This window comes from Humulus lupulus, chromosome 9 (assembly GCF_963169125.1).
Source record: "Humulus lupulus chromosome 9, drHumLupu1.1, whole genome shotgun sequence".
NCBI classification, from domain to species: Eukaryota; Viridiplantae; Streptophyta; class Magnoliopsida; order Rosales; family Cannabaceae; genus Humulus; species Humulus lupulus.
In genome coordinates, this window is record NC_084801.1 from 4,054,444 (window position 1) to 4,169,304 (window position 114,861).

Here is a 114,861-nt window from a genome sequence, read left to right on the forward strand (position 1 = left end):
ATTAATTATTTAATAAGTTATCTGTCATCTAATTTTTCCTTTATTTAAATAACTTATTATTATCTAATGTTAACTAATTATTTAATCTATACTTAATTAATTAATTATTTATTGATTTATTTAATTAATTAATTATCTATTATCAAGAATCATGATAATTAATATAGTTCGGAGGCAAAAATTGTATTTATTCTAATACGTAATAAGAAAATTGTACACAACATATATAACATAACACAACATAACATGTATTCCATTTGATTAAGGAATTAAAGACATACATAAAGTTACACTAATAACATGCATATACATCGTGCGTACGTATATATGCATGCGCATGTATAACATAATTATTCATTTATAGAAGTAGTACTATAACATAGACATATATATTTTTCCAGATGGGCAAGGTTGCATAATCCGAAACCAGCCGGTCCAATAACCACTCGGTCATCAAACACAAGCTCCGAAACCAGTCGGTCCAACACATATACATCCAGCTTGGCAAGGTGACCAACACACACACACATATATATATATAAATATATATATATATATCCATTTATGAATTAATACATTATTTGATGAGGTGTTGATGATTATTTTTTCTAAACAAGATATTAATTATGTATTCATGTCTGATCCTTCCCTACCTAATTTTAATTGTTACATTAATTAAATATGAACAAATACATTAAATATTAATCCATGAGAATATGTACCTAATTTTATAGAAATATTTTTCTTAATAAAATAATAAATAAATATATCTATATATATATATAACTAGTACGAGAAGAGACATTTTATATATTATCTTTGTTTTGGTTGTTGATCCCATATTGTATATATGCAAAACTAAATATATATATGATTACAATGTCCAACACCACATAATATATATATATGGCATACAATAATAGGTATAATTTAATATCGGTCTCAAATATTATATTAAATACAAACTTCATAGTGTGTTGAGTATTTAAGGTGATTAACAACACTCTTTTCTCTTAAATATAAAAAGCTTCCAAATATAACATTATAATTCTTAATTGAACATATTAATTTACATTCTTTTCACTTCTATGTTTTGCATTAAATAATAGATTTACACAACTAGAATGTGTTTAATGTGTTTGAGTATGAACAAGATAAGGCGGATCCCTTTGTAATAATTATTGACATGAGAGAAGGAGATCATGGAATTTCGACCAATAATCAATTATCTTATCGTCTAGAAAAATATATATCATCAATTATATATAAGTATATGTGTGGTGAACGGTTTCTTCCTTCTTTTTTTTTTAAAAAGAAAAAATCTTTTAGGTGTGTCTCAAATCAAATGTGTTGAACCCTTCAATATCAACCCCATTTTATTCATTAAGATAAAGCCTTAATATAAATAGAATATTATTGTCGTGCCAAATTTTCTATCCCAATAAATTGATGTCTCCTTCCCTGTCACTTTAGCATAATAATGATATGTACCAATTAATATAAATGACAATTATCTTGTTTGACAAACAAGCCCATAAATGTAATTTTGATGCATCTAATTTAATTTAATTTTTTTATTATTTCTTCCAAAGAAAATGTAATTTATATTTAAATACATGTATAAATATGAGATCATGGCGGCAAAACTACTCAAGTAGATACAAAATCTTGCAGCTAAATATCTAAGTAATAACGGCAAAACTACTCAAGTAGTTACAATTCGTGCAGGTAAATACCGATGTAAAAATTTTGACGTCAAAACTACTTAAATAGTGGGATTTCTTGCAGTTAACTCGCTATTGTTAAGTCAACTATTAAAACTAACTTTATGGAACACGTGATAGCCTCCAATTAGTCCAAAATATTTTGAAAATAATTAAAAGTATTAAAAAATTCAGAAAAAAAAATTAATTCCTAAAATTTTGATTTTTAAATATATTAAAAATGATTAAAAATTTAGAAAAAAATAAGATATTTTAAATTCCAACAAATTAACACAAATATTTTTAACACTAAAAAAATATTAATTTAATGAAACTTCTAATTAAAATTATAAAAAATTCATTTTGATTTTTATTAAAGATCTAAATACAATCTTATTTAGTGTTGATTAGAAATGAAATTTTTATGATTTTTAGTTAGATTTTTCACTAAATTACTGTTATTTTTTTCTGTTTTAAAAATACATGTTTTATTTTTAATGAATTTAAATCATGTTATTCTTTTTTTTAGGAATGAATTTTTTTTCCTAAATTTTTAATTAATTAAAAAATTAAAAAAATGGACAAATTGGAGGCTTACATGTGGTACAAAACAAAAAAACATAAACAAAACAACTCCAACTACACAAACAAAAAACTTCTTCACTCTCTAGAGAGATCCAAGAAGGATAACCCCTCAAATCCTTTGTGCGATACACCCAAGTAGCAACCCCAAACTTAACCCTCTCCCAAATGATATCACAATGGCAAGACTTTTCATCAAAAATTCTGCTATTCATTTTTAACCATATTATTAAAAAACAAGTTAACATCATAGCCCAAATCCCACCAAAGAAAAAGGAAATAGGAAAATATATTATAGCCCCAAAACAGGACACAAAACACAAAACACAAAACATAGACTAAACCATAAAAATAGGCACAAAACATGACTCAAAATAAACAAACAACATACCTGTCAATTTGAACATATAGCTGAGACTACATAATGATAGTCTTCTTATAGACAAAATCTCAAATGAAGAGTAAATCAAATGAAGACTGCATTTAGCCGAGACTACATTGGCTCACAAAAGAATATATATATATAAATTAAGTTAACAATATTAACAATAAAACAAACAAAACATATAGATAAATATATATATATATACTTGTGAATGTCGAGAGGATGATCAGAGAGCTTAGGGACGCCGCCTACGATGGAGCTGCCCGAGAGGATGATTGGAGGATGCCTTCGCTGCCTATGAAAGTCGAGTTTGGGGTTCAGTCATTTGGGGTTTGGGGAGAGAGAGAGACTTACAGAGGTTTGGGGTTTGGGGTTTGAGGTTTGGGGTCTGAGAGGAGAGAGTGGGGTTTGGGGTCAGAGAGGTTTGGAGTTTGGGGTTGTTTGGGGTATGGGGTCTAAGAGGAAAGATTAATTACTGAGGGAAAATTAAGATTTTGGGGTTTTTTATTTGGTTTCGCGCGAAATAGGAGAGATATGCACACCTGTCTTTGAAAGTACCTCTGGTGACGAAAATTTTAAAGTCGTCGCTAGAGCCTAATTTTCTTGTAGTGATAATTTAAAATAGATTCACGTTAGACTAACACCTTAAACTAAGACTCACTCAATCTTAACAAATTTACACAAGTGAACAAGACTAAAAACAAACAAACAAATTTGAAAGTGATAATAGTTCGGATAATATGTAAATCGTACAAAACACAACACAAGACTAATTAATAATAGTATTCCATTTTATCAAGGAATTAAAGGCATACATAAATTAAGTTACACTAATAACATGCATGCATATTTACACCGTACGTAAATATGCCTGCTCATGTCATATCATGTGTAACATCATTATTCATTACTAATAGCATTATATATATATGATTGACATTATTTCATATATATGTAGGCGTCAATCGACATTACATAGAATACATATTAGAGTCCAGCACAAGCTCCAGTACCAACGACTCCAACACACACACACCCAGATTGGCAAGGTGACCAAGGCGCGCAAAATTTACCAAAGCATTGAGCATTCTTTCCTGAAATTTCTATCAATAATATATCTGAAAGAGAAGGTTCGACAGTGAGAGTGACCTGTGCCTGTCCAGGATGATCTGAGGAGTAAAGTTGAAGATTATTCAGAGCTCTCCCGCCACCTGCAAAACTAGTGGATGGAAGAAACACAAGAGCTATAACTATAGCATAGCTCATCATCATCACTACACTAGTATTCCCATGGGAGACGTCATAGGGCCACTTTAGATGGCTCCTGCAACAACGTCTCCCTTAGGGGGAGACATTAAATGTCTACAATGTCTCCCCCATATAGCCATTAAATGTCTATTTTGTTGTAGTGTATTGAGGTCTAAGTCCCTACAATACGGAGCCATGCAGACAATCAGGCCTCAAACAAATCTCTGCTCAAAGAAAGTCTAGACCACATTGGAGAAAGACGAGATGAAGCCCAATTGAAAAATACTGCACACCAGCAACGAGCTACTAGATACTTCAATAAGAGGGTTCGAGAAAGAAAATTAGGATTGGGAGACCTAGTGCTAAGGCATTTATTTTTAGCTACACAAGACCCGTCTGCCGGGGTACTCGGACCTAACTGGGAAGAACCTTACCAGATCGAGTCTATCATTCGACCTGGGTGTATAAACTGTCGAGGTTGAACGGAGAGTTGATTCCACGAGCTTGGAATGGCGAACATCTATGAGCTTATTATCAATAATGTAGGAAGGATGTTTTCATTGTAGCCAAGCATGTTTATTTTTTCTGCAATAAAATTCTCAGTTTTTTTCAAAAAGCTGTATTCTCTTTTAATGTTATATTTTTTGCAAACCCTCTTAATTTAATAACCTATTATCACACTCATAGGATATTAAGGGGGCATAAGTGGTATATTAACCACACACGAGCTGAAACTGTCTAGACTTAACCTGACGATAAAATTTTTAAGTGTCTGGATCACCAACCCGACATGAAATTATATAAGTGTATGGATTGTTAACCACACACGAGCTAAAACTGTCTGGACTTAACCCGACGATAAATTTTTTAAGTGTTGGATCACCAACCCGGCATGAAATTTTATAAGTGTATGGATTATTAACCACACACGAGCTAAAACTGTCTGGACATAACCCGACGATAAAATTTTTAAGTGTCTGGATCATTAACCCGAAATGAAATTTTTAAGTGTATGGATCACTAACCAAACATGAGCTGAATTAGTTTGGAACAAACCAACCTAAGCGACAATAAAAAAAGTTGGAATTTAAACCAGCTGTGAATTAAAGTCGATCCCAAGGTTGGAAAGTTTTGCCAAATATGTCTCGACTTCGTAACCTAGAGGATATACTCAAGGGTGAGAAAAAGGGACTAAAAAAGCAAGATATAACCAAACTATTAAAATTACATGCCTATTAAGTACTTTCAAGTGCATGGTAAAAGTAAGGTTCGACCTTGAGAATAACGAGGTCGAACACGGATATATCGATAAACTGTGCATGAGTGCATTGAAATTTGAGCTTAAATCCAACAGATGTATTTGTACAAATAAACAAATATAAAAGAAAGCCTTTAATATAATATGCTCGAAATATATCGACCTAGAAATGTAAAGCATAATATTAAGGTAAAAAGCTTAGAATAAAATCGAATGCATAAAAAAACATTCGAGCGAAAAAAAACTGTATTCATAATGATTAAAGTTAATAAACATAGCTCTAAATCGAGTTATGTATTGTCTTCGCCCCAAGGTCGTGTCGGCGAGCTATAGAGGGATGGGCCCACGAGCTCGAAGACCTCCTCCTTGGGGGAAGACTGTCAGTGGGAAGTGCGCGTGTTCCCACTTATAATATTTGCGATAGGCCGAGTGGTCCGTCGATTGGCCTTCCTCCAGGAAGCCGAAGGCTCGAAGCTGATCTCTGTGGAGAAAATAAGATTGAGATCACCGACCATAAGGCAGTTGGAGCAAGCTGCCTTATGCTCCATCATTGATTCAGAGGGGGTGGGACAGTGGTAATTGGTTGTGGAAACAACTACATATCAGTATTCCGAGCTTTGTTATTTAGTGAAAGGAAAAATTAGATAAGTGCGGAGGCACTTACGGATGTGCTGGAAGGAGTAAAATCTTGAAGGACCGAGGCCATCCATCCAGAAGAAGGAGAGCTTAAAGTTTAGAGGATGATTTGGCATGTCCTCAAAAAGCTTCTTCTCCTTTGGATAGCTCGACTAGTAATAAAAGTAATCCCCTCCCCGAGCTCGAGAAGAGTTGCTCTTGAGACAAAAGAGATATAAAATCTCTTTTGGCGAAGGCCCTTTCCACTTCAGCTCGTGGTAGAGCGACCTAAGGGAAGATAGAACCCTATAGGAATTAGTCTGGAGTTGGAAGGGAGCGAGTCCAACATCCAAACACGTTTTTGAGCTTTGAAATATGTATGGATTGTTAAATATTTGTTCGTATGATTTTTTATATATATTTTTTGCTTATTATTCAAAATTTATTATATTTTTGATAATGTATAGGTTTTTAAGGTTGATAATCTTGATTTGGAGTTGCATTTGACTATTAGAAAATGTATGAATATTCCAACTATGTGATTATGATAATTTTCTTTATTAATCCGAATTTAATACTATTATATTAATAAATTGATAATATTTTGTTATTTTATAAAAGATTATTATTTATAATAATTATTTAGTGTATTAATCAATTTAATATTTTTTTGTTGAAAAAAAAAACAAATTAATATGTTGTTGTTATAAAAAAAAAAATCAAGTTAATATTTTGTTCAAAGAGTCATTTGTATAAATATGTTTTAATGTTTAGTTTGTATTAAATATTAAATATGTTTGGTACTAGTTATATATAAACGCAATAATTTAATACTTTATTTTTGTTTAAACGTTTTAGGACGGTTATTATTTTTGCGGTATTTTTGTTTTGAATTAGCGGTTACTAACTTGAAGATTAAATTGAAGGTGAGTAAGTATTTTAGTTTTATTTATTACTATTGCACATATTTATAGAATTATAGTTAATTAATATAGAATTTACTAGAAATTAAGTTTGAAAACTAGTGAAGTATGTTCTGGAAAATTCATGTGTTGTAGTGGTATAGGGATGGAATAATGCATGTTGATTGAGGAAACTCTGCCCAAGTTTTTAGGATTTATTAATCGAACATGTTTTTAAATATGTAATATTTATTCATAGAGTTGTAATTTAAACTTTTTAGGTTTGGCAGTAGGTTTTGAATAGGATATCAAGGATTTGTGTGTTGCGTTGATAACAATAAGTCCCTAGTTTGAAGTAACATTATCATGCTTCTTGATTAGATAAAGTTACTTTGAACTACAGGTTTGGGTAGTCCTATTTATAGGGAAAATTCTGCTAATTCTTTTTAAAAATATTTAATACATAAGAAATTTCAATATTTCAAATAGTTACTTAGGTGAACTTCACATGTTTAGTTGTATGAACACTTTAGATGTTTATGTGGTACTTAACTTTTATTTCGGTATGAATGCGTATAAATATGTACATTAAGTATATAGTTTGTGAATTTATTTTATTTTGAGTTTATTGGAATGTTCAAATATATTTATTAATATTAAAATAATTACAAATTAGAATTAAAAAAATAATTATGAAAATATTTTATAAAAACTATAATAATAATAATAAAATTATTTTATAGGAAAAAGATACCTTTAACTTCGGTTACTATGTAATAACTGAAGTTAAAGGGTAGCATTTAACTTCTGTTGTTCCATAGCTTGGATTTTCAACCGATAGAAAAATTCGAGAAACACGATATGAAATTGTTAAAAGTTTTGGAGAAAAATCTTATTTAGTTCAATAATAATAATAATAACATATATATTTCTATAAGGTGCATAATTCAAGAGGAGTTTTTAATTGATGAAAAAGTTCAGGAGGCGCGATTTGAAGGTAGTAATTAATATAGTTCGGGGGCAAAAACTGTATTTATTCTAGTACGTAATAAGAAAATTGTACACAACATATATAACATAAAACAACAGAACATGTATTCCATTTGATTAAGGAATTAAAGACATACATAAAGTTACACTAATAACATGCATATACATCGTACGTACGTATATATGCATGCGCACGTATAACATAATTATTCATTTATAGTAGTAGTACTATAACATAGACATATATATTTTCCCAGATTGGCAAGGTTGCATAATCCGAAACCAGCCGGTCCAATACATATTATTCATGAGAAGACAAACCAACACAAGCTCCGAAACCCACCGGTCCAACACATATACATCCAGATTGGCAAGGTGACCAAGGCGCGCAAAATTTACCAATGCATTGATTCTCTGGTGGCCTTTCTATGAATATATCTGAAAGAGAAGGATTGACAGTGAGAGTGACCTGCACCTGTCCATCAGAGGAGTATAGTTGAAGATTATTCAGAGCTCTCCCGCCACCTGCAAAACTAGTAGATGGAAGAAACACAAGAACAACAACTATAATATAGCTCATCATCATCACCACACTATTCTTAGTACTCTTCTCCATTTTCATCATATATATAATTCGATCTCACAAGCTTGTATCTCTTCTTAACACACTAACATTGTATTTATAGCACTTGATCTATGATGAATTAATATATATATATATCCATTTATGAATTAATACATTATTTGATGAGGCGTTGATGATTATTTTTTCTAAACAAGATATTAATTATGTATTCATGTCTGATCCTTCCCTACCTAATTTTAATTGTTACATTAATTAAATATTAATCCATGTGCATATGTACCTAATTTTATAGAAATATTTTTCTTAATAAATAAATATATCTATATATATAACTAGTACGAGAAGAGACATTTTATATATTATCTTTGTTTTGGTTGTTGATCCCATATTGTATATATGCAAAACTCAATATACAATATTGCTCTACACAAAACACATGCACATTATAAAATTTTGAAAACGCAAATATGGAACTCAAATCCTCAATCCGATGCCATTTTTGTTAAAGAAAAGAAAATCCAAATGATGTAATATACAGCTGCTTTCTATCGTTGATCATTACTTTTTTATTTGATTTTTTTTCTCATTTAAGTTTTTAGATTTTATTGAGGATTGACAAAAAATTATAGGGTTCCATCTAAAATTCAATTAGTGATTAATGGAGTTACGTACTCATGTTTTTATTAATGATTCAATATTCTTACACTTGTTCAATGTGTGACACCATAGTCCAATATTCTCCTCAAAATGGTGGCCATTTTTTGCCCACCAATCTCGAATCACTGAATCTCAGCTCGCTTATTTTTTTTTATCTCAAGTGTCTTTTTGTACTATGCAGAACTCATAAGTCTTAGCATGCTATTTCACTACAAAAAAGGAGACTTTTGCCGGCGCAAATTTGCGCCGGCAAAAGTATGGTTTTGCGCCGGCAAAAACTATGGAGTTTTTGCCGACGCAATTTTGCGCCGGCAAAGAATTGCGTCGTATGTCCGTCGCTAATGTCACTTTTGCCGACGCAAATATAATGCGCCGGCAATGGACTTTTTTGGCGACGAAAAAATACGCCGGTGAAAATATAAATGCGCCGGTAAAAAAATCTGTCACGATATTGTGGAAAACACTTTTAGCGGCGCAATAATGCGCCGGCAATAGTTTAATTTTTTAGTGGCGCATTTTTGCGCCGGTAAAAGTGTATATGTGAAGGTAAGATTGAAACTCTTTGCCGACGTAATTTTGCGCCGGTAAAAGTATTTTTAAAATAATAATTTGTATTAAATTATTAATATTATTTTCAATATATTAATATTAATTAATAATTTTCAATTTTAATATATTAATAATTATTTAATTTTTTAGTAATATTATTTAATTAGAAATAAAAATAAAATTAAAATTTTATAAATAAATAAACAAAAAATTACAACTATTAATATTTATTGTCTCCACCAAACATTAAAATATAAAAGTAATTTAGTAAAATAAATGTCTCATAAATTAAATTTTAAATAAATAGAAAAAAAGTTCTACAAATGAGTACTGGCCGCCTCATCATTCCCGCCCCCATCAGCATCATCGTCCTCGTCCGAATCCTGGTCTGGTAAGTCAACAGTAAAACCAGGAGCCAATTGACCAACCTGCTTCAACAAAGCACTGAGCAGGAGATCTTGACGCCGTTGACGACTCTCAAGTTTAGTCGTATGCTTCTTTAGGTTCTGATTTTCTAGCATAATGTCCTGATTTTGCTGCAAAATGGTGTCCACTTCAGGTGGCAATTGCCCGGACATTTGAGAAGTTGACGAAGATGCTGCCCTCTTTGCGCCAATTGCCTTCAACCTAGGCAACCCCCCAAACCCTTTCTTATAACGCGAGCGGGGTCCAAGGACATCCGTGACAATATCCATATCAGGCGGGAAATGACCGTCGACATTATCGCCGACACAAGAAGCAGCAGATGATGCAGGGGCCGTACTCTGCGATGCTCGACGTTCGGTCATCTCATTCTGCACAATAAAAAGCACGTATTTCGAATTCCAATATAACATTATTTGAAAACCTAACTTATAAATTTTTAATATAACAACATATAAAATATAACTTTATTATCTATCTGCCAACATCCTATCATTAATGACTGCAGACCAGTGACTGAAAAAGAATGTAATTAATTTTGTTCCCGTATCAGGGAGCAAGTGGGCTAAAGTAAATTTGGTCATGAAAATCCATATCTGAATCAAAATCATGAAGATGTTGTTGATATATACGGTAAGTGCAGTTAATTCCATTAATGAGGAATTTACGTCTCCAAACATATACATCAACTATATTTACATGTTTTTGATTCAGATATGGATTTTCATGACCAAATTTACTTTAGTCCACAAGCTCCCTGATACGGGGACAACATTAATTACATTCTTTTTTTATCTTAGTCCACAATCATTAATCATAAAAATATTGGCACATAGATTATAAAGATTTCATTGTTAAAAATTTAATTAATAATTAATAAATAATTACTAATTGACAACAACAATTAATAATTAATATTTATTAATTATTTACTAAACTTTTTTAAAGTTAAATGATCATAAATTAGTTAAGGTTATGCAACTTACATGTTTTGTCGCCGCTGCATCACTAATCCACTTATCCTTCTTCTTGTGCAGGTGCTCGAATGTGTCGATCATGCTCGGGAGCTGGCCAGTAGATGGGTCCATCTAAAAAAGCAAATTATTTAAACATTGTGACATTTATAATATTTTCGTAAATGTAAGGATATAAGTTATTATAATTTACGTGATCATAAACATGGGCAACGATGGATTTGGAACCGTGTCCTCCTGGTATGGTCATTTTAGCTCGAGCTTCTTTATTTTTCTTCGATATACGCTTCAAAAAGAAAACAGTACTCATTAATCTAAATTGTAATTTTATAATTAAAAATTAATGTAAAATGTACGGCATACCTGGTGAGAATCAGAAACCCAAAAATCACACAGAACTGCCCAATCAGAAGAAGTGATCGACACAAAAGGTTTTGACTTCGCTCTCTCATTGTCCACCTCTCCTCCAACATCTACCCAGTGTTTCTTCATCGTGTGGCGCCAATCAGTCAGATGTTTTTGCATTTGTCTTACCATGGCATCGTTGATTACTGGATTGTCTTCTGGATAAATGAATTTTTCCTAAAATCACAATTAAAATTGGAATTTGTTAAAATATTTTGAAGATAGACAAAATATTTAATAATGAGTTATTAAAGGTTTAAAGAATGCTTACAGATAGTCTCTTTCGAATAACTTCGATATCAGCTGGTTTTACTTGTTCCCAAGCTAGTGTAGTTGGGGGTACGGTGCTACGCAAATAACGAGCCATAGAATTGTTGAACCACTTGCCGTACTTTTGAATAGCTTTTCCAGTTTCTTTATCAAACTCTACTTTCAAATGAGTAACTTTTTTGATGGCCAGCTCCTTCTCGATATTGGCACCGTAATAAGCTCCCCTGCCTCTCTTGGAGCCACCACCTGTGTCATTACTTGTTTCGGCCATTCTACATTAAAATATTCATTAATTAACTAATTCAAATTATGTATGTCTATTGTTTTTTGTTATAAAATTAACATTTATTCATTATGGTATTTCCAAACCTACCCTATTCCGACCTAGTGGATCCCTTGGAGATAGTAAGAAGTCATGTACTTCTCCTCAGTTTTTTAAAATGTTTATCAAACATTTAAAAAAAATGAGGAGCAGTACATGAATACATTGTCTATCCCCAAGACATCCACTAGGTGCATCACTATTATTTTTTGTTATTGAATTAACATTTTATTACTTATTGTCTTTCCTAACCTACCCTATTCCGACCTAGTAGATCCCTTGGAGATAGTAAGCAGACATGTGCGACTACACACTTTTTCAAAATATTTCATCAAACATTTTGAAAAAATGAGTAGCAGTACATGAATACATTGTCTATCCCCAAGGCATCCACTAAGTGCATCACTATTATTTTTTGTTATTGAATTAACATTTTATTACTTATTGTCTTTCCCAACCTACCCTATTCCGACCTAATAGATTCCTTGGAGATAGTAAGCAGACATGTGCGACTACCCATTTTTTCAACATATTTCATCAAATATATTGAAAAAATGAGTACCAGTACATGAATACATTGACTATCCCCAAGGCATCCACTAGGTGCATCGCTATTATTTTTTGTTATTGAATTAACATTTTATTACTTATTGTCTTTCCCAACCTACCATATTCCAACCTAGTAGATCCCTTGGAGATAGTAAGCAGACATGTGCGACTACCCATTTTTTCAACATATTTCATCAAATATATTGAAAAAATGAGTACCAGTACATGAATACATTGTCTATCCCCAAGGCATCCACTAGGTGCATCACTATTATTTTTTGTTATTGAATTAACATTTTATTACTTATTGTCTTTCCCAACCTACCCTATTCCGACCTAATAGATCCCTTGGAGATAGTAAGCAGACATGTGCGACTACCCATTTTTTCAACATATTTCATCAAATATATTGAAAAAATGAGTACCAGTACATGAATACATTGACTATCCCCAAAGCATCCAATAGGTGCATGTGTACCTATATCTAATACTATCATTAATTAATGATAATAAATAAACTTTTCATTGAATTAAATAAAAAGTTACATACACTTGTTTAAATTACATATCACTGTCCTCGTCATCACTAACTACAACATCATTACGAACATCACTATCACTATCACTATCGACTAGAACATTATCGTCATCCTCATCGTCTTCATACTCGACCAACGTGTCGTCTTCAAATTCAACTTCATCATCGACAACAAATTCATCTGAACCTTCGCCAACCAAATCATCAACGTTGTGCACTTCAGTGGCATTGACATCAACCCGATCATACTGAAGATTATCAAAAATTGGAAGTTCTACCCACAACTGAAATGAAGAAGAATTAACTTCTTGCAATATTGGTATATCATTTGTGGTCTCAGTATCATCAACATCGGAATTTGTGAAATCCCATACATTCCTTGGAATGTATTCATTAACGAGCCTCCAATCATCCCCATTTTTCACATCTCGAAGATAATACACCAACTTCGCTTGAGATGCGAGAACGAAAGGATCATCTTTATAACATTCTTCTTTCACATATACGCTCGTAAAATTGGATTCCACTTTAATTCTACTTGTATTGAACCATCTACACTTGAATAGGACAACACTGTAACCCATCAAGTAGGACAATTCAATTACTTCTTCCAAAACTCCATAGTAGTTCACTCCTTCCTCACTTGGCACCATTACACCGCAATTTTGTGTTTTAAGCTTCATATCACGACCACGAGTCACAAATTTCACACCATTCACTATCATCCCTGGATATGAATACACGGTGCCGCTTGATTTGTTTGCGAGAGCATACAATTCATTATTCACTTCAGTAGGTGTTGACTCATGCAAACCGTTCACCTATCAACATTAACATTGAAAGTTAGTTTTGGATTGACTAATTGGGGTTTCAGAAAAGAATTGACTAATATACATACTCTTTCTTTGAACCACTGAGGAAAATCAGTTTTTTGTTGAACTTCAAGATTCAAGCCCCCCCGTCTTCTTAATTCATCCATATGCTCACTACAAATGAACAAAAAAACTATGATTTTGGCATTTACTCGGTATATAAACCAAACATCATTATTGAAAAAATACTAGAAAACACACCTAAGGCACTCCTTAATTTCGGCACAATTGTTCAAGATATACCACTCAGCCTTTTGCTTTAACTGCGGATTGAGGAGCATATTTGATTTCTTACCAAATGGACGACCAACAGCCTTATAAATAGAATATTCCCGATTTGGTTGGGATTCAACGCGATCGTCATTCCTCTCAGGTCGATTGAATCGAGTCTCAACCCCCCGCAGGTACATTGAGCAAAAGGTTAAAGCCTCGTTCACCACGTAAGCTTCTGCGATTGAACCTTCAGGACGTGCACGATTTCTTACATATTGTTTATAAACTCCCATCGAACGTTCAATGGGATACATCCACCTAAAGTGCACGGGACCGCCAAGAATTGCCTCTTTCGGAAGGTGCAAAACCAAATGCACCATAATATCGAAAAATGCTGGAGGAAATATCATTTCCAACTTGCATAAAATGGTGATAATGTCTGTCTCCATCTTCTCAAGGTCTTTCACATTCAAAGTCCGTGCACAAAGTTTTTTGAAAAAACCGCACAACTCAATAATTGGCTTCCGAACTTCCGGAACCAAAAACGACCTAAGTGCGGCGGGCAACAACTGCTGAAACAACACGTGGCAATCATGTGATTTCAACCCAGTTATCTTGCCATCATTGACATTGACATTCTTCGAAAGGTTTGCAGCAAAACCGTCCGGGAATTCAACTGACTTCACAAATTCACAGAAAACTCGACGCTCCGGGACACTGAGGGTGTAACTGGCGTGCGGTTTCTTCCACTTGTTTCCCTCTTTGCGGAGGTGGAGTTTTTCCCTAATTTTCATGTCTGCTAGATCAAGTCTTGCCTTGTCAGTGTCTTTAGATTTTCCCTCTAAGTTCAACAAAGTTCCCAAGACACTGTCGCAAACATTCTTCTCAATGTGCATTACGTCCAAATTATGCCTCAACAATAACTCCTTCCAATAATCAAGCTCGAAAAATATGCTCTTCTTCGACCAATTAAGTTCAATCGGAGCCCTTTTGCGTTTCACACCACCAAATTCTTTGTGTTTCCCAGGATGTCTAATCAGCAAATTCTCTAATTGCTTCAAAACATCATCACCGGAGTAATGTTTCGGTGGTGGCCTGAGTTCCCTGTTACCGTCGAATAGTGCTCGTTTGCTCCTCCATTCATGATCCATATCAAGAAATCTCCTATGGCCAATGTATGCAATTTTACTTCTAATCCCTACAGAGGGAGTTTCTTCATTGCATGTGGGACACGCCTTGTACCCTTTTGTGCTCCACCCAGACATCATAGCATAAGCTGGGTAGTCGTTAATGGTCCACAAGACTGCTGCACGCATATTGAACAATGTACTATTGTATGCATCTCTTGTCTCGACACCATTCATCCATAACTCCTTCAACTCGTCAACCAAAGGTCTCATATAGACATCGATATCTTTTCCAGGTGAAGAAGGACCTGGAATAAGAATAGACAACATTAATGACTGTGGTTTCATGCACTTCCACGGCGGCAAGTTGTATGGGACAAGTATTACAGGCCACATGCTGTAAGAGTTGCTCATGTTCCCAAAAGGATTGAAACCATCTGTAGCCAACCCAAGCCTAACATTTCGAGGTTCGGCTGCGAAAGATGGGTACAACTCATCAAGGTGCTTCCACGCCTTACTGTCAGCGGGGTGCCTCATCACACCATCTTCCCTTGGCCTTTTAGAATAGTGCCATCTCATATCCTCTGCAGTATATCTGGAACTGTACAGCCTTTTCAATCTCGGCGTCAACGGAAAGTACCGCATGACCTTATGGGCCACTTTCTTCCCGTTCCCACGATTATCTTGCCAGCGACACTCACCACAAACCGGACAGAATTCCAAATTCGCATTCTCCTTCCAAAACAGTGCACAGTCATGCTTGCAAGCATCGATGGACTCATATCCCAATCCAATACTCCGCAACTTTGCCTTCGCCTCATAGTTAGACTTAGGTAAAATTGTTCCGTCAGGCATAGCGTCGACTAACAATTCCAGCAAACCATCAAAGTAATGATTGCTGCACTTGTTAATTACTTTGAGATGCATCAGCTTCACCAAGAAGTTCAACGCGGAATACTTTCGGCAACCCGGGTACAGTTCACTTGACATCTCCTTAAATAAATTGTCATACTTGTCGCGATGTTGAGGATCATCTTGGGGAGGATCATTATAGTTTCCATGGGGAACGTCATCTTCAGCGTAAACATCCTCCAGGATATCCGCTATCTCATCTCTATCATGATCTCGTACCACAGCTGGTGGCGACGGCAGCGCCTCTCCATGGTAATGCCACACTTTGTAGGACTGTACGATGCCATTGTTGAATAAATGCATCGAAATTGCATTTATAGGCTGGAACTTAACATTCCCACATATCTTGCACGGACAGCGAACCAAACCCCGATCGTTCAACTGATTTTTGGCGATATCGAAGAACTCCTTAACACCATTTCTATACTCCAGAGACCAACGATTCCTCGCACTCATCCAGCTTCTGTCGCTTGCCATCTTTAAGCGAAATAATTAAGAAAATATTAATAATTGTCTTAAAATAAGGGAAATGATAGTCAAAGTATTTCATGACTGTTTGTCTCCCTAATTATCACTAACTGATAATAATATCCTATCTCTGGCAAAAATAATTATTTATAGAGATATTTCCGGCTAAATTACTCAAACTTACAACTTACTAACACTTAAATGACACGTGACACCACATGATTGGTACACATTATTATTATTATTATTTTAAATAATTTTTCATAAAAAAAAAAATTTTATATTTTTTATTTTTTTTAAAAAATCCAATTTATTGTTTTCCAATTTAAAGGTAACAAAAAATAATTTTTTTTTTCATTTTTTACAAAAAAAAAATCAAATTTGCTGCTTTTAATCAATTATTTAGGATTAAGTAAAAAAAATATTTAATCTTAAATTATTGCTTAGATTTTAAACAAAATTACTTAATCTTTAATTGAAAACAAGTAGACAAAATGATAAATAGGAAGATTTTAATAATAATAAATTAAAAATTTTGAGGATATTAACAATATAAAATTAAATTTTAAAAAAAATGTATTTTTCATACTTAATCTTAAGTTGAAAAAAATTTTGAATTTTTTTTAAAAAAATGTAAATTTTATTTTTTTGTTAAATTAAAAAATATTTTAAGAATAATAACAAATTTTATCAATCATGTACTGCCACGTGTCCGTTGACTAGTCTACTTTAACATTTACTTATTTATTACTTTTAATTTAAAATTAATTTAATTATACATTAATCTCCATTTTGTAATTTTTTATTAAATTCTTTAATTTGTATTGGATTATTTACTTAATCAATAATAATTTTATTATATTTATATTTTATTAAATCATTTATATTTTTAACTTTTTCAATTACAAAACATCTAATATTAATGTTAAAATTAATTATTAATTATTAATTATTATGATTGGTAATTTTATTTTATTTAAATTATAGTTAAAAATTATTTTTTTGATGAATTTTTAATTATACTTAAATATTTATTTAATTAATTATTAAACTTTTATTAATTTTACTAACTCCAACAAAAATTGGGCAGCATAACGACTATATTTCAAACTATCCCAAAAATTTAAAAACCTACAAATTAAACACATATATAACCAGAATAGTCCCAGAGCAATATACAGAACATTCTCATAACATGCACAACATAAACCAAGATTAATAACATATATCAAATCTTTCTATATCAGTAACATCAAAACAATTTATTTAGTAAATATTTATAAACAAATAATATTTAATATAAAAAATATAATATATATTTTTTTAATATACATAATCTAATCTATTTTTTAATATACATATTAAGCATTAAAATTAAAAAAATATACATTCTCAAATCAAATTTTTTTTAATAAATACTAAAATTATATTTTCTTTTTCATTATTAATATCATTTTTTTAAAACTACACATTTATTTATTTTATAAACAGAAAAATATAATTATAATAACAAATATCACACACATACATTTATATTAATCAATTTCTACAAAAATTTAACATTAAATAAACATATATACACACCCATTTACAGAAATACATAAACATATATCCATATACAAACATATATACAGATATATAAAAAAAAAAAAACCAAATTTAAGTATATATATATTCAGATATAACTAATATATATATATATTCGGATATAACTAATATATATAAATATATACATATATATAAACTAATATATATAAATATATACATATATATATTCGGATATAACTAATATATATAAATATATACATATATATAAATATATACATATATATATTCGGATATAACTAATATATATAAATATATACATATATATATAATCATATATAAATATATATATATAAACCGAAATATATATAAACATATATAAATATATATATAAACTAACCTTTGCATTTGTTTCACCGAGAGAGTTACAACACACCTGTTCATAGGGAGAGAATAACAAAAAAAAAATACAATTACAAAACATAATATTGAGAAAAAAATCCAAAAATGTTAAAAAATTTCTCATTTTACTAACCTTGAGAGATGCTTCAATATATAACTTGAGCCACGGCGTGGGATTATGGGACACCGGTGGTCGGAGACTATCACAGAGGAGAGAGAGAGAGCTTTGCTTACAAACTCATAACAGAAATGGGGAAGAAGGAGGCTGCGGCTGAGATATATCGTTAAGACTTTTGCCGGCGCGTTTCGTTGCGCCGGCAAAAGTCTAAAAATGCGCCGGCAAAAGTGTTTAAGTAAACCCTAAAGTAAAACGATGTCGTTTTAATTATCTCGACTTTTGCCGGCGCGTTTTTTCACTTTTGCCGGCGCAACGAAACGCGCCGGCAAAAGTAAGCCCACCTACTTTTTATTTCAAACGTGTAAAAATTTAAAAACACGTTGACTTTTGCCGGCGCGTTAGGTGAAAGGCGCCGGCAAAAGTTTGTACGCTTATTTTGAAAAATCTGGCATTACTTTTGCCGGCGCAACCGCGACTTGCGCCGGCAAAAGTCATCTTTTCCGGCGTTAAATTGCGCCGGCATAGGGTTTGATTTTTGCCGGCGCAATTCATGAATTGCGCCGGTGAAAGTGATTTTTGCCGGCGCAATTACGAATTACGCCGGCAAAGAACTGGTTTCTTGTAGTGTTTGGATCTCAAATGTCTATGCGGATCTCATTTTTTTTTATTAATTCGGCTCACTATTTGGATAAGTGTGGATGAAATGCCCCTTAAGAATATGGCTCATGATACCATGACAAGAGTGAGGGGGTTTCTTCTCAAAATCAAGAAAGATATATATATATATCCATTTATGAATTAATACAATATTTGATGAGGTGCTCGTGATGATTTTTTCTAAACAAGATATTAATTATATATTCATGTCTGATCCTTCGCTACCTAATTTTAATTATTACATTATTTAAATATTAACAAATACATTAAATATTAATCCATGCGTATATGTACCTATTTTTTCTTAAAAAAAATAATAATAAATATATATAACTATATATAGCTAGTGTAAGAAGAGATATCTTATTATCTTCGTTTTGGTTGTAGATCCCGTCTGAGTAAAGTCAATGGACCTGCACAATATACAATATTATTCTCTACAACACTCCATGCACATGTATTAATATTATACTCATAATGATTTTACATGTTCACATGGACCATAACTAAAATTATTGGATTAAGGGCTTATTATAATTAATTATTACAAATTGGGAGATCAAGATTGAAACCATTTTTTTTTTAGTATAGGACTGATCATATGTTTCACGTTTGCTACTTTTGTGTGAGAATTTTTTTTTGGTAAATAAGAATCATTGTATTGCTCAAAACCAAATCGTGTACACTTACAGGTCTTCTAATACCCCTTTCTTGACTTACAATTCATGTATCTAACTTTACATATCACCCAAGAACGACCATCAAGAGATAAGCTCTGGCAGATATCATTATTGAATGTACTGGGATATCAAATGACAAAGTTATAACCCCAGCCCACGAGCAGTGGAAACTTTATGTTGATGGATCCTCTAATAAAAATGGATCGAAGGCAGGTATAATCTTAAATACCCCTGCGGGAAATCAATTCCACTCAGCTTTAAGGGTCGACTTTGAAGCGTCAAACAACGAGGTTGAGTACGAGGCTTTACTACCAGGACTTCGGGTAGCGAGAAAGCTCAAAGCAAAGGCCATATTGCTATAGTGACTCACAACTGGTGGTCAACCATGTTTTAGGGGAATATTAGGCTTAGGGCATAATGATGGTCGCATACCTGGAGAAAGCAAAATCTGAACTCGGGCAGTTTGAATTCTATGCTATAGAGCAAGTCTTCCGAGAGCAAAATTTGAATGCAGACGCGTTGGCAAGGCTCGCTACAACCAACGAGGCTGATACACCGAATGTGGTCCCAGTTGAGTTTCTTCCGACCCCGAGTATTAACGAGCTTGACGAAGAAGAAGTGTGCATGATTGACTCGCAACCAACCTGGATGACCCCAATAGTCGACTACCTCGAAACCGGTAGTCTCCCAGCAGACTGAAACGAGGCTAGATAGCTGATGTATCAGATCTCGAGATACACTATTGTGGAAGGAAAGTTGTATAGAAGAGGGTACTCTATACCATTACTTTGATGTGTTACTCCTCCCAAGGCAAGGAAAGTTTTTGGAGAAATTCATGAAGGTTTTGTGGAGATCACACTGGGGGGCATAGTCTATCCAAAAAGGTGATAAGACAATGGTATTTCTGGCCCACAGTCAAGGCATACTCATTCGAATATGTCTAATGATGTGATGAATGTCAACGGTTTGCCTCAGTTCCACGAGCTCCGCCTACCGAACTCACCATGATGAGTTCCCCATGGCCATTCGCAGTATGTGGAATTGATCTCATAGGCTCATTGCCAACTGGCAAAGGTGGAGTAAGGTAAGATGTGGCCGCGGTCAATTATTTCACAAAATGGACCAAAGCTGAACCTTTGGCCACTATTAACTCGAAAAAAGTCTTGGACTTTGTTGTAAAAAATATCGTCTGCCGATATGGGATGCCCAGAAAGCTAGTGTCGGACAATGAAACCCAGCTCGATAGTGATCTGTTTACAAACTTCTGTGAAAAAAATGGGATGATAAAAAGCTTCTCCTCCGTCGCCCGTCCCCAGTCAAATGGCCAGGTCGAAGCAATCCACAAGACCCTAAGGAGTTCCATAAAGAAAAGGTTAGAGGAGGCAAAGGGAAAGTGGCCTAAGGAATTACCTCAAGTTTTATGGGCTTATCGAACCAGAGCACGGACTTCAACGGGGCATACTCCCTTCTCCCTAGCTTATGCATGCGAGGCCATGTTGACTATTGAGGTCTAAGTCCCTACAATACGGAGCCATGCATACAATCAGGCCTCAAACAAATCTCAGTTCAAAGAAAGTCTAGACCTCATTGGAGAAAGACGAGATGAGGCCCAATTGAAAAATACTGCACACCAGCAACGAGCTACTAGATACTTCAATAAGAGGGTTCGAGATAGAAAATTTGGATTGGGAGACCTGGTGCTAAGGCATGTATTTTTAGCTACACGAGACCCGTCTGCCGGGGTACTCGGACCTAACTGGGAAGGACCTTACCAGATCGAGTCTATCATTCGACCTGGGGTGTATAAACTGTCGAGGTTGAACGGAGAGTTGATTCCACGAGCTTGGCATGGCGAACATATGTGAGCTTATTATCAATAATGTAGGAAGGATGTTTTCATTGTAGCCAAGCATGTTTATTTTTTTCTGCAATAAAATTCTCAGTTTTTTTCAAAAAGCTGTATTCTCTTTTAATGTTATATTTTTTGCAAACCCTCTTAATTTAATAACCTATTATCACACTCATAGGATATTAAGGGGGCATAAGTGGTATATTAACCACACACGAGCTGAAACTGTCTAGACTTAACCTGACGATAAAAGTTTTAAGTGTCTGGATCACCAACCCGACATGAAATTATATAAGTGTATGGATTATTAACTACACACGAGCTAAAACTGTCTGGACTTAACCCGACGATAAATTTTTTAAGTGTTGGATCACCAACCCCGCATGAAATTTTATAAGTGTATGGATTATTAACCACACACGAGCTAAAACTGTCTGGACATAACCCGACCATAAAAATTTTAAGTGTCTGGATCATTAACCCGAAATGAAATTTTTAAGTGTATGGATCACTAACCAAACATGAGCTGAATTAGTTTGGAACAAACCAACCTAAGCGACAATAAAAAAAGTTGGAATTTAAACCAACTGTGAATTAAAGTCGATCCCAAGGTTGGAAAGTTTTGCCAAATATGTCTCGACTTCGTAACCTAGAGGATATACTCAAGGGTGAGAAAAAGGGACTAAAAAAAGCAAGATATAACCAAACTATTAAAATTACATGCCAATTAAGGACTTTCGAGTGCATGGTAAAAGTAAGGTTCGACCTTGAGAATAACGAGGTCGAACACGGATATATCGATAAACTGTGCATGAGTGCATTGGAATTTGAGCTTAAATCCAACAGATGTATTTGTACAAATAAACAAATATAAAAGCAAGCCTTTAATATAATATGCTCGAAATATATCGACCTAGAAATGTAAAGCATAATATTAAGGTAAAAAGCTTAGAATAAAATCGAATGCATAAAAAAACATTCAAGCGAAAAAAACTGTATTCATAATGATTAAAGTTAATAAACATAGCTCTAAATCGAGTTATGTATTGTCTCCGCCCCAAGGTCGTGTCGGTGAGCTACAGAGGGATGGGCCCACGAGCTCGAAGGCCTTCTCTTTGGGGGAAGTCTGTCAATGGGAAGTGCGCGTGTTCCCACTTATAATATTTGTGATAGGCCGAGTCGTCCGTCGATTGGCCTTCCTCCAGGAAGCCGAAGGCTCGAAGCTGATCTTCGTGGAGAAGATAAGATAGAGATCGCCGACCATAAGGCAGTTGGAGCAAGGCTGCCTTATGCTCCATCATCGATTCAGAGGGAGTGGGACAGTGGTAATTGGTTGTAGAAACAACTACATATCAGTATTCCGAGCTTTGTTATTTAGTGAAAGGAAAAATTAGATAAGTGCGGAGGCACTTACGGATGTGCTGGAAGGAGTAAAATCTTGAAGGACCGAGGCCATCCGTCCAGAAGAAGGAGAGCTTAAAGTTTAGAGGATGATTTGGCATGTCCTCAAAAAGCTTCTTCTCCTTTGGATAGCTCGACTAGTTGTTCTGTATTGTTGTTCTATTATATTTTGTTGTATTATTTTGGTGATTTTGAAGCAATGAAAAAGTTGGTTTATGTTTGTGTTATGAAACTAGTAGAAAAGTGTTGTATGTATTACTGTTCTGCTACATTTTATTGTACTATTTTGGTGATTTTGAAGCAATGAAAAAGTTGTTGGTGTTTGTGGTATGTTTCTGGTTTGTGGCTGAATTCGTTATAGCATTTAGGCAGTTTTCAGAGATTATAGTTTACAGTAGGTGTCTTTTAATATGCAGATCAAGGCAAGTCAAATAATCAGGTGCCTTTTAGGCAAACTTCATTGGCAAACCACTAATGTCTTTGAATACTTATATCTATAAAAGATAACAATTTGAAAATTGAAACTTGTAACTAGATTAGTACAAGCTGATTTTAAAATGGTATACCAATAATGTCTTGAACTTATAGCTTGCACAAACTAAAAAATTGTTTAAAGAAGAGGTGCTTTACAGTTTCTATTTACTGTAACAAACTGATTTTGATTATATCATTGTCAACATTAATTATATCATTGCAACTATGGGAATATTTTTAGAAGGATACTGTAATTTCACAAGCTCAAGCTACACTTGGTTCTCTTGTCATGCAATGATCAATTTTTGGCTGCATCAATTCAAAGCTCAACAATATTAGCAGCCATGAGTTAATATAGTTTGCAGCATTAGCAAGAAGAGAAGAATATCTTGTTAATTATATGCTAAACATATCTTGATTGTTGTAGGTAAACAGAAACCAACAAGAAATTACTTCCAATTAACATTGATATCCAAAATTATACTATGAAAAAGTTCCAAAAATCTTGAACATATAGCTTGCATATGAGTAAAAAAATTATACCAGTCATTCTATACCTGCTAGCCTATATATCCAAGCACTAAATATGTTAAAATATCCTGCTTCAAAATAATTTATAAAAGTTACAACCATCCAAGCAAAAGGATAATTGTTACAAAAGGAGTTCTAAAAGACAATCATAATGCTAAAATCTGTCAATTTGGGATGCAATCCTCCTGCTTTTCTTTGCTAAATCTGTTGATAAAAATAGACATATAAATGGTTAAGTAGGAAATATTCAGGCACTACATCAAAATCAATTTCACATACACACGTATATATATATATATACACACATATATCTATTTAAATAAAAAGAGAGGAACAAAATATATGTTAGAAACCATAATACAAACCTGGTTGGTGTTTGTAAATGGTATGGTTGAATCAATAGAAGTATGCTGAGCAACATCAGGATTAATGTCTTGCAAATTAAGTTATAATAATGGCTAAGATTTATATTTATATAAAATATTCTCAAGTACTTTCAGTTTATAAAATGAAAAACTTACTGAATTTTTCTCTTTATTTCTAGCACACGTTCTAAAATTATTGTAGAGTCCAAGAACTTTACTTAGCTAATTGTTTAGTAGTATTATAGTATGTTTAGTGTTATCATTGTTACTTTGGATTTTTGGTTCAGACCGGGAGTTATTTGGACACTCATAGTAGTACTTATAGATTTTCTAAGTTTAACCTATAGTTTAAGAATATTAAGTATAACCTAAGGTTTGATTAATGTGTCTGATATTAAGGATTATATTATTATATTATAAGGTTTAGACAACAACCAATAGGATTTTTAAGCACATGTTTTGAATGGTAATTAAGGATTAAGTATTTTTGAGGATTAAATTAAATAAGGGTAAAAGTTTGAATGTATAGGGTCAGTCAGCAGCTTTGAGCACGTTGAGGGCTTAGTCAAGGCTGTTTACTCCATTCAAACTCAGCTAAAAATGTGTAAATTCGTGTTTAAATATTCAGCGTATGCCGATATATCGCAGCTATAGGGGGCGATATGTCGCAGCACGTAGATACGGAAAACACGAATCGATGCACGGTCGCCTCGGGAACAAAGGTCCAGGCGATATATCGCCTATAGGGGGCGATATATCGCCTCCACCAGCATGAATTCAAATACATTTGAATTCTTTTCCCTTCAGCCATTCAAACTCCTTCAACAGTCCAGCATCTTCTGAACGAGTCTTCAGCCTCTGCTGAACGATTATTCAAATGATTTTCACCTAAAAAGCCATTATTTTTATTCAAGTAAAATCAAGATATTTTCATTCCCAAACTCTATAAATAGGACCTAGTACCCAGCCATTATTCACCATTTGCTCTAAGTTCAGAGGCTGCTAGTGTTAAGTGAGTGTGAGAGTGTAAACACTTGGTTTGGGGAAAAACTATAAGCTTAAACATCATAAGCTTATCAAACACTTTGGGAAGTAAGTGAGTGCTATAGTATTTCGGTGGATGTTAGATTGATCTTGCAATCTTTGAGGTAAACCCAAAACTCTAGTTCTTTTCTGTATTTTTATGTTATTTCCTTTCTCAAAACCTTCTACTCAGTCCCCTAACCTTATTCTTATTTTGGTTAGGGAATCCAAGCTTTTAAGCATATAAGTTGGTAAGTATGTTTTCTATGGTTTAGTCTTTCCATCTCTTTCATTTCATCTCCTTTCTTTAGACTTACTCTTTCTTATGGTTTTAGGAGTGTTCCAACAATCCCAACTCAGTCCATAATCTCGGTAACTTTGGTAAGGAAAATAGGCTAGAATCTACATGTTTATGATTATGCTATTTTATGTGTTATGTTTTCATATGTTATATGTTATTGATGTGTATGTTGTAGGCTTGGGCATATGCCTATTTGACTAACAAGACCCCAAAAGGATTGTGGGCATAAGCCTATTTAGCTGGTAGGACCCCACTAATCTCATGGGCATAAGCTTGTTTAGTCTATGGGACCCCAAGTAATAATGGCCATTATAATAAGTGAATTATGTGTTATGATATGTCTTTATATTTTATTATGAAATTATGTATATGACTATGTGTTAGGTTTTCCTTGCTGGGCATTAGGCTCACTCCTTTCTGTTTATGTGCAGGAAAATAAGTTTAGAGGCGGTAAGATTCGTGACGCTTGGAGAATGTGTATCAATGATGAATGGAGTCAAGGGGCCGAGCGTTATTCGATTCGAGGATATAGTCTCCTTTTATGTTTTTTATGGTTTTTATGTGTATTTTCCGCATTATTATGTAATGTCTTTTATTTTAAATCTTATTTTGTTTTAAAGACAATGGGATCCCAAAATCCTTCTTAGTATTCTGTTTATTTGTAAATAACTCTTATTTTCAAGTTACTCAATAAATTATGGTATTTTCGTAAAAATGTAAGTTTTATGTATAGTTTCGATAATGGTCCAATTAGTCTAGATTAGTGGGTCATTACAATTATGACCTGTTACACCACATCCTGAACATTTGATTGTGATGTACCTCCTCTTCATTTTACTTCCTGTTCGAGGAAACATTTCATCAAGCTCTAATTTTCTACTTCTCTTTGGTCTACCCGGTTGAATCTTGGATATAGGCTTGATCAATCCAACGTTACCAGTTATTGACCACTCATCTTGATTCCTAATTGGGAATATCTGTTGTGAATAGGCTTTCAAATAATACTCCTTCGTGTACCATTTACTTACATAAGTTTCTGGATCTTCCCTTCTTTGCCAGATTGCAGCCACTGCATGACTACATGGAATGCCAGTGAGTTCCCATTTTCTACAACTACATTTCATTTGCTTCAAGTCAACATAGTACAAGCTACCATACATAGTGGTAATTTGGTAGATGAAATCCGAAGACTTGATAGGGAGATGGCTTCCAGCTATATCCTTGTTCTTCTCAATAATGTCTTGTATCCTTGGAGCAATGCTAGAGTTCCACATCAATACTGCATGCCTATTCTTGGTAAGCCTCTGTAGTAAATACATTATAATTCTTTCTAGCATGGATAATATTGGTCTATCTCTTGCAGCCAATATTGCCCTTGTCCCATTAAATGTCTCACACAAGTTATTCAACAAAATGTCACACTTTGGATGAGTCCTAAAGTGTGATCTGCTCCAATGTTGGGGCCCTGCTTCCATTAACCAATCAAAAGCAGACTCGTCAATTTTCTTAATCTCTTCCATCACACCTTCAAACCTACGAACACTAACCTCTCTTGCAGCCTTCCATAAGAGCTCCTTGAGCTTTTTATCTTTGTAAACTTTGATAAAATTCTTCTCCAAATGCCTTGCACAATGCCTATGCTCTGGCTCAGGTACACCTTCCTCCCATAGATCTTTTAATGATTGTTTCAAGCCTTTTTGCTTGTCCGTGATGAATGTCCAATGGTTGGAGTTCTCAATTTTTAAGTCATCCCTCAAACAATTTAAAAACCAACTCCAAGAATCTTTACTTTCAATCTCTACCACAGCATATGCAACAGGATACATGCCATTCTTTGCATCGATCCCAATAGCAGTCAATAGTTGTCCAGGATGCGGTCCTTTAATATGACAGCCATCTAACCCAATTACTGGCCTACATCCAGCACTGAATCCTTCTTTTAAACCAGAAAAGCAAATGTACATTCGCTTAAAACGTGGCCTCCCATTGTCTCCTGATTCAGTTAAAAACTCAACTGTGGAACCCTTATTTGTGTACTTAATCTCCTCAGCATAGTCCCATAGAGCAGCATACTGCTCTTCATAAGTGCCTTCAATAGATTTTGTTGCAAGTTTTCGAGCTTTATAGGCCTTATCTTTGGAAATTTCAATGACATGGTCTTTGCTCACTTTTTCCATAAATGAAGAAATACTCCATTTATCATTGCTCTTTAATTCATTTAAGTACTTCTTACTTAACCATTTTGAAGTAGCAAATCTATTATGGGGCTTCCTAGAGCATCTATGCTCACCAACATAAGTTTTGATGACAAATGTTGAACTATCATCAATCTTTGAGGCAAAACACACCCAAGGACATTCAACACCTCTACATTGTGCTCGAACCCTATGAGAATCATTCTTTTTGAACCATATGTCTCTTCCATTCTGTATAGCATATTCCCTGACTGCTTGTTTGAATAGTTTTCCAGAAGAAAATACTAAGCCAAGCTTTAGTAGCGGTCTCTCCATTTCAGCATCAACATCAAACTCAAGCAAATCAGGTAGCTTTCTTTTTTTTGATTGCCTTTTAGGTTTGTGTAACTTGCTGAGTTCATCTTCATTTGAAACATCCCCATCATCAGAACTATCCTCTCATGTATACTCTTTGTCAGAGCTATCCAATGGCACATCTTCTACATCAATCTCTACTACCCTTTTCCCTAGTCCTTTTAGATGTATTTCTGCATTGTCTTCAACAACCAATTCATCATCACTTTATTCATACTCAGGATCACCTTGATATTCATTGTTGGGATCACTTTCACTAGAACTATCACCTTCTAAGTCTACCCTCCTCCCATGAACACCCTCACCCACAATAGGCGTAGAGGAGTGAAGATCTATACAGAAAGAAAAAAAAAACCAAAGAATAAGAAAAGTATGGTCTCAAATACCTATGATATACTTTCTCAATTCTTTAATATATATTCAATGGGTCAACAACCACACAATAAGAGACACACACACACTATCCAACAACTAAATCAGACCCCACAAACATATTTTCCAAATTTCTCTGGCCTAGAAGAATATAATCTATGTCACTAACCCAAAATGACAAAAATGCACTTACAACCCCCTGACCCTTTTTTGAAACTTTATCAAACAACAAAACAAAACAACTATTCACAAAAAAGATAAGAATATATTCACATTCATTGAAAAAGAAAATATTCTCTTCAAAGTCATAATTACTACAACCAACCAAACTTTCTTACCCATCTATTCACGTTTATAAATATATGTATGTGTATATATTCATAAATATATATATATATTCTCTTCAAATCATATTTACTACAACTCACCAAACTAATACTTACCCACTTTTCACATAACTAACAAATCCTAGAACATTAAACAAAATAACAAATCAAAAACAAATTTTGAAAACTTACTGTGAGAAGATGCTTCACCACCAGCCATGGTCTTCAAATTTTTCTTGAAGGAAAATACACCAAAAAAAAAAACTATCTCAGATTACCCAATTTTTTTCCCTTTAATCAATTGAAAATAAAAATAATATTGAGATTTGAAGATGAAGAATGAGGGCTCACGTTTCCCAGTCCACCCAAAATGGTTATGTTCTTTTTTTTTGTGAAAAAATTACTTATAATACTTTTACAAAAACGTCCTTCTGTCATAATTTTATACACTTATGCCCTTTTTAAAAACACCAAATTTCTAATCTGTTAAATTATAAACGGAAGGACTGTTTTTCAACATGTACAGTAATTCGGGGGGTATTTCAGCCAACCAAAAAAGTTTAGGGGGCAAAACTCTACATCTGCGATAATTCAGGGGGAAAAAAGACAATTTGTCCTATTTCTAATTAAGATGTATGGTACATGTGTGTGTTTTTTTAGGGAAATTTATGTATATATGTACCATACATCAACTCTGAGCAAGCAATTTGCGTTCATTAAAAAAAATAGAAAGAAAAAAGTAGTAATGAGTGAATCAATAAAATTATACAATAAATAATAATCATAAGATTTATGTTATTCATTTTGTGGTTTTTTCTTTCATAAATATTTTATAAATGGTCAATATGCATAAACTTATAAATTTTTTACTAAATTTAATAACCAATAAAGGTAATAATTAATAAAATAAGTATAATAAAACAAATAATTAAATCAAATAAAAGAAATTACTAAATTATATATAAAATTGAAATTAAATTGATTATTAATTACTCACTTAATTTATTAATTAATAAACTTTAATCTAATAAGTTATTGATGATTTATTTGTAAAACATGATAATTCATTGAAAATATAATAATTCAAATAATAATTTCTTACACTGTGCAGTGTAATAATTAATAATTCAAATAATAATTTCTTACACTGTGTAGTGTCCTATACAATGTCGATCGACAAGACTTGGATTAATAATTCAAATAAATTTTCTGATGAGTATGTTGCTGGAGCGTTTGCATTTGTTGAGAGAGCTCAACAATTTGTGGATACAAGGGGACTAGTGAAGTGTCCTTGTAACAAGTGTCTTAATATCGAATTGCAAACGATTGGTGTGCTAGAAAGTCATCTTTTTTAGAATAGTTTTCTACGAAGTTATACAAATTGGTACTGGCATGGAGAGGAGGAAATAATACCGACCAATGGAGTGGTCCACCAATGTCACGAGGACGAGATGATGGATGTTCTTAATGATATAGCACAACCTAACAATTGTGAAGATGATGAGAATGAGGTTGATGATGAGATACCAACAGCATTAGAATGCAGAGGTACTAGCCAATACTATAATGACTTATTTGCCGAGATGGAGTCTCCATTATTCCGAGGGTGTGAAAAATACACATCTTTGAATTTCGTAGCTAAGTTGATGCATTTCAAAGTGTTGGGGAAAATTCCTAACAAAATTTTTGATGGAATCTTGGAGTTGTTAGAAGATGTATTCCCATCTCCAAATAAGATACCAAAGTTACATTATGCGGCGAAGAGGTTGATGAGGAAATTGGGTTTGGGTTACGAGTCAATCCATGTTTGTAAGCATGATTGTGCATTGTTTTGGAAGGAAAATGCAGGAAAACACAAGTGTCCAATTTGTGGGGAGGATCGTTGGGTGGATAAAAATACCAAGGGGAAGAAAGTGGCCCAAAAAGTTATGCGTTATTTTCCATTGACCCATCGGTTGATGCGAAAATACGCGTCAAGGCACATTTCTCAACATATGAGATTGCATCATGAAGGGCGTGTTAAAGAAGATGGTATCATGCGTCATCCTGCAGATGGGAAAGCATGGAAGGATTTTGACCGTAGCAATCCAGCGTTTGCAATGGAACCTAGGAATGTGCGTCTTGGATTGGCTGCTGATGGATTCAATCCTTTTGGAAATATGAGTTTGTCTTATAGCATGTGGCCGGTTGTGTTAACGACTTACAACTTGCCACCGTGGTTATGCATGAAAGAGACTAACTTTATGTTGACTTTATTAATTCCTGGTCCACATTCACCTGGAAAAGATTTTGATTTTTTCTTAAGGCCATTGGTTGATGAGTTGAAGGAATTATGGGTGAACGGTGTTCAGACTCGAGATGTTGTTGATGGTAGTTTTTTTAAGCTTCGAGCAGCTTTATTGTGGACTATAAATGATTTTCCAGCGAGGAGTAGTCTTTCTGGATGGAGTGGTCAAGGTTACACTGCTTGTCCTACTTGCAATGTATCAACACCATCAGTTCGTTTGCAAAATAAGGTTGCATTTTACGGTCACAGACATTTTTTACCAATGGGACACCAAATTAGAAAAAAGAAGAAGTTATATGGTTCAGTTGAGAAAAGACCACCTCCAGAGGAATTTAGCACTGAAGCTATTTTCACACAAATGAATTTTATGCCTGAATCTCTTCTTGGTAAGCATGTTAGCTATGGTGGACAAAAAAGGAAACGCACAAAAGAGCAAGTTGGTTGGCGTAAAAAAAGCATTTTCTTTGAGCTCCCATATTGGGCCAATATGAAGTTGCGACACAACCTAGACGTCATGCATGTTGAGAAAAATGTATGCAACAGCTTAGTTGGCACAATAGTCAAGTTGGAAAATAAGACCAAAGATACAATTAGTGCTAGAGAAGATTTTGAGAAGATGAAGATAAGGCCAGAATTGCATCTGAGAATGGTAAATGGTCGAATGGAAAAGTCGGTAGCGAAATACACATTTTTTCCTGAAAATCGGCATAAGTTTTGTCGATTTTTGAAATCAGTCAAATTTCCAGATGGGTTTGCATCTAATCTAAGGAAGAATGTAATTGAAAATGACAATAAGATTACTGGGTTGAAATCCCACGATTGTCATGTCATATTGCAACGTCTTTTGCCAATTGGTGTTCATTTATTCCTAGAAAAACCTATTGCCAAGACCATTATTGACTTGTGCACTTTCTTCAAGATTATTTGTGCTAGAACTCTGATTGTTTCTGATTTGGAGAAAGTGAAAACATCAATTGTTGAAATTCTTTGCGGACTAGAAATCATTTTTCCGCCAGCATTTTTTGATGTTATGGTTCACCTAATGATACATTTGCCTCAAGAAGCAATAGATGGAGGTCCAGTACACATGAGGTGGATGTATCCCTTTGAGAGATACTTGAAAAAATTGAAACATTATGTGCGTAATAAAGCTCGTCCTGAGGGGTCCATAGCTGAGGGTTATGTCGTCGATGAAGCATTGACATTCTGTTCTATGTACTTCAAAGGGGTGGAAACAAGGTTTAATCGTCCAGATATAAATGTTGATGCAATTCCATCACCAAAGAAGTTGTCTGTGTTTCATTCTCAAGGTCATCCGATCGGTAAGAAAACATTAACAACTTTGGACGATGAACTTAAAAAAACTGCTGAGTGGTACATTCTCCACAATTGCATTGAGATTCTCCCATATATTCAGTAAGTACTTTGATCACACTAACAATATATTTATCTACTCTTCCATTTATCTTTCAAATTTTTTAAGTCTTTCATATTTTATATGTGTAGAGAGCACAAGCAGATCCTTTTATCTAGTGGTGCTGAAAACCTAGATCAATTACAGAAAAAGGAGTTCCCTATGTGGTTTTACAATAAGCTTTACAATCTTCGACAAGCGGGATCTGCAGAAGCTTCTGAAGAGTTATTCTCCTTAGCAAGCGGCTCCTCTAATCTTGTTTCTTCATACACTGGGTGTTCAATTTTTGTGCTATGATAGAGATAAAAATTTGAAAACTCAAAACAGTGGTGTCTTAGTACCCGGAGTAGACAACAAAAATTTCTACGGGCAATTAGAAGAGGTTATAGTGATGTCATACCTTGCTGGTTGTTCTGTTGTATTATTCAAGTGTAAATGGTTTGATACAGATCCTACCAAGAGTAGGATGAAGCATGAAAATAATATAACCAGTATATTTACTAAGTTCGAGTGGTACAAAGATGACAAGTTTATCTTGGCAACTCAGGCAAAACAAATTTTCTATCTTGATGATTTGAAAAATGACGGGGATTGGAAAATTGTTGAAGAAGTTCATCATAGAAATGTGTGGGACACCCCAGCAGTTGATGAACAGTTGGATCCCATTGAAATAGATGTTATGCATGACACAATATCATCTGATTTCCAATTGTTTGTCGATCTTGGTCCGTTGCCAGAAATCAATTTTTGCCATAGAGATCAACCGCCATCTATTGTCAATGTAGATACTCATGTTGATCAAGAGGAAGATGAAGAGGAAGAGGAAGAGGAAGAGGAAATGGTCGATGAAGAGGAAGAGGAAGAGGAAGAGATGGACTTAGAAGAAGATAATGTAGAAGAAAATGAGAATGGTAGTGATAATGAATATTATAGTGATGATTAAGTTGTAATTTTTACATTCAAAGATTGTTTGCACTTATTATTTATGGATAACCATATTATTTATGTTTATCTTTATTTGTCAACATTTTATTATATGCACACATATATATATATATATCATTATATTTAAATTTATTAGATATGTCTTCTGCGGTAATGCGACATCACGGAGGTGATGGCGGGGCAGATCCTCCTCGAGATCCAACACATATAGAGGCTGACTATGAGAGAGGTAATTCATGCACTATCTACTGTTTTTATTCATAAATTAACCTCATAACTATAGATGTATAATTTAATATTATGCAATTGTAAAATAATAGTGCCTGCAATAAAAAGGCGTGGCATCAACAAAGGGATATCAACCCGAGAGGCTAGGGCTGCCTTAGGTAGACCATTACCCCTTGAGTGGGATGTTCGAGGAAAGACGTACAAGGAAATTGGTGAATATTCTCACCATTTGTCTCGGGAGATCGGCCTTCTCATTCGAAAATATGTCGATCCCGACTATGATCGATGGGATAAAGTACCAAAGTAAGTTAGGGATCGAATATTTCCTCGTCTACAGGTAATTTATTTCTTATCTTTTGTATTTTGCTGAATTTAATGTTAAATTTGACTAATTAATTTAATTTATTTTAATTTAGGATGATTTATTCGATATTGGTCTCACTCGGTATGGGGCAGAACACCGAAGTGGCATTCTTCTCGACATTCAACGATCTTGCGCTGATCGTTACTCAGAATGGAAGAATGATATATCTACTCACATAAAGAAGCATGGTCGGAGACATGCTCCTGATGGTTTGGTAGAAGAAAAATGGAAAATGGTGCTTGATTATTTTGATCGACCTGAAGTGAAGGTAAAATTTCTTTTTAATTTAGTTTTGTTAATATAACATATATATAATTAACACAATGTCATTTTGTAGAGGCCCTATGAGATTAATGCTGTGAATCGAGCAAAACAAAAACAAAATAGCTTCCAAGGATCGCAGTCAACGCCAGCTCTTCGTTATAAGAAGGTATTTTTTCTTATTAAATTTTTAAAAAAATTCATATATTTTTATTAAATTTCTAAATAATTTTTGTATATTAGCGCAATATGCAAACTGGCCATCTCTCAGGCGTTTCAGAAACTTGGATGGATACTAAATATAAAGAAGGGAGAGGTTGGGTCAATCAAGTAGAGCGTGATAATTATGTAAGTAATTGTATATATTTTATATTTTTCTTACTTTGTAAATTTGCAATAGTTGTATTAAAAATTCAATAATACAGGAAAAGTTGCTGGAGGTACGTCAAACTCAGCAGACACAATCTTCTACGACCACCTCCAGTGTGAGTACTGCCACAACTGAGGTGGACGACATTGCCCTTGTTGAAACAGTCTTTGGACGCCGTCGGGGCCATCAGACAAGACTTGGTCGTAGGATTCGCTCGAGCGCGGAACGTGAAGTGACTAACACACTTCAACCACCGTCACCGCCCCCTATTGCACAAGAGATGCGGGATGTGGTCCAACGTCTCCGAATCGTTGAGGAGTACATGGCTAGACTTGGTGGAGCCTCAGGTTGACCTAGAGGAAATCTGCTAATATCCTCGGCACGAAATTTGGGAGAAGTTATACATGGCCTCTTTGTCCAAACATAACGAAATGCCATAGAAAAATAAAATTTAGCTATCATTAGAAATAATTTTTTTTACTAGTAATATTAATTAATGCATGAACCCTACATATTGAAATTGAAGTATCATTTAATTTTTGGACAATTACCTGCAATCAATTCCTAGTGTCAACATTTTTTTTTTTCCTTAAATATTAGTATGATTACTATATGGTGTCCAACACCACATAATATATATATGGCATACAATAATAGGTATAATTTAATATCGGTCTCAAATATTATATTAAATACAAACTTCATAGTGTGTTGAGTATTTAAGGTGATTAACATCACTCTTTTCTCTTAAATATAAAAAGCTTCCAAATATAACATTATAATTCTTAATTGAACATATTAATTTACATTCTTTTCACTTCTATGTTTTGCATTAAATAATAGATTTACACAACTAGAATGTGTTTAATGTGTTTGTGTATGAACAAGATAAGGCGGATCCCTTTGTAATAATTATTGACATGAGAGAAGGAGATCAAAGAATTTCGACCAATAATCAATTATCTTATCGTCTAGAAAAATATATATCATCAATTATATATAAGTATATGTGTGGTGAACGGTTTCTTCCTTCTTTTTTTTAAAAAGAAAAAATCTTTTATGTGTGTCTCAAATCAAATGTGTTGAACCCTTCAATATCAACCTCATTTTATTCATTAAGATAAAGCCTTAATATAAATAGAATATTAGTGTCGTGCCAAATTTTCTATCCCAATAAATTGATGTCTCCTTCCCTGTCACTTTAGCATAATAATGATATGTACCAATTAATATAAATGACAATTATCTTGTTTGACAAACAAGCCCATAAATGTAATTTTGATGCATCTAATTTAATGTAATTTTTGTTTTATTTCTTCCAAAGAAAATGTAATTTATTTTTAAATACATGTATAAATATGAGATCATGGCGGCAAAACTACTCAAGTAGATACAAAATCTTGCAGTTAAATACCTAAGTAAAAACGGCAAAACTACTCAAGTAGTTACAATTCGTGCAGGTAAATACCGATGTAAAAATTTTGACGTCAAAACTACTTAAATAGTGGGATTTCTTGCACTTAACTCGCTACTGTTAAGTCAACTATTAAAACTAATTTTATGGAACACGTGATAGCCTCCAATTAGTCCAAAATATTTTGAAAATAATTAAAAGTATTAAAAAATTCAGAAAAAAAATTAATTCCTATAATTTGATTTTTAAATATATTAAAAATTTAGAAAAAATTAAAATATTTTAAATTCCAACAAATTAACACAAATATTTTTAACACTAAAAATATATTAATTTAATGAAAATTCTAATTAAAATTATAAAAAATTCATTTTGATTTTGATTAAAGATCTAAATACAATCTTATTTAATGTTGATTAAAAATGAAATTTTTATGATTTTTAGTTAGATTTTTCACTAAATTACTGTTATTTTTTTCTGTTTTAAAAATACATGTTTTATTTTTAATGAATTTAAATCATGTTATTTATTTTTTTTAGGAATTAATTTTTTTTCCTAAATTTTTAATTAATTAAAAAATATTTAAAAATTAAAAAAAAATGGACAAATTGGAGGCTTACATGTGGTACAAAAAAAAACATAAACAAAACAACTCCAACTACACAAACAAAAAACTTCTCCACTCTCTAGGGAGATCCAAGAAGGATAACCCCTCAAATCCTTTGTGTGATACACCCAAGTAGCAACCCAAAACTTAACCCTCTCCCAAATGATATCACAATGGCAAGACTTTTCATAAAAAAATTCTGCTATTCATTTTTAACCATATTATTAAAAAACAAGCCAACATCATAGCCCAAATCCCACCAAAGAAAAAGGAAATAGGAAAATACATATTATAGCCGCAAAACAGGACACAAAACACAAAACATAGACTAAACCATAAAAATAGGCACAAAACATGACTCAAAATAAACAAACAACATACCTGTCAATTTGAACATATAGCTGAGACTACATAAGGATAGTGTTCTTATAGACAAAATCTCAAATGAAGAGTAAATCAAATGAAGACTGCATTTAGCCGAGACTACATTGGCTCACAAAAGAATATATATATACATATATATATATATAAATTAAGTTAACAATATTAACAATAAAACAAATAAAACATATAGATAAATATATATATACTTGTCAATGTCGAGAGGATGATCGGAGAGCTTGGGGACGCCGCCTACGATGGAGCTGCCCGAGAGGATGATTGGAGGATGCCTTCGCCGCCTATGAAAGTCGAGTTTGGGGTTCAGTCATTTGGGGTTCACTACAAAAATATTAGTCTCTAGCGACGACACCTCTAGCGACGACATTGAAAAAGTCGTCGCTAAAGGTAATTTCATAGACGCGCCCACATCTTTTCTATTACGCGCCAAACTAAATAAAAAGACCTCCAAAATTTTATTTTTCCCTCAGACCGTATACCCAAACGTCTCAAACCCCTCTCTCTCTCATCTTGACCCCAAACCTCTGGCAACTGACACTACTACAATCTGGACAACAGTCATCAGCCATGAGAGGTCGGTTCTGCTTAAACTGACTTACCACATGTTCATAAGTCGGTTTACACAGAACCGACTTATCCTGTATAACAAAGGTAAGCATGGGAGGTCAGTTACGCAGGAACCGACTTACCATGTTGACATGGTAGGTCGGTTCACATTGAACCGACCTCCCATGCTTGAAGATGTCATAGTAAGTCGGTTCCTGCAAAACTGACATGCCATGTTAATCATGGTAGGTCAGTTCTGTGTGGACCGACTTACTATGTCCTACATTTCTAACATGGTATGTCGGTACTATATGAACTGACTTATCATGTCACATTTTTATTTATTTTAAATTATTTGAATTTTAAAATACAATAATTTATTTAGTAGTGTATGAAATAAATGTAAAAAATTTATATTTGTCAATCTACATTATAATGTTTTGAAATATAAATAGATGAATCAAATTAATCAATTATTTATAATATAAAAAATAATTATATTTTATAATGAAAAAATATTTTAATTGAATATAGTATTTATAATTTAAAATAAAAAAACTTTATAAATATTTTAATGTATTTAATTAATATTTTTTTAAATGACATGGAAGGTCGGTTGTGTAGGAACTGACTTTTCATGTGACATGGTAAGTCAGTTCTATGGACTGACCTATCATGTCATTATAAAAATATATTATTAAAGATAGTCTAATTTGTTTTTGTATTATTTGAATTTTAAAATATATTACTTTATTAAACAATACATATATGTAATTGATTTGTGAATGTAATAAGTATAAAAAATATATACTTATTAATATTACATATATTATAATTTTTTAAATATTAATTAATTAATTATTCGAAATTAAAAAAAATTAATTTAGTTTTTAATAAGAAAATATTTTAATTTATAAATGACATATTTATAAATATTTGAAAAAAAAATAAACTAAATAAGTTGGGGATTTATAATTTTAAAATAAAATATCAACATATTAAAGTTATATATTTATTAATTTTAACATCATAAGTCGGTTCTAGAGCAGACATATCATGCTGCATCATATGTCAATTGCTAATGCACTGACTTACCATGTTAAAATTATATATTTTTAGTTTTAATATCATAAGTCAATTTTAGAAATGACTTATGATGCTACATCATATGTCGCTTGGTATTGGAGACATAGCATGTTAAAATTAGGGTGGAAAATAAAATTAAGATCCCGCGCTCTTATTCTTCACTGTACACCCCCGCGAAAAAAATTTCTTCTCGTCTTCTTCATTCCGCCAGCAACCCAAACTGCAGCGACTCTCCCTCCCCAACTCCGGTCACTCATCTTCACGATCTCATCATCTCAGCTCCCTTCGGCATCAACTCTCACTGTAACCTCTCTAGAATCGCCTCCTTCTTCTTCAAATTTCGGCATCCTCGGCAATCGCACGGGTTTGGGCATAACAAAAGGCCAATCGCAAAAGTGCGCTTGGGTTTAGATATTGGAAAATCTGTTGGTTCGGTACATAGATTTGGATTAAGAGATTGAGTTCAGAGATTGAGTTCGGTACGTGAGTTCTAAATTCGTTTTTAATTTATTTATGTTTATATGATCTATATTTTATATACAATATTATGGTTCTTTTTAACTTTTAGATACTGAAATGGATAGTTTAAATAGCTTCTCTTGATTGCTTTTATCATTCTGCAGAGTGTTGGAAGCGTGAAATAAGTTTTAATGTTGAGATTTATGTTAATGATTAATCCATTTTATTTCTGTTTTTTATTTCTGGGTTGTTCTTAATTTGTCTATATATATAGAGATGAATTTGATTTTGATTTTGATTGTGAGGATATGTACTACCATCATTAAGTTTTGTCCTTTGGATCCCTCCAAAGGATAAGTAGTAGTGATCAAAAGTCATGTTGACGTTTCTTTAGGAAAGAAAAACGTGTGGTACTGGTCGATATTCAGTGCCGAAATTAACCAATACTGAATCACATCATTATCATATCGATCTATATATATATATATGAATATATTCATATGAACATGTGAATCATTTCGATATATAGTATAGTAAGATATGCATGATTGTTCTTTACCAGAAATATCACAGATTTTATTATTATTATTTTTATAAAAATCACTAATATCTAGAGATCAAATTATTTTTCTTATGGAGGATAGAAAAAAGTTAAGATGTGATGAAAATGAAGCTTTCTAGCTTTTCCACTCTCTCTCTCTCTACAGAATTTTACTTGTATAATTAGAACTTTAGAAGGGGATTTTGTTTACAAACTATCAACATATATGGATAAATATTAATTATTAGTTAGTTATTTAACAAAAAGTTATAACAGTGAAGAGTATACATTTAAGTACAATAGATTACATCATATGTATAACATGTTGAATTTGGACTGTTTTACCACTTGATTACTATTTAGAGTGGACTTTATTCTTCATAAACTTGCTGATAATGACTGTCATCAGAAATATAATTATGGGAAAGAAAATGTTCTATCAAATCTATATTATATTATATTAATACTATTAATGCATGTGGTCTATTAAATTAAAAAGGATTCAATATATATTAAAAAGGATCACATTGGTCTTTGCTTTTATGTGCTCAGGGGGTCATTAATTGGACACTAGTTGAAAATATTTGTATATGTTTAACAGATGGAGAGTTAGCTGCAATATATGCATTTAGAAAGGTTCTTTTATATGTAGTCTTTGTATTTTGATTGTGACAACCATATGTAATTTTGTATTCTATTTTATCTTGCTTTCTCCTCCAGCTTAAAATTTGAATTGGTACTTATTTTAATTTTCTTCTTGTAAACCAGTGTCATACAGCAGCAAGACCTGTGATATTGGAGCCTGTTATGCTGGCAAATTTGTAAGTACCCACATAATTAGACAATAGTACCAGATTTTGCTACAAACTTAAATCATTAAAGCTAGCTATATAAATCTTGATCACAAAGAAAAACAAAATGGCAATCACAAAACCATGAGACCTGTAGATTTTACTATTGATTTTAATTTTTGTAGTGGTTTAATATATAACTAATTATAGTAATGTGCAACCAACCTACTTAAACAAGCATTTTTTCCAAATTGCAGGTGAAGTGCAGTGTGAGCAGCCAAACAATTCATTATACACTTTCACAGGCAATCTCATTTTTCAGAAGCAAACTATACCTCTCACCCCAAACCAACTCCTGCTGAGAGTAAGACATGATTAATTTCTCCTCTTGCATTTTTTTTTCTTTTCAATATGAGGTTTAGAAAGTTAATTAAGATTGTGTTCTTGCCCTTGCTTACAATTCTATCAATGTTTGTTGCAAATGTATTTGAATGATGGACAGGAAAATTTATGAAGCAGCACCATGTTGCTCGCAAATTCTTCTAAATTTTTTGATATTGGTAGAACGTAGAAGATACTTTATCTTGGTTTATATAAGCCAGTCATTAATCTGGAAGCAGTACCTTGTTGGTCTCTTTGTCCCAGAGTTTTATCCATATCGGGTTTAATTTAATATAATTACTATGAATTGACATTGGGACTTTATCATGTGTAATCAGGGATGCAGTCTAAGGAACATTGAGTATATTGTTGGGGCTGTTATGTTCTCAGGTCATGAAACAAAGGTTCGTTTCCAAGAATTCCTGTGAGCTATAAAAGCCTATACTAACTGTTTTATTGTAGCAAGGCCTTTGTATAAATGGTTATTAGAAGTGGTGCTAATGTGTTCTTTACTTGGGATAGGATTGAGTGGATTTTGAGCTCCATTGGCCTTTTAAATAAAATTAGGTTTGCTGCCATGTGTCCATTTTACTTGTTTCCTTTGCAACTGGTTATGAAATTCTAGAATTATATGTCACTTGCACTATTATTTTATTATTATTTGCTGTGGTACCTCTGCCATGTGGTGGTGGTTCTTCATTATACTTGTTTCCTTTGCACCTAGAGGTTATGAAATTCTAGAATTATTTATCACTTGCACTGTTGTTTTCTTTCTGTGGTACCTCTTCCTTATTCGTCTTTTCTGTCACTTGCCAATTTGATTTACCTTTCAATTGAATTTTTGCAGGTAATGATGAATGCCATGAATGTTCCTTCCAAAAGAAGTACACTAGAGAGAAAACTTGACAAACTTATACTTACACTTTTTGGAACCCTCTTTCTCATGTGTCTCATTGGAGCTATTGGCAGGTTTGATGCCCACTAGACTATATTTCATTGTTGTTTAATATGTATTTGCCAGCTTGAAAATGTATGCTTTTGATATTCTGCAGCGGTGTATTCATCAATCGCAAGTACTTCTACTTGGGTCTAAATGAAGGTGTAGAAGATCAGTTCAATCCTCAAAAACCTTTTGTGGTAACATATTTATACAGAAATGAACTATATTATAGAATGATATTTTGTTGGTAGTTGCTACTTCGCTTGACAGTTTGTTCTATTTTGCCTGCTAAATTATGTTTATTGGTTTACAGGTTGCTATTCTTACTATGTTCACTCTTATTACTCTATATTCAACCATCATTCCTATATCTCTTTATTTTAATTGAGAATGATTTATATATCTCACAAGAAGATATAGTCCATGTTGGCTTAATGGAAGAGATTGGAGCATCATGTGTATCGTTATATATCAGGTATCAAATATTTTTAAAATAATTATAAGTTTGTTCATAACTTATTTTATAAATTTAACAGAGATATATTTTTTATGTAGGATTTTATACTTCCAATTAGTGAAAAGAGAGATCAGTCACTTTTTTCGTTTTGTTGAGTGGTTATCAAATGTTGGATCCACTGAAGAAGAACGAGTTGAATGGGTATCAAAGCGTATGATTGATTCAAATCCGGGTCAGATGTGGTTGTTGCCATATCATAAGGGGTAAGTTTTTTACTTTTAGTATTTTGTTAGTGAATATATATAATATTAATAATGAAATATTTTTGTGTTTATGTTAGAAAGCATTGGATGCTTATAATAATTGATTTTGATCACCAATTGTGCTATTTCCTGGATTCTCTTCACAATTTTCCACCAGATGAAATCAAATCTCTCATTTCTCGATAAAAATCTAACCAATTAACTGCATACTCTTTAATTCATTTAAAATTAACATCATCTAAATGTTTATGTTATTATTATTTAGTGTCTTTCAACATTTACGCACAAATAATGCAAAAACTAAGGAAGTCGCGTGGAGAACAATTAAGTGTCCTCGTCAACCATTACAATCAGTACAATGTGGGTTCTATGTTATGAGGATGATGAAGGACTTCATGACAAATGAGTTTTCAATGCGATGGCTAACTAGTAACGTAAGTGAAAATATTCATTATTAAAGTTCTAGCTTTACCTTAAGATTAAGTATATTAATTGAACTCATGCAATGAATTTTGTTTTAGTGTGGCGGGAAGAACTATTACACAAAGGATGAGATCAATGAAGTACGTGAAGAATGGGCACAATGCGTCATGGATTTGATGAGTACTACATAGGTCCACCCACTTTTGTTAACTTAGACTTTTAATGAGATATTCTTACAATGTTAACTTAAACTTTCTTGAAGATATACACACTTTTGTTGTCCAACTATAGTTTACAATGCTTATATGAGTCATTTTGTAATTAACTTAAGACTCGTTATTTTAGATACTTAGTTCAAATTCTAGTATTTTATATTATTGTGATATATGTTTTGTTTTGTTCTGTTTGTTTGTATAAAAAGCATGATTTGTTTTGGGCGTAATACACTTTTTAAGAAAAAACACCATAAGTCGGTTCTACTAAAACTAACAATAGATGTCTACACCATAAGTCGGTTGTGAACTGACATATCATGTTTTACACCAGAGGTCGGTGTACAACTGACCTACCATGTCTTATACTAGAGGTCGGTTTGCAACCGACGTACCATGTCTTACACCAGATGTCGGTTTGGCGCCAACTGATCTACCACGTTTTTACATCATAAGTCACTGCATGGGAATTCGGTTCCCAACCGACTTATGAACATTCAGATGTCAGTTTTTAACCGACTTATCATGTAATTTTTGCAGTAGTGTGAACCCCAAACCCTCTGTAAGGATCTCTACTCTCAGCCCTCAAACCCCAAACCCTCTGTAAGGCTCTCTTCTCTCAAACCTCAAGCGACTGAACCCCAAACCCCAAAATAGTTTCAGACGCAGACGGGTCCAAACGCAGATGCTGACGGCTCCAATCTTGGGCAGCTCCATCGTAGACGGGCGCCCCCAAGCTCTCCGATCTTCCTCTCGGCATTCACAGGTATATGTATATATATATTTTTTTTTTTTTTGAGGTATATGTTCTTTACTTTCCAGACCCTTCTTCTCTATCTTGTCTGGGTATAAGTTTTCTTCTTAAGTAACTTAATCATGTATTGTTTGGGTTCTCTTTGTAGTGTTCTATAACACCTTCTACTGCTATCTTCTTCTAGTTGGACTCCTCAGGTTTGCTTTCTTGACCCTTTTCTTTTTTGTAATCGATTATGTTTAAATTTTTTGATGGGTTTTTCAAATGCTGAACTTTTAATTATGTTACATTTGAGCTATTTTTGTATATATTGGCTCATGAATTCTGAATTTTTTTGTGATGAGATTTTGTTTGTGTTTTGGGGCAAAATATGTTGTCATTTTGAAATTTCTTTATCTGGTAACAAATGGATTGGTGGAATATTTTTGAAAGAGAAACATCTAGAATTAAGGGTAGTTTTGTAGGACAAACTGGATAGCTATTCATGTATGTTTTCAGTTCACAGAAACATGTTCATATTCGTGTATGCATACCACTAAGGTTGAAATGTAGACAATATTAATTCATGCATAGTGCACTTAGACTAGACACCTCCATTGCCCTAGAAGCACTTGAAAGATTTAAAAAGTGCTCTTCAAAAGTATCATAGTCTTTACATCTTTTATAGACAAATTGCTTTTACATGTTTTTTGAGGTTTTTCACGATTCTGGTTTTTCCATATCTATGACCACTCACTCCAATGGTAACTCGTCTTAACTCAAAATACAAGTTAATATTCTACACTACATGAAATAAGCTTTATGCCGGCGCAATTCGGAATTGCGCCGGTAAAAGCAACTTTCACCGGCGCAACTGGCGAATTGCGCCGGCAAAGGTGACTTTTCCCTGCGCAATTCGCCAGTAGCGCCGGCAAAAGTGATCACTTTTAAAAATGGAGTACCTTTGCCGGCGCAACCCCGAATTGTGCCGAGAAAAGTCCAATCAGATTTTTATATGTAAAAACCCACAAACTTTTGCCAGCGCATTTCACCTAACGCGCCGGCAAAAGTAAACGTGTTTTTGAATTTTGCACGTTTAGAAGAAGTAGGTGGGTATACTTTTGCCGGCGCGTTTCGTTGCGTCAGCAAAAGTCAAAAAATGCGCCGGCAAAATAGGGCATTAGTAAAACGACGCCGTTTTGTGGTAGGGTTTACTAAGTGCCTTTACCGGCGCATTTTTTGACTTTTGCCGGCGCAACGAAACGCGCCGGCAAAAGTCATAACGATTTATCACAGCCGCAAGCCTTCTTCTTCCCTATTTCACTCTCAAATTTTTTCAGAAAAAACTCTCTCTCTCTCTCCTCTGTTAATTTCTCCGACGCTCTTTCTCTCATTTTTTTTCAAACACTATCTTCTTCAACGGCTCCATCTCTCTCAAGTGTAAGTTGTTTTATTTTTTTCTTTGTTTTGCCCCTAAATTTTCTACTCATTTCATTTTTTGTTTCTCTGTTTTAGTACGCCGACCAGACCACCATCACGCCACCACTCCGCCACACCTAGCCGACCGGACCACCGCGCCACCACCGGACCACGACGCCGACCGAACCGAGGGTATACCGATATATATATATTTATATATGTTATATTATATATTATAATATACTGATATATAAACTTATATATATTATATACCGATATATATTATATATAAAATGATATATATATTATATATTTAAATTAATATATATATTACATATAAATTAATATATATATATTTAAACCGAAAAATGTATGGTTATATTTATATTTATGTTTTTTTTTTCTGTTTTGTATTTTTTATTTATTTATTTCTGTTTATATATGATTTAATTTTTGTTTTTTTATTTTTATTTTCTGTTTTAAATTTTAAAAAAAGAGGTACAAGAAAAAAATTAAATTTTATGTTGTGCATGATAGTATAGTAAAAATAATTACATTAGATGATCTAATATAATCTCATAATTAGAAATTAATTTAATTAGTATTCGATTAATCTTAAGATTATGAGATTAGATTTGGTATTATAATAAGATTAAATTTTAGCAATTAAAAATCATATTTTAGAAATTTTAAGTAAATATACGTTTATGTTGTGCATGCTCTGGGAATATTCTGTATATTGATCTAGTAATATTATGTATATTTTTGTGTGTAGTTTGCAGGTTTTATAAAATTTTGGGATAGTTTAAAATATAGTTGTTATGCTGCCCAAATTTTGTTAGTCTTAGGAAAATTAACATTAATTACAAAAAATATAGTCGTTAACATTAATTTTTATTTTAATGCTTTATATGTATTTGTTTATCTTAATAACAACTATATTTAAGTTACTTTTATAATATATGTTTTTTGTATTTATTAATTTTTTTTGTAAAATTTAAAAAACAGATTTGAATATGATTTTTTTTTTATTTAATGTGTTATATGTATTTGTTTAATTTTTCTTGTTAATATTTATTATATTGTATTTTGCGATATATGTATTTTAGTTAAAGTATGAACTTAAAAAAACCAGATTAATAATGTATGTTCATATTTTTAAATTGTTTTATATTAAATGTGATATTTTTGTAAATATGTATTTAATAATTTTTTTTGTATTAATAAAAAAATTAGTTTTGGTATATGTTTTTTTGTGGTTAAATATTTGTATATATGTAAATTGATGTATTTGTTAATGCATATATATGTTTTGTATGATCTGGGAATATTCTGGGTATATATGTGTTTAATTTGTAGGTTTTTCAATTTTTGGGATAGTTTGAAATATTGTCGTTATGCTGCCCAAATTTTGTTAGAGTTAGTAAAATTAATAAAAGTTTAATAATTAATTAAATAAAAATTTAAGTATAATTAAAAATTCATCAAAAAAATAATTTTTAACTATAATTTAAATAAAATAAAATTACCAATCATAATAATTGGTTTTAACATTAATATTAGATGTTTTGTAATTGAAAAAAGTTAAAAATATAAATGATTTAATAAAATATAATTAAGTAAAATATAAATATAATAAAATTGTTATTGATTAAGTAAATAATCCAATACAAATTGAACAATTTAATAAAAAATTACAAAATGAAATTAATGTATAATTAAATTAATTTTAAAATAAAAGTAATAAATAAGTAAATGTTAAAGTTGACTAGTCAAAGGACACGTGACACTACATGATTTGTCCACCACCGAAAGATTACTCCGGTGATGATGTGTTGAAGCAATTAGAGAATTTGTTGATTAGACATCCTGGGAAACACAAAGAATTTGGTGGTGTGAAACGCAAAAGGGCTCCGATTGAACTTAATTGGTCGAAGAATAGCATATTTTTCGAGCTTGATTATTGGAAGGAGTTATTGTTGAGGCATAATTTGGACGTAATGCACATTGAGAAGAATGTTTGCGACAGTGTCTTGGGAACTTTGTTGAACTTAGAGGGAAAATCTAAAGACACTGACAAGGCAAGACTTGATCTAGCAGACATGAAAATTAGGGAAAAACTCCACCTCCGCAAAGAGGGAAACAAGTGGAAGAAACCGCACGCCAGTTACACCCTCAGTGTCCCGGAGCGTCGAGTTTTTTGTGAATTTGTGAAGTCAGTTGAATTCCCGGACGGTTTTGCTGCAAACCTTTCGAAGAATGTCAATGTCAATGATGACAAGATAATAGGGCTGAAATCACACGATTGCCACGTGTTGTTTCAGCAGTTGTTGCCCGCCGCAATTAGGTCGTTTTTTGTTCCTGAAGTTCGGAAGCCAATTATTGAGTTGTGCGGTTTTTTCAAAAAACTTTGTGCACGAACTTTGAATGTGAAAGACCTTGAGAAGATGGAGACAGACATTATCACCATTTTATGCAAGTTGGAAATGATATTTCCTCCAGCATTTTTCGACATTATGGTGCATTTGGTTTTGCATCTTCCGAAAGAGGCAATTCTTGGCGGTCCCGTGCACTTTAGGTGGATGTATCCCATTGAACGTTCGATGGCAGTTTATAAACAGTATGTAAGAAATCGTGCACGTCCGGAAGGTTCAATCGCAGAAGCTTACGTGGTGAACAAGGCTTTAACCTTTTGCTCAATGTACCTACGGGGGGTTGAGACTCGATTCAATCGACCTGAGAGGAATGACGATCGCGTTGAATCCCAACCAAATCGGGAATATTCTATTTATAAGGCTGTTGGTCGTCCATTTGGTAAGAAATCAAGTATGCTCCTCAATCCGCAGTTAAAGCAAAAGGCTGAGTGGTATATCTTGAACAATTGTGCCGAAATTAAGGAGTACCTTAGGTGTGTTTTCTAGTATTTTTTCAATAATGATGTTTGGTTTATATACCGAGTAAATGCCAAAATCATAGTTTTTTTGTTCATTTGTAGTGAGCATATGGATGAATTAAGAAGACGGGGGGGCTTGAATCTTGAAGTTCAACAAAAAACTGATTTTCCTCAGTGGTTCAAAGAAAGAGTATGTATATTAGTCAATTCTTTTCTGAAACCCCACTTAATCAATCCAAAACTAACTTTCAATGTTAATGTTGATAGGTGAACGATTTGCATGAGTCAACACCTACTGAAGTGAATAATGAATTGTATGCTCTCGCAAACAAATCAAGCGGCACCGTGTATTCATATCCAGGGATGATAGTGAATGGTGTGAAATTTGTGACTCGTGGTCGTGATATGAAGCTTAAAACACAAAATTGCGGTGTAATGGTGCCAAGTGAGGAAGGAGTGAACTACTATGGAGTTTTGGAAGAAGTAATTGAATTGTCCTACTTGATGGGTTACAGTGTTGTCCTATTCAAGTGTAGATGGTTCAATACAAGTAGAATTAAAGTGGAATCCAATTTTACGAGCGTATATGTGAAAGAAGAATGTTATAAAGATGATCCTTTCGTTCTCGCATCTCAAGCGAAGTTGGTGTATTATCTTCGAGATGTGAAAAATGGGGATGATTGGAGGCTCGTTAATGAATACATTCCAAGGAATGTATGGGATTTCTCAAATTCCGATGTTGATGATACTGAGACCACAAATGATATAACAATATTGCAAGAAGTTAATTCTTCTTCATTTCAGTTGTGGGTAGAACTTCCAATTTTTGATAATCTTCAGTATGATCGGGTTGATGTCAATGCCACTGAAGTGCACAACGTTGATAATTTGGTTGGCGAAGGTTCAGATGAATTTGTTGTCGATGATGAAGTTGAATTTGAAGATGACACGTTGGCCGAGTATGAAGACGATGAGGACAGTGATATGTAATTTAAACAAGTGTATGTAACTTTTTATTTAATTCAATGAAAACTTTATTTATTATCATTAATTAATGATAGTATCAGATATAGGTACACACGCACCTATTGGATGCTTTGGGGATAGTCAATGTATTCATGTACTGGTACTCATTTTTTCAATATATTTGATGAAATATATTGAAAAAATGGGTAGTCGCACATGTCTGCTTACTATCTCCAAGGGATCTATTAGGTCGGAATAGGATAGGTTGGGAAAGACAATGAGTAATAAAATGTTAATTCAATAACAAAAAACAATAGTGATGCACCTAGTGGATGCCTTGGGGATAGTCAATGTATTCATGTCCTGGTACTCATTTTTTCAAGATATTTGATGAAATATCTTGAAAAAATGAGTATTAGCACATGTCTGCTTACTATCTCCAAGGGATCCACTAGGTCAGAATAGGGTAGGTTGGGAAAGACAATAAGTAATAAAATGTTAATTTAATAACAAAAAACAATAGTGATGCACCTAGTGGATGCCTTGGGGATAGCCAATGTATTCATGTACTGCTCCTCATTTTTTCAAGATGTTTGAGAAACATCTTAAAAAAATGAGGAGAAGTACATGACTCCTTACTATCTCCAAGGGATCCACTATGTAGGAATAAGGTAGGTTTGGAAATACCATAATGAATAAATGTTAATTTTATAACAAAAAACAACAGACATACATAATTTGAATTAGTTAATTAATGAATATTTTAATGTAGAATGGCTGAAACAAGTAATGACACAGGTGGTGGCTCCAAGAGAGGCAGGGGAGCTTATTACGGTGCCAATATCGAGAAGGAGCTGGCCATCAAAAAAGTTAGTCATTTGAAAGTAGAGTTTGATAAAGAAACTGGAAAAGCTATTCAAAAGTACGGCAAGTGGTTCAACAATTCCATAGCTCGTTATTTGCGTAGTACCGTACCCCCAACTACACTAGCTTGGGAACAAGTAAAACCAGCTGATATCGAAGTTATTCGAAAGAGACTATCTGTAAGCATTCTTTAAACCTTTAATAACTCATTATTAAATATTTTTTCTATCTTCATAATATTTTAACAAATTCCAATTTTAATTGTGATTTTAGGAAAAATTCATTTATCCAGAAGACAATCCAGTAATCAACGATACCATGGTAAGACAAATGCAAAAACATCTGACTGATTGGCGCCACACGATGAAGAAACACTGGGTAGATGTTGGAGGAGAGGTGGACAATGAGAGAGCGAAGTCAAAACCTTTTGTGTCGATTACTTCTTTTGATTGGGCAATTCTGTGTGATTTTTGGGCTTCTGATTCTCACCAGGTATGCCGTAGATTTTATATTAATTTTTAATTATAAAATTACAATTTAGATTAATGAGTACTGTTTTCTTTTTGAAGCGTATATCGAAGAAAAATAAAGAAGCTCGAGCTAAAATGACCATACCAGGAGGACACGGTTCCAAATCCATCGTTGCCCATGTTTATGATCACGTAAATTATAATAACTTATATCCTTACATTTACGAAAATATTATAAATGTCACAATGTTTAAATAATTTGCTTTTTTAGATGGACGCATCTACTGGCACTACAAGAAATCTGATCTTTACCTACCAATATTTTACCTACCAATACATATTGGTAGGGAAAGTAGGGTTTTGCCTACCAATATTTATTGGTAGATAATATTAGTAGGTAAATGCTAGTCCATTATATTATATTTCGGAACATAGCTTTACCTACCAATAATATCAGTAGGTAATGATTTTTACCTACGTATATTATGGAGGGAAATTTTTTAACCATTCCCGCTCAATTTTCCCCCCATTTTTTATTTTCATTATATTATTTTATTATTATAAATGCTTATTTGGAAGCTTATGTGGAGTAAATAATATGATGTGTACACAATATATAACATGTGGCATGCCATGTGTGTACATAGTTGGAAAAAATATAAATAACATATATTTGAGTATTTATTTCAGCCACACAAGATGATTAAAAAAGAAATTGTGTATTAGGTATCAGATTTTTTGTAATTAAATAAATAAGAAAATTTGTAAATAAAAAAAAATCTGAAACATAAAGCTTCTCTTTACCTCTTTTCATCTATCTTCCCTGAAGCCCTTTTTCTCTCTCTCTGACTACTGTGTTGCCTCTGCCAGGCCCGAACGGCCATCGTCCCATCACTGGAGCCGTACACGCGCCAGCCCAATCGAACCGTCGGCCCTCGAAACGTCGACCCCCACGAGCTCACCACCATACGCGCTGCCCAGGGCTGTTAACCAATGGTCTGAAGCCGTCCGCCTCTTACACTTTCTGGCGAGATTCCGACTAGCCCAAGCCTCTAGTTTGAAGAAGGGCACGGGGAAGAGGTGTGGGTCTGGGCTCGTGGTCTTCCTCGTCTCAGATGCGAGCTCAATGGCGGGGATGGGGATCTACGTACGTTGTGGGGGCTTTGGGGAACAGCTGGGTTTGATCTCTCTCTCCCACTTACACTCACGGTAACTCACCTCTCTCCCATGGTATCTCTCTGTGTTGTTATATGTAAATATGATATATATTTAAATAGGAATTTGGCAGGAGAAATTTCTCAAGAATATGCTAAGCGATAGGTTCAAAATCTATCCTGTTAATGTACTCAATGTTTGTTGATAAATTACTAAAGAAATAGATGCATTCCTGCATGTTTTAAGAAGTTCCTCAAATGTTCTTCTCACTTGCTATTGCAGACTGATGAGGAAGCTATTGACGATCTAATGGAACTTGTACAACAAATTGTTGCTTTTCACATGAAAGTAAGTCCAATGATGAATTCTGTATTTCATCTTTTCCATCTTTCATAGATTGGAAAACCAGTCTTTCTGTGGGTTAATACAAATTATTGGTAGAATTTATTGTATTAACTTATATATAATTGCACAAGGGAAGCTAATATATTATATATATTTTTATCAATTTGTTCTGGTTTGCAGCATAATGCTGAACCTGAAGCTGTTGACCTCTTACTAGAGGTAAGATGACCTATTACTCCGTTAACATTTTATTATTAAATATTGTTGTATCTTTTTTGGGTTGGTAGGCTTATGAGAACTTGTGCCGAATGAAAACTTTTAGGTTGAAGACCTTGATCTGATAATCGAACATGTTGACAAGACAAATTTTAAAAGAACTTGTCTTTACCTCACCAGTTTAGCACGGTATGTTGAAATGTGAATATTTGAGATATTCTAATTAGATTGTTTCGTGAAAAAGAAATCAAAAGTTTCTGCTTATTGCCTGCAGCATTGCAAAATTTCTCTTTATTACCTTCTTGTATTAACTCGGTTTCTCCATTTTTAATGCTATACTGCAGATACGTACCTGGCCCAGATGACATGTTGGTTTTGGATATTGCATACACTATATACCAAAAGTATCAAGAATATACAAACGCACTTCAAGTTGCTCTTTTCCTTGATAATTTGCAGGTTTGCACTTCAATTACGTTTATTTAATTTCTCTTTAAAAAATCTGCTGCTTGTTTCAGATGAAACTATGTATAAGTGAGTTAAAGTATTTTGTATTTAGTGGGATGTTCACATCTTTGCAAATTGTAATGAATAATGTTGACATTATTTAGTTATAATTTTGTGAATGTTGTGCTGCAGTATGTAAGGCAGCTATTTGAGACTTGTCCTGATCTTCAGCGAAAAAAGCAATTCTGTTACATCCTTGCTCGGCAGGTAAGTATTTTTGTTCTTCATTTTCTTTCTTAATGACCAGAAAATGTTTGTACTGTCCTTTGGAAATAAAAAAATGGCTGGATTTTATTATTTGTGCTTGATGTTGCTAGTGGCACTGGGATGGAGACGTTAAGCCCATAGAAAATGGTGTTTCTTTAAATATGGATGGAGTTTGCTAATATTATTTCTGTGCTGTGAAGGGTGTCCCTTTTGTGCTTGATGAGGAGATGGTTCCAGAGGATGAGGAACGAGAGGCACTGCAGGATATCATCAACAATGCTAAGTTAAATGAAGGTTATCTAAATCTTGCTCGAGATATAGAGGTCATGGAAGCGAAAACCGCTGAGGATATTTACAAGGTTAGAAGTTTGAACTTTTTGAGTCTATTTAGTGTGAAATATTGATCTCTTTTTTATTTATATCATATCTAGTCTATTAAGATTTCATATTCTATAGATTTAACTTATAAAATGAAAAGAATATTCTGCTGTGGAGTTATTTCACGGTGTCTAAGACATGTTTATTGGGCTCTTTTTTGTGGAACAATTATATTTTTTTTGGGTTAATTGTTTCCCTTGTCAATGTATTAGTGTGTTGCATACTATAATCTAGTATATAGAAAACTTAAAGCCGATTGTTGAATACAACATATTCAATGCCCGAAAAAGTTGTTTAGCATTTTGTTGCAGTTTCCTTTTCCTATCTTGAAAATGGAACTCCTTTTGCTTGATTTAATCTTCTATGTCAGTGTCAACTTTTACATGATCTGTCCTGAAAATGGAACAGTTTCCTATCCTGAAAAGGGAACACGTTTTTTGCTTGATTTGATCTTCTATCATTGTAAATTTGTACATAAGTAATAAAAAGCTGAAGCCTTTTAAGTAAAGTGTGGATATTCCTTTGTGTGGGAGCTCTTGCTATTACAGGGTCTCTGCATCATATCGACAAAGACCTTCTCGGGTGGTGGTTGTGTGAGCGGCAAGTCAAATCTGGAGGTCTTAATGGGCGCCTAGAGACAGTTCCAGATGTATGTAGAATTCTTATTTAAAAAGAAATTGCTTTGTTTATTTTTTATAAGATACATTTAGAGCCCTGCATCTTGGACCTCCACTTATTCATTGAATCATTTGAGCTAGTCTCAAGTGGCAAAAGAAACAAATATTTGTTAAAGCCTATTGAATTAGTTTTCTTAACTAGGTCTGCTATTCATGGTGGGTCCTTTCTAGCCTGATTATGATTGACAGAGTACATTGGATTAACAAGGAAAAACTTGTGAAGTTCATCTTAGACTGCCAGGTAATCTTATAACTATGCAAAGTACTCTTATCTTTCAGATCATCATGTTGGGAACAGGGACATTTTCACTCTTACCTCTGAGGATTTTGGTTAATTTTTGTAATCTCGGGATGTAGAAAATGGAGGAATTTCAGATAAACCAGATGATGCAGTTGATGTCTACCACACATACTTTGGTGTAGCTGGTAAAATTACTTGAGTTCTTTCATTTTCTTTTGAATATGCATGCCGCCCTCTCTCTATGAAAGTTAACAGTCTAGGATGCATTGCATTTTGAAAGCATCTGTAATGCCAAAATTTCGGATTTAACTATTTGTCCTCTATTATAAGTTCTGTTCATAAAATTGGTACTATTTCATAGTTTAGGAAGGGTAAGATAATAGAGAGAGACACGTGGGGATAGTTGAGTAATCACTTCTATGGGTTTGCATTTTTTTTTTTCTATGAAATTTTGAACGTAGGAATTTAGGAAACAGTGTAGTTATCTCTTAGGCTTGTGCCCTGAATTTCATTAGGTGCTAATTAAATGGTCTTTATGTTACATTTTATTTTTATGACATGAAATATGGTTGATGCAGGACTTTCACTTCTTGAATATCCAGGATTGAAAGCCATAGATCCAGCCTATGCTTTGCCGGTTGATGTTGTAAATAGAATTTTCTTGGGCAAATAATGATCCTGAAGAACAACTTATGATTCTAATTATAACTGAACTCATTGTTTTCTCTTTTATAGGAAATAAAGAAAATAATATATCTTTATATTGAAGTAGAAATATATTGTTAAAGGGATAATGCTTTGGACATTGTTTTGAATCAAATGCAGTCTCGTGATCGTGATCATTTGAATATGCCAGCTGATGAAAGAGAAAAGAGACACCAGCATAATTTCATGCATGTAACAACTCATACATCTCAAGAATGGGCTGCAACCTTTGTTAGGTATGCTCATATATAGCATTAGCATTAGCATGTATGATTTATAGATAATGAAACCTTCTCAATGTGGAGATTGACATGTATTCTAGGATTTCAAATTTCACTTCTGTTCTAAGAAGGAAAAATATTTATCTGTTCATACCAGCTAGTGTTTCTTTTTCAGGCTTTATTCTAATCTAGTGTCATTTTTTGTTTCTCCATTTCAGTGAACTTAATGATACTATTGTGGAAGCTCAACTGAGGACTAGGCAAGTTCCACCTCTACTTCCTATGAAAGAAGCCGTTGATCACTATTTGGAATCCAATAATAGATGATTCTTAGTTTATTTACATTAATTTACTAAGGAATGGAATGAACTTTATGAAGTTTTTTTTATTTTGGTAGGGGTAACTTTAAAATGATAACTTTATGACTTATTTTAGTATTGAACATTATACAGAATTTTAGCATTAAACATTTTATTATTGAATGGTTTTTTTCTAGTTTATTTCTAATATATAACATTTATAAATAACTGTTATTATCTTTTACCTACATATAACCATTAAATTTGAACAAAATATAAATTGTGTAACAAACCAATAAAATAATGCTATGTGGGCTAATAAAATGACACTACGTTGGATGCCACACATGATGCCACGCAGAATGCCACGTAGGATGCTACATATGATGCCACGTCATCAGACACGTAAAACTACAAAAACCATGTCAGCATACACGTAGGATGCCATGTCATCAAACACGTCATTTGATGACTCATAAATTGATTTATAACTTAGTGGGGTCCACTGATTCTTTTACCTACCAGTGTTAATAAGTGTAGGTAAAGACTATTTCCCCACTAACTTTTACCTACCAATCTCTACCAATTCAATATTGGTAGGTAAACCATATTACCCACCATTAGGCTAGTTTTACCTACACTTACAATTGGTAGGTAAAGACCCCATTTTCTTGTAGTGTGGCCAGCTCCCGAGCATGATCGACACATTCGAGCACCTCCATAAGAAGAAGGATAAGTGGATTAGTGATGCAGCAGCGACAAAACATGTTAGTTGCATAACCTTAACTAATTTATGATCATTTAACTTTAAAAAAAAATTAGTAAATAATTAATAAATATTAATTATTAATTGGTTGTTGTCAATTAGTAATTATTTATTAATTATTAATTAAATTTTTAACAATGAAATCTTTATAATCTATGTGCCAATATTTTTATGATTAATGATTGTGGACTAAGATAAAAAAAGAATGTAACTAATGTTGTCCCCGTATCAGGGAGCTTGCGGGCTAAAGTAAATTTGGTCATGAAAATCCATTTCTGAATGAAAAACATGCAAATGTAGTTGATGTATATGTTTGGAGACGTAAATTCCCCATTAATGGAATTAACTGCACCTACCGTATTTATCAATAATATCTTCATGATTTTCAATCAGAAATGGATTTTCATGACCAAATTTACTTTAGCCCACTTGCTCCCTGATACGGGAACAAAATTAATTACATTCTTTTTCAATCACTGGTCTGCAGTCATTAATGATAGGGTGTTAGCAGATAGATAATAAAGTTATATTTTATATGTTGTTATATTAAAAATTTATAAGTTAGGTTTTCAAATAATGTTATATTGGAATTCGAAATACGTGCTTTTTATTGTGCAGAATGAGATGACCGAACGTCGAGCATCGCAGAGTACGGCCCCTGCATCATCTGCTGCTTCTTGTGTCGGCGATAATGTCGACAGTCATTTCCCGCCTGATAAGGATATTGTCACGGATGTCCTTGGACCCCGCTCGTGTTATAAGAAAGGGTTTGGGGGGTTGCCTAGGTTGAAGGCAATTGGCGCAAAGAGGGCAGCATCTTCATCAACTTCTCAAATGTCCGGGCAATTGCCACCTGAAGTGGACACCATTTTGCAACAAAATCAGGACATTATGCTAGAAAATCAGAACCTAAAGAAGCATACGACTAAACTTGAGAGTCGTCAACGGCGTCAAGATCTCCTGCTCAGTGCTTTGTTGAAGCAGGTTGGTGAATTGGCTCCTGGTTTTACTGTTGACTTACCAGACCAGGATTCGGACGAGGACGATGATGCTGACGGGGGCGGGAATGATGAGGCGGGCAGTACTCATTTGTAGAACTTTTTTTCTATTTATTTAAAATTTAATTTATGAGACATTTATTTTACTAAATTACTTTTATATTTTCATGTTTGGTGGAGACAATAAATATTAATAGTTGTAATTTTTTATTTATTTATTTATAAAATTTTAATTTTAATTTTATTTCTAATTAAATAATATTACTAAAAAATTAAATAATTATTAATATATTAAAATTGAAAATTATTAATTAATATTAATATATTGAAAATAATATTAGTAATTTAATCAAAATTATTATTTTAAAAATACTTTTACCGGCGCAAAATTACGTCGGCAAAAAGTTTCAATCTTAACTTCACATATACACCTTTACCGGCGCAAAAATGCGCCACTAAAAAAGTAAACTATTGCCGGCGCATTATTGCGCCGCTAAAAGTGTTTTCCACAATATCGTGACAGATTTTTTTACCGGCGTATTTTTTCGTCGCCAAAAAAGGCCATTGCCGGCGCATTATATTTGCGTCGGAAAAAGTGAAATTAGCGACGGAGATACGACGCGATTCTTTGCCGGCGCAAAATTGCGTCGGCAAAAACTCCATGGGTTTTGCCGGCGCAAAACCTTACTTTTGCCGGCGCAAATTTGCGCTGGCAAAAGTCCCCTTTTTTGTAGTGCTAGTTGATATTTTTCACATCCTAATATGGAATATGGTATTTTCTCTAAAGAAGTCGGATTGAATTAATAATAAAAGCCAACAAGATTTCAGTGTTTTTTTTTTTCAGATATTTACTTAACTTTAGGCAAATGCCCCACACTAACCAATTATATAAGCAAGTGTCGAATATTGAGTGATAACAGAATCAAACATGCCATGCAAGTGTCTAAATTGAGTGGAGCCATTATAACATCAAGGTATAAGCCTTTTTGGTTTGTAGTGAAAATTTAAACTTTAATTTAGATACTTGCATATTTACACATCTAAACCACTTCAAGGTAGCCAGAATCATGGTATAAACCTTATTAGTTTGCAGTCAAAATTTGAGCTAGTCTGAATGACCATTGAAGTATAAGATTCATTTTTGGATGTTCTGTTTTGGTTGGACAAGAATAAAGTGACTGCACTGAGTGCATTTATCTTAGAAACTTTTTTAGTTATGGAGTGTCTTTTAGGACCATTTTTAAGTTATGGAGTATTTGGATAGAAGGTAGGTTGTATATATATGTTCTGTTTTTGTATGATTGAGAAGAAACATTAATGCCTAACATATACATATATGTTATATATAAATATATGCAATTTCCATTAGTTAATTAAAATGTGGTTCCCATATAAAAAAAAAATAAGTGGACAATCTTCATTAAAAGTTGTTTAGTTAAGTTTTTTTGAATGTCAACAGAAGAAAACTCTGATCAACTACGGACAGGTTTCCTGTATATGAAGTGGGAGACAAGTTTTACAGTTTATTAATTTTCCCTATATATCTATATATTTAATTTTCATTATTATTATTATTATATATGAGTCTTAGGCTGTTAGACTTATGGACCACTAATGGTCTCTTTCTCTATGATTGATAACTATATATTAAATGAAGTGTGCACATGACGATTCAATTAATACAGATCTAGCTGACATTATAAGAAAACGAAAATAATATGTTTAAATGTTAAAAAGAAGACAAATAAACTAGCTAGCAAAAAAGTGAAATATAGTACTTTATTTATTAAATAAGGAGAGTTATATGTCACCCAATCAAGAATTAATTGACTCTGGTTTATGGTGTTCAGAGGTACTTGTTATATAAGTATGTATAAGTTATATTGGCACAATTTGATCTTGCTCATCAGGTTGGTACTTGAGATTTATCCTTGTTTTACTTTTCTGTAGCTTTGATTATTAAGATCATTTTCTTTTTGATGTATCGAAGTTTAGATTTAGCTATCTTGTTTGCTTTGTTCATTTTTATGTTATCTTAATTTATAGTGGGGTTTTATACAAATGCACGTATAGAATTGTAAATTTGAAGTACATGATTACATTTAAATCATAAACTTAACTGGGATGACTATTAAGGCTTTCTTCAGATAGGTTTTCATAAACCTTGCTGAATAGGTGTCACTGGAACTTTTATATTATTTTATTAATATTTTCTATATGTATTGCAACCATAATTCTAGCCAGAACAAATTAATAGAGAATAACTCATATGTAACGTAAGCATCAATCACAACCACCAATATACGGATACAAATGAGCTAGTTTTCAACAACAACATGAAAGCTTTTTATACTATGTCTGTTTTTATATTATAATGAAAACAACCATATTGGGTATTAATTAGAGCCCAAGAAAACAATGACCAAATTGGACGACTTGTCCCTTTCATATGCATTGACATTAGACATAGTTCTCTATAGTTATAGTTATAGTTATAGTTATAGATGGTGTGGACTTTCTAAACAAAAATCTATTGTATTTGGTTTGGTATTTCTTTTTGGAACTATAATAATAAAAACATTTGGACTTGCTGGTTTTGTGCTCTTGCTTGTTCTGTTTTGTGTTAATATCAGGATTAAAAAATATATGCTTTTATTTTTTGCTCTGTGTTTTCTGTTAAGTGTTTTGAATTTTAAGCTTATTTTATAGCAATCAAAGAATAGCTTAAGCTCTGTTTTTTCTGTGAAATCTCATTAGTTGTTTTTTTTTATGCAATCAATATTTATGGACTTTGTATCTTGAGGTATTCTTTTGGTTCTTTTATATGTTTAGGATTAATTAGGTGCCCATTTTGTTTAGTATATGATTCATACTTTTGACTTTGATGAATATCTGGTTTGGAAATTTGTGTGTTTCATTCCTTAGGCTTTGAGTTGTATGTGATGTTATGGAGTTGTGTTTTTTATCAGAGGCTTAGATATGTCTTCTGCGGTTATGCAACATCACGAAGGTATGGTGGGGCAGATCCTCCTCCAGATCCAATGCAGATGCAGGCTGATTGTGAGAGAGGTATCACATGCAATTATTATTTTTTTGGATGAATATATTGAATTAATTTATTTATGTGTATATAATAATTATATGTATTTGAGAAATAATAGTGACAACTAAAACGAAAAGGCGCGGCATCAACAAAGGGTTTTCAACTCGAGAAGCTAGAGTTGCATTAGGTAGACCACTACCACTGGAGTGGGATGTTCGAGGGAAGACTTACAAAGAAATTGGTGATTATTCCCAACATTTCTCTAGAGAGATCGGCATTCTCATTCGATAATATGCCGATCCCGACTACGACCGACGGGATAAATTACCCAGCGAAGTTAGGGATCGCATACTTTCTCGTCTAGAGGTAATTTATTTCTATAATTTTTTTATTGGGTTCACTTTAATATTAAATCTAGCTAATTTATTTTATTTTTTTGATTCAGGATGATTTATTCGACATTGGTCGAAGTCGATATGCCTCAGAGAACCTCCCCTGCATTCTTTTGGGCATTCAACGGTCGTGCGCTGATCGTTACTTGGAGTGGAAGAATGACTTGTCCACTCAATTAAAAAATAATGGTCGAGCACATCCTCCTGATGGTTTGGGCATGGAGAAATGGCAGAAGGTGCTCCAGTATTTTGATCTCCCTGAAGTGAAGGTATTCACAAACATATTATTTTTTAATTTATTTTTGTTAATTTAACATATGGTTAACACAAGTTCTTTGCAGAGGCGTTCTGAGATTAACTCTGCGAACCGTGCAAAACAAAAACAGAGAAGCGTGCAGGGCTCACAGTCTACGCCAGCCCTTTGTTACAAGAAGGTACTTTCTTTTTTACATAATTTTTATTTATGTTTTTTTATAATGATTTTTTTCTTAATTTTTTTCAAACTTCTTGTATTGTAGCGTGATTTACAAACTGGGTGTCTTGTTGGGGTTCCAGAGATTTGGATGGCGACTAAGTACATAGACGGGGAAGGTTGGGTGAGCAAGGCAGCAAAGGATAACTATGTAAGTAAATTTATATTTTATGGTTTTCTTACTTTATTGTGTTGTAAATTCTAATATTCTTGAAAATTGTGTGATACAGGAAAAGATGATGGAGATACGTGACACTCTGCAGTCACAATCATCTACGAGCGCTTCTGCTTCGAGTACTATCCCGAGAGAAGAGGATGACATTATTCTTGTTGAGACGATCTTTGGACGTCGTCGAGGCTATCAGCCGGGCCTTGGTCGTAGGATTCGCACGAGGGCGAATTGTGAAGCGGCTGATGTACCTCAACCAGCCCAACCACCTCCTACCGCACAAGACATGCAAGAGGTGAGGGAGCGACTCCGAGCCATAGAGGAGCACTTGGCTAGGATTGGTGGAGTCTCGGGATCTGGATCTTCTCAGCAAGGTCATGGTGTCGATCCTACAACACCTAGTTGAAAACATTTATATTTATGTATTTTAATTTTACTATGATACTGACTTTGTCATAAAAATATTTATAGTAAAAATATAATTTTGTGCATAGTTAAATTTCTCTTCTATTTCAAATCTTTTAGCAAAAAAAATGTGTTAGTATATATATTGAATAATGGCCTTTTTTTTCTTTTTTTCTTTTTTTGATGAATCAGCAGCTATTCATTACTCCACTTACAAATTTACAATCTAAAGGCACCTATTGAAATAAGGCCCGTTCTCTATACAATGTATAAACATATCTATAAAAACTCAAAGCTATAAAGATTCAAACCATTCCTTATCAACTTGATCTATTTTCTTAGGCATTATACATGTTATCCTAGTTTTAAGTTGCCATTTGGCTTCCTGAACTAACAACGTGGGAGAGATAATGCTTGAATGCCAGAGTTTAGAATTTCTAGCCTGCCATAAATGATAAACCAACGAGGCAATTGAGGCAGCCAGAACTTTCTTCTGAAATCTGCTTCTCCTGGACTTGTCTATCCATCGAAGTAGTCCTTGCAACGAATCTGTATGAGCTTGCCATCCCAGCCAAGTCTTCATTTGATATAGGCATTCCTGAGAGAATGAGCAATCAAAAAATAGATGGGCCCCTGATTCTTCTGCTCCAGTTCAAAGGATGCAAGCTGATTCCTCTGCTATATTGAAACGGCAAAGTCTGTCTCTGGTTTTGAGTCTATGCTGTACTGCTAGCCAGAGTATAAAGCTATGTTTGGGTATGTTGAATCTGCCCCAAACTGCTTTTCTCCAATGAAACTTTTCTTGCACCTGAGTAAGCATTTTATACCCGTAGGAAATCTGATAAACCTTCTGTGTAAACTGCCCAGAATCCATAATCTGTTTAACTTGATCTTTGAGCATCACTAATTTCCTCCAGTACCAGCTACTAGGGGGCGGAGCCTTGTATCTCCACCACTCTTCATTCTTTATATACACACTATGCACCCACTTAACCCATAGATTATCTTTTTTTGTTGCAATTGACCAGACATTTTTAAACATAGCTGCTCAGTTCCACTCTGAGATACTCATGAAACCGATTCCACCAGCCTTCTTAGGCTTACAAAGTCTACTCCAAGCCACACTACCAGACCCAGCCATAATGCTCTGCCCTTTCCAGAGGAAACTTCTACATACCCTTTCAATCTCAGACATAATTTCCTTGGGTAGAATCATGATTTGGCTCCAATAGGCATGAATAGAAAGCAGTACCGAATGAATCAATATTGACCTACCAGCAAATGATAAATTCCTGGTACTCCAACTCTTAATCCTAGCTGTCATTTTCTCAACCAGCAGTTTACAATCAATAGCTGAAATTCTCTTGGCACAAATGGGGATACCAAGATACTTGAATGGTAAAGGACTTCTACTGAATCCTGACATATCAGTCAGTCTTCTAATTTCCTCCTCACGCATTCCACTACAGTAGATAGCTGACTTTTTGATATTTGGGATCAAACCAGAAGTTTTTGAAAACAACTTGAGCCCCTGCAACATTAGATATATGCTCTTGAAATCGCCCTTGCAGAACAATAGCACATCATCGGCAAAGCTGAGATGATTTAGTTTTAACTCGCTGCATCTGTCATGAAACTGAAACCCCTCCTTCTCCACAACTTTTTGCATGATTCTGCTCAAGTATTCCATTCCAAGTACAAAAATCAAAGGGGACATTGGGTCCCCTTGCCTCAAACCTCTTTTCGATGCAAAGAAACCATGCATAGATCCATTAAACATGAGAGAATACTTAGGTGTAGATATGCAAGCCAATATAAGCCTAATGAATTTGACAGGGAATTTAAAGGCTTGAAGCATCTCTTCTATGAATCCCCATTCCATGGTATCGTAAGCCTTTTGTAAATCCAGCTTTATCATGCAATTAGGCCTACTAGATTTCCGTCCATAATGTCTAATGAGATCCTGACAAATCATAATATTATGAGAGATTATTCTGCCTTGAATAAACCCTCCTTGGTTTTGAGCCACTAGATCAGGAAGGATGACTTTCAGCCTACTGCAAATCAATTTTGTAGCCACTTTGTATAGAACATTGCAGCAAGAAATAGGGCGGTAATCACTTACAGAATTGGGGCATTTGCATTTAGGGATAAGAGTAATCACTGTAGAATTAATCTCTTTTAACAGCTGCCCTGTATGTAGGAATGATAATATAGCTAATGGCCTTTTTTTTAAGTATATATAATAGTGCATTAACGGTTGATAAAAAAATATTAAATTTAAAAAATATATATATATGGATTTTTAGCGACAACATATTGTCGCTAAAAGTACAAAATGTTGTCGCTAAATCTTAACATTATGGCACTAATCAGAGGAAATTGCAAAGTAACAGCGACGAAAAAATGCACCTTTTAGCGACAATATGTAGTCGCTAGAGGGAAATAGCGACGACATTTTCCAGTTCGTCGCTAATTAAAAACAATTAGCGACCGGCATTTAGCGACGACAAGTAGCGACGACATAGTGGTCGCTAAAGGAATTAGCGATGACATTTTGGGAATTAGCAACGACTGAAGTCGTCGCTAAAACCCCTTTTTTTGTAGTGGTTTGAGGTCTAAGATAAGAGAGAGAGAGAGAGAGAGAGAGAGAGAGGCTTACAGAGGTTTGGGGTTTGAGGTTTGGGGTCTGAGAGGAGAGAGTGGGGTTTGGGGTCAGAGAGGTTTGGAGTTTGGGGTTGTTTGGGGTATGGGGTCTAAGAGGAAAGATTAATTACAGAGGGAAAATTAAGTTTTTGGGGTTTTTTATTTGGTTTCGCGCGAAATAGGAGAGATATGCACACCTGTCTCTGAAAGTACCTCTGGTGACGAAAATTTTAATGTCGTCGCTAGAGCCTAATTTTCTTGTAGTGATAATTTAAAATAGATTCACGTTAGACTAACACCTTAAACTAAGACTCACTCAATCTTAACAAATTTACACAAGCGAACAAGACTAAAAACAAACAAACAAATTTGAAAGTGATAATAGTTCGGATAATAAGTAAATTGTACAAAACACAACACAAGACTAATTAATAATAGTATTCCATTTTATCAAGGAATTAAAGGCATACATAAATTAAGTTACACTAATAACATGCATGCATATTTACACCGTACGTAAATATGCCTGCTCATGTCATATCATGTGTAACATCATTATTCATTACTAATAGCATTATATATATATGATTGACATTATTTCATATATATGTAGGCGTCAATCGACATTACATAGAATACATATTAGAATCCAGCACAAGCTCCGGTACCAAGCGTTCCAATACATCTACATCCAGGTTGGCAAGGTGACCAAGGCGCGCAAAATTTACCAAAGCATTGAGCATTCTTTCCTGAACTTTCTATCAATAATATATCTGAAAGAGAAGGTTGGACAGTGAGAGTGACCTGTGCCTGTCCCGCCACCTGAGGAGTAAAGTTGAAGATCTTTTGGGATGATTTTTCACTCGGATGTCCGTTTGGAATGATTTTTTTTTTTTTGAGTATTTTTTTTAGATCTACACGTTTTAGATGACATACACATTTTCAAAGTTTATAACTTGAAAACATACCAAAACATATCTTGAACATGAGGTATGTTTTGCATTTGTCATTTTTTTTTCAAGATTTATATTTCTCAAATGTGTATATACACATCTCAAACGTGTAGATCTTGAAAAAATACCAAAAATTAAAAAAAATCACCCCAAACGGACACCCGAGTGAAAAATTATGTATCTTGCAAGAATCGCATCGAACCACCATCGAGCAACAACGATGTTTTCATGAAAATCTTCATTTTGAAGGCCCCATCGAACTGACACCGAGCACCATTGAACCACGTCGATTTTTTGCAGATTTCAAAATTTCAGTTCTGAAAAAAAATCACAAGAAAAAACTCAAAAATCATTCACAGATATGTTCGAAATGCAGTATTTTAGTGTCCTAAGTAAGGAATACTTGCTTTTACATTGAGTTCTCTTATATTTTACCTTACTCATGAATTTTTTTCTAGAGAGAGAGTTGAGAGGGAAGAGAGAAGAGGAAGTGGATGGAAAAATTATGGGAAGGGTATTTTGGGTATTATCAAAAGATTTGACATTTTTTTTAAATGATTAGAAGGTCTAGTATTTTTTTTTATTTAGGTCACCTTATGAAGCATAAAAACTCAAATTTCCTTAATTTTAATTATAAAGTTACACGTACTAGGGAATCCCAGAAAATATGCATATTATATTTATGGGACCACTTGTATTCAAGTGCTTACATACTACAAGCAAAGCATAAGACGTCCACACACACATGCTATTGCATGCATATGTAAAACATTATTATTCATTACACTACTACTACGTACGATTGACATTATTTCATATATGTATATATATAGAGTATATATATATATACTCTAGGGCAGGTGTCAATCGATATAAAACTATATTTAGAATAATCTAAACCACAACGCAAATTCTGCGACCACCACGAAGACGACAACGTCGACACACATCCCGGCAATCAAACGAAGTCCGGCATCCTTCATTGCATCCAAGAATTGCTGAAGATATTTGTGCCAACATTTTTTTTTTTTGGTAAATCAGCAACTTGTATTAAGCACAACAAAATTACAAACACCAATTAAACAGACACCAAAGAAAGAAACAGACTACTAAGCACCATTAATTACAATAAATCTTCCTCACCCAAGCCATATCCTCCTTACCAAGGTTCCTATCAAGTAACCTCCTCAGTCTAATACAAATATCAGTCTTGATATTTTGAGAAACACAGGACACTAACGGAACCGACCTATTCCAAAAGGCTGAGTTCCTTGCTTTCCAGATATGGTAAACACAAGCACTTAGAGCACACAAATATACACTTCTTTTACACGCCGACTGCCTACTTCGACAAATCCAATTCATCAAACCTATCATCTCGCAACAGTTGGAACCAATTCTAAGCCACTACAATATAGAGAGAAGGCAGCTCTTACTAAAGTGGCAATCGAAGAAAAGATGTCTATGGCTTTCATCATGCAGGCCACAAATAACACACAGAGAATCTTGGGTTATTCCAAACCGAAAGAGCCTATCTTTAGAAGGAAGTCGTTGCTTTAACATCAACCAAGAGACAAATTTATGCTTAGGTATACCAAGTCTATTCCAGATAAAAGCATAATTCCATCTGGTTTGGGACTTGTTTATCAACAGCTTATACCAATTAGCTATACTATACTGATCCCTGCTGAGCAAGGATTCTTGATAAGCAACCTTGAAATCCTCTTTGATCCTAACAATTCTTTTCCAATACCAACTACTAGAGCTAGGCGCCTTATAGCTCCACCAGTCCTCTTGCTTTAAATAAACGGCATGGATCCATTTCACCCACAAGTTCTCTTCCTCTTTCGCAATAGCCCAGACATATTTACCAATAGCACACTTGTTCCACAACCCGACATCTTTAAAACCCAGACCACCTCTCTGTTTAGGACAACTAACTTCAGGCCAGGAAACTCTCCCAGGCCCTTCCAACCGAACTCCACTATGCCATAAGAAGTTCCTGCAAACCTGGTTAATCTTGTTAATCACATATTTAGGTAATACAACTATTTGAGACCAGTAGTTGTTTATGGAGAGCAGAACAGAGTTGATGAGTGTACACCAGCCAGCATAAGATATGTTCCTAGTACTCCAAATTCTTATTCTTTTCACCATCTTTTCCACCAAGCAATCACAATCAGCTATGGAGAGTCTTTTATTACTAATAGTCATCCCTAAGTAATTGAAAGGGAGCCTACCTTTCTAAAAACCAGTAGCCTCAGATAATTGAAACCAAACCTCCTCCTGCATACCAGCTCCAAAAATAGCAGATTTCTGCTTATTAGCCTGCAAACCAGAGGTTTCCGAAAATAATTGAAACCCTCTTAAGAGCATGTACATTGCCTTGAACTCACCCCGACTAAAAAGAAGTAAATCATCTGCAAAGCACAAATGAGTTAAATGCAAACAGTCACATCGAGGGTGATATTTAAAATCGGAATGCAGAGCAACTCTAGCTAGAATTCTGGACAAATATTCCATTCCAATCACAAAGAGAAGAGGGGACATGGGGTCCCCTTGCCTTAATCCTCTTCTAGAATGAATCAAATCTAAAGGGGCTCCATTAAGTATAATCGAGAATCTAGCTGATGTAACACAGACCATGACAAGCCGAATGAATTGAGCTGGAAATTTAAGTTCATACATCATTTCTTGCAAGAAATTCCAATCTAGGGAGTCATAGGCCTTTTGAAGATCAATCTTGATAAGGCAAGCTGCCTTAGCTGTTTTCCTTCCATACTCTCTAACCATGTCCTGACAGAGCATTATGTTATGAGCAATATTTCCACCTTTGATAAAACCACTCTGGTTTTCAGATATTATCAAAGGTAAAACCTCCCTTAATCTATTACAAATAAGCTTCATAGCAACCTTGTAAACCACATTACAGCAAGCAATAAGTCTAAAGTCACTCACATGTTTAGGGCAATTAGTCTTAGGGATAAGAATTATATTAGTAGTGTTAATCTCTTTCAGGATCCTCCCCGAGTGAAGAAAAGAAAGAACTGCCTGAGTAAAGTCTGTACCAATAATGTTCCAAGATTTTTTAAAGAAAGCACTACTATATCCATCGGGACCAGGGGATTTGTCATCAGGAATTGAGTAAAGTGCTCGTTTGACCTCCTCTGATGTATAATTCCCACATAAAAACGCAGCTTGCTGAGATGAAACAGTTGCTCCCTGCTGCACCACTGAGTCTAAAACAGTCCTTCTCCTTTTCATTTCAGAGCCGAGTAAATCTGTATAGTAATTCTGGAAAGCTTGTTGCACATCTTCCTGCCTGTCTAGCCAATTACCCTTCATATCCCAAATAGAATAAATAGCATTTTGAGTGATCCTAGACCGAATGCTATTATGGAATAACTTGCAATTCTCATCTCCTTGTTTTAACCAATCTTCTTTAACCTTCTGCCTAAGAAATTGGATCTTATTATTGTAGGCTAATTGAAACCTCTTCCTACAAGAAATCTCCTCGTCAACCAAATAGGTGTTGCCAGGATCAGCTTGGAGTTGTCCCTGAATATCAAGCAGCATCTTCAGTGTCTTCACCTCCTGAACAAACACATCAGCTTTCCCATCTCTATTAAGGTTTTTCAGTTCCATTCGCAGCCTTTTAAGCTTAGAGACTAGGCAAAACATTGGGGTCCCTTTAACCTCTCTAGTCCAGCTAGTAAACACTATCCTCTGAAAACCATCAAGATTACACCAGAAATTAAAAAATTTAAAGGATCTTTTAGTCACAGGAGTAGTACCAAAGTTCACCATAAAAGGACAATGATCCATGAGTCCTTCAGGGAAAAAAAATCACTTCAGCTTCCTTAAAATTCTCCAACCAGCTATTATTAGCTAACACTCTGTCAAGCTTAGCATAAACTCGGTCGTTCCCTCCTTGTTTATTATTCCAAGTGTAGTATGAGCCCGAAAACTTCACATCAACCAATCGACAAAACTCCACACAGCTTTGAAAGGGTATTAGTTCTGAACTGTTACCTCTATAAGGGAACCTATCAGATGGGGATAGAACAGCATTGAAATCACCCATGACAATCCAAGGACATCTGATCTCTTGAGCCAAATGATTTAAGTCAATCCATAACTGCTCCCGACCCTTCATATCATTAAGAGCATAGACCACTGTTAACTCAAAGTTCCTTCCATTCCTGCCTTGCAAATGAAAATGCATCCATTGACTAGAGCCACCTCTAATATCCACCTCATAACTCTGAGGATTCCAAGCCACTACAATTCTACCATTAGGATGGTGCATTAAATTTGAAGAAAAGCACCAACCCTTAAACATATTGAGGTATAAAGACCCCATTTTATAAGCCTTTACCCTTGTTTCTAGGAGACTAACAAAACCTACTTTTTTATTTGAAATCATTCGCATGACCTCCTTCTGTTTGCTTGTTTTGTTCAGTCCCCTAACATTCCACCCAAACAGTCTATCCATTTGTGAATGGAGGTTCTCCCCCTCCATTCATATTGGACCTCATTTCCTGTAACACTACCCCAGCCTGAACTTCAGTATCTGAAAATTGACCAAGCATCGAGAAGGAGTTGCTCTCTGTTATCCCCTTATTCTTAGCCATTATGCCCTGCTGTCCTCTATTCTGCTGCACTACCCCTGAAGTTATCACAGGATCACCCTTATCTGGTATCACCAACTTGTCACTCTGCCTCAAATCTGAATTTAGATCTTCCTTCTTCTTTTCCTGCCAGATTTTTGAAGAAGCACCCTGGGGACCTTTCTTTTTACACAATTCCTGTCGATGCCCTATCCCTCTACAATGCATACAAACATCAGGTTTCCATTCATAATGCACTTCCACATAAACGTATTCCCCATTTTCATCCTCAAATTTGATCTGATTAGGGAGCTCTTTTGTAAAACTGACTTCAATCAAGACCCTAGCATATTGCAACTTCTCCCTGGCCAAGGTTGCTCTGTCTTGCTTCACATCCCTCCAGATCGCTCCCCCCAGTATTTTAACTCTAAATTGCTCTGTCTGGCCAAGGTTGCTCCCAATAGTGCCCACTATCTTAGCCATAGATCGCTCCCCCCAGTATTTTAACTCTAAATTGCTCAGTTGAGCCCAAACCGGCACTGTCAATATTGAATCCTTAGAGAATTTGGAGTTAGGATCCCATCTTTTCATGATAAGAGGTTTCCTATCAAAGAACTGATATCCACCATGCAAAATGCCATCTCTAGTTTCCAACGAGTTGAATCTAAGTATAAAAACCCCTGGTGTGAGAAGACTAATTTTATCTATACCTTTATCCCTCCAGATTCTCCTAAAGAATCCTTCCATCACCGTTAATGGTGGGTTAGCTCCCAGAACGTAGCAGACAATAGCAGAATTCCAATACTAAACTTCATCTTCAATATCTTCTGCCTCTATTTTAACACAGTCCGACTCAATATGCAGTATAGGATTAGCATGAGAAGTACCTGCTTGCTCTCTTTTGTTAGATCCCCTTTTCAAAACTCCCAACCAGTCATTCAGAGTCTTCTTGATCAGAACTTGACTATCCCGTGCTTCATTCTCCATCTCGATTCGAACCGGGGATTGCTGAGACTGGCTCTTCAAGTCATCAACCTGCACTTCAGATTCAAATTGATTATCCAGCGGCATGTCCTGAGATCGAACTTCCTCATGAGATTTCTGTCGCAATTCGTTCGATTCCTCCTCTTCGTCAAAAACCATAGCCTCCACCCCTAAGATACCAGCCATTGATTTCACTTTGAGGACTGGATCCGTAGACGAAGGTCCTTTCTTCTTCTTCCCTGGCGTTTTCTTCTTCAATCTCGGTCTCCCTGCCATGGCTCCAGCTCTAGCTGAAGAGAGAGCGGGAAAAAATTCGAAAACAATCTATTGAGTTGTAACAAGGTGACAATTTAATTTTATTTGTGCCAACATTATATCTGAAAGAGAATCACGTTCGGCAGTGACCTCTCCATCGTCATCAGCAGCTGGTTCAGCACCATCTGAATAAAGGTGAAGTTTATTCAGTGCAAAAGTAGTTGATGGAAACAACACAAGAACAACAACAACTAGGCTCAACATCACAACAACTGCTGACTTCTTATTGCTCTCCATTTTCAGTAATGATAATATTTTGGAATATCAATTCCTGACACATTAATTGTATTTATAGCACTTGAAATAATCACCAGGATTATGAAGACTTCGTACTATTTTCATATCTACCTGTGTCCCTATCGTGAATATATATATATTATTGAATATGTGTTGGTTGTACCTACTTTTTGAGGAAAAAAAATGATATTTTAAATACTTTTTGGAATATTTGTTGTGGAATTTTTTAAATATGCAATGTGCATGCAATCGGAAACAAGTAGTATAATGAAGTGGTGTGTCAAACTCACTGGCAAGAATTAATCTTTATTTCTAATTGATTTGTCGAATAACGAATATGTAGAATTTAATAAAACTAAAAGAAATAAAACAATTAACAAGAACAAGAATAGTAGAGAACTCAACAATAAATATATTAATTTAATGGATAAAAATATAGGATTATTAACTTCATCAATTATCCACATATATCTCTTTAATTTGAATTTAAGAATTTTTCTCTATATCGTGGTGATAGCAGATTACAAGTATAAATTATATTATTGCTAGGACTTTTAACTCTATGTTATTCTGGTGAGTATGGATGAAGTTTTTGACCATGTCATATTCTTTTGTTGCAAGCTTACATAACTTGGTCATGGTTTATTAAGATAAATCATGTATATAGAGTGATTGGTAGGGAAATAGAAGTTATTGACTCTCTAGCTAGTAATCAATCTGACTTTAGATTTTTTTTTTAATATAAAAAATTTCTAAATGAGCTAAGGGTGTAAAGTTTGGATTGGTTAATATTTCATTGTTAAGTGGATTGTTGGACTTTGTATAAGTTTAAATGATAAATCATAATATTAACCATTTATACTTAGATTTGTACAATTTTTTCTTGTTTATTAGTAAACCTAAACCACAAGTGTAATTTTTGAGTATTGAAAGATGATTTCATTAAATTTAAATATACATATATATGAATATAGAATATTAATTTTGGCCTTTCTACTGTGAGTTTATGAATCCGTTGAAACTGATTATGATTGCTAACATATGTAGATTGAGGAGCTTTTCAACGGGAGCTTCTCTTTAATTTTATTCATTGGTTGTTTTGAATTAAATATATTGGATTCAAGAAAATATTTTGTAAAATGTTGTATAAACTAGATTCAGGAGTTTTGATTTTTAATTTTTTCTTGAGAAGAGAAATTGGATTATTTAAAATCCAGTATTTCACACATTTGTTTATTTTAAGGTATTACAAGATTTTATTTATTTACTTCGGTTTTTATATAAAATCTGAAGTAGAAAGGTTTAGATAGGCACGTGCGGCCAATTGTTCAAACCTTTCTACTTCACTTTTCTGTAAAAATCGAAGTAGAAATCTCACTTTCTACTTCAGTTTTTACATAAAAACCGAAGTAAAAGATCTATTTTCTATTTCGGTTTTTATATATCTACCTTTTACGTCACCCGAACTACTGTGGTACGTTCCGAATTTATGTGAAAACAGAAGTTAATCTACCTTAAAAACCGAAGTAAAAGCCTCTTTTTCTTGTAGTGATTTCTGGTCGTACAATTAACAAGGGTTTGGTTTTCTAACCATTTTTTCCACCTTTTCTGACCAACTTCCTTGCTCAAAAACTTAAGTAGAGGCTAAAAATTGATCTATTTTCATTTTTAGGATAAAAAAAAAAAGCTTTGACAATGGGTATATTTGGAGTTCAAAAATGGGGTTTCCTACATGATTTTGATTGGATTTTTTGGGTTTAAATACGTTCTTGAGCTTCAAAATAGGTATGGATCGTTCAATCTTTGGTTGTATGATTTTGTTTTTAATTTTCTATATTTTTTTTCAGATTTTTTGTTTTTATATATAATGTGTTGAATGTGTTGTTTGTATATAGGTTTAGAGTTGATTTTGAGCATTAAGGAATGTTTGAATCCAAAATAACTTTTTGCGAATTCATATTTATTTTTTGTAATATTTTGTGTGATTTTCTATTTATTTATTTTGCTATTTTATATATATATATATATATCAATCATATATAAATTAGTGAATTTTAAAATTTGTGAGAAGGTGAACTTCCTATTTCAATATTTTAACCCCGCTAGGTTGTGTTGTTGCTAATCTTATAACTTAGAGAACATAGAATACTTAGAATATTAGTAAATATTTGTTTTTGTTTTCTATAACTAGCTAGTTTGATATGTTGTTTGTTAATTATTTATCTTTTTTTTTTTTTAAAAAAATCTTTTTAAAGTCTTGTTGATTTAGTGGCGAGCTTTGTGTGTGATTTCGGGTGACCTTAATCAAGAGTAATATTGGAGGTGTATAATTTTGTAATTTTAGTTATCACTATTACAATATTTATTTATCAAATTAGTGAAGTAGGTTCTGAAAAATTTGTGTGTTGTGGTGATATAAGGATGAAATTATGTGTGTTGATTTTTGTGTTGAATTTGTAGGTAATTATAAAATTGGAATTTGCTATAAAAATAGGGGAAAGTTTGCCAAGTTTTTTCTTAGGATTTAACAATTGTTGTCTTTAACGTGTTGCCTAAAGAACTGTAGTGATCCTGAAAGAATTCAGTGTCCATGTGATTAGATTAAGGCATCCCTTCAACTTTAACTAAATCTCAGGACAATCATGAAACTAATATATGACATTCTGCTTATCTGCTCTGTGATTTGTTGAATATTTTCATAATAAATTGAAATAAATTAGAGATTTTGTACGGGTAGCAAATGCATTAGAAACCTTAAAAGACAAAGTAAGTTTATTTTTCATAACTTATTTAAGTATAATATAAACTATAAAATAATCAATATTGTTATTAATTTATGTTTGTTAATTTTACAGTTTGATGGAAAAAAAAAATATTGTGAGATTGCAGACTGCTTGCCAATCCACTATAGGAAAACAAGCTATTACCGGCGGAGAAAACCGCCGGCAATAGTCAGAAAAACCGCCGGTAATACTTTTACCGGCGGTCTCCGCCGGCAAAAATCCGCCGGTAAGAACCGGTCGGGAAAAGCCGTTATTACCGGCAGATAATTACCGGCGGATCCCGCCGGCAATAATTTGGTCAGAATTCACGTCTGACACATTATTACCAGCGGTTTCCGCCGGTAATAATCCGCCGGTAATTGTAAAATATATTTTTTAAAAAAATTAATTTTTATAAATTATAATATAATTAATATTAAATAACTAAATTTATAATTAAAATAATTTAGAAATAAAATCAATATTATTTAAATTAATATCCAAATTAAAAATACAACTTTAAAATACTAAAATTGTTTTTTCAAAATAAAAAAACATACACTTAAATTTGATAATAAATAATAAAACCTAAACTAATTATTATTGTCTTCATCAAAAGTTTCATTTAGAAAATCTTCAACATTCGTGCTTCGACTCAAACCTTCATGAGACTGTGGTGCTGGTGGCGAAGGATAATATGGCCGAGGTTGTGGGCGGATCAAAGGAGACTGCTGCTGTTGTTGATTCGGAGAAGTGTAGTACTGCTGATTATAAACGGGCTGATGTGTCGATCCTCCATAATGAGGATATACCGGCTGCTGCTGCATGAACGACCCAAATTGACCATACATAGGTTGTTGTTGCTGTTGCTGCTGCTGCGGTAATCCTCCAAACTGACTTCCCATAAGTTGTGTCTGAGGAAACTGGGAAGAAAGTCCAAACATATAATTAAAAAGTGGCGACTGAGAGGAACCACCAGATATGTTTGGAGAATTTTGTTGTGGTTGTTGTGGCATCGACGACGTCCCCGGGCTTTGATTAGATGTACTACCTTGTTGTTGAGAAGGTAAGAACTGTTGCAATAAACTTTCATAGCGTGGGTCATGGAGGGAAGAATCATTCTGCAAATTTCCTGACTCGACCTTATCACGCATCTTAACCCACATCTCAGCCAAAACTCCCATCATCTCTGGAGTCACATTAGTAGGAACTTGTGACTGAGTTTGGCTTGAACTTTGACTTGTGGAGCTAGATGTTGATTTCTTCCCTTTGCCTCTAGGCCTGTATCCCACTCCTATTTGATAATCAGACCTCGAGCCAAGGACTTTATCCATAACCTGATACTGTATTGATTTAGCAGTAGAACCTTCACTAGAAGCAGATTCCGAACCTGACCGACTACTTTGAATATTTTGCCTCTCCATCTCTTGGGCCATTTGTTCCTGCCAAAAGAAAATGTTAAAAAACCAATATTACTATAATTTAAGATCAATAAAGAAAGAAAAAACTTTAACTTACATGTAGTTCTTTGCAAGTTTCGCTAACCCAAGTCTTCGTAGATTTTTTTATATGAGTATCTCTCCAAGCATCAATAGCATGATCATCAGGTTCATCCTACAAAATAATAGTGTTAGTTTAATTAATAATATAATAATATCAAATAAAGTTAAGTATTTTACTTACATATTCGTTACGGATCGCTGCCATTGATTTAGAGCCTTGCGTCGACAAATACTTCATTTCCTTTCTATTTTTCTTGTTCTGCGTGGATCGCGCTACAAACTTTGGGCTCAGAAACAAATCGACGATTTCTTTCCAGCTCTCCTTCGAGCACAAGTCAGGAATAGCATTGAGAGCACTATCCAAATCATTCGGATTTCCAGAATAATATTTTTGGAAATGAGAATGCCTAATATTCTTTCTCTCTGAATATCTTTTGCGCATCTCCGTATACAAAGTTCCCATAACTCTTTCAGGTTCTGGATGCCCATCGATATTATAGTAATATTAAAAAAAAAAATTGTTAGTTTAAATTTTTATAGACTAAAATGTATAATATAAAAAAATTATATATTTTTTTTTACCTTCATCTTTTGAACGACCTGGTCTTTATATTGCTGAGGAACATCTTTAAAATCTAAATAATGTCCCGGCAATAGTAATGTAACTTCAGTACTCAATTGACGAACAAAAGCTTGGTGCTCAGTACCAACCACTTTGTCTGTCGCCGGATCAAGCTCCAATTCAAGTGGTTTGCCAGCATCCCGCCTTCGTTTTTCAATATTAACATTACTGGCAGGGCCACGTCCCCTCCTTCTTGCAGGACGATCTATTAATTTGTTTAATACATAAAAATAAAAATATTAGTAAATCTTAAACATTTAAACATATTGCGATTATAATATATCCCATAACTAAAATTTAGATATTAACCTGACTCGCAAGTTGAGGGTATCCTGCTAGGATCTGTGGGGTCTTGACCACCACCATCTCCACCGTGATGGGATACTATATCAGCTGACATGTCTCTTGTATTCATAAATATTTAAGATTTAATAATAAGAATAGAAATCAAATTTAAGATTTAATAATAAGAATAGAAATCAAATTTAAGATTTAATATCATCAAATTTAATTAAGTAATGAAATAACATTAAACAAAATCAAAATCAGCATAAATTGGAAAATACAAATCAAATTCAAATTTTTGTGTTTGTTACAAAGGTAATCATTACATAAAACTAATAATCACTATCGCTTCCATCATTAACTAAATTAGCATTAACATCATCTTCACAAAAATCAATTAATAAATCATCTTCTTCATCTAATTCTTCATCTGCTTCTTCATCGCCTAACTCGTGATCCTCTTGACTAACATTTAAATTTTGTACTGTACTAATGTCAATCGAATTTTGAGAAGGTAGCATAACCAACTCGCCAAGATCCACAGTCAACACAAAATTTGATGAGCTAATATCATGTACCACATCAATGTCTGAATTAGCTTCACAGTTCTCAACGTCCCAAATTTGTCGATGGTTTACACCCTCAACAACTTTCCACTGATTTCCTCTAAGTAAATCATCGAGATAAAATACTTGCTTCGCTTGATTTGCAAGTATATATGGGTCATCCTTGTACCATTCCCCGCTAGTGTTTATACTAGTAATATTATTCTCTATAATTATTTTCTTCCTTCTTGGATCTGTATTAAACCACTTACACTTGAACAATGTCACAGAATATGTGCCAGTAAATGTTAACTTTAATACTTCTTCAAGTATTCCATAATAGTTAAAATCTTCTGTTCCAGCAACAAATACTCCACTGTTTTGAGTGCTCCTCTTTAAATCTCGTTTGGTTGACATAAATCGAACACCATTCACTATACAACCTTCGTAATAAGCTCCTAAATGATCTGATCCAGATGCTAAAGCTAGCAACTCGTCACCATTATCTAACGATCCAAGCTTTTGTAAGTCGTATATCTAAAAGAATGAATAAAATTATTATAGAATTGAAAAAAATACTTAAAAGGATGAAAGAATATAGGGTAGGTTTTTTTTTTCACCTTCTTGTGAAACCATCGCTGAAAATATTTCTTATGTAAAATGTTATGATCTCCATCCTGATATTTGTGTTTGATTTCTTCTAAGTGTTCACTATAAATAAGAACAAAAATTTTGAATCAGTTGAAAGCATTTTCAATGAAATAAAAGCAACTTTTGGGAAGAAACTTACTCCAAATATTTCTGAATTTCAGGTGAATTGTTGTATATGTACCACTTTGCTGGTTCACGAGTTGCACGATCAAGAGGCTTTAGAGTTTCTTTTGTTATAGGTCGACATTGCGATTGAAATACAAAGAGATTTATTGGTGTCACCTCATCTTCATTGCGATCAAGACGATTAAATCTTGTTTCAACACCTTTGAAATACATCGAACAAAATGTCAAAGCCTCATCTGCAACATAACCCTCGGCTATCGACCCTTCAGGACGAGCTTTATTTCCAACGTAATTCTTTAATTTTTTCATGTATCTTTCAAAAGGATACATCCAACGCATAAATACCGGTCCACCCAGAATTGCTTCTTCAGGCAAATGTAAAATCAAATGCACCATTATATCAAAAAAGGCTGGAGGAAATATGAGTTCCATTCTACATAATATTAGAATAAGATCTTTTTGTGCTTCCTCCATATCGCTAACCTTTATAGTTCTTGCACAAATTTGCCTGAAGAAGTTACATAACTCAGAAATGGTAGTCGATATACTCTTTGAAAGAAACTTGCGAACACCCACTGATAGTAATCGTTGCATTATTACATGACTGTCGTGGGACTTTAAACTGCTGATATTTGTTAGATCAGCATTTACTTTCTTCTTTAAATTGGAACAAAAATTATCTGGAAATTTCACATCTCGAATAAATTTACAAAACTGCATTCGTTGATCAGATGTGAGAACATAAGGGGCATGAGGCTTCATTAACTTTCCGCTGTCATCTTCATATATCCACAACGATTCCCTTACTCCAAACTTTTTCAAATCATGTCTTGCATTAGTGGTGTCCTTGGATTTATCATTATCCAAGATAGTGCCTAACAAACTATCACACACATTCTTCTCCACATGCATGACATCAATGTTGTGTTTTAACGTGTTCGAAGACCAATAATCAAGCTCATAAAATATGCTTTTCTTCCTCCAATTACAACCAGGATATAACTCAGCCTCTATCTCGTCAAACAGATCGTCATAAAATTGTCCCGCCGCAGGATTATTTTCAACTTCTTCGGTTGTAGGTAGAAGGAAGTCTTCGACCATCGAAATCATCTCATCAACATCATCATCGTTGGCGTCCACCACATTGGCAACATCTGCTTCTGCTTCACCGTGATATATCCACTTCTCGTAACCTTGATGAAAACCCCAATCGAATACGTGTGCTTTCACCATAGGTAAAGTTTCAAGCCTATTGTTTATGCATCTAACACACGGACACCTAATTCTACCAGAGGAATCCTTATATTCCGACGCCATCGTCAAGAAAGCTTGTAGACCGTTCCAATATTCTCGACAAGCACGATTTCTCAATGTCGTCCAAGTCTTGTCAATCGCCATCTAAAGTGTTATAAAAGTATATAAGTTTACGATATGTGAATAGTCTTATATTTTAAAGTGTTATAAAATGTTTATAATAGTCTATTATAAACATTTAATAGTTTTATGCTATTTTATGTTTTGTCATCATATTTTATGCTATCTAATTATTTATCTATTATCTAATTTTTCCTTTATTTAAAATAAATTATTTAATTAATACTTAATTATTTATTTATTTAATATTCATTTAATTATTTATTTATCATATTATTAATTTAAATCTTTCCTAATTATTTAATTAATTATTAATTAATTACTAAATTAATTAATTAATTATTTATTTAATTATTTATCTATTATCTAATTTTTCCTTTATTTAAAATAAATTATTTAATTAATACTTAATTATTTATTTATTTAATATTCATTTAATTATTTATTTATCATATTATTAAATTAAATCATTCCTAATTATTTAATTAATTATTAATTAATTATAATTAAATTAATTAATTACTAAATTAATTATTTATTTATTTATTTATTTAATTATTTATCTATTATCTAATTTTTCCTTTATTTAAAATAAATTATTTAATTAATACTTAATTATTTATTTATTTAATATTCATTTAATTATTTATTTATCATATTATTAATTTAAATCTTTCCTAATTATTTAATTAAATTAATTAATTACTAAATTAATTAATTATTTATTTATTTATTTAATTATTTATCTATTATCTAATTTTTCCTTTATTTAAAATAAATTATTTAATAAATACTTAATTATTTATTTATTTAATATTCATTTAATTATTTATTTATCATATTATTAATTTAAATCTTTCCTAATTATTTAATTAATTATTAATTAATTACTAAATTAATTAATTAATTATTTATTTATTTAATTATTTATCTATTATCTAATTTTTCCTTTATTTAAAATAAATTATTTAATTAATACTTAATTATTTATTTATTTAATATTCATTTAATTATTTATTTATCATATTATTAATTTAAATCTTTCCTAATTATTTAATTAATTATAATTAAATTAATTAATTACTAAATTAATTAATTATTTATTTATTTAATTATTTATCTATTATCTAATTTTTCCTTTACTTAAAATAAATTATTTAATTAATACTTAATTATTTATTTATTTATCATATTATTAATTTAAATCTTTCCTAATTATTTAATTAATTAGTTAATTATTATCTAATTTTTGCTTTATTTAAATAAATTATTATTATCTAATGTTTACTAATTATTTAATTTATACTTAATTAATTAATTATTTATTTATTTAATTAGTTATCTATTATATAATTTTTCCGTTATTTAAATAACTTATTATTATCTAATGTTTACTAATTATTTAATTTATACTTAATTAATTATTTATTTATTTATTTAATTAATTAATTATCTATTATCTAATTTTTCATTTACTAAAAATTTATTTATTTAATTAATACTTAATTATTTATTTATTTATTTATTTAATATTCATTTAATTAATAATAAATAAATTAATCATTTATTTATTTATTTATTCCACATATTTAATTATAACTATTTTAAAAGCTGAATAATTAATATGTAATTAATTGAAATTATTTTTATTTAATTAATTATATAACTACTCTTTTATATAATTACTTAATAATTGTTTACATATATTATTTAATACTTACTTTTTAATAAATACATTTTTAATTATTTAATTTTTATTATTCTCATATCAATTCCTTTCTAAGTTATTAAAATAGCTTTTTTCTATAATTTAATATTTATTATATTATTTATTAATATTTTATTTATCTACCATTAAACTATTTTTTTAATAATAACAATTTATTAATAACAAATTTATTAAAATCTAAACTTCATAATATTAAAATAATTTTAATTAAACTATAACAAAAATACATTATAACATTCTAACATTATAATAACAATTTAACAATAATAAAAAATTATCCATGTCCTAATATCTAACAATATTTTCATATATTTTAAAACTAAATAAACAAAATAAAAATGTATGAAATACAAAATTACTTACCTATAGTCAAACAATAGCAAGATTCAATACTCTCCCAATGAAGCCCTGAAATATAAACACATATATATATATATATATTAGTTGTAAGTTAATGGAATATTTAAATTCAAAATATATAATTAAAAAAATTGTTCATAACCAAATATTAACCCAAACTTTTTATTATATATGTATTTGATTAAAAATACAATCAGCCAAAAAAAATATGAAAAGATATACATGATATTAGAAAAACAAAAAATTGTAATTATAACTCAACTCAAAAATATAACTCAAACAACATGAGAAAAATAAAATAGATTACAATAAAAAATATATAACTACATACCCAGACCGCTTGTGATGAAATAATGCTGAATATAATCCCAAAAATCTTTGAAAATGGTGGATATTGCCTCGGACGAACGGAGTCGAAGGAGAGTTTTTTGAGAATTCTGGGCACTCGGACGAACGGAGGCGAAGGAGACGGATGGCCACAATATATAGAATATTATTGCCGGCGGAGGTCCGCCGGCAATAATAGTTCCGCCGGTAATAGTATTTTAACGGTAATATTTTTATTATTATTACCGGCGGAGCCCGCCGGCAATAATCCACCGGCAATAAGCGAAAATTAAATTGGGCGGCTGGTTTACCACATGAATAAAATTTGATTATTGCCGGCGGATTGTCCGCCGGTAATAATAGATTTTCCGCCGGTAATAATCAAATAATTTAAAAAATAAAAACAAAATTAAAAAACATGATTAATACCGGCGGATTCAGTTTTCCGCCGGTAAAGATAGTATTATTACCGGCGGACTGACTCCGCCGGTAATAGTTCCGCCGGTATACCAGGTTTTTGTTGTAGTGATCCAACACAAATGGTTAGGCCGATTGATGACTTACAACCTATTGTGTTTATAATAAGTTCATTTAGTTCTATGTTTAGTTTTATGTCAATGCGAATGTATCAATGTTTAGACTATTTCACTTAAGTACTTGTATCGATGTAGAAATTTGTACCTAAGTACTTATAACATTGTATAAATATTTAATTTAAAAAAAAATTAATTTCTAATTGATTGAGCCATTAAAAAAACATAATTAATTTCAATTGTAACAGTATATATAAATTCAAAATTTGGCCATTTAAAATATCAGAATTAATTTCTAATTTTATTAAATTTGATTAAAAATAAACAAATAAAAAAATAAGCTTCTACTTCGGTTTTTATGTATAAACAGAAATAGAAAATGGGGTTTCAACTTCGGTTTATACATAAAACCGAAGTAGAAAGGATCACAATTCTTACCAACACTTCCATTCAAGACTTTCTACTTCGCTTATTATGTATAAACGACCATAGTAGAAACCTCATTTTCTACTTCGGTTTATATTTTCACCACTTCTTACTTCACCTCGAACGATTTGGGTTGTGATTTTATGCGATAAACAAAGTCTTTCCACCTTAGAAACCGAAATAATAGCCCCATTTCCTTGTGGTGTCTTTAGGACAAGTCATGTTTGTAGCCATTGTAGTGGAATTCAAATACAATAGACCTTCTCTGTGCCCTTGGCTACAAGTAAATGGTACAAAACCCTAACAAAAACTAAAGGTTACAAGTAAGAAATTGATGGACGTCTTTCGGCTTAGTTGTGTCAGCAACCTATATATTGACATCAAAATCTATGCTGATATAGAGGAAAGAAAAATGAAAAGATAGAAAAGTGTATTTATCTTATCTTGTTTTGTATATGAAGAAATGAAAGAAAAAACAACATGAAAACCAAATTACAATTTAATTATTTTATATGAATTATTTTGACTTAGCAAGGTCGGTGTCAATAAGTAATTTTCCTTTACTCTTCTCTCCAATTCGAGAGAAAAATCTTTTGGTGGAACTCACTTATTATTTTGCTATCTATTTTTCTTGTCCATCTTTTCTTCCCAACCATACTTTTCTCTCCAAAGTATTATGCCCTCCCCTTTTCTATTTTCTTGCTTCGTACTTTCATCTAAGTTTTATTTTTATACATTATCCTCTGCAAGTTTTTATTTTTATTTTTTGACTGATGTTGTGTAAAAAAAGAAATAAACTAGTAATAGAGAAGTACCTTCATATATACCATGGTTGCCGAATTCAATGGTGTTGAACAATTCAAATGATGTAATGGACAACTGATTCTATAATTTATCATCAATTATGGATTTGATTTTATGTAATTTAAATGTTTGGATATAATTTTTGTAATTTAAATGTTTGGATTTGCGATTAATAATTTAATAAATATGAAAACTCAGAAATCCGATTGCCATTAATTGTGGTTTTTTTAATTTCATTTTTTTTAGTATTTTTGCATTACTAATATAATTATTATTGTTTTTTTTTGTTTGTTATTACTCCATTTATTATTATTATTATTATTATTATCAACTTTAATTTGTAGTATTTCCATATATCTTAATCGCAACTAGATCATAGAACAAAAAGTAAAGTGATTATTAAGTTGCATTTACTTTATTTTGTTGAATTTAGGGACTAATTGATACTTAATTTGGATATTTATGAGAAAGATTAAATACACACATGCATCATTTGATAAGACCCTTCAGTATATTTTTCAGAAAAGGTTTCGTGCAATATATGTAAAAAGTGAAACATGCATGTCAACTACCAATGTATATAATTAAATATAATAATCTTGCACAGATATATCAATAATTGCAAACTATATTGATTAAGTGTAATAAATGCAAATAATGATAAGAAGAAAATAAAGAGTACTATAGTAGTGGTCTTATCTGATTAATGCTTAATATATATATTAATTGTACTACTTTCAATTACATGACTACTACCTCCTTGACACATAATTTTCACACCGAAGTTCTTTGTATAATTTAAGAGTAAATGAAGGTTAAAATAATAAATATTTTTAAAATATTGTATTTATATACTTTGTTTTTTTTTTTTTGTGGTAAATATACTCAATGTCAATGTTGCACTTTTATTCTCAAACTATGCCAAATGTTTTTAAAATGTTGCATTTTTATACCTATTTTTTTTAATTATTTTTAGAAATAATAAGAAAGTGAAGGAAAAATATAAGATTTTAGTTCTTTTTTAAATTTTAAATTATTTTCACTTTCAAAGTAATAAAAAAATTAAGATTCTTAAAATTAATCAAAATAATTAAAAATTATATTTTTCATTTACTTTTTTTTTTTAAAATATATATTTTAAATTGATGAAAATATATACATTTTTAATTATTTTAAAACATTAGTTGCATATGGTGTGATTAAGGGTTTACACGTCCCTCAGCGATAAGCTGTTGCCATGGCCGGGCGTGGTCGACCTCGGAAGAATGCGAGATCGGAATCGAGTAACAAGAAAGGCGGCAAGAAGAGAGGGCCGACGTCTGAAGACCCTGTTCTTAAATCGAGATCCATGGCTGAGGTGCTAGGCATTCAAGCTTTGGAAATCTCGGAATCTGAGAATGATGCTGAAGATGATGGATCTTTGAAGGTTTCTGATTCTACGCTGGCGCCGACGATGATGGAAGGGCGGAGGTCGACTTCAACAGAGGTGATTTCTGAGCCATTGCGTCCCGTCTCTGATTTCCCTTTGTCGGAGTCGAGCTCTTTGGGTGTCGAATTATCAGAGGTAACAGAAAATTCCTCTAGGTCTTTGGTGAATTCCCCTTTAAACGGGCTGACTCCTGCTGAAATTACTGGTGCGAAAAGAACAATTTCCTCCTGGATTGGAGCCATTAAAGCTTCAAACGAATTGAAAAAATCGGGTATATCCCCAGGCCCTTCCTCTTCCCTTGTTTTACATGTTGATCAATCAGGGTCTATAGAATCTGGGAAGAATGATCGAGTTAAAATTGTCATGGAGGATATTACTGAAGAAATTTCATACTGGAGTCCTTCTTTAGTCTGTTATGTGCTAGGTGCTAATCCTCCTGTCCAAGTTATGGAAGGTTTTTTTCACCGAATTTGGAAGGATAAAGGGATTGACAAAGTATCCTTACTTGCTCATGGGATTTTCATAGTTAGATTCTATACTGAGGAAGACAAAAACAAGGTTTTAACAGGTGGTTTTGTTTTCTTTGATAAAAAACCCATTATCATGAAATCTTGGAACGCCCATGATAAGTTCTATAAAGAAAACTTGAGCAAAGTACCAGTGTGGATTCAGATTTCTAATCTTGATATTAAGTATTGGGGATTAGGCACCATGAGGAAAATCCTTGCTCAAGTTGGAAGTCTTCTCAAACAGGATCAAGCCACCAGTAACCGTGATCGACTTGTGTATGCTCGTGTTATGATAGAAGTTTCACTAAACCAAGATCTACCTGAACAGATTGCCTTTGAAGATGAAGTTGGAGAGGTTGTCTATCTTAATATCTACTATGAATGGAAGCCCATTATCTGTAAGGGGTGCAAAAGACTTGGGCATTCTCAAGATCAATGTAAAAAAGGCACATATAAGGACCAGAAATGGCTCCCTAAAGTGGCTGCTAATAAGGTGAATATTCCTGTTCACACTAAGGAGGCGGTTTTTCCTGACCACATTGAGAAGACTCCGGCTAAGAAGTCGGACAATACTGAGGAAAAGGATAAAGAGGTGATGGTACAACCTCTTGGAAATGTAAAACAGAGGAATGGAATTTGGCAGAGAAAGAGCATAAAGGAGAAAAACTCTGAGGATAAAGAAGAGGATGTAGTCCAGTTGAGCAACAAATACCATGCTTTAAATGTGGAGACCGTTGCTGAGTTACAAGTGGGACAGATATTGTGTGAAATGTTGGCTACAAGTGGGGGAGGCGGAATTCCTCCCGAACCTGATGGATAAGATCTTGTGCTGGAATGTCCGGGGGATTAACGCAACTTGGAAACATCAAGAGGTGAGGAAACTCATTAATAACAAGCAAATCGGTGTTGTGTGTCTCCTGGAAACGAAGGTTAAAACTCATAACATGGGAGTTTTATACCTTAGTCTCTTTAGAGGGTGGTGTTTTTCTTCGAATTCTGCTCATCATCATAATGGTCGAATTGTTCTTGCTTGGAACCCGCTGAGCTCTGATGTAGATATTCGGGATTGCACCAGCCAATACATTCACACTATTATTAAACCCAAGCATGCGGACCCGTTTGAGGCGACCTTTATTTATGCTTCGAATGATTCAAATGAGCGAAGTGGTCTTTGGAATGATCTTATGGTTATTTCTCGGAATCAAACTAGTCCTTGGATTCTCTTAGGGGATTTTAATTCTGTTATGTACCCGGAAGAGCGTGTTCGTGCTGGAAAGTATACAAAAGACTTCAAATTTCTTAGAAATTTTGTGGAGAATTGCTCTTTATCTGATGTCAAATATACCGGGTGTTTTTTTACTTGGAATAATAAGCAGGAAGGCAATTCTTGAGTCTTTGCTAAATTGGATAGAGCTCTTGCTAATCAGTTGTGGTTGGACAGATTCACTAGTGCAGAAGTCCATTTTTTCCCGGAAGGGAATTTTGATCATTGCCCTCTTCTGTTGGCTGTTTATCCTTCTTATAGCAATGGCCTAAAACCTTTCAGATTTTTTGACATGTGGTGTTCCCATCCAGACTTTAACAGGAGGTTTTTGGAGAGTTGGAAGGAGCCGGTTATTGGTACTCCTATGTATCGCTTGTGTGTGAAGCTGAAGCGTGTCAAGGCTATCCTTCGTGAGCTCAACAAGAAAGGGTTTGGTGATGTGGAAATTTCAGAGGCTAACTCGAGGAAGCATCTTTTGGAGTGTCAACTTGCTGTCAACAAAGAGCCCCATAATCATGTTCTTATTGAGGCTGAAATTAAAGCTAGAGAAGACTATAAGGAGGCTTCTAAAAACTATACATCTTTTCTTCAGCAAAAAGCTAAAATGAATTGGCTCAAGGATGGAGATAGTAACACCAAGCTTTTTCATTCCAGCATCAAGAAGAGAAGGAAATGTAACACAGTTTATGCCATTAATGATTGCAATGGTATACTTATGGACAATCCTGAGAATGTTAATAAAGCATTCTTAGATTTCTATTCTACACTCCTTGGTTCTAAGCTCGAGCACAGGAAGAAGGTCTTCATTAAGGTTGTTCAAGATGGGCCGACCTTAACAGATCAGCAAGTTCAGTACTTGGAGCAGCCTTATTCGCTTGCGGAAATAAAAGGAGCTCTTTTTTCCATTCCGAATGAGAAGGCTCCGGGTCCGGATGGCTTTAGTAGCGGTTTTTTCAAGAATACTTGGGAGGTAACAGGGAAAGATTTTCTTGAAGCTATCTTATCTACCTTGAATTCGGGCAAACTCCTTAAAGAGGTAAATGCTACTACCTTGACGTTGATTCCTAAATTGAACTGTCCGAATAGTGTTAGTGATTTCAGACCCATTGCTTGCTGCAATGTGGTCTATAAAACTATCATGAAGGTGCTTTGTACTAGAATGAGACAAGTCCTTCCAAGCCTTATAGCGGACAATCAAGGAGGGTTTGTACATGGCCGGTATATCGCTCATAACATTCTTATTTGCCAAGACCTTGTGTAACGACCCACTAATCTAGACTACTTGGACCATTAACGAATCTATACATAAAACTTACATTTTTGCGGAAATACCATAATTTTATTGAAAGCTTATGGAAACAAAGGTTACTTTCATAAAATAAGTAGGATATGGGTACCCATTGTCTTTAAAACAAAAATAACTTAAAAACTAAAAAGAGTTACATAGAAAATGCGGAAAGTACATTTAAAACCATAAAAAAACATAAACAAGACTACATCCTCGAATCGAATAACGCTCGGCCCCTTGACTCCATTCACCATCGATACACATCCTCTAAGCATCACGAATCTTTCCACCTCTAAAGCTTATTTCCTGCACATAAACAGAAAGGAGTGAGCCTAATGCCCAGCAAGGAAAATCTAACACATAGTCATAAACATAAACATAATTTCATAATAACGTAAAGACATATCATAACACATATTTCACTTATTATAATGGCCATTATTACTTGGGGTCCCATAGACTAAACAAGCATATGCCCATGGGATTAGTGGGGTCCTACTAGCTAAGTAGGTCATATGCCCATAACCCATTTGGGGTCTTGTTAGTCATATGGGTCATATGCCCAAGCCTACAAACATACACATATACATATCATAACACTTTTAATAACATAAATCATATAGATAACATAAGCACATAACATGTTGATTCTAGCCTATTTTCCTTACCAAAGTTACCGGGATTATGGACTGAGTTGGGACTTTTGGAACACTCCTAAAACCATAAGAAAGAGTGAGTCTAAGGAAAGGAGATGAAATGAAAGAGATGGAAAGACTAAACCATAAAAACATACTTACCAACTTATATGCTTAAGAGCTTGGATTCCCTAACCAAAATAAGAATAAGGTTAGGGGACTGAGTAGAAGGTTTTGAGAAAGGAAATAACATAAAATACAGAAAGGAACTAGAGTTTTGGGTTTACCTCAAAGATTGCAAGATCAATCTAACCTTCACCGAAATACTATAGAACTCACTTCCCAAAGTGTTTGATAAGCTTATGATGTTTAAGCTTATAGTTTTTCCCCAAACCAAGTGTTTACACTCTCACACTCACTTAACACTAGCAGCTTCTGAACTTAGAGCAAATGGTGAATAATGGCTGGGTACTAGGTCCTATTTATAGAGTTTGGGAATGAAAATATCTTGATTTTACTTGAATAAAAATAATGGCTTTTTAGGTGAAAATCATTTGAATAATCGTTCAGCAGAGGCTGAAGACTCGTTCACAAGATGCTGGACTGTTGAAGGAGTTTGAATGGCTGAAAGGAAATGAATTCAAAAGAGTTTGAATCCATGCTGAAGGAGGCGATATATCGCCCCCTGTAGGCGATATATCGCCTGGGCCAGTATGCCCGAGGCGACCGTGCATCGTTTCGTGTTTTCCGTATCTACGTGCTGCGACATATCGCCCCCTATAGCTGCGATATATCGGCATACGCTGAATATTTAAACACGAAATTACACATTTTTAGCTAGGTTTGAATGGAGTAAACAGCCTTGACTAAGCCCTCAACGTACTCAAAGCTGCTGACTGACCCTATAACATTCGAACTTTACTCCTTATTATATTTAATCCTCAAAAATCTTAATCCTTAATTACCATTCAAAACATGTGCTTAAAATCCTATTGGTTGATGTCTAAACCTTATAATATAATAATATAATCCTTAATATCAGTCACTTTAATCAAACCTTAGGTTATACTTAATATTCTTAAACTATAGGTTAAACTTAGAAAATCTATAAGTACTACTATGAGTGTCCAAATAACTCCCGGTCTGAACCAAAAATCCAAAGTAACAAAGATAATGCTATAAATACTATCATACTACTATCTATCTTAGCTAAGTAAAGTTCTTGGACTCTACAATTCTCCCCTACTAAAAAGAATTTCGTCCTCGAAATTTACTTATCACATAACTCCGGATACCGGCCTTGCATGTCCTCCACCAACTCCCACATTGCCTCGCATTCAGAACTATTGCTCCATAGGACTTTGACTATAGGAAAGCTCTTAGACCGTAACTACTTCATCCATCTATCTAGGATGCTAATCGGTCGTTCCTCGTAACTTAAGTCTTTCTGGAGCGCTATCGTATCGTACTTGAGGACGTGAGATGGGTCTGACACATATTTGCGTAACATCGAGATGTGGAAGACGTTGTGACTATCGGCTAATGCTGGCGGTAGGGCTAGTCTATACGCAACTGTTCCCATTTTGTCCAATATCTAAAAGGACCTAAGAATCGGGGACTAAGCTTGCCTTTCTTTCCGAACCGCTTGACACTTTTCATAGGAGATATCTTGATCTCCAACTTGGAATTCCACATCACGTCGCTTGGTATCCGCATATCTTTTCTGACGGCTTTGAGCAGCCAGCATACGCTGTCTAATAAGCGTTACTGCTTCTTGAGCTTGTCTAACAGCTTCGGGCCTTAGAAGCTGCCTTTCTCCTACCTCGTCCTAGTGCAACGGTGATCGGTACCTTCGTCCATATAGCAACTCATAAGATGCCGTTCCGATCGTTGACTGGTAGCTGTTGTTGTACGAGAACTCGATCAGCGGTAAGTACTTGTTCCACGATCCTTCGAAATCAAGTATACACGCGCGTAGCATACCTCTAAGATCTGAATCGTACGCTTAAACTGCCCATCTGTCTGAGGATGGAAAGTTGTACTAAGGCTTAACTTAGTACCCATATCTATCTGTAAGTTTCTCCAAAATTTTGACGTAAATACTGATCCTCTATCTGACATTATCGTCTTGGGGATTCCATGCAATCGTACAATCTCTTGGATGTAGATGTCTGCATGTTGGTCTGCCGTATATGAAGTCTTAACAGGCAGAAAATGAGCCGACTTGGTTAGTCTATCTATGACTATCCAAGCGGAATCATGCTGCTTATTCGTCTTTGGCAAACCCGTTACGAAGTCCATGGCTATATCGTCCCACTTCCATTCCGGTATGCTAAGCGGTTGCAATAATCCTGCAGGTCGCTGATGCTCCGCTTTCACTTGCTGGCATACCAGACACTTAGATACATACTCCGCTATGTCCTTCTTCATCCCTGGCCACCAATAGACTGCCTTGATGCCATGAGTCATCTTGGTAGACCCTGGATGAACTGAGTACGGAGTATTGTGCGCTTCTTCTAGGATCGTCTTCTTGATACTTTGATCGTCTGGCACGCATACTCGATCCTTATATCTCAATAAACCTTTACTGGATATTGAGAAATCTGTAGTCTTGCTTTTTCTGACTGCATCCATGTGTGGTGCTAGCGATTCCTCATGTCTCTGACCAATCCGTATGTCCTCTAGCAGATTTGATTGGATAGACAAGTTAGCCAGCTTGCCTACAACCACTTCTATTCTGGTACTGATAAGCTCCTGCTGTAGCGGCTTTTCTATTCCAGATAAGACTGCTAAGTTCCCATAGCTTTTCCTACTAAGCGCATCGGCAACTACGTTCGCCTTCCCTGGGTGGTATAGGATTTCGCAGTCGTAATCCTTGACTAATTCTATCCACCTGCGCTGCCTCATGTTGAGCTCCTTCTGCGTAAAGAAGTATTTTAAACTCTTGTGGTCCGTATAAATCTCGCACCGTTCTCCGTAAAGGTAATGGCACCAGATTTTCAATGCAACGACCACCGCTGCCAACTCCATATCGTGAGTTGGATAGCGTTGTTCATACTCCTTCAACTGACGTGAGGCGTAGGCTATCACCTTGTCATTTTTTGCATCAACACGCATCCCAATCCTAGCTTTGATGCATCGCATTGGACAACGAACTTATCGTCGGGTGTCGGTACACTAAGTACTAGTGTTGAGCAAGGCTTATCTTTAAGCAACTGGAAGCTTTCTTCACACTTATCGTTCCAGTTAAACTTTTGTTGCTTCCGGGTCAGGTTGGTGTGTGGAGTGGCTGTCTTAGAAAAAGCCCTCTACAACTTTCTATAGTAACCTGCTAGCCCTAAGAAGCTTCTTACTTCTGACGCGTTCTTTGGTCTAGGCCAATCCTTCACGGCCTCTACCTTCGATGGATCTACTGCAACTCCATCTTTTGATATGATGTGCCCGAGGAACGCCACTTGTGAAAGCCAAAACTCGCATTTCTTGAACTTCGCGTAGAGTTGGTGCTCCTTCAATCGCGTCAAAATCATCCTCAAGTGTTCCTCGTGCTCCACTTCATCCTTGGAGTAAATTAAAATGTCATCGATGAACACAACGACGAATTTATCCAAGTAGTCTTTGAAGACCCTATTCATTAAGTCCATAAACGCGGCTGGCGCGTTAGTAAGACCAAAAGACATAACCAAGAACTCGTAATGTCCATAACGAGTCCTAAAGGCTATCTTAGGAATATCTTCTCCTTTTACCTTGAGCTGATGATACCCGGACCGTAAATCGAATACAATCGCGCCTCGGAGTTGATCAAACAAATCATCAATCCGAAGTAGCGGGTATTTGTTCACTTTATTCAGCTCACGGTAGTCTATGCACATGCGCATACTTCTGTCCTTCTTCTTCACGAATAGTACCGGAGCTCCCCATGGTGAATGGCTTGGCCTAATGAAACCCAAGTCTAGGAGTTCTTATAGCTGTGTCATTAACTCCTTGAGTTCCGTAGGTGCCATCTGGTATGGTGCCTTAGAGATAGGCTCGGTGCCGGGTACTAATTCTATCGTGAAGTCTATTTCTCGATTTGGCGGCAATCCTGGCAAGTCATCGGGGAAAACTTCTGGAAATTCTTGTATAACCCGAACATCTCCAACTTTGAGTGATGTCTCCTTCTCCACATTCATGATGCTGGCTAAGAATGCTTGGCATCCTTTCTCCATCATTCTCTGAGCTTTGAGAGATGACACTAACGGTGTGCGTAGTCCTGAAGCTTGTCCCATGAAGCATCGTCTCTGGCCGTCAGGAGTCTCGAACATCACCTTCTTGCGTTTGCTGTCGATCGTTTCGCCATGCCGTGCTAGCCAATCCATGCTTAGTATTACGTCGAAGTCCTTGATCACTAGCTCTATCAGGTCTCCTTCTAGTTCTATGTCCTCAATCTTGATCGGTACGCCTCGTACTATTCGTGATGATAGAACTACTTTGCCCGAAGGCAACTCGATTACAAACCTAGTTCTAAATCTTTCACTAGGTTTGCCTAGTTTTTCTATCATTCCTAACAAGATATACGAGTATACTGCTACCAATCTAGCGATACTAGAACATATACTATCGAGGATAGGATCTGACCTGTAAATCCCTGTTACTAGCATGGGTTCCTCCTTGGGTCAATGCAAAGACTTTGGTCTGGAACCATCGTTTAATCCTTCTTCTCCTCACTAACATTCATCAGAATCCTTTCTACTTCAATTGCCGCTTCTAGAACATTGGCATAGGTAGTGGTTCCCAGGTTTGCTAACTTAACCCCTAATTCCATCTTTGGTCTAAGTCCTCCGATGAACTTGGTCAACCTCGTAAAGTCGGTTGGGACCAACTCTGGCGCAAACTTGACTAATCTGTTGAACTGACGAGCATATTCTTCTATCATTAGTGATGACTGCCGAGGAGTAATACTTCTTGTGGAACGGCTCCACAAATCTTGTCCATATCATGGTGGTGACATCGTTAGTCTGCTGAACTAAGTCCCACCATATTCTGGCATCCTTCCTGAGTAATGACGAGACGCAGGATATGCGGTCTGCATTACTGAAATTCATGTGCGTAAGAATTGGCTTCACATCCTTAGCCACTCTTCTGCCTCAAAGGGGTCTATAGTCCCTTTGAAGTTTGGAGCGAGCTGTTTGCGGAACCTTTCATACACTGACTCCATATTCGGTACTGGATGTGGCGCGTAGTGCGTCACTGGCCATCCCCCATATGGACCAACTTGTTGGGGTGCTAGGGCCATTTGTTGTAGCTGCGACTGCGGTTGTGGCGGAGGCTGAGGCTGAGTCTGCGCCTGTTGACGTTGTTGCTGCAAGAGTTCCTCGACTTGTTGTCGCCGTCTAGCGATTTCCGCGGTGTTGTCAGCTGACGGTGTCGGCGCGTTGCGGCTAGTAGTAGTACGCACTCCTCTTCTGCGAACTGGAGGGCATCATTGATCGTTGGAACAACGTTGGAGGCGTTTCCGTTGGTGCGTGCAGATCTTCGGAGCGACATCTTCACCAAAAGTTCTAACAGTCGAGAACTTGTTAGAACTTTACCCTAATAGGCTCTAAGGCAAAAACTTATTCTAAAACAAACATATCTCGGACCTATTTATTATGACTTCTTATGAAAAATTATATAGGTCTTTATTTATTATTAGAGTGGGTTTCTATACTTAGAAAAACAAGTCATCTTTATTTTCTAGGTGTGTTTCTAATCATCCTATATGACTTAATTCTCAGGCTCGAAACTTATCTTTGTTCCAAAGTTAACCATATTGAGGGAGGGCTGGGATCAGTAAAATCGTTCCCACTACTAAGGCCCCCTAACTCTCAATAAGGAAACTTGGTTCATTGATTTGTATCCACCCTCACTGAACTTAGTCATTATTCATTTTATTTATTACTTATTATGATTGCGAAAATAAAATCAAACTCATACATGAAAATAAAATAACATGAAATTAATTTGAAAATTTTCACTTATTACAATCATAAAATAAAGAAATAAACAAAACAAACATTGAAAAAACTAGCTATTCTTAAAAATCGGGATCTTCTACATCCGATCCTTCATCTAGCATATCATTATCTATCTCCTTATAATCATCATTGTCTTGAGCCTCAAAATTTCCTCGGGGAAGATTTAAGAAGATCCTATGTTGTTGCTCATTAGTGAATTGAAACTCTAAATCATAGGTGAACTTAAGTATGAGAGAATAATATCTTAGGGCTGCTTGTAAGTCATCGTCATTATTTATATTCTCCCATATTTCTTCTAAAGTTAAAATTGCTGACGGAAAATCTTTTAAAAGCCTGATTACTAGGACATATTGTTCTGCAGCTCTCAACATAATTTGCCTAGATTTTTTTTTTTTTTTGAAGGTGACCTATCTCTTTGTTGAACAAGATCAATCTTCGAGTGATCTTTTCTAGTGCTCCTACGGTGTTTCTTGGCTCCCTTATTCTTTTTAAAGCCTTAATGGCTCGGATATCCTCATTGCTTAAAGCTCCATTCATTCTTGACTGAAACATAAACACTAAAGTCGTTAGCTATACACATAGACAAGGTAACTTGTAACTTGTAACTTAAACACTTACTTGGCGGTCCGATTCGGAGCTTTGAGCATGTGTATCGAGGAGAACTTCATGCGAAGGAACCGTTTGCTCTGATACCAACTGTAACGACCCACTAATCTAGACTACTTGGACCATTAACGAATCTATACATAAAACTTACATTTTTGCGGAAATACCATAATTTTATTGAAAGCTTATGGAAACAAAGGTTACTTTCATAAAATAAGTAGGATATGGGTACCCATTGTCTTTAAAACAAAAATAACTTAAAAACTAAAAAGAGTTACATAGAAAATGCGGAAAGTACATTTAAAACCATAAAAAAACATAAACAAGACTACATCCTCGAATCGAATAACGCTCGGCCCCTTGACTCCATTCACCATCGATACACATCCTCTAAGCGTCACGAATCTTTCCACCTCTAAAGCTTATTTCCTGCACATAAACAGAAAGGAGTGAGCCTAATGCCCAGCAAGGAAAATCTAACACATAGTCATAAACATAAACATAATTTCATAATAACGTAAAGACATATCATAACACATATTTCACTTATTATAATGGCCATTATTACTTGGGGTCCCATAGACTAAACAAGCATATGCCCATGGGATTAGTGGGGTCCTACTAGCTAAGTAGGTCATATGCCCATAACCCATTTGGGGTCTTGTTAGTCATATGGGTCATATGCCCAAGCCTACAAACATACACATATACATATCATAACACTTTTAATAACATAAATCATATAGATAACATAAGCACATAACATGTTGATTCTAGCCTATTTTCCTTACCAAAGTTACCGGGATTATGGACTGAGTTGGGACTTTTGGAACACTCCTAAAACCATAAGAAAGAGTGAGTCTAAGGAAAGGAGATGAAATGAAAGAGATGGAAAGACTAAACCATAAAAACATACTTACCAACTTATATGCTTAAGAGCTTGGATTCCCTAACCAAAATAAGAATAAGGTTAGGGGACTGAGTAGAAGGTTTTGAGAAAGGAAATAACATAAAATACAGAAAGGAACTAGAGTTTTGGGTTTACCTCAAAGATTGCAAGATCAATCTAACCTTCACCGAAATACTATAGAACTCACTTCCCAAAGTGTTTGATAAGCTTATGATGTTTAAGCTTATAGTTTTTCCCCAAACCAAGTGTTTACACTCTCACACTCACTTAACACTAGCAGCTTCTGAACTTAGAGCAAATGGTGAATAATGGCTGGGTACTAGGTCCTATTTATAGAGTTTGGGAATGAAAATATCTTGATTTTACTTGAATAAAAATAATGGCTTTTTAGGTGAAAATCATTTGAATAATCGTTCAGCAGAGGCTGAAGACTCGTTCACAAGATGCTGGACTGTTGAAGGAGTTTGAATGGCTGAAAGGAAATGAATTCAAAAGAGTTTGAATCCATGCTGAAGGAGGCGATATATCGCCCCCTGTAGGCGATATATCGCCTGGGCCAGTATGCCCGAGGCGACCGTGCATCGTTTCGTGTTTTCCGTATCTACGTGCTGCGACATATCGCCCCCTATAGCTGCGATATATCGGCATACGCTGAATATTTAAACACGAAATTACACATTTTTAGCTAGGTTTGAATGGAGTAAACAGCCTTGACTAAGCCCTCAACGTACTCAAAGCTGCTGACTGACCCTATAACATTCGAACTTTACTCCTTATTATATTTAATCCTCAAAAATCTTAATCCTTAATTACCATTCAAAACATGTGCTTAAAATCCTATTGGTTGATGTCTAAACCTTATAATATAATAATATAATCCTTAATATCAGTCACTTTAATCAAACCTTAGGTTATACTTAATATTCTTAAACTATAGGTTAAACTTAGAAAATCTATAAGTACTACTATGAGTGTCCAAATAACTCCCGGTCTGAACCAAAAATCCAAAGTAACAAAGATAATGCTATAAATACTATCATACTACTATCTATCTTAGCTAAGTAAAGTTCTTGGACTCTACACCTTGTTAAGCTGTATGGTAGGCAGACTGTTTCTCCCTCTTGCATGATCAAGATGGACCTCAAGAAAGCTTATGATACAGTGGAGTGGGAGTTCATTCGGGAAATGTTAGTTGCCCTCCGCTTTCCCACTGTTTTTATTAATCTGATCATGGAATGTGTCACTTCTCCCAAGTTTTCCTTGCTCATCAATGGCTCGTTACATGGCTTCTTTTCTTCTAGAAGGGGGTTACGGCAAGGAGACCCTTTGTCTCCTCTTCTTTTTGTGATTGGCATGGAATACTTATCCCGTTTACTGTCTTTGATAGCTAAGAAGAAAGAGTTCAAGCACCACCCGAGATGTAAGGTTTTAAGATTAAATCACCTTTGCTTTGCTGATGACGTGTTGCTTTTCTCTAAAGGTGATATTCCGTCCATTCTTCTTCTGTTGAGAGCTTTCAAGAGGTTCTCGAATTCATCTGGGCTGCAAGCAAACCCCTCCAAGACGTCCATATATTGTGCTGGGATGAAGAATGAAGAAGTTGAATACATTCTTAATGCCTCGGGGTACTCTCAGGGCCAACTCCCTTTTCGGTATTTGGGGATTCCTATATGCTCCAAAAGAATCTCCAAGGCTGATTGTGAAAGTATAATTGAGAAGATGGTAGCTCGAATTAGAGTTTGGAGCTCTCGGCATATTTCATATGCAGGTAAATGTACTCTCATTAATTCTGTCCTGTTGATCATTCATACTTATTGGGCTCAAATTTTAATTCTTCCAAAGTTCATCCTTGATAGAATCAATAGCATTTGTCGTGCTTTTCTTTGGAAGAGTAATTCCAACTCTTGTGGTCCGGGTCTTGTTGCTTGGAAGAACACCTGCCTTCCTAAAGATGAAGGGGGGCTGGGTTTTCGTGATATAGATAATTGGAACATTGGTGCTTTGAGTAGGTATGTTTGGGATATAGCCAATAAGAAAGATAACCTCTGGGTTCGTTGGGTTCACTCTGTTTATCTCAAAGATGATTGTTGGTGGAGATATGAGGCTCCACAAAATGCAAGCTGGTATTGGAAAAAGATAGTTATGGTTAAGAACATCATCAAGAACAAAATGGATGAATCTATCTTCACCCAAATGAACTTTAGTATCACTAAAGTTTGCTCTCTTCTTTGGCTGAAATCAAATGTCAGGAAGGTTTGGTTCTCTCCCATTTGGAATCGGCTGAGTACTCCCAAGCACAAGTTCATCACTTGGCTTGCTTGTTTAAACAGGTTACAAACTAGAGAGAGACTTCTTAAAATTGGTCAGATAGTTGATGCTAATTGTCTTTTTTATGGTGCTCACTTGGAGTCCCATCTTCATCTCTTCTTTAGATGTCACTTTAGCTCTACTGTGGCTCAACATATCTTTACTTGGGAAGATTTCAATGTGCATAAATTGGAGCTTGAAGCTTGTATCAAGAAGATTAAGAGGTCGAAGCATTCCAAATTTCGTCGAGAGGTCTACCTTGCCCTTGTGAATAGCCTTGTATATAATATTTGGGAAGCTAGAAACAATACTCTGTGGAATGATAATGTGTATACAGTTCATATTCTTGTACAGAAAATTAAAAGAGGAATTTGTAATAGGTTTTCTCTTTTTAAAAATGAGAAAACTAGTCATAGTGATTGTAATTGGTTTGAGCAATTGAGCCATATCTAGGCCTTTGTTCTTGAGTTTGTAATAGGCTTTGTTGAGCAATAAATTGATCCTTATTCATAAAAAAAAAAAATTTATTTTAAAACATTTTTTTATTAATTTTAATAAAACATTTATTAATGTTAAATTTAAAATACTTATTTTGAGGAAGAATAAGAAAGAGAAAATAATTTAAAATTTAAAAAATAATTAAATCCTATATTTTTCTTTCACTTTCTTATTATTTCTTAAATTAATTAAAAAAATAGGTATTAAAGTGCAACATTTTAAAAACATTGGGTATATTTACCACACAAAAAAAAGTTCGGGTATAAAAGTGTAACATTTTGAAGACATTGAGTAAATTACCGTAAAAAAAAAATTGGGTATCTAAGTGCAACATTTTGAAAACATTAGGTATTTTAGCCGTACACTTGCGATATGTTTGGTAATTTGAGTTAGTGCAATTTTTATTAACTTAGTTGATAGTGGTTGGCATATTAATTTTATTTTTGTTAATAATGAATTGTTGACAATTATATTGTTAAAAGTACTAATAGACTATTCCCATAAAAATGATTACTTTAACAAATTTATAAGCCTTTTATCCATGCTTTGCAGGTCTTGGGGTCAAATAATAATCTTTTTGGACCAGTTCCCCCAAAATTGATAATGTGTTGAAACCTAAGCAAATGTAACTCATCACTTTTCTTATTTTAAGATATAAATCAATTTATGTATCTTTTTAAAGTTATTATAGTACACTTAATATTTTTGGTTTTGCAGAAATATATTGGAGAGAAAAAAAAAAAGACGAGAGGATGCTATGCAAAGAAACTTTGGATCAAATAAGAGTTTGTAATTTTGCATATATAATGAGCTTTGAACTTTGTCCTGTATTTTTTTTTTTATTTCTCAGTTTATAATTTTAGAGTTTTTTTATATATATATTGTTTTTGTTCACAAATTTGTTAAATAAATTAATTAATGTATTTGTTTTGGTGTGATAATGAATTTTGTATTTAATTTTAGATTTGGGTAGATTTTAATTTTATATATTTTGATTTTAAAACAAAAACGTTTGAAATAGTTTTTTATTATTTGATATATGTGTTGGTGGAAAACTTTCACTAGGGGAGTGTCGCTCTCGTTTTGGCTTTGATTGTTTAGAATGTGTAAAGTTGGAAATGAAACTGTGGGGGATTTATAGGGCAAAAACCCACTATTTGATCCAACGATTCAAATAGGGATCTCAAGACTATCCCCATCCAACTGTCCCGGATGACGCAGAGGTCTTTATTAGCCAAATGAAGCAGCAGATCGTGGATTCGCCAATCCACGATTCACGCCTATCTGATCCAACGGTCCGCATTAAAATATTTTCAAGTATATCCCCATCCAACAGTCCGAGATGGTGCAGAGGCATTAAACAGCCCACTCAAGTACCCTATCAACCTCTCTCGTGTAGACGGGATGCCTCAAAAATCACGCTGACACCCATCGGTCACTATGACAATTAAAATATCCTTTTCAGATTTGACAGGCGCGAATGGTCACTACTACAAAAACGGGATTTCCCGACAGTTTTTAACTGTCGCTATTGAGCAACGACGACAGTCGACTAACTGTTGTATTTGCATATACCGGCGTAGGGGTAGCTACGCCGACAGTTATTAGGTGTCGTCATTGCTAGCTACACCGACAGTTATTAAGTGTCATCGTTGCTGGCTACGCCGACAGTTATTAGGTGTCGCTGTTGCTGGCAACGCCGACAGTTATTACGTGTCGCTGTTGCTGGCTACGCCGACAGTTATTACGTGTCACCGTTGCTGGCAACGCCGACAGTTATTAGGCATCGTTGTTGCTTGCAAAAAATTATTTATTTTTATGTTAAATTAAAAATTATGATTTAAATGAAACATTTATATACAAAACTAAAAAATTATAGATTAAAATAACAAAACTTATACAAAGTATTTACAAAGAATCATTTACTCTAATAAAAATTACAAATAAAATAAAACACTAAATTCATTGTCCAACAACATATATTTCTTCTTCTTGTCCTTGTACTCACTCTGAAAAACAACTGAAGTGAAAACTACCACAACGTATATAAAGTTGTAGTGATTAACTTAGCTTAGCTTCAGATCTTTACGACAACTGAAAAAGGCCTGGGGGTTAGCAGATATTTAAAGTTGTAGTGATTAACTTAGCTTCAGATCTTTACATATTTACTTCTGGACAGATAACTTATGATGCGACACCTCTTATTCAAAATTTCATTCTTTTAGCTGGGCCTTGATCAATGATGGGGTCAAGGGGAGGTGGTTGTGCCTCCCTTATTTGCTGGGTTTTAGGGCCATTTTCTGATTCTGTGTTCATGAAGTAGATGTAGCCTTCTGGAAATGGTGGTGGTGGTGGGGCTAGCACTAGCTGCATAAATGCCAAGTGACCTCTCAGTAATAGATTAGTTGTGACATAGTAATAACTGTACAAAACAAACTGAAGTTTATTTATCTACTTAATTTTATTTATTTAACAAGCAGTAATAAATTAAAATCCCAAGAGTTTACGGTAATTATCTTTAATCAAAGAAGAATTTGGGAATTTTTAAAAGAAATATCACAATATCATCTCAAATTTCAAGTCAAAATCTACAACATGAGACAACAATATCAACAATGAAAGTCCATGATAAGTAGACAAAAAATATATGACAACAAGCATACAATCTCAAGTCTCACCCCAGCAAATATCAATGTGGATTTAAGCTTACGTTGAGTTAGTCTGAACTCTAGACAAACCGGTAATATTGGGATCTTAACAAATAACACAGTCAACATGTAATGTATATTTCAAGCATCTACACTTCTTGATAACATTTTCTGAAATTCCTTTCAAATTCGACCACTTGCCTTAAAATTTTCACATTCAAAAAATGCAAAGTACCAATTGAACTTGTTACTTGCTCATATTGGAAATTACAAAATATAACAGCAAATGCATACCACAGAATAAATACCATCAAATTAAAGTTAAACGGCCTATGCACCATTTCAAATGCCTAACATACCATTTGAGTACGTAATTTGTCTAGAGAACTTTCCCTTTGGACAATATAGATTTATTTAAAATGGAACCTATTATATTAAAAAGACTTTCCATATAGGTATATGCAATGTTTTGGATCATATATTGTGTGTACATATCATTACTCTATCTTTATCTTAAAACTTAAAGAAAATGGGTGGGAGGCATGTCCAATAAGATGTCTTACCATATCCTATCTTCTCTGGTACGATTACGGTTCTTTCCTCCAAATATGGTTCTCCTGACTAGGATAACAGAACTTGATGAGGATGTTGCCCATCTGCAGGTAATTCCAATCTTATTTGCAGCATCTCTGATTCTATCAAAGCTTCCATTTGAGCTCGCTCCCGATCTCTTGGATAGGTTGAATACAGGAATGAGTAGATATGACAACAGAGAGCCATCGGAACTCCTATTACTATGTACAGTGCCTTGGCCAAAGACACAACATTTCCCCTATCTGTGGCAATCTCTTCAGATGCAGAGGACCTTAACTGTCGGCATTGGTCTCGAATTAACTGTCGGCGTTGGGGTCAATAGCGACACCTTTTAACTATCGGCATTGGTCTCGAATTAACTGTCGACGTTGGGGTCAATAGCGACACATTTTAACTGTCGGCATTGGTCTTAAATTAACTGTCGTTGTTGGGGTCAATAGCGACAGTCAAAAGCAATGGTGACAGTTATTAGCTGTCAGCGTTGGTCTCTATGTCTTTAGTTTTTTACTGTCGGCGTAGAGTCCCGCAAAGCAATTACGACAGTCAATAGAGTTGACTGTCGTGGTTGGGTGTTGGGAAAGCCCAGTTTTGTAGTAATGGGTACAGACGCCCCAATTATTGGAAGACGCGTGTATAAAACGTGGTGAATTCAAAAGGACGGGGATTACCCAAGCGGCCCCCAAGTAAATGAACCCGTCTCCTAGGAAACAAATCGGGATATTTGTATTTGATCCAGGAGAATGAAACAAATCTCTAATGTGCAAGATCGCCCAAGTGGCCCCCAAGTAAATGAACCTATCTTCTAAGAAACAAACAAGGATATTTGGATTTGGTCCGGGAGAATGAGGAAAATCTCCACCTTGTACGCACGGATGAAGACTTGGGGGGTAAATGTTATCCTTGTTTTCCCCCTGGACATGTGGCATAACATAATGGGTACGTGAGCTCTCCCAAATCTCTAACGTGCAAGATCGCCCAAGTGGCCCCCAAGTAAATGAACCCGTCTTCTAGGAAACAAACAAGGATATTTGGATTTGGTCCGGGAGAATGAGGAAAGTCTCCACCTTGTAAGCACGGATGAAGACTTGGGGGTAAATGTTATCCTTGTTTTCCCCCTGGACACGTGGCATAACATAATGGGTTTGTGAGCTCTCCCAAAGAGATCGAAGGCCCATCCTAAGCCCAATGAACTAGGAAGATGAAAGCCTTAGTGGCCCAGTTTTCGGTAAGCCCAACAGTGTTTGATGGGCACCACCATGACAAGGGAGCTGGGACCAAGATGCAGGCCCAACTCACCTTCCCGGTCCCAACCTATCCATACCCTCCGGGATATCAATAGGTATGGTAGGTTCATGAGTATGGGAATACAACCTTGTCAAGAATGAACCCGAGCCCTAGTGAACGAACCAGGATCCCAGTAAATGAACTGGGAGATTAGTAAAGGAACCCGGATCAGACGTCCGAATAGGGCAGGATTGATCCCCGACACTAACACATTCCCAAGAAACACGGAAGTTGGTCTCCTCAACTAACCTACAGAAGAGGTTACATACAGAATGTACACTGCTACTAGGAAGCAGTACTGCCATTACTCTGACAGATCATGTCCCCAGGATCCCCTTAGAAGCCCACACGGACCAGTCTAAGGTTATGTACTATTAACAACTATACGACTTGGCCACGCCCAAGCCGGCCCAATGGACCCTGATAGAAATATCCTTTATATTAAGCCTCCATTAGCGAACAAACCATGGTTACATCCCTATTGGCCCTGGATTAGTCCGGCCTAAACCCATCGCACCTAAACTGCCTATAAATAGGACCAGTTGTGCATTGTAGCAGGGATCTGAGATTTCTCTTATAAGCAATTACTCTGTTCAAACTTGCAGAAAATCCATTGTCAAAAGCTCTCTAAGCTATAATACAACTGATTTGTGGACTAAGGCTCATTAACGTCCCAACTACGTAAAAACCTCGCTTGCATATTTTAAATCCTTTCTTTTTAAGCTCTCTTATCTTTCATAATTCTAGTTTCCGAAAAACTCAGTAAACAGCTTCCTTTATTGCTTCAGTAGTTGCTATGTACTCTGATTCTGGAGTTTATAGTGCCACAACTGGTTGTAGTTGAACTTTTGAGCTAACACAGTTTCCTCCCATTAAGAACATATAGGCAGATGTAGACTTTCGACTGTCCCTATCCTCTGCATAGTCAGCATCATTGTATCCCTCTATTGTAGTACTTGCTTATTGCTGTTTATAGACTAATCCCACCTTGTTAGATCCAATTAGGAATCTGATTAACCACTTCATAGCTAACCAGTGAATTTTCTCAGGATTAGACATATACTTACTAAGAATACTAATAACATAGGCAAGGTCTGGTCTTATACAAACTACTAGGTACATTATGTCTTGGAATTTAAATCTAGATGCATGCTTCCTATTATTTTTCCAAACACATAATAGAAACATAGAATAACACGACATACATATGAACATTAGATTCGTAAATTAACATAAACACAATGATGTAGAAACTTACGAATACGCAGCGGAACTGGAACAACTCCTTCCTTCAATCTCTCTAACTCTTGATTCCTTTCTGTAGCAGAGTATTATCAAGAGATTGAACTAGATCAGCAACACAGTCTTCCTCACCAAGCCTTTGATCAATCTAGAACTAGTGTGGGCTGGTTCTCAACACATGAGATAGAGATCTAGAAAAGAAGAAGAGAAAGTGGCTAAGAAAGGATTAGAGTGTCTAGGTTTTCACTTACCCAATAAATCAACTGATACTGACTTTTTTTTAAAACCCTAGATATCATATTCCTTATATAGACAACTTAATGGGCTTTATTTAAATTTAAATTTAAATTTTGAATTAATTAAACTAATAAACAAAAAGATAAAAGCCTTGGGCTCCCACAAATGGACTTGGGCCCAATACTTTTATTTTGAATTTAAATCCCAATTGGGCCTAAATTCAAAACCTTTTATTTATTTATTTATTTTAATTAATTAACTAAATCCTTATTCAAATTAACTAATTATAATTTGAAACTTGATTTAATTTTTATTTATTTATATTGACACCAATTTATCAATATTAATAAATTTACCCAAAGATTCTCTTTTATTCTCTAAATCTCATATCTCTATAAATTTTCCAAAATTGACCTAGTCAACTTTTAAAAAATCCTAATTGATAATTAAATCAATTAATTGAGACATTCTAGATGATTTACTCAAAGGTGATGCGGGGACCATGGATCCATGAAATCAAGCTCCAATAAGTTACCGTGAATTTATTTACGAATAATTTCACTACCTTATTAATTCCTCGTGACTCCACTATAGACTTGGAATTGAACTCTTGAATTCATAGAACATATTTTCCAAAGCATAAATATGTTATCCATTGTTATAACCATTACAGTTAGTCAATCCTCTATTGATGACTTACTAACAAGCTGGGTGAAAATTACCGTTTTACCCCTCATCAGTATTTTATCCTTAACTCCCACTAAGTTCCTTATAAATGATATTTCCGTGAACTTAATCACAAAAATGAGATCTCAATCATTTAACCTTTTGAACAAAGCAATTAAGGAAATCATCTTTTCACTTCTCATACAGAAGTTATAGATTTCATATCTATGAATAATACTCCCACTCAATTTCATTACTAAATCTCCAAGATGTAAGTATGGGCTAGACCGTAGGGTAAGCTGGTAACGAACAAGTCAAAAGATTTAAATAATATAATTAGCAGAATATTATCACTCAGAATTAAGATTGACTTAACCTATGGTCAACGTTGTGATATTGATTAGATTCGATAACAACGATACTTATTTATCAATCAATAATCAATATCGGTCCTAGTCCGATGTAACCAAATACATCCGATCATATCTACTTGGTCAATGCCTATCACACTCCTAATGTGTAAGTAGATCATATCGTAGATTTCCTAATCAGTGAAAATCCAATGCACTGATCTAATCTAGGACTTGTTCTTTTGAACATATAATTACAACTATAATCTACTGTGACCTAGTCACCATAATTGTAACTATCCATATGTTCAGGATTTTATGAATGTTTGTATTAATTGAATAAACATGTAATAAAACAAGCGAACAATGCAATTGAATAAACAAAATGATTTCTACTTCTTTTATTGATAATAATAACGTGTTACATAAGAAAAATGGTTTTATTAAGGGCATAAAACCCAACATTATGGAACCCACAACATTAGAATAGGGTACCTAACTCATCTCTAACTCTTCTGTTTTAGTCTTAGGGAATTGTTCTTTAGATTAGGTATACTAGTTTGCGATAGGTTGTGAAGCAGGTTTAGCTCCCTTCATAGAAAACTTCTCTATTATCTTGTTAATGTAGTCCTCTTGAGTCATACACAACCTTCCATTGCTCTTGTCCCTTCTTATTGTAATCCCTAGTATCTTTGTAGCTATGCCCAAGTCCTCATCTCGAATTTTGTCTTGAGTAGGCCTTTCATCACCTCTATCCGAGACCTTTCTTTGCTGATAATCAGCATGTCATCTACATACAGTAGTAAATAGATAACCTCATTCACCTTAATTCCTTTAAAGCATAGGCAAGTATCATAGTAACTTCTAGTGAATCCTAGCTTCAACATAAATGCATCAAATTTCTTGTTCTATTGCCTAGGTGACTGTTTAAGTCCATATAAGGACGTAATAAATTTGCAAACATGATCTTCCTTCCTTTTGACCTCAAAACCTTTAGGTTGTTGCATATAGATGTCTTCCTCTAATTCCCCATGTAGAAAAGCAGTGGTCACATCCATCTGATCTATTTCCATATTAAACTGATTAGCTAGTGATAGAATAATCTTGATAGTCTTGTATTTTACCACTGGGGAAAAAATCTCTGTAACTTTCTATGTAAAGCCTTTAGCAACCAATCTAGCCTTGTACCGTATATGTTCTCCCTTGGTTATTCCTTCCTTTAGTTTGTGCAACCATTTGCAGGCTATAATACTCTTTCCTTTAGGCTTAGGTACCAATTTCCATGTTTGGTTCTTTTGTAGAGATTTCATCTCATCCTTCATGGCTTGTATCCAGTTTTCTGCCTTATCACCCTTTACGGCTTCTTCATAACTTTGTGGTTCTTCTGAGTTAGCTTCTAAGTTACTCATAAAAGCATAGGCTAGGTCTTCATTCCATATGTCGAAGCTATAATTCAAGTTAGGAGTAGGAATCCTCTTCTCTCTGTCTCGGGTCAACTGATAATCTGTCAGATATTCATTTTGTTGAGGTTCTTCAGGTTCCATTCTCTTTATTTCCTCACCAATAGGTTCCACCTGAACTGTATTTGGTTCAGGTTGATGAATAGTAGGTTCCACCTGATTTATATCATGTTCTTGTTCCTCTGTTTGGTCTGCAATTTCTGGATTTAAACTTATGGTTCCTGCAGGTTTAGTACTAGATTGTGTACTTGCGGGGTTAGTGTTAGATAAACAAGGAAATACATCTTCTTGAAAAATTACATCCCTACTTATTATAGGAACACTCATTTAATATATCTAGGTTCTAATTTTCCAATGCTTTGGTGTACATAGGTTGCACAACCAAAGACTTTAAGGTTAGACAAATCAGGTGGTTTACCCCGACCATCTTTCCTCTGTAGTTTTGAACTCAATGGCACTTGAAGGACATCTGTTTATTAAATAAGAAGATGTCATTACTGCCTTCCCCAGAAACCATGTGATAAACCAGATTGTATCGTCATGCACCTAGCTTTATTTAAAACGGTCATATTCATTCTTCAGCCACACCATTTTATTGTGGTGTTAATATGACTATTTTGTTGTGGTGTTAATTTGATAAATGATTTAAATATTCGATTCTATTAGAAACAAACAAAATGAGATAGGCATGATGCAATATTACATGCCTATTTTATTTATTACATATTAGAAAGATTGGATTAAATATTATTTATAATAAACTTAAGAAATTAATGGGTTTATTTATTACATATTACATGCATGATGCAATTCCCAATAATATGGATATGAGAATAATATATTAATATAATATTTGCTTTAGTTAGACAGTCTTTTATTTTATTTATTTATAAATATAATTAAATGTAGTTCGATTGTTTTTTTTTTGGAGTAGTGATCTCCACGTGTCTTTCATATAAAGAAAATACAGTATATGTCTAAAAAGTTGGCTGTTGCATGGAGACCAAAAATCAACCCTCCTTTGTGCTTGGCCCCCATATTGTCATATCCCTCATCCACACGTGGAGCGCACACAAGCTCCTAGTTGAAGAGTGCAGTGCACTCTCCCTTGTTTGTCTGGGCGTTAACAGAATACAATGAAAACAACTCCACCCTAACAACGATTTCATCCACAAAAATTTTCCAAAAATTTATACCACCTTCATTTATGAGTTTACTACTAAGTCTCACTAATATGTATTTTAGCTAACCATTAAACCATATTATAAAATAGTGTTGTAATTTCTATAAATATATGGTATAAATCAAATAAATATATAATAGTAGTACAAATCATTCGGTAGCATTTTCGTTGTTTATTATTATTCATCAATCATTTCCACAAAACGTGTACGTACAGATATAAATAAAAGCAAATATATTAAAAGCAAATAAAGTAATTATTCCCCACTTTCATTATGTGGCTAATAAAAGTTCGCACAATACCCAACGACAAAAAAAGTTCACACAATAACATATTACACAAAACCACAAAACATACACACATAATATTAATACTAGTTGACCTTAATATATAAATATATTATATATATATATATATTGTCTCATTGACTACAATTGGAAGTTGCAATTCGGTCCATGATAGTGGCCAAAATCTCTTTACACTCCTTAAGCTTCTTAACACTCGCAGTCAACTTGAGTCTCTTTGCAGCAACAGAAGGTAATTCCTCCATCAATCTCTCGAACCCATTTCCATTATAAGGTGCCATTAACTCACCCACAATCTCCTTCTCCAACTCCTCATTCACAAGCACATGAACACTCAGCTGCATATGCAGAGCCATGGAGTCCACCAACCTTCTCAGCACAATTCTCCAATAAGCAACTATTCTCATCCTCAAGTCATAAGCTTGATGCAAAAGATGCGGAAACTGCTTCGCATTCGCCACATCAACCGAGCCAAACCCTTCAATATTTATGGTGCTATATCTATTATCCACACATGACATGAATGTGTTTTTCTGAGCCATGAATTTGTTCCACTCGATTTCGAATTCCGGATTGCAAGTGTAATCGGTGAGCTTCTCCATCTCCACAGCCTCCACAACCCACTTCATTGACCTTTCTTTCATCTTCTCTATCAGATTAAGCCCTGCTCTTCTAGTGGAGAGCTGTAGCTGGTGATAGTCTTCAACATGGCTCATGAGGATAGTCATCACCACATCTTCTATGTAATCCCATAGCTTTCCCACGAAAGCTGTTGGGACACCAGATACCCCCTTTACCTTTTCTTGTAATAGAGCATGAAAAGCTGTCCTGGGAAGGAAATTTGGGAGAGAAATCTCTTTCGCTTCCTCCAAATGCTTGATCTCATCCATTAAGAAGTTTCTGGTTCGATCACTCTCAGGACAGTTCATAAGCTCATCTGAAAAACCATTGAGCATCTCAACCAACCTAGCTTTACAATGCATCTTCTTCTCATCTGGGTACTCATCGAATTCGCCTCTCAACAGATTTTTTCTCAGTGATTCTTTTGCCACCCCAATGATTCTCATGAAAGCAGTCATTGATCTTCTTGACAATGTCAGGTAAGTTTCTAGCTATGCTCTTGGCTTGAATCTGCATGAACTTCTGAGCCAAAACAGGAATGCCCACAATCGATTTATCGATCTTGGAAAGCTCAGGATGTGTTTGAAGAAGCTTAGCTTCTTCAAACCGAGCCTCATCATAGGATTCATCACCAACCCTATTCCTATTTATCAGACTTAGTAACGACAGCCAGAGTCCTCTCTCCAGTTCGGTCAACGCTTTGGGACATTCTGATAGACTCACAAGTGGGAAAGTCAACAGTTGCAGACAACACATTAAGTATGTTACTCGCTTCAGGCGCAATATACTCCATTATGATATCTTTGATTTGATCATATATTATTTAATCAATAGCTAAAATATTTTAAATAAGTAATTTCTTATTTTAAAAAAGTAAACGCGGAAAAATAAAAAAATATATTCTTATGTATGGCTAATTTCACTATTATATATATGTTTAGATAAGCATAGTTATTAAATTAATTAAATTAAAACATACAAATTTAATTAATAATACTAGAAAAAATTAATTGATACCATAGTTTAGGTAGAAATGTCGTCCTGTGTCAAAATAAGACATGTAACAATAGTCTCACTTGAAATGTTGTCTCATATAAGTTTTAATTCACACGGCACAACAATTCGAGAGCAATTGTTGTGTCATGTCTATTTTTAACACTAGACGACAGTTCTACAAAAATTGTGGTCTCATGTGTGTTGTCTAAGTACAGTTTTGTAGTAGTTATGAGATATCCATCCTCGCAGCCTGCCGCTACATCACACTGCGGGTAAGTACAATTCTGAATTTTTATTCAAACTTTTTCTTTTTACAGCTAAATGTTATCTTGAAGAGATAACTTTGTTTTGTTGTGTAGGCTGCGGTTCTCTGTCAGCGGCTCAAGGACGTTGTCACAATGAGGTATTTTGAGCTTAATGAGCTAAGAGAGGTCTCCGTCTCGCTGGAGGAGCATTTGATGCTTCAGAAGGCAATGGAAGACAAGAAGGCTCATTCCTCCGCCTTGGAGATCCGCTTGGCCACGGAGCAATCAAGGCTGCAAACTCTAGAGGATACTTCCTTGAAGTTATTGGAAGATGCCATGGGCTTCACACAAGCCGATGAGGAGACCGTTTGCAAGGTCATGGAGGACCTTAGGGTAGCATAGGAGGAGCTCCGTGTTGCTTTCAAAGAGTTAGCCAAGCATGCGGGGGGAGTAAAAATGATATTTTAAAAAAATAATAATGTTTTATGAATTGGAATAGAAAAGGATGACATGGCTAGAAGAAAAGTGATATTCCTCAAAGAAAGAAGAAATTTAAATAAATTTCACCATCTTTGAAGAAAAAAATTGAAGAAATTTAAATTGAAGCATGAATTAAAAATAATAATGTTTTATGAATTCAAGCATACTTCTATTTCCTTTCTTTTATTTAAATATTAAAAAAATAAAAAAAAAATCATATACAATATAGTACCTTTAATAGTATTTTATTTGAACTATTTTGTTTCAGTTTTATTTGCATGTACAAAAAAATTCACCATCTCTGAGAAAAAAATATTGAACCATAATCAATCAAACTGTCAAATCAGTCTTCTTTTAATCGCGTCATCCAGAAACTAACAAAAGTCTCGTAATTCAGTAACGATGCATAGTTTAGTGGAAATTTTTAACAACGTAAAAATTTTAGAGGGTATGAATTGCAAGTGGTAATAGGCTGGGAAAAAAATCCTAATTATTTAGTAGGTATTTACCCTTAATTTTAATTATAAAGTTACACGTACTAGTGAATACCAGAAAACTTTACCCTTAATTTTTTTCAGATCTAAAACTTTAAAATCTGCAGAAAATCGACGTGGTTCGATGGTAGTTTGATTGTGCTCTATGCCAACTCGATGGGGCCTTCAAAATCAAGATTTTCATGAAAAAATCGATTTTGCTCGATGGTGGTTCGATGGAGGTTCGATGGTGTTCAATGCGATTCTTGCAAGATACATAATTTTTCACTCGGGTGTCCGTTTTGGGTGTTTTTTTTTATTTTTGGTATTTTTTTCAAGATCTACACGTTTGAGATGTGTATATACACATTTGGGAAATGTAAATCTTGAAGAAAAAAAAAACGAAAAATGCAAAACATGCCTCATGTTCAAGATATGTTTTGGTATGTTTTCAAGTTCTAAACTTTGCCAATGTGTATGTGAACATCTAAAATGTGTAGATCTCAAAAGCATACCCAAAATAAATAAAAAATCATCACAAACGAACACCCGAGTGAAAAATTATGTCTCTCACAAGAATTGCATCGAACCACCATCGAGCAACGTCAATTTTTTCATGAAAATATTGATTTTGAAGGCCCCATCGAGCTGGTATCGAGCACCATCGAGCAACAATCGAGCAAATTCAATTTTCTACATATTTTAGAGTTTCAGATATGAAAAATAACTTAAAAATCATGCCCAACTCGATGGTGTTCGATGCTACCTCGATAGGGCCTTCAAAATCAATATTTTCATGAAAAAATTGACGTCGCTCGATGGTATTCGATGGTTGCTCGATGGTGGTTCGATGGTTTCTCGGTGGTGGTTCGATACAATTCTTGTAAAAGACATAATTTTTCACTCGGGTGTCCGTTTGGGATGATTTTTTTTTATTTTGAGTATTTTTTTTTAAATCTACACGTTTTAGATGACATACGCATTTTCAAAGTTTATAACTTGAAAACATACCAAAACATATCTTGAACATGAGGTATGTTTTGCATTTGTCATTTTTTTCAAGATTAATATTTCTCAAATGTGTATATACACATCTCAAACGTGTAGATCTTGAAAAAATACCCAAAATTAAAAAAATCACCCCAAACAGACACCCGAGTGAAAAATTACGTATCTCGCAAGAATCGCATCGAACACCATCGAGCAACAACGATGTTTTCATGAAAATCTTGATTTTGAAGGCCTCATCGAGCACCATCAAACCACGTCGATTTTCTGCAGATTTCAAAATTTCAGTTCTGAAAAAAATCACAAAAAAAAACTCAAAAATCATTCATAGATCTGTTCGAAATGCAGTATTTTAGTATCTGAAGTAAGAAATACTTGCTATGACATTGAGTTCTCTTATATTTTACCTTACTCGTGAATTTTTTTCTAGAGAGAGTTGCGAGGAATGGGTTGAGGGAGAGAAAGGGAAGAAAAAAGAAAAAGTAGATAGAAAAATTATGGGATAAGTATTTTGAGTATTGTCAAAAAATTTGATATTTTTTTGAAATGATTAGAGGCCTTAGTATTTTTTTGATTTAGGTCACCTCATTAAGCATAAAAACTCAAATTTCCCTAATTTTAATTATAAAGTTACACGTACTAGTGAATACAAAATATGCATATTATATGTATGGGACCACTTGTATTCAAGTGCGTACATACTACAAGCAAAGCATAAGACGTCCACACACACATGCTATTGCATGCATATGTAAAACATTATTATTCATTACACTACTACGTACGATTGACATTATTTCATATATGTATATATATAGAGTATATATATATATATACTCTAGGGGTGTCAATCGATATAAAACTATATTTAGAACAATCTAAACCACAACACAAATTCTGCGACCACCACGAAGACGACAACGTCGACACACACCCCGGCAATCAGACGAAGTCCGGCATCCTTCATTGCATCCAAGAACTGCTGAAGATATTTGTGCCAACAATATCTCTGAAAGAGAATCAGGTTCGGCAGTGACCTCTCCATCGGCATCAGCAGCTGGTTCAGCACCATCTGAATAAAGGTGAAGTTTATTCAGTGCAAAAGTAGTTGATGGAAAAAACACAAGAACAACAACAACTAGGCTCAACATCACAACAACTGCTGACTTCTTATTGCTCTCCATTTTCAGTAATGATAATATTTTTGAATATCAATTCCTGACACATTAATTGTATTTATAGCACTTGAAATCACGAGGATTATCAAGACTTCGTACTATTTTCATATCTACCTGTATCCTTGAATATATATATTATTGAATATGTGTTGGTTGTACCTACTTTTTGAGAAAAAAAAAATGATATTTTAATTATTTTTTGCAATATTTGTTGTGGAATTTTTTAAATATGCAAGTTCACGCAATAGGAAACAAGTAGTATAATGAAATAGAGTGTCAAACTCACAAGGACTGACTATTAATTACTAATAATTAATCTTTATTTCTAATTGATTTATCGAATAACCAATATGTAGAATTTACTAAAACTAAAAGAAATAAAACAATTAACAAAAACAGTAGAGAACTCAACAATAAATATATTAATTTAATGGATAAAAATATAAGATTATTAATTTCATCAATTATTCACCTACATCTCTTTAATTTGAATTTAAGAATTTTTGTCTATATCGTGGTGATAGAATATTACAAGTGTAAATTATATTATTGCTAGGACTTTTAACTCTATACTATTCTGGTGAGTATGGA

At 34.0% G+C, this 114,861-nt stretch overlaps 6 protein-coding genes, 1 long non-coding RNA gene and 1 pseudogene across 9 annotated transcripts; 4 read left to right on the plus strand and 4 right to left on the minus strand.

Annotated features, from left to right (window-relative positions):
- Nucleotides 1-26,649: 26,649 nt before the first annotated feature.
- Nucleotides 26,650-28,404, minus strand: LOC133802086 (uncharacterized). Its single transcript, XM_062240333.1, has one exon. It carries the CDS (start codon nt 28,402-28,404, stop codon nt 26,650-26,652), a length of 1,755 nt encoding a protein of 584 aa, XP_062096317.1.
- A 10,756-nt stretch (nt 28,405-39,160) lies between these two features.
- On the plus strand, nt 39,161-45,855 carry LOC133801744 (uncharacterized). Of its 3 annotated transcripts, XR_009876942.1 has the most exons (13): nt 39,161-39,541; nt 40,831-40,883; nt 41,111-41,217; nt 41,573-41,638; nt 42,082-42,203; nt 42,287-42,371; nt 42,488-42,649; nt 42,730-42,894; nt 43,160-43,328; nt 43,416-43,508; nt 44,070-44,295; nt 44,432-44,480; nt 45,778-45,855. It is a non-coding gene; the product is annotated as an uncharacterized LOC133801744 (long non-coding RNA). The 3 variants fall into 3 exon arrangements; XR_009876941.1 differs by lacking the exons at nt 44,070-44,295; nt 44,432-44,480; nt 45,778-45,855 and having other exon boundaries at nt 39,166-39,541; nt 43,416-43,684; XR_009876943.1 differs by lacking the exons at nt 43,160-43,328; nt 43,416-43,508; nt 44,070-44,295; nt 44,432-44,480; nt 45,778-45,855 and adding an exon at nt 42,972-43,094 and having other exon boundaries at nt 39,168-39,541.
- A 5,868-nt stretch (nt 45,856-51,723) lies between these two features.
- On the plus strand, nt 51,724-56,003 carry LOC133801696 (26S proteasome non-ATPase regulatory subunit 2 homolog A-like). Its single transcript, XM_062239954.1, has 12 exons — nt 51,724-52,083; nt 52,312-52,377; nt 52,555-52,593; nt 52,697-52,779; nt 52,935-53,049; nt 53,230-53,304; nt 53,505-53,663; nt 54,231-54,331; nt 54,502-54,600; nt 54,717-54,785; nt 55,179-55,541; nt 55,745-56,003. The coding sequence occupies exons 2-8, from the start codon at nt 52,339-52,341 to the stop codon at nt 54,315-54,317; spliced, it is 597 nt and encodes a 198-aa protein (XP_062095938.1). The 5' UTR covers nt 51,724-52,083; nt 52,312-52,338; the 3' UTR covers nt 54,318-54,331; nt 54,502-54,600; nt 54,717-54,785; nt 55,179-55,541; nt 55,745-56,003.
- A 4,749-nt stretch (nt 56,004-60,752) lies between these two features.
- LOC133800789 (uncharacterized) lies at nt 60,753-62,158 on the plus strand. Its single transcript, XM_062238849.1, has 2 exons — nt 60,753-61,647; nt 61,727-62,158. Exons 1-2 carry the CDS (start codon nt 61,588-61,590, stop codon nt 62,069-62,071), a joined length of 405 nt encoding a protein of 134 aa, XP_062094833.1. The 5' UTR covers nt 60,753-61,587; the 3' UTR covers nt 62,072-62,158.
- A 7,998-nt stretch (nt 62,159-70,156) lies between these two features.
- On the minus strand, nt 70,157-71,026 carry LOC133802088 (uncharacterized). The gene has a single exon (XM_062240335.1). It carries the CDS (start codon nt 71,024-71,026, stop codon nt 70,157-70,159), a length of 870 nt encoding a protein of 289 aa, XP_062096319.1.
- Nucleotides 71,027-74,339: 3,313 nt separating this feature from the next.
- On the minus strand, nt 74,340-77,101 carry LOC133802090 (altered inheritance of mitochondria protein 3-like). The gene is made up of 6 exons (XM_062240336.1): nt 77,011-77,101; nt 76,662-76,906; nt 76,261-76,401; nt 76,096-76,191; nt 75,239-76,019; nt 74,340-74,386 (listed from the first exon to the last, which is right to left on the minus strand). The coding sequence occupies exons 1-6, from the start codon at nt 77,099-77,101 to the stop codon at nt 74,340-74,342; spliced, it is 1,401 nt and encodes a 466-aa protein (XP_062096320.1).
- Nucleotides 77,102-86,743: 9,642 nt separating this feature from the next.
- On the plus strand, nt 86,744-88,324 carry LOC133802092 (uncharacterized). Its single transcript, XM_062240338.1, has 2 exons — nt 86,744-87,075; nt 87,241-88,324. Exons 1-2 carry the CDS (start codon nt 86,744-86,746, stop codon nt 88,322-88,324), a joined length of 1,416 nt encoding a protein of 471 aa, XP_062096322.1.
- Nucleotides 88,325-109,201: 20,877 nt separating this feature from the next.
- LOC133799292 (dynamin-related protein 4C-like) lies at nt 109,202-110,707 on the minus strand (annotated as a pseudogene).
- Nucleotides 110,708-114,861: the final 4,154 nt, after the last annotated feature.

What these genes read in the sequence shown, in the direction of transcription:
- LOC133802086 (XM_062240333.1), bottom strand. Translation starts at nt 28,404, where the DNA reads ATGGAGAGACCGCTACTAAAGCTTGGCTTAGTATTTTCTTCTGGAAAA.
- LOC133801696 (XM_062239954.1), top strand. Translation starts at nt 52,339, where the DNA reads ATGGAACTTGTACAACAAATTGTTGCTTTTCACATGAAA. An exon ending in TACCTCACCAGTTTAGCACG is followed by an intron (nt 52,780 to 52,934) that starts GTATGTTGAAAT and finishes GCTATACTGCAG; the next exon opens with ATACGTACCTGGCCCAGATG. An exon ending in TTTTCCTTGATAATTTGCAG is followed by an intron (nt 53,050 to 53,229) that starts GTTTGCACTTCA and finishes GTTGTGCTGCAG; the next exon opens with TATGTAAGGCAGCTATTTGA.
- LOC133800789 (XM_062238849.1), top strand. Translation starts at nt 61,588, where the DNA reads ATGGCGACTAAGTACATAGACGGGGAAGGTTGGGTGAGCAAGGCAGCA. An exon ending in AGGCAGCAAAGGATAACTAT is followed by an intron (nt 61,648 to 61,726) that starts GTAAGTAAATTT and finishes TGTGTGATACAG; the next exon opens with GAAAAGATGATGGAGATACG.
- LOC133802088 (XM_062240335.1), bottom strand. Translation starts at nt 71,026, where the DNA reads ATGGAAGGATTCTTTAGGAGAATCTGGAGGGATAAAGGTATAGATAAA.
- LOC133802090 (XM_062240336.1), bottom strand. Translation starts at nt 77,101, where the DNA reads ATGTCAGCTGATATAGTATCCCATCACGGTGGAGATGGTGGTGGTCAA. An exon ending in ACCCTCAACTTGCGAGTCAG is followed by an intron (nt 76,907 to 77,010) that starts GTTAATATCTAA and finishes ACAAATTAATAG; the next exon opens with ATCGTCCTGCAAGAAGGAGG. An exon ending in AGGTCGTTCAAAAGATGAAG is followed by an intron (nt 76,402 to 76,661) that starts GTAAAAAAAAAT and finishes TTGTGCTCGAAG; the next exon opens with GAGAGCTGGAAAGAAATCGT.
- LOC133802092 (XM_062240338.1), top strand. Translation starts at nt 86,744, where the DNA reads ATGGGAGTTTTATACCTTAGTCTCTTTAGAGGGTGGTGTTTTTCTTCG. An exon ending in GAGCGTGTTCGTGCTGGAAA is followed by an intron (nt 87,076 to 87,240) that starts GTATACAAAAGA and finishes GTGGTTGGACAG; the next exon opens with ATTCACTAGTGCAGAAGTCC.